The 144,179-nt window shown below is 37.1% G+C and overlaps 11 protein-coding genes, 1 non-coding gene and 1 pseudogene across 17 annotated transcripts in view; 7 read left to right on the forward strand and 6 right to left on the reverse strand.

Moving 5' to 3' along the window:
• The window catches only part of LOC143586750 (transcription factor MYB124-like), a 4,907-nt gene extending 3,222 nt beyond the window's left edge, over positions 1–1,685 (forward strand). Inside the window, exon 12 of the mRNA XM_077068224.1 lies at positions 981–1,685. Within this exon, the coding sequence (XP_076924339.1) occupies positions 981–1,088 (108 nt within the window). The 3' untranslated portion in view covers positions 1,089–1,685. The remainder of the gene's footprint in view (positions 1–980) is intronic.
• A 2,027-nt stretch (positions 1,686–3,712) lies between these two features.
• On the reverse strand, positions 3,713–5,776 carry LOC143586756 (UDP-galactose/UDP-glucose transporter 3-like). Its single transcript, XM_077068230.1, has 3 exons — positions 5,675–5,776; positions 5,410–5,531; positions 3,713–4,356 (listed from the first exon to the last, which is right to left on the reverse strand). The coding sequence occupies exons 1-3, from the start codon at positions 5,774–5,776 to the stop codon at positions 3,945–3,947; spliced, it is 636 nt and encodes a 211-aa protein (XP_076924345.1). The 3' UTR covers positions 3,713–3,944.
• Positions 5,777–10,606: 4,830 nt separating this feature from the next.
• On the forward strand, positions 10,607–12,719 carry LOC143586757 (pentatricopeptide repeat-containing protein At2g02750-like). 2 transcript variants are annotated; one of them, XM_077068232.1, is made up of 2 exons: positions 10,607–12,538; positions 12,614–12,719. In XM_077068232.1, the coding sequence occupies exons 1-2, from the start codon at positions 10,663–10,665 to the stop codon at positions 12,622–12,624; spliced, it is 1,887 nt and encodes a 628-aa protein (XP_076924347.1). In that variant the 5' UTR covers positions 10,607–10,662; the 3' UTR covers positions 12,625–12,719. The 2 variants fall into 2 exon arrangements, with proteins under 2 accessions (XP_076924347.1, XP_076924346.1); XM_077068231.1 differs by lacking the exon at positions 12,614–12,719 and having other exon boundaries at positions 10,607–12,563.
• A 1,810-nt stretch (positions 12,720–14,529) lies between these two features.
• On the forward strand, positions 14,530–19,002 carry LOC143586758 (uncharacterized). 3 transcript variants are annotated; one of them, XM_077068234.1, is made up of 6 exons: positions 14,530–14,604; positions 15,411–15,573; positions 16,517–16,605; positions 17,144–17,280; positions 17,364–17,470; positions 17,578–17,681. In XM_077068234.1, exons 1-5 carry the CDS (start codon positions 14,549–14,551, stop codon positions 17,369–17,371), a joined length of 453 nt encoding a protein of 150 aa, XP_076924349.1. In that variant the 5' UTR covers positions 14,530–14,548; the 3' UTR covers positions 17,372–17,470; positions 17,578–17,681. The 3 variants fall into 3 exon arrangements, with proteins under 3 accessions (XP_076924349.1, XP_076924348.1, XP_076924350.1); XM_077068233.1 differs by having other exon boundaries at positions 17,144–17,470; XM_077068235.1 differs by lacking the exons at positions 14,530–14,604; positions 15,411–15,573; positions 16,517–16,605; positions 17,144–17,280 and adding an exon at positions 18,688–19,002 and having other exon boundaries at positions 17,359–17,470; positions 17,578–17,680.
• A 202-nt stretch (positions 19,003–19,204) lies between these two features.
• Positions 19,205–22,082, reverse strand: LOC143586759 (putative B3 domain-containing protein At5g66980). Of its 2 annotated transcripts, XM_077068237.1 has the most exons (4): positions 21,969–22,082; positions 21,298–21,897; positions 19,511–19,768; positions 19,205–19,420 (listed from the first exon to the last, which is right to left on the reverse strand). In XM_077068237.1, the coding sequence occupies exons 1-4, from the start codon at positions 22,029–22,031 to the stop codon at positions 19,256–19,258; spliced, it is 1,086 nt and encodes a 361-aa protein (XP_076924352.1). In that variant the 5' UTR covers positions 22,032–22,082; the 3' UTR covers positions 19,205–19,255. The 2 variants fall into 2 exon arrangements, with proteins under 2 accessions (XP_076924352.1, XP_076924351.1); XM_077068236.1 differs by having other exon boundaries at positions 19,205–19,768.
• Positions 22,083–24,523: 2,441 nt separating this feature from the next.
• Positions 24,524–30,632, reverse strand: LOC143586751 (serine/threonine-protein kinase PBL34-like). The gene is made up of 6 exons (XM_077068225.1): positions 30,044–30,632; positions 27,851–28,167; positions 26,831–26,966; positions 26,053–26,189; positions 25,847–25,970; positions 24,524–25,163 (listed from the first exon to the last, which is right to left on the reverse strand). The coding sequence occupies exons 1-6, from the start codon at positions 30,243–30,245 to the stop codon at positions 24,658–24,660; spliced, it is 1,422 nt and encodes a 473-aa protein (XP_076924340.1). The 5' UTR covers positions 30,246–30,632; the 3' UTR covers positions 24,524–24,657.
• A 27,904-nt stretch (positions 30,633–58,536) lies between these two features.
• On the forward strand, positions 58,537–60,387 carry LOC143586755 (aldehyde oxidase GLOX pseudogene; annotated as a pseudogene).
• Positions 60,388–64,586: 4,199 nt separating this feature from the next.
• On the forward strand, positions 64,587–71,114 carry LOC143586753 (uncharacterized). Of its 2 annotated transcripts, none has more exons than XM_077068226.1 (5): positions 64,587–65,013; positions 65,056–65,442; positions 67,459–67,622; positions 68,543–68,617; positions 70,620–71,114. In XM_077068226.1, the coding sequence occupies exons 1-5, from the start codon at positions 64,740–64,742 to the stop codon at positions 70,998–71,000; spliced, it is 1,281 nt and encodes a 426-aa protein (XP_076924341.1). In that variant the 5' UTR covers positions 64,587–64,739; the 3' UTR covers positions 71,001–71,114. The 2 variants fall into 2 exon arrangements, with proteins under 2 accessions (XP_076924341.1, XP_076924342.1); XM_077068227.1 differs by having other exon boundaries at positions 70,623–71,111.
• A 1,730-nt stretch (positions 71,115–72,844) lies between these two features.
• LOC143586761 (uncharacterized) lies at positions 72,845–74,810 on the reverse strand. Its single transcript, XM_077068238.1, has 2 exons — positions 74,163–74,810; positions 72,845–73,444 (listed from the first exon to the last, which is right to left on the reverse strand). The coding sequence occupies exons 1-2, from the start codon at positions 74,636–74,638 to the stop codon at positions 72,991–72,993; spliced, it is 930 nt and encodes a 309-aa protein (XP_076924353.1). The 5' UTR covers positions 74,639–74,810; the 3' UTR covers positions 72,845–72,990.
• Positions 74,811–89,463: 14,653 nt separating this feature from the next.
• On the forward strand, positions 89,464–93,017 carry LOC143586762 (LEAF RUST 10 DISEASE-RESISTANCE LOCUS RECEPTOR-LIKE PROTEIN KINASE-like 1.5). The gene is made up of 2 exons (XM_077068239.1): positions 89,464–90,605; positions 92,254–93,017. The coding sequence occupies exons 1-2, from the start codon at positions 89,485–89,487 to the stop codon at positions 92,969–92,971; spliced, it is 1,839 nt and encodes a 612-aa protein (XP_076924354.1). The 5' UTR covers positions 89,464–89,484; the 3' UTR covers positions 92,972–93,017.
• A 1,088-nt stretch (positions 93,018–94,105) lies between these two features.
• On the reverse strand, positions 94,106–94,177 carry TRNAQ-UUG (transfer RNA glutamine (anticodon UUG)). Its single transcript has one exon. It is a non-coding gene; the product is annotated as a tRNA-Gln (tRNA).
• A 20,419-nt stretch (positions 94,178–114,596) lies between these two features.
• Positions 114,597–117,895, reverse strand: LOC143586764 (staphylococcal-like nuclease CAN1). Its single transcript, XM_077068242.1, has 8 exons — positions 117,815–117,895; positions 117,669–117,727; positions 116,917–117,040; positions 116,528–116,821; positions 115,476–115,657; positions 115,338–115,394; positions 114,686–114,846; positions 114,597–114,613 (listed from the first exon to the last, which is right to left on the reverse strand). Exons 1-8 carry the CDS (start codon positions 117,893–117,895, stop codon positions 114,597–114,599), a joined length of 975 nt encoding a protein of 324 aa, XP_076924357.1.
• A 26,249-nt stretch (positions 117,896–144,144) lies between these two features.
• The window catches only part of LOC143586754 (serine/threonine-protein phosphatase PP2A-2 catalytic subunit-like), a 5,565-nt gene continuing 5,530 nt past the window's right edge, over positions 144,145–144,179 (forward strand). The window contains exon 1 of the mRNA XM_077068228.1: positions 144,145–144,179. This exon is cut by the window's right edge and continues 622 nt beyond it. The gene's annotated coding sequence lies outside the window, so the exon portion shown is untranslated.

The raw sequence follows: 144,179 nt of genomic DNA on the forward strand, positions 1-144,179 counted from the left end.
CTAAATTCTAAATATCTCGTGTTATACGTGAATAATAATACATACCCAAATCAATACAGATATAAAACACAGACAAATCTGTGCATGATGGTTTCGCGGATCACATTCGTTTGTTTGTTTAGTAAACGTATAAAAATTTGATACATGAGAAAGTAGATCGACGACTCTTAGTTGTGTATCTCATGGCTAAATGAAGTTTTTTTCTGACACATTAAAGAAAATGATTATTTTTGTGATTTTCTTGTAAAAATTGTCTGTAAAATTCAAAACCATCAAAGAAAATGGTTTAGAATGGACCATTTGTTCATGTCAATGTGTTCTTAGAAAAACCTTAATAATTAAGTTAGGTTTTTGAATAGAAAGATTAAATGGGTCTGTTGTGTTCATACGGTTAAATCCATATTCTCATGCGCAAGCCCAAGCCCAAGCCCATATCCGTAAACCCAACATCAGTCTTTTATGTAATCATACCATTTCTTGTTTCACCACATTTTAAAAAAAAACAAATATCGATTCTCTTCTTGTAATTCATAATTTCATGTATGCTAGAGAGTGAGTTTATCACTAGACACGGACGTAACAAGAGATTTGCAGGTTTGGGTTCAGCTAAACTGGTTGGGTTCAGGTTGACCTGCCACAGTGCCATGTTCGTGGGTTGACCGTTGACCTGTTTAACAAGTTTATGTTTTATAAAATATATTTTTATGTCATAGTTTGAAATGGTTGGGCATCTTTATTCTTTGTTCTGACTTCGTAATTTTAGAGTATTATAATGCAAAAGATAAATTATAAAAAAAAATCAGGTTAAACGGGCCATGTTCGTGTCAACCAGCAAATATTATGCCATGATCTGATTCATGTGTCGCATGATTTTTGGTTCTTGTCGGGTTTGACCCGTTATCAATTGACAAAAACCATTTAGCACCCCTATAATTGTGACGGTTTTTGTATATTTATTTTTTGTTTATTTGTTTTTTCAGGAAAGGAGCTTTTTACTAAAAACACTTGGAATGGAATCAACACCACCAAAACAAGGCACCAAAACCTCACATCCACCTTGCAAAAGAGCTCTTCTCCATTGCCTTTAAAGCACAAAAATTCCCAAACTACCCCTATCCGGATTTTGAGAGCACATAGAGTTTTTCCTTCATATAACTGGATTTGCATTGCAGTCAACCTCAGCCTCTGACTTTTTACAAAAAAAGGTTTGATCAAGACCTGCATCGAAATCTACGCTCTAGAATGTTCCAGTACATTCTAGAAACCACAAGTAGATCTAATAACATAAATCTCCTATGTGTGCGTGCGTGTGTGTGTGTTTTGTTGACTCGCGTTGTCTTCGTTTGTTAATTTTTGGGAGGTTTCGAATAAAGGGTATATTCGTAACCTCCCACATAAAATATTTGGCCACAAAATATGCCAAATCCTGCACAGAACATAATTTTTTTACCTTTTTTTTACAGAGTGTAATTATACATCGGCAACTCGCCTATATTTACAATATTACCCCCAATGGTAAAGGGGAGTAGTAGAAAACATAGAATTGAGTGTGGAGGTTCAATTATTATAGTTGGACTCCAATTTGTTTGTTTTTTTTAGTGTGTGTAGCAAGGTGTTATGGTGTAAGGCTTTGTTATATTGCAATGTATGGTATACAATGGTTTGGTTTTAAAAGAGTGATTCTTGTGTGCACTTGTTTTCCTTTATCGGTTTTAGGTTATCTAAGTTTCAGTGTTCTTGAAAGTGAATTCGGATCCGAACAGAGCTTAAATTATAATTTGAAACAATTGATTAAAGTGGTTTTCGGATTATTTTAAAATTTGAATTTTCAAAAGTGAATTTAGAATTAAATCTCGAAAAATCAAGCCGAGTTTAAAAAATCCGAATTTGCTTTATATTTAAGTTAATTTGAATAATTCAAATTAGGAAGAAATAAGTGATATAAAAAAATTTGAATTTGATTCGAAAACCGAATTTGGAATTTGGTTTAGATGTTAACTCAAAGTTCAAAACATAATTCTGACATGAATTTGGTTTGAACTTTAACATTTTCGATCTAATACGAGTAGTATAACATTTGTAAAGTGAATAACCGTGACAGGAAATGTTTTAGTGAATAGAATTGACTCAAAGAAAGGAATCAAGAAACTTACTTGGAGATGAAAGATTGAAGCTTTTGTCTTGGTGTGTGTTTGTGTGTGTGAATTTTGGTTAAAAATGGTGAATTTGTGTTGTGGGGAAGGTGTGGGTATATAAGTTGGTCAGCTTTGATGATAGTAGAATGACCAAAAAGAAAGTTGGGTCTTTTCAAAGGGGTAAAATTGGAATTTGAAAAGATGTACAAGTCTTATTGCATGGGGTATAAGTTACTAAAGGGTTATTGGTTTGGAAAAAAACTGAATTTTAGAATAGAAGGGAGGGAAAATTGTACAAATGTTAAAAGCATGCTTCTATTGGGCATGCACTTTCTTTTTTTCTTTTACTTTTTTTTTATTATTAAAAGAATATATTAATGATTATTGGGTCCTTAAGATTATGGAATGCCAGTGATTTTGATTGTGGTTTAAGATTTTTTGGAAGATTTGACAAACAACATTATTTTTTATATCATTTTAAAGGAAAGTTAAACCAAGTGTTAAATATTTTGTCAAAAAGAGTATGTAAAAAAAAAGAAATTAATAATACCAATAAGAATGAGGTATTGAGACTTGTATAAACAACTCATATGTTATCGATTATCAGTTTGAGATTGAAGTGGTTCGGTTTGCCTGGTTAGATTGTATACCGGTTTGACTGATGGCTTGAAGTTTGAAAGTAGTTCGTAAAACCGTATATATTTATTTTTGGTTTGAGTGTATACAACTATCCATATGCATCGAACACGGTGTGTTTAGTTAACAGGTTAAACATTTTAGCCAAAACAAACATGAAAACCCGAACATTACCTATGAATTAGACATGGTAACCATAAACCTAATTATTTGCATATCATATCTTGGAAAATGAAAGGAATTGCCACCAATACTAGTTTCACATGAACTCTCTCTTAACTAAGATGCCGGTTAAGGTCTTGCCAAACTAAGACGAACTTAACCTTTGTTCACCTAATTGAGTTTTGGTGCCGCCTATGGGGTAAGGTAAAAAAAATAGTCTAAACATTATAAAAAAGCATGACATATGAGTAGGGGTGCATATGAGCCGAGCTGCTCGTGAGCTACTCAAGATCGGCTCGTTAAAAAACTCAATCGAGCCTGAGCTCGAGCCTAATAATAAGCTCGTTTAATAAAGGAGCCCAAGTCCGAGCTTCACTTGTCGAGCTCGAGCTGGCTCTCAAGCCTAAACGAGCTTGTTACTTATATAATTTTTAAAATATATATTTAATAATTATTAATATATATAATGTTATGAAAAAATAAATAAAAAATAACTAAATAATACTGTATATATTATTTTATACATAAAATTATAATAGGAACAAATATATAAAAATAATAATTATTTAGAAAATAATTAATAAATTGCAAACGAGCCAAGCTCGAGCTTGAAAATTTACTCGCAAGTCAAACTCGAGCTTTAAAAACAGAGCTCGAAATGAGCCGACTTTGGGCTCGGCTCGTTTGCACCCTTATGAGGTTTGATTATGCCTTATAGGTTAACTGCTAGAATTCTAACCTTGTGTGCGGACGTAGGGACCAAGGGATAGTCTCGACAGTTCAACAATAAGCATTAAGTAACAAAAAATCTCATTTTCACAATCACCAAAACCATTCATCATTGCAAACTAAAATAGTTTCCAAAGTATTTCTCTTACAATTGACTAATAAACAATTAAAAAAAAATAAGTAAATTACTCTAAAAAAATGTGTCAAATAACTAAAACTTTTTTCTCTATTAAACCTACAAAACTAAACCATCCCCCAAAACAAAGAATTAATAATTTCCCATTAAAAAAATTTCTTTTTCTTTTTCATCATTTTAGCCTTTTTCTTCCTTTTAAGATAAATTTGATAAGACAAGCCAGCAAAAACCATAGCAACACTCCCCCATTGCTTATTAGACAAAGGATTGCCACTAAGCAATGATGAAACCACAATGCTAACGAATTTACGGGTGGTTGTGATTGTCGTGTTGGTTAACGAACCGAATCGGCTAATTGTGAAAAAGATAAAGTTTTGACCGATGGCGCCACATAAGCAGTAGTATAAGATATCCCAAGCCGCTTCGGGGTTGTTCTTGCAGAATTGAACTGCTTGGTATCCACTTGCTTGTGGATAACCAAACATGAACATTAAATTGTAAATTGTACCCCATAAGTTCATTCCTAACATCATATTCCAGGCATTTGTTTTCGGGTACCTATAATATTAATATTGCGTAAATGTTGAATGTTTTGAACACGGTTTAGTTTTGATATTGAATGCTGTATAGGTGCCAATATTGACCCGTTTACTTATGAATGGGACAATTTGGGTTATATGTTATATTTAACGGGTCAAACTGGTAAAAAAAATGCAGTATAGAAAACGAGACAAATCATTCAAAAACTCTTAAATTGCTTTATATAATATAGGTTAAAAGATCTCCTAAATTGCTACATTAAGAAAATGTGATTATTATTGTAAAAAGTTTCGCGATATCAAAAATGGGTCACAGATCAACAAAAAAAATCAATTTAGTTACGGGTCAATCCGTTTTCAACTGATGTGTCAAAAATTGCTCAAAGTGTTTTTAATGCATGCAACCTCCAACGCTCATTCAAAATAAGTATTATTATATTAATATTAGGCTTGGTAAACTAGGCGGGTTCGGATCAAATATCAACACGGGTTTAGGTCAGAAGAGGTTCGGGTCAATTTGGATTCCAAGCAAAATGAGTTTTGGCTCAAAACAGGCCGTATTAAAAATCATCAATTTTATTTGAGTCAAAACGGGTTTTGGCAAAAATGGAGTTGGGTGGTAATGAATTGTTTCATAAAAAAGGTACCAAAATAGGTACACTCGTTATATTTTCTGCTGGCGGTAGTGGTAAGGATGACGACAAGGTGGTGTTGGAAGTGGAAGTGTGGTCCGCGGCGATGGCGTCGGCGACAACAAGTATTTGGTGGAAACAAACAATGGTCATGAGCGTTGCTAGCCCATTTAGACGGCTTTTAAGTTAACAACTTTATAAAAGTTAACCATTTTGACCATTTGGCTGAATTAAAATGACGCAAATGAACCCATATACAATTTATTGGTATTTTAGTCAAACTAAAAACAAAATGTTAATTATTAATTTTTTCTAAAACTTGGACAAAATGTGTTTCTGGTCAACCAATCCAGATTCTGACCATTTTGACCCATTACCCAATTCCCCATATATTTGGTCACCTCTACTAAATTGAAATGTTAAAGCTTGTTAATAAATACCTTGCAGATATTGAATCTTGTGTAGCAGTTGTGAAACCATCAAACACCAAGTTCAAGAAACAAAGCCCGTAACCAAATGGCACGTTCGGATTGGCCAGTTTGTTTATGGTCTTGGAGCTAGTCTGAGTAATATAAATGCACATGTTTACTCATTTGAATAATATAATAGTGCTTGCAGTTCTTAGAAGAAAACCAGGTAGAAAATAAATATTTATACCTTTTAAAATAATAATATTAATTGAAATATTTATTATTAGTTTATTACCTTTGCCAATGCAAAGAAGGAGACCCCACCAGCAACAAGGAGACTGCAAAGATACTCAGGAAAAGAGTATCTGATTCCATAAACAAATGTCCCCATTAACATCACTGTGTAAACAAAAAGTTTTGAAGTGGTCAATTCTTGTAATCATGATATTAGGACAAAGTTTTAGTGATATGTGTGCATGGAAGAAGATAGAGAAAGAAATGTTAAATTTAAAAAGGGATTTAAAAACTGTAATTGTGCATTTATATTTGGCTTTTAGCTTTCAAATATCCCAAAAAACAATAATACTTGCAAAACCTGAAACAAAATTCATACTTTTTGTTTCAATTTAGCAACCTAACTAATGTTATTACAAAATTTAATAATTAACATATACATTCTTGATGTGGTCCTTGTTAACAGAACTGTTTACAAGTTTGAAAAATGAACCTTTTTTTATAAACTTAATAGTTAAAAATAATTATCAAATGTCATATCATATGCCACATGGCATATATACAATTACACATATACACTAAAACAACAAACAAGATGTCACTTATAGAAAAGTTTTGAAAAAAATAGCCTGCTGTAATAATGTAAAATTATCTGGTAATAACTTCAGAGTTCAATTAATGGCAAAAGGAAGCAAAAAACAATAATTTAGAATACCATGGCTTACTTGGTTAGTTTTATATATTTTTTATTACTATAAATAGTTATTCCAAACAAAGCCAGAAATCACCTGTAATCATTTTTGAGGATTTTGCCAGGACCTGCAAGTAATAATGAACAGGTAAGTGCTGAAATTCTCAGTTTAGAAAATGATTACATATATAACGTTTTTGTATGATATAAGGATCATAATGTAATATGAGAATATCATGAAAGTGGCCAATTTTCTGACTGTGTTATACCTATATAGCCATGACAGAAATAAATCACTCATTTAGCCATGGGATGCGCGACTGAGAGTCCAATATCGCGTCTAGATTCACATGTATCGTCATAATAATGGCTTAAACTAATGTGACATGCAACACCATATCGCGTATAGATTCTCATATGCATTGTCATTCGCGTATCTCATGGTTTATGATTATATGCGCGTAAATTGTTCTGACATGACTATAGGGGTATAACACACCAAAAAAAATGGCTACTTTCGTGATTTTCTCATATTATATCCTACTAATTATCGTATAATATTATTTCCTGATAAAAATTTAACATACCTGAGCAGGATAACTGCTATATTTTAGGGCTTCAATTCCCATAGCTGGCCCGATTGTATTTGTAATTCCAGCACTCCAATAACTCCGCCAAGGAGCATGACCACCCTTACGATTGCCCCAAAGCCTTATCACTGTTTATTAACCACAAACTGTAAGTATATTCATCATCTAAGTTTCAGAGAGTGATCAATTGTTTGTAGTAAAATGGGAACTTATACAGGCTAGAGATAAGCATAATGGTTATAATTTCAATAAAACTTTTAATTCATGAGAGTGTAATTATATGAACGTAATGTATAATAAAAATACTCACTCATGAAAGACCATAGTAAACAAACAGCACTTTGTGCTAGATTTAAGAATGCCAAATGTTCAAATCTCTCCTTATTAGAGCCAAATCTTTTAGTAGACCTGAATATCAGTAATAAAGATTAATAAAAAGCAAAAGAGAATAATAATCTCACTAAGTTGTCAAAGAACTGTAAACAAGTTTAACTCCAAAAAACAAAATGAAGCAATTTATTGTTTGGACTTTGGATCAACAAGCACAATAACCGTGGTATCACACTATCGCACAATCAAGTGTGATCACTGATTTGCCTAAGGTATCATAGAACTTTGCACTCATCAATATGTTCTTTTAGATAGATCAATAACATGTTTAAGGTGTATGAATATTAATCTTAAAGTTTAAAGTGACAGAGGATGCATACAATACCTCCAAAAGATTCTATACAGACATAATCTGATGTAATGATCATTCTATACTTCTAGGACTGTAAATGAATCAAGCCGAACAAGGTCTTGTACTCCTGTTCATGTACGCTCATTAAGCTTTTATCAGACAAGCAAACGGTTCACGAACACCTAATCGGATGAAATATCTTGTTCATGTTAGTTCTTTTAAGGAAATGAAAATGTTTGTAAACGGTCCAAGAACACAAATGAACACAAACAATGTTTAATTTGATTTGGCTAACCGAGATTGGTCAGTGTCAACGGTTCGCTCCGGCTAGCAAATTTTTGTTGGTGTTTTTTCTAGTATTCATATTCATATGTTAGTTTTACATATAAAGTAACCACATAATAGTATATTACTCATATATATACATTTTTTGTTTTATGGTTAAAAAATTTCACTTAAACCTACATGATAAGATTAGAGAAGTCATTAAAATATATTAAAAACTTTTAATGAAAAAACATAAACAAACAAGCATTAATGAATATAAACGGACACAAACACATTATCAAACATTCACAAACACAATTGAATGAACATAGCCTCTGTTCGTGTTCATTCACTTAGGTAATAACTATTAATCAAACGTGCATAAAGAATTTCCCACCAAACTATTCACGGACATTAGGTTCGTTTACAGCCCTATATACTTCAATTGTAAGAGAGAAACAACCCTAACATAATTTATACCTTAATTTTAAAGTGACAGGATCCTAGTATACCTCCTATGGATTCTTTTACAGCCATAATCTGATATAATGATCATTCTATACTTCAATTGTATCATAAATCAGCCCTAACCTAATTTCATACTTTAATTTCACAATCAAGCTAAAGCTGAACATGTCAAAGAGGCTGTGTCCATGGGGGTTGCTAAGTTAGTGTTTGGGCTCCGGACCTGTCAACCTGAACATGTCAAAGAGGCTGTGTCCATCTTTGATGCGGGCCTGCGGGGGGCAATTGAAGATATTGTTGTGTGTGGAGGACCGCATTTTGGGGACCTCCAGTGGAGGTTGGCTTCCTTCCATATGCGTTGCGGAGGTTTAGGAATTTTCTCGGCTGAGGATGTCTCCGCATATGCATTTGTAGCTTCCAGGTCTCAGTCGTGGAAATTGCAAGACCACGTCCTGCGAAACGCTGGTGTTACGGGGGTAGATCCTGACTACTCTTTTGTACTTGGTAATATTGAAACAACTCTCCCGAACCTTGATATAGGCGGTTTTACTGATAAGGAGACCGCCCCCAAGAAACCTCAACAAACCTTGGCGAGTGCTCTTTGTACATGATTTGGAGGAGCGATTCGATATAACCCCGAGACAAAAGGCAGTTTTAGCTTGTCTCAAGGGGGCTCATGCCCAGGATTTTTTGACTGTTGTGCCCATTGAAGGTCTTGGGCAACGGATGTCGGGAGTTGAATACAGAGCCATCCTTAAATACCGGCTTATGATTCCCCTTTTCCCTCCAGATGAATTATGCCCCATTTGTAAAAAAGCTTGTTTGGATAGATTCGGTGAGCATGCCCTCCACTGTAAGGAATTGCCGGGATTCAAGTATCGTCATGACTGGGTTAGAGATGTGTTATGGGATGTGCTTAGACGTGCCGGGATCTCAGCCAAGAAAGAGGCACCTGTTAACATTTTGACTGATCCGCGTGAGGGAAGATCTACCCTGCGTCCTGCGGTTGTTTTTGTGTTTGGCTGGGCAGGGGGCAAGCATGTGTGTGTTGACCTCACTGGGGTGTCCTCGTTGGTGGGGCTGAGAGACAGTGGCTTCGTACCAGGATAGGCGGTTTTGAGAGCGGAGTCTAGGAAGGTTGCTAAGCATGAGACATTGTGTTTGGAGAATCAGCACATGTTCATTCCATTTGCCTTCGACACTTTTGGATCCCTAGCTCCCGAGGCGGTTCGCTTCTTGGAGCGGGTGCAGAAGGTGGTCCACAGTGACTCGCAAAGCCCGAGGAACCAAGGATTTATATTTAGTAGAGTAGGCTTTGCGATTCAAAAGGGGATAGCGGCGCAGCTTGTTGCTCGCTTACCCATTATCCAGATGTAGTTCGGTTTGTGTTATATATAAAATGATAAATATTTTCTCACTAATAAAAAAGAAGCTAAAGCTAACGTGAAACATAACGGAAAACACTCTCAAATCCTTCAACAACTTCATAAAATCAAACAACGATCATCACAACTATAGTCATCACAAGCTAGAAATCATAATCTTACGGTTAAACAGATCACATGTTATACGAACAATGCATAAGCAACCGGATGATGAGATGAATAGACAAAACTAGGCTTAATGGTGTAGTAGAGAAGCATCATCCCATCATTATCTCATTAGTATTATTTTTTTTACTTTTTTATTAAAAATAAAATAAATAAAGCCACCCATCAACCATATCCTATGCCCATTAGACGTTTAGTAGAAGGCGCCACACACCCAAATAAAACTCAAAGCGCCCGGGTTTGAGTTTCGGTATAGGTACACTATCGACATTTTCCGAATTTTATCTTAAATACCGGTACCGTCAGTAAAAAATATTACGATTTTCGAGATCGGGTTTTTCGGTACGGTAGACCATCCCTAATCTTAACATTAACACTGTGTTCCCGAGTTTCATTTAAGGAGAGAAAAGAAAATGAGGAGAATTAAAAGAGAAAAGAAAGAGAGGGAGAGGAAAATGTGTCACTTTATTTCGTGTTCCCGAGTTTAATGAAAATGGAAGGAAAGAGAAAGAAAATGTAGGAGTTAATAGGCAATTAATGATACAAACACATTTTCTCTCGTAATCTCTCCAATTTGAAAAGATGATTATACACTTAAATAAAATAGTATTTTCTCTCCCTTCCCCTCCTCTCTCACCCTTAAAAAATCTCTAAAACATGATTTCTACGCCTTTTCTTCTCCGTTCCTTTCCCTCCCCAATTTAAATGAGACTCTGGAACACAGCGCGTAACCAACTCAAGCACCAGTTCTTCAATATCTTATATACTCAAATTTCAGGCTAGGCTTTCCACAATTCCAACCAAATGAACACAAAATTATCAAAACTAGTTGCTTCAGGACTCTACACAGAAGCCCTCAATTCATTCACACATCTCCATTCTCACTCACACCCCATTACCAACTTCACATTCCCATTCATTCTCAAAGCTTGCACAAACCTGCAATTAACCTCCCATGGCCAAATTGTCCATGCCCACATAACGAAAACCGGATACAACTCACACACACACACCAACACATCGCTTATACACATGTACATGAAGTTTCACCTTCAGCAGACCCAAACCCAGTTCAAATTTCAGTTTTTAAATAGTGCACTTAAGGTGTTCGATGAAATGCCTCAACCAGATTCGACGTCGTTGAACGCTGTCGTTTCTGGGTTTGTACAGATTGGGGATGTTAAGAAATGTTTCGATGTTTTTAAGCGATTTAGCGAGTTTAAAATTAGGCCCGGTTCGGTAACTATAGCTAGCTTGTTGTCCGGTTGTGTAGCCACGGTTAAAGATGGTCAGCAGGTACACTGCTGGGCCGTTAAGATCGGTGTCGAAAATGATATTTATGTAGCGACTTCGCTTGTTACGATGTACTCTAGTAACAAACAACTTTCGACTGCGTCGAGTGTTTTCGAACGAGTTCGTCGTGATTGTAAAACCGTAGCTTGTTATAATGCGTATCTTACGGGCTTATTGCAGAATCGGGTTTATGAGCCCGTGTTGGAAATATTTAAGGAAATGTGTGACACGAGTACCACAAATACGGTTACGTTTGTTATTGTGTTTTCTGCGTGTTCCGGTACCAAGAATTTGAAATTCGGGCTGCAAGTTCACGGGTTGGTTCTGAAAGTCGGTTTAGTGCTCGATTGTTTACTCGGGACTGCGATTATAGACATGTATTCGAAATGTGGGTATTGGCACCGAGCGTATGATTTGTTTAAAGAAATGCGTGACGTAAGAAGTTTAGTCACGTGGAATTCGATGATTTCGGGGATGATGTTAAACGGCGAGAGTGAAAACGCGATCGGTTTGTTTATGATGTTGGAGTCGAACGGGCTTAAGCCCGATTCGGCAACGTGGAATATCATGATAAACGGGCTCTCGAATCTTGGAAAACCCGATGAAGCGTTTTTGTTGTTTAAAAGAATGCAATCGGTTGGAGAACCCGTGAGTGCGAAATGTTTAACGAGTTTGTTATCGACTTGTGCGTGTATATCATCGTTAACGAGTGGAAAAGAGATTCATGGTTATGTTATGAGAACGAATATGATTAACGATGAATTTGTTGCGAGTGCGGTTATTAATATGTACATGAAATGCGGTCGGTCTTCGAGGGCATTTTTGGTATTTGACATGTTTGAGATAAAACCAAGAGATCCGGTTATTTGGAACACGATGATATCCGGGTATGGGAGAAACGGGGAGAGTGAAGCAGCTTTCGATATGTTTGAACAAATGCAAAACGAGAACGTAAAACCGAACACTTCGACTTTTAAATGTGTTTTATCGGTTTGTAGTCACGCGGGAAAAGTTGAAAAAAGTTTGGAGTTTTTAAGGTTAATGAAACATTACAATGTGGTTCCAACTTCTGAGCATTATGCTTGTTTGGTAGATGTTTTGGGTAGATATGGTAATATAGATGAAGCTCGGGGGTTGTTATCGACAATTCCTGAGGTTTCGGGGTCGGTTCTTGATTCTTTGATCGGTGCGTGTAGTTTTCATTCGGATGTGAAAACGGGTGAGGAAATAGCTAGGTTACTTGTGGATTTGGATCCTGAAAACCCGATACCATTTGTGATTTTGTCGAATATTTATGCTCGAGAGGGTAGGTGGAAAGAGGTTGAAGATTTGAGAAATGAAATGGATCGAAAAGGGTTGAAAAAGATTAGCAGTTTTAGTTCGCTAGGTGTAAGATAAAACCCGAGTTTTGAAACGTGTTTATTGTTGTTTAACATAATCAAATCTTAGTTTAGTTCGCTAGGTGTAAGATAAAACCCGAGTTTTGAAACGTGTTTATTGTTGTTTAACATAATCAAATCTTAGTTTTAGGTTTTCATGTGTGAAATATTTATAGGTTATTATTCATTTGACAACAAGGTTATAGATGAAGTATTTTTTTCAAAACCAATTTTATATTGAGAACTGCTAAAAATGATAAATTTTTAAACCTCTAGTAAATGATAAATTTGTTATACGGGACATTTAATTAATTTTTTATATATATATTTTATGGCATTTATATACATTTTTTTAAACCTCACCGTCAGGTTTGCTATTAATGAAATTTTACTAAATACATTTTTCTAGTGTTTATAATAGCATATCACCATTCATGATTAAAATTGATTATAAGGCTACCGGGGCGCCCTTGGGTAGCTTGTTTAGTTTCATCGGATTCTTCGGCTATACCGTCGCCGTTTCAACTTTGGTGACTACTACCCGATTGTAGGGGGTGTGTAATAACTGAACCAAAATTAACCGATAACTTAATTAACCAAAAAAGTGGTCAACGGTTATTTTTTGTACCTTCGAATAACGGAAATTAACTGAACCGAACCGAATCATCCATATCTTCATATATTTTTAGCTTTTATATCTCCATTTTATGTTTTATACCACCATTTCGTATACTTATACCACAATTTCATGTATTATTATCTCATTTTTGTGTATTTATACATTCATTTCATGTATTTATGCATTTATTTCATGAATTTTTAAGTACAAATTTTAGCCTAAATTTAATTTTGGTTATTAACCGGAAAAACCGAACCGATTGGTTAATTTGGTTGAAGGTTATTAATCGAACCGAACCAAACCTTACACCTAGCTGTTGTCCATTTTACCCGAAACCCAACCCAGAAAAACTGTGCCCGTACTAACCCGACCCAAAAAACCCGAACCCAAACCGAAGTAATTCGGGGGTTGGTTCTTGGGTCTGGTTTATGTGTTTCGGGTCAACCCGAAAAACCCGATAAACTTTCAGTTTTAAAATTAAAATATTTTTATATATCGTGAACAAATAATCCATTTTTTAAATAGCCTTCATGGATCAACATGTATGGTTAATTTATGTTTTCTGTCTATAACTAAGAGTTACAGTAATCGAACAACCAAATCACGCTTGATTGAATACGATTACGGTTGGAGTTTGTTTTACTTTTATTTGAATTGTTTTATCAAGTTATGTTGGTTTATTATTTGATTATTTACGTTACGGGCGAATATACATTGTTTTAATTATAGCCTTGTATTTTTCTTTTCTAGGACACCCTAAATCCGATTAACCCAATTCGAAAAATCCCGAACCCAAAAAACTGTGAAAGATTTAGGTTTGGGTTTGTTCAGGTCAAGATTTTAAAACTTTGAAATCTAAAGAATTCGTTCAGAAAAACCATAAACCCGAAGAACACCCATTGTGATTGTCTAATATAATAATAATAAAAGTTGTAAACTTTTACGTCCACACAATCCTGTCAGCCAACTTCATCTTCTTCATTCATCTATGCACTTGATCTCCATATCTCCAATGGCTTCTTCATTTAGAATATTCAGTCATCAACTCAACCACCAGACCAACAAAAGCTTCAGAAACTGGTTACTCTCACACCATAAAAAGAAACATTCTTTTACTTTCACTTTTACTCCATTATTTATTATTCATTCATCTCTCAACAATGACTCACTTTCACCACCACATAATAACAATAATAATAATAATATTAATCACAAAAAATCGCTGGTAACTTAAATCAATCTCTCTTATTATTATTATTATTATTATTATTATTATTATTATTATTATTATCATTATCATAGCTTGATTAATTGATTGATTTTAGATGAGTTAATTATTATGATTATTATTATTATTATTATTATTATTATGATAGCTTGATTAATTGATTGATTTTAGATGAGTTATGATCGTACAGAAGATCTATTTGGAATTGCAGCAGATTTACAACCCAGGTATTGTTAGATTTATCCAAAAAAGCCCGGCTTATTCGATTTACAACTAGGCCTGAGCTCAGCTCGTTTTCACTTACCAGAGCTCGAGCTCAGCTCATTTATTATCAAATAAATAATTTATATCAGGCCGTCCCCTAGAATGTTAAAAAAAATTGAATACAAGAAAAAATTTGGGTCTTAACTAAAGGGTTTTTTTATATTTATTTAATTCAAACAATTAATTTTTTTAAATGAGCTTAAACGAGTTGAGTTTAAACGTTAAGATTACACTTTTTAAGTAAGTTTTTTAAAAATATAATCATCCCTTTCCATAAACTAAAACATGAACATTTAAATAGACACAATTTTATTAATAAATGTTGCGGTTATTTAGACTGTTCAGCTTAAGACGGGCTTATATCAAATACATAGCCCCCCCCCCCCCCCCCCCCGCGGCTCGTTTTGTGCAGGGTTCATTTCTAAGCATAAGCTTCAGAAACTGGCCAATCACATTTTTTTGCCTTTTAATTTATATTAAAAAAATTAAAAAAAAAATTGTGTAATAACTGAAAGGTGATTATAGGCCATTTTACCACTACGTCACTTTTTGCAAAACAGGTCACGTTGACTGGGATGCCACGTGTTAGAAAAAGCCTGGTTATGCTTAGTTACCACTACGCGTGGTCTTAGAGACATCATTTTCTCTTAATCTTTTGTAAATTTTGATTAATATTATACTTACCAAATACCATAATTACAATTGTTTTTCACTAAAAATTTTTGTTTTTGCACCAAAATATTTAATATTTTATATGTTACAATTTCAGGAAATCTATTTCAAGTGGTTTAACTCCAAGATCATGGTTTGGACCAAATGGTCAATACATTAAAGAGTTACCATGCCCAAGTTGTAGAGGTAGAGGTTACACTCCTTGCAAAATGTGTGGCATTGAAAGATCAAGATTAGATTGTTCACAATGTAATGGCAAGGTAAGTTATTAAATTTTATAAAAATTTTTATTTTTATATAACTGTTAAACTTTGATTTCCTTTATTTTGCTTCATACACATGTACTTAGAGCCGAGGGTCTCTCTGGAAGTCACCTCTTTATTCCTTTGGATAGAGGTACGGTGTGCCTACATCCCACCCTCCCCAGACCCTACTTATAGCTTTGCTGTCGGTGGGATTTCACTGGGCATGATTGATTGATTGATTGATAGTGTGGGTCCCGCGCGTCTCGATAAAGGCAGAGTGTTGATTAGGGCTGTTCACGAGCCGAGCCGAGCCGAACGAAGGCTTGCTCGTTGCTTGGCTCGTTTACAACCGAACCGAACAGCTGAAATTCGAACCGAGCGAAAACCGAAACGAGCCAAAATCGAATCGAGCATTTTTCGATCGAACATCGAGCGATTTCGAGCATTATTTATTTCTTTTTCACTTTAAAATTTTCAATAAGAAACAAGTTTGAAGGTTGTAAATTATATATTTTATAAATAAATAAATAAGTAGTTTTTAGACAAACGTGTAATAGATTGTAAGTTTTTATAAAAAATAAGTTTGATGTGAGATAAAATGACCATGCAAACAAACTTTTAGTATTCTAAAAATTTGAAGCGAACAAATAAAACTATAAAATTGATGGAATAGGAAAAATCTAAGGAGGTTAAAAAAATTGTAAGCTTATATTTATGTGTTTTGTCTATATATTTATATATTTGTTCATATATAATTATATATAATATAAAATAAAAATATTCGAGCCGAGTCGAACCAAGCAGACCTTTGCTCGTTGCTTGGCTCGTTTGCAAACCGAACCGAGCAGAGCGGCTAGTTTACAATCGAGTGAAAAAACGAGCGAGCATTTTCCGAGCGAGTTCGAGCAACGAGTAGTATGGACAGCCCTAGTGTTGATAGTGATAATGTTAACTGCAGGGTATGGTGACGTGTCATCAATGCAAGGGTGAATGTGTCATTTGGGAAGAGTCGATTGATGAACGACCGTGGGAGAAAGCTCGGTCAATGTATTGTCTTCTTTCTTGACTAGTAAGCTTGTAAATGAACCAAACGAACACGAACGAATCATGCCTGTATTCGTTCATTTGAATTTAACCGAACAAGCAAAGTTTTCTTGTTCGTGCTCGTTTGTTAATAGTATAAACGATGGTTCATGAACGTAAACGGACGGTTATTGAACATAGATGAATGAACAGGCGTAAAAAATTAATAGAATGTTACTAAGTTGTAATGGGTGATATATTAATTTCATAAACTATATAAGTTATAACAAGCTTAAAAAATTTAAGTGAATATATAAACGAACGTTCAGGAGCGTAAATGAAAGAACGAGGCATGTGTTCATATTCGTTTATTTAAAGAAAATGAGCAAGAAGATTGGTTCGTTTACCAGATTGTGTTGAGATGGCCAGATGGGTCACTTTTAATACGGGTCAAAACGGGTTGAATTGACCCGAGAACTATTTTCGTCTACTTTTAACATTTTATATAAACATATGAATGTTCATTTTTTAACATTTATATATGAACAAACTTTGCATTCAGTTCTCCATTGAAAGTAAAGGAAGATGATGATGTTGATAATCTCGAAATAAAATTATCGACAAGGAAAAAATCAAGGCGCGTATACGAGTCTCCATCGCCAGAAGTTCGCTTGAAGATCAGTAGATCTCTGAAAGCAAGTTTGTTTTTTCCCTTTATAAATTTATCTAAATTTTACACACATAAATATTGTTTAAAAATAAACTTAATCTTGTTCTTTTAGTTGAGTGATTGCAGAGCCTTGATGCCAAAACCGGATTATTTACAAACCGAATGAAGATCATCCATGCGGACCCTGAGCTACGTGCGCAAAGAGTGGCTGCGATAAAGGTTTTAACGACCGTGTTTATTATTATTATTATTATTATTATTATTATTGTTATTATTTTAACAAATGCAGTATTTTAACCATTTGTTTGCTATGTGGTCCACTGCAGAAATCTAAAGGGTCTGCTGATGCAAGAAAGCAAGCTTCCGAATCCATGAAAGCGTTTTTTAGTAATCCAGAAAACCGACACAGGAGAAGCATTTCCATGAAAGGTACCCGATTTGTTTTTAGAACAGATTGTGTTCGGGCTGACCTGTTTAACGGCCTGTTTGATTAAACAGGTCGACTCGATAACCTGTTTAACACATTTTTTATAACCCTCTAAACCGTGTTAACATGTTGGCCCGTTTGATTAAACTTGATTATGACCTGTTGGCCTGTTTAGAGTCGTTTACATAAATGTTTTAAACTGATCGTATTCGGGCTGAGCTGTTTAACTCGTTTGATTAAACAAGTTTTTGGTTTAAAATAATTAAAAGATAAATAAATAAATAAAATTAAACAAGTCGATCCAGCAACCTTTTTTAACGGTTTAACCCGTTTATTATAACCCTCCAACCCGTTAAACATGTTTATAACTTGATTATGACTTGTTAACCCGTTGAGTCGTTTAGATAAAAAAGTTAAAACACTTAAAACTTGCAAGTCAAATACGACCAGTTTAACTTTAATAAAGGAAAAAAGATAAAATGGTTAAACGGGTCGTACGGGCCGAGCTTAATCGAGCCCGAGCCTAAAAATAAGCTCGTTTAATAAATGAGCCCGAGCTTGAGCTTCACTTATCGAGCTTGAGCTGGCTCGCGAGCCTAAACGAGCCTGTCATTTACATAATTTTTAAAAAATATTTATTTAATAATTATTAATTAATATATATAATGTTATGAAAGAATAAGTAAAAATAACTAAATAATATATTACTTTATACATAAACTATGATAAAAAAATATATAAAAATAATTATAATTGTATAAAAATAATTGTTAAATAGTAAACAAGTTGAGCCCAAGCCGAGCTCGAGCTTTGAAAATAGAGCTCAAAACGAGCCGAGCTCGAGCTCTGTGTAAGTTAAACGAGCCGAGCTCAAGCCTAGTCGAGCTCGGCTCGGCTCGTTTGCACCCCTAATTATAACCCTCCAAGTTCCAACCCGTGTTAACACGGTTACTTGATCAGATTCAACTGGTCTAATATTAAGTAACATGATTATATATTTGAACTGCAGGGGTAAACTTTTTCTGCAAAAACTGCGGTCGCGAAGGACACCGAAAACATTACTGTCCGGAACTTGATCAAGGTTCAACAGATCGACGGTTCAGATGCAGCTTATGTGGCGAAAAGGGTCATAACAAAAGAAGCTGCAACAAAGATGATACATTTGAACCAAAACCGAAAGGTTCAAAACAGCCCCGTTGCAGTATATGTGGGAACCCCGGGCATAATCGCAGGACTTGCCTTCAGTGAAAGATCAGTTCGGTTCAAAGTTCGTTATCATTCACCGGCTTAGCATTTACTGATGTTAACATGTACATGAACATGTGGTCGGTTCGTTTTGACAACTTGGCTTTGCACATCGAAACGTAACGACGAAAAGTTAATGCAGTAATGTAATATTAATATTGATATTAATACAGTTATATAATTAGAAACAAATTCCCAAAATGCAATATTATTTAATATTAATATTAATATAGTTAATACATTATCTCATGCTAAACAAAAATAGATAATCACCTATAGTTAGTCTAATTAGACCATTTAATATAAACTTAAAATAAAAATTACATAACACCTTATTTTCGCCTAGCTGGCCTTCCACGTGGCCGCTTAAACGGCCTTCCAGGTGGCCTCTTCGCTTCCTTCACGCCACGCGACGCCCTCGTTTCAACTTTCTTGTCGGAATTTCTCTCCGTAGGCTTTCTCTTCCTCTTCACAACTTCACGCTCCGGGGTTTTTGCCTTCGCCGGAGTTTTCGCCTTCACCGGAGTGTTCGCCTTCGCCGGAGTTTTCGCTTTCACCGGAGTTTTCGCCTTCGCCGGAGTTTTCACCGGCCGTTTACTCTTTGAAACTCTTGCTAATAATAATTTATCTTCGTTTCTTATAAACTTAAAGACACACTCATCTCCTTCCGATACATCATTACTTCGCCGGAAGACTGGCCATCCGGAGGAAAGACAGAACTTTTCCACGTGGCGTAGTTTCTCAAACCGCACACCCAACTCCCACTCTTTGCCGTCAAGATTCGCCACCGTTAGAGTTCGTTCACAGTCTATTCCGGCCAACCTCGTAAATTCCGTCGGCATCCGCTAATAAATTAATAATCACAAGAAATGTAAGTTAAAAGTTGTTTAATAAATCTTTAAGCGATCTTAAAAAACCAAACCGACAAAAAAAACCGACGGTTTGATTTAATGTTTTTGTAAGAAAATAACTTACGGTTTGGTTTTAGTTTTGCATGTAATAAAAACCGAACCGACAAAAAAACAGACGGTTTGATTTAATGTTTTTGTAAGAACATAACTATCGGTTTGGTTTTAGTTTTGCATGTAATGAAAACCGAATACAAAACCGAACCGACAAAAAAACAGACGGTTTGATTTAATGTTTTAGTAAGAACATAACTTACGGTTCGGTCTTAGTTTTGCATGTAATGAAAACCGAATAAAAAACCGAACCGACAAAAAAAACCGACGGTTTGATTTAACGTTTTTGTAAGAACATAACTTTCGGTTCGGTTTTAGTTTTGCATGTAATGAAAACCGAAAAAACTGAACCGTATGTATAATAATTAATAATCAATTAGCTATTAATTAACAAAATGATTTAAGGGGCAAAATAATTATGTTAGGACAAATTTTTTCGGCCCAAAATTATTATGTTGGGGCCAAAATTTTCTTTCGGCCCAAAATTTTCAAGCTCAAATGGCCAAACCAAAAAGAACCCAACCCAAAACCGAAAAACAGTTTTCAAAAATTCAGGTTTTGGTTCTGTTTTAGCTCAAAACCGTCCCAAACCAAACCATGCACACCACACTACAAATTATGATAGATGAAAATCCTTATGATTTTAAAGATATCTTGTTTAATAAATAAATGAAGAATCTGATAACTTTAAATAAATCTTGTTGAATAGTAAATGAAAAAACTGATAACTTTAAATAAATTTTGTTGAATAATAAATGAAAAACCAAATGCTTTTAAAGAAATCTTGTTTATAATAAATGAAACACATGATAAATTTAAAAATATCTTGTTTATACTAATAAATATATAAATAAATAAATGATTAACCTGATAATCTAGTTTATAACAATTTACAAATAAAAAACCTGACAATATCAAACAAATCTTGTTTATACCAAATGAAAATTCTGATAACTGCAAATAAATAATAAATCTTGCCATCATAAACTTATGGCCTTTAAACAAATCTTGTTGAATAATAAATGAAAAACCAGATGCTTTTAAATGAAACACATGATAAATTTAAAAATATCTTGTTTATAATTTATAATAAAAAATAAATAAATAACCTGATAATCTTGTTTATAACAAATAAAAAACCTGACAATATCAAACAAAACTTGTTTATACCAAAAAGTAAAAATTTTTATAATTGTAAATTATAAATAAATAAAAAAAATTGCTTATAGTGAATGAAAAATTAATAATTTTAAATAAATCTTGTTTATAATATATGAAACACATTATAAATTTGAAAATATCTTGTTTATAATAAATAAATAAATAAGTGAAAAACCTGATAATCTTAATTATACCAAAAAAATGAAAAATTTTATAAATTGCAAAATGCAAAAAAATAATAGAAATCTTACCATCGTACACTTATGCCCTTTGGTGATAACCACCATAAAGAAAGGATCACCATCATGACCATCTATATATCCACCATCCTCCTCATCATCATCATCATCACCATCATCCTTCTCTTCATAACCTACCTCATCCTCCTCTTCCTCTTCATCATCATCATCATCCATCTCATCTTCATCATCATCATCATCATAAACATCTTCACTTACATCATCTTCAACATCATCATCCACTATCCCACTATCACTAATATTACTATTATCATTAACATCATTATTATTATTATTATTTAAATTATTATTATTAATATTAATATTATTATTTTCTAAAAGGGTATTTGGGGGGGAATCTTTTTCACAGCCATTAGGGCTAAAAACAACTAATTTAAAACTCCTTTTACAATCAAAACTAAAAACAAGAAAATCACCAAACCCTAAATTAATATCTTGAACCACAATATCCCATCCATCAGAAAGACACCAACTTTCACCAAATTGTTTAATCTTTAAATTCCAAGAATACCCTCCAGTGGCAGATCTAAGTATTGGGTCTTCTGGAATGTTGTTTTCCATATGGGTTTTCACAAAATCAGGTGGTAATGGCTGCACAAAAAAAAACACTTTTTAATAATAATAATAATAAGAATAAGATGAAGATGAAGATGTGTGAGTACCAGGTGAGGTGCAGATGGGTCTAACAAGATCTTGAAGAAACATGGAAACCTGCGATGAGCCATGGTTGCATAGATTCTTGAGAGAGAGAGAGAGAGATTTGGTAAAGTGCAAGAGTCTTGTGATTTATTTAATGATGTTGAAAGTTGAAAGAGTTAAGGTTAAAACCTGAAAAAACTAGAGTCTTCAGTTCATCATTAGTCACTTTTACCTATGTGAAAAGTATTGGGAAAAATAAAATAAAAATAAAAAAAATCTTTATTTTGATTATGGCAATCTCTAAAAAAAAGTTCATATATATATATAATAAATCAAGTATTGAGAAAAATAAAATAAAAATAAAAAAAATCTTTATTTTGATTATGGCAATCTCTAAAAAAAAGTTCATATATATATATAATAAGATTTATTATATATATATATGAACTTTTTTTTAGAGATTGCCATAATCAAAATAAAGATTTTTTTTATTTTTATTTTATTTTTCCCAATAAATATATATATATGTCAGCTCAAAACTAACTGGACCATCTTTATTTTCTAAGTCAATGATCAAGCGACACCTATCAAGAATGTTGTATGTAGGCGCCTCTAATTTTTGAACCCCACCCCCCCCCCTCCACGACAAAAATGTTTCAGACGACGGCTGGTTTTTTTCAAATCTAGGCTTAGGTGAATTTTTAAAACAAATCCAGACACATCGTAGATTTTAAAAAATTCACCCGGCGCCTAGAACAATCCACCCGACGTTTAGATTTAAAAAAGACAGGAGGCGCGGGAAACATTTTTTTTGGATAGGTCAGAAAAAAATGGATATAATGAAGGCGGTTGGAATTGTATGGACATTTTGGGGATTCATCATCATCATCATCATCGTACTCAGTATATCCCACCAATAGCAAAGCTATGGTAGGGTCTGAGGAGGGTAAGATGTAGACAGCCTTACCTCTACCCTATAAGGATAGAGAGGCTGCTTTCGGTGAGACCCCCGGCTCGATAGTAGTTTTGCATCGAGCCTTGGACATAAGGCACATAGCACTCAATCATCGGGACACCGGCTGATCGGTGCATGTACCCTTGTCTTTCGGCTATCAACGCCACTACATGATGCCTGACATTTTGGGGATTACCATGGTCAAAATGGACATTTTTGTCATTTTCCCGAAAGTATTTACTTGACTATGTATGAGTTCAGCTGGCTTCAAGCTCGTTTTCTAAAAAGTTGAGTTTTGTTTGTGAGTCGTATCTTTAAGGTCAAGTTTGTTTAAACCATGCGAATTGGTAACTAAGCATATAAATTGTGGTCTTAGTAATTATTGAAGAATTTTACAAAAACTATTTTTGAGGCGTTTTGCAACATGTGACATTCCAATCAGTAACGAAAAATTTTACAAAAAGTGGTGTAGTGGTAAAAAGCCCCCCCTCGCAATCACAACATTTTGTCTCCATTTTCTCACAACAAGCCATTGCAAAACTTGGCTCACAACTGGGGGAGAGGGTGAGCTTGTTTTGAAGTCCACAACAAGCCACTGGAACATAACTAGCCAAAGCTCGAGTGTGTGATGTGAAATTAATACATTGAAGTCCAAAAAAAGTTTGAACATAAAAATACATTGGGCTCGTCAAGGCTCGACGAGCCTAAACGATATAACTCAGGCTCGATAAGATTTGGCTTGTTTTGAATCTTGAGTAGCTTGTGAGCGGGTTAGCTCGTTTGCACCCTGATCCCCATCAAAACGAATACAAATGCATAACATCTTATTTTTGTATCTCCTTTTCAAAATATCAATTTGATATTTAATGCTACATCTATTTTTCAAACACATTTTTAAAAAATAGTAACACACCCACACACACTCATACACGGTAAGAAACATCATGTTGAAAATGGACGGCAAGTGGTAAAACACCATAATAAAAAAAAATTATAAAACGCTATGTTTTAACACCTGACATATAAAACACCATGTACAAAACCTAAAACATCATGTATATATTTAAAAACACCATGAACATAATATAAACACCATGTATAATCTCAAAAGGTGATTTGTGACATAAAGTTTTAACACTATGAGGAGGGGTAACGATTGTGTTAAATGAAAACAAACCGGACTGTAACACTGTATGGATCTGGAAATCCATTGTTGAGTCGGGTAAAGACCCAGGCGAAATAAGATAACTGAAACATATCTTGAAACGGGTCTAAAAAAGGCGAGGAGTGTTATGAGGTTGATTACTGACAAAAATATGTTTTAATTTATCGGAGTAGATAATTACTTTTGGGTTTAAGGTTTAGCGCTACGAGATTGACAAGTAACAAAAATATGATATTTATTTTCCATATGATTTGAGTTTTAAGTAAATGTTGTAGGTAACTCGGGCTCGGGTCCGTTTTTGAGTTACGGTTCGAGTTTAATTAAAACAGTTTAGATCAATTTTAAGTCTTAAGTCGAACTTTTAGTTAAACTAGCTGTGTTTGAACCGTTATGACGTTTGGGCACGAGCTGTTTGAACGGGCCATCGGGCCCGAAGCCCATTAAAGTGTTAAAATTATAGATAAAAAGACAAATACAACCAATTTAACATACTATATTAACATAACCTGTGTTCATAAAATATCACTCCCCATTGCCTATAATAAACATTTGGCAACACATAATCAGGGTCAAATGACCAAACTGCCCTTCGTTATTGCTTCCCTTTCGGTTTCGGTGAATTCTGCAGAAACTGATGATGACGTGGAGAAGCGTTAGGTATCGACAATGTTCGTGGATGTTGCGGCCCGTTTCTTGGAGATGGGCCTGCACCCGTTCGGTCCGGGTCCGTGCTGGGCCCGGCCCGTTCGTGTTGAACTGTTTGTAAATAATAAGACGAGCCTGCCATGTCTCTGAGAGCTGGCAACGGTTCTAGACATTCAACAACTTCACTCATTAAGGGCCGGGCTTTCGGGTCACGGCTAAGACAACGGGCCGCAAGTTGGGCCGCTTTTTGGGCCCCTTTTATTGAGAACTGGCCTTCTAATCGAGGGTCGATTAACCTGTAAAACCGTCTCTTTTCTCCTAATTGCGGGCGGGCCCACTCAACGAGGTTGTGTTCACCGTTTGGACGTTTTTTGTCCATTGATCTCCGCCCGGTCAACATTTCAAGTAGAACAACACCGAAGCTATAAACGTCACTTTTTGAACTCAGATGTCCTGAAAAGAAACACAAACTTTAAATTTGTATAGAACCATTTTTATAATTAAAAAAGTTAATGGCTTGAAAAGAAATAACCGACCCGTAACTGAAACAACTGACATAACCGAACTCAACCCAAAACCAACGGTTTCGTTTGATGTTTTTCATTTGAATCGGATTTCCGATCTGGTTCCGGTTATGCGTGTATGATAATACCGAACCAAAACACACACGTAAAAACCGGAAAAAAAAAAGCCAAAAACCCAATTTTTGTTATTAAAATTATGAATTAAAAACTTTATTTTATTAATGTTAAGTAAATTAATAAAAAATTTAATAAATTGTGTAATGAATTTTAGGCCAAAATAAGTAATAATCAATTAAATCATTAATTAACAAAAACATTTAGGCCGAAAACTTCATGACCAAAAAATTTAAACCGAAATGGCAAAACCAAAACCCAACAGTTTTCATAATCCGAAACCGAACGGTTTTCAAAAACCCGGTTTTTCGGTTTTTGGCTCGGTTTGAGTCAAACAGGTCAACCGAGTAAAATTATAAATAAATAAATAAATATTTTGTTCTAAAACTATGTTATTTTTGTAATAGTTTAACACAGTTATTATATATAAAGAAAACCTAAACTTTTAAACATTAAGTATTTCAGATCAACCCAACCCGACCCATACAAAAAGTTTACCTGTCATCACATATTCAGGAGCTGCATAACCATAAGTTCCCATGACCCGTGTAGATATGTGAGTTTTATCACCTTCCGGGCCGTCTATAGCAAGCCCAAAATCAGAAAGTTTGGCATTGTATTCCTGACAAAAACAAATTATCATAAATACAACAAAACACGAAACCAAAATTTGTTAAAATTATCGGGCAATACATTATACATACCGCGTCTAGCAAAATATTGGACGTTTTAAAATCCCGATAAATAACGGGCCGTTTTGCTTCTTCGTGAAGAAAAGCAAGACCTTTAGCAGCACCGAGTGCGATCTTCATTCGAATGGACCATGGAAGAGGCAATGATCCTACAAAAAAAATGTTTAAATAAAAAAAGTCAAGTAAACTGCGGTTTTCGTTGCTGTGGTTTGTCCAAATATGTGGTTTTAGTCCAATAGTTTCAAATTTGCGATTTTCGTCCTTGTGGTTTCATTTCACTTGCAATTAAACCCGAACACACTAACGTCGTTAAGTTTGATCGTTAAACTCATCAGTGTGCCACTCACGTGAGAGGGCAGTTTTGTCCTATATATTCCCGAGTACACCCCACCTCCTTTCGTGAGGTGGCTTGCGAATTAGGGTATGGGCACGTTGATTGATTTAAGGACCATGCTTAACGGGGTTAGTGGGGTCTGGTTAATTGCAAGGGAAATGAAACCACATGGATGAAAATCGCAAATTTGAAACTATTGGACAAAACCGCACATTTTGACAAACCACAGGGACGAAAACCATAGTTCATTAAAAAAATTCTTTTTTTTAAATAAACGATGAAATTGTATTTAAGAAAAAAATAATGTTTACATCAAAACAAAAGGCAAACGGGCAACAAGCTGCGCCACAAGCCCTTTTTGAATAGTATTTAAAAAAAAAGTCTAATTATTTGATTATGATTAATAAATATTTATAAGTAAAAACGAGTGATTAAAAGATAAGAAAAATAACATACTTCTGAATAAATGGTTTTCCAAGCTTCCTCTAGGCAAGAACTCGTACACTAGCAACCGTTGATCGTCTTCGATGCAATAACCGATCAGTTTGACAAGATTCGGGTTTACAAGATCACCTAAAAAGTTCACTTCTGCCTGCCATAATCAAGATTCTTTTTTAGAATTTAAAGCCTTAAAAGATTAAGGGTGTCAGTTGAGTCGAGTAGGGTTGACTGGTTTCAGGTTGGCGGGTTGAAATGACTTATCTTTTAATCATGTAAAAGATATTGACCCTAACTTGAACATGTTAAAATTGTGTAACTCGAACACGACCAGTTCAACTTTTTATCTAAACGTGTCAAATGGGTCAACAAGTTGGCAGGTAATAAGTAGGGGTGCAAACGAGCTCGGCTCGTCTCAAGCTCTATTTTCAAAGCTCGAGCTCGGCTCGTGAGTAGAAGTTCCAAGCTCGAGCTTGGCTTGTTTCGAGATCTATTTTTAAAGCTAGAGCTCGGCTCATTTACAATTTATTAATTATTTATATATATATATATATATATATAATTATTTTTATATATTTTATTCGATTATAACTTTATGTATAAAATAATATATGTTATTTAGTTATTTTTATTTATTTTTTCATAACATTATATATATATATATATATATATATATATATATATATATATATATATATATTTACTAATAATTATTAAATACATATTTTAAAAAATTATTTAAATGACAGACTCATATAGGCTCACGAGCCGGCTCGAGCTCGATAAGTGAAGCTCAGGCTCGGATCGCTTATTAAACGAGCTTACTTTTAGGCTCAAGTTCGGCCCTTACGTGTAAATTAGGTTGGCGGGTTGTAATAATCAAACGGGTTAAACAGGTCAATCCAAATGTGGCCCATTTATTAAACGGGTCATATATACCAACCCAAAACCTCATTATCTACATGTCGTGTTTCGGGCCACCCTAAAAAAAATTCACGAAACCAGACTTTCGGTCCAAAAGGCGAAAAATTTACGAACCAGCCACTCTTTATGGCCTTGAACACCATCATGATTCAATGTTTTGACAGCAACAGTAAGCCCAGTGCCCGGTTTCACCGGTGCAGTTCCATTCTCTTCAATCCATCCTTTAAAAACGCACCCAAACCCCCCTTCACCAAGAAGACTTTCGGGCCGAAAATTTCTCGTTGCCGATTTTAGATCATTAAATGCAAATTTCCTAAGACGCGACGCGACTTTAAGTTCTTCTGGTGGCATGTTGTTGTTTTGACAGTTGGTTGTGGTAGTTAGGATGTCTGGTTGTTGATCTTTGCTAGTATTAGTAGCTGATTTAGTTTCTGCAAACATATATAATAATAATTGTTACATTCAACATGTAATCTTTAAAATGGTAAAGTTGGTTCATGTCATAGGGGTCTGCACAAAACCAAAAAAAACAAACCGAAACCAGAAAAACCAAAAAAACCGAACCGAAAAAACCAAACCGAATTAGAAACCGGCGGTTCGGTTTTGAACTTTAGCAAAAACCGAATTATTGGTTTTGGTTCGGTTTTGTATTTTGTTAAGAACCTAAAAAACCGAACCGAACTAACCAAAAAATCGAAATAAGTATAACATCTTAACTTAAACCATTAAACCAAAATCTACCAATGACTATTTGTTTAGTTTTAGCATATTGTTAATAACACATATATTTGGTTTCTACATATGATTCATAACTAATAATATTGGTACTTTTAGTTTTGATTTTGAATTTTGATTTTAATATGTCTTTTATTTTCTTTTAATGTTTAAGTCCAAATATTCAATATTCTATTAATCATTAGTTTAACGAGAAAAAATATATCTAGCCCAATTTCAATATTCTGGGTCAATTTTTTTTTTTGTCTAAAAGGTTTTGGCTCGAATAGCAAAACCGAGAAAAACCGCATCCAAAACCGAACCGAACCCAAAAACCAGGAACCGAAAAAACCAAAACCGAACGGTTTTAAATATCATAAACCGAAAGTTTGGTATCGGTTCAGTTTTAGTCAAAAACCGAACCGCCCACGCAAACCCCTAGTTCATGAACATAATTGCATATTCTAAAATTTGGAAAAAGTAACTAAATAGAAAAAAGCTAAACAACCAGTTGGACCGAACCACATAAATCGTAAAGTAGTTGACCAGTCAACTTGCTTTGGTTTAGACAGTTTGGTCGGTTTCAACGGTTTATGAATGCTACTTGTCCTCATACATGAAAAGTGTTGTATGGTAAAGTTTGTTGATGTATAAAATGCATATATATATTACATAATTGTACATTCTAAAATTTGAAAATAAGTAATTAAAACCGGCTGCAAGTTGCAAAGCGTCGGCCAAACTGATAAACTGTCAAACAGCAAAAACAAACTGTGAAACGAACCGACTTGTTTCAGTTTAGACGATTTTGGTCGGTTACAACGGTTTATGAAAACTACTAGTCATCATAAATTATTACATTTTTTAATTAGTTTTGCAAAGAATCTCTTCTTTTTTTTCTTTTTAAGTCTTCAATTTTACCCTCTTGTTTGTACAAATCAATCCAAATTGTTTGTATATTTGTCAAAAGACAAAAGAGTACATGAATATTGGGGGTATATTTGTCAAATCCAAATTGTTTGTACAAATCAATCCCATCTCATAACATTCTAGGATTTTCCAATAAAATACACCATAAATTAGTTAGCAGGGAGAGGTACAAATCAATCACTCATTTATATCTCTAACTTAAAAATAATAAAATAAAAACAGAACATGTCATTAAATATTAAATAAGTTAAGGATGTTCACCGTCCGGTTGTTCGGTTTTGATAAATATACAAACCGATTTCATGGTTCAGTTTTGACAGTTTAACCCTTTTTTTCTATTTTATTTATAAATCATTAGCTTGCATTAAAAAAATTAACATGGTATTAATTATGATATATACCTATATTTAACCATATGTTTCAAAAATGAAATAAAAATATATACATAATAGAACCGGTTCGGATGTAAAACACCACCTATTCCAAGTTCCAAATCGGCCCGAACCATTAAACCACCAAAACCGAACCATAAAACCAAACTTTCTACTTTTGGTTTTAAAGGTTTATGAACACCACAAACAAGTTTATATAAAACAATTTATGAAAGAACAAACACGAACAAAATGATAAATATATGGCTAAAAAACAGATTCAAGATTTTACCAAATTCACTACTGATGCCACTAGTGGAGCTATCAACTTTGGATCTTGAAGAAATACAGCTGCCAATAACTCTCCATTTATTCCAACATCCAACAAAATTTTGACCACTTTTTTTCTTATTTTTGATCTTTGTGTTCTTGATCTTTGAGCTCATAACATGCAAAGATTCCACCTTTACACCTTCTTCATCACCAGATTTCATATTTCAAAACAAACCCTAATATCAAGACTGCTTAATATCATCAATCAACAATAAAGATCCAAACTTTTCCAACTTTTTAGTGATATTATTGATCAAGATTGATGAGTTGGATGCAAGAAACAAAACCCAGTTGGGATTTAAGAAATTTTCTGATACAAATTATGAAATCAAGACTTTTGGGTATGATCAATCAAAGCCCACCCACAAAAAAAGATTCAAAATTTTCCAACTTTTTAGTGATATTATTGATCAAGGATGAAAGAAACAAAACCCAGTTGGGATTTAAAATAATTTTGCTAAACATAAACCAACCCACCAAAAAAGATTCAAAATTTACAAACTTTTTAGTGATATTATTGTGCAAGATTGATGAATTAGATGCAAGAAACAAAACCCAGTTGAGGTTTAAAATATAATCTTTCAAAACAACCCCTGAATTCCTGAAATCAAGATTCTTGGAAAGACTCAAAATTTTCCAATTTTTGAGTGATTTTTTGGTTCAAGATGGAAGGTGGAAAATGATGGCACTAAAACAAGAATGAGTTTTTTTTTTTTATTTGGACTTGCACACACAATAAAATTCCCTCAAATTCCAAAAGAATTTGGATTTTAAATGATGGTTGAAAAGGCTTAATTTAGAGCTTTCAAAAACAAGATGACAACTTTTTTTTTTATAAAAATGATTTGTAGAAAAACAAAATGGAGATTGAGATCACATTTAAAATTTGGAGAGAGAAAGAGAGAAGGTGCAAGTTGCAAGCTGTATGAGATATACATAAGTACCCACCACCAGGCACCACCTTGTTATGTCTATTGTCTAGTACTCCAAAAAGATTTGAAATCACAAAAAAGGTATGACTTGTTCAAAGTCACAATGACAAATAAAAGGACAATTTTTATATCACAAGCAATGTTTTTTAAAAAGATTTTACAAAATTATAGTTTTAATGGTATAGAGTGGTAAGGGAGAGACTTTGTGTTTCATGTGACTCATGTTCGATTCTTGCCCTAGCATTTAGATTCAGCTGCGCCAGGATGATGATGATGGGAGACTAAGCGAGTAAGTTGCGTCTACAGCATAGCTTTAAAGGGGGCGGAGTGTCCCTGGGCACCGTCGTTTTTCAATTTTCACGATTATGTCTGAAATTTTTTTTAGGTATTGAGTTCGGTCACCCCTCAGTGGCTTTGGTTACCCCTATGACTTAGCCCAAGCTTCGTCACTGAATGACGTTCACTAGTTGGATCCTTGAATTGAACGAGTTTTCTCTCACCGCAAGGTCATGCCTTCGGCGAGTGTTCGCAAGTGTTGGCATCAGGTGAGAGTTTTCCCCGGATTGAAAGGTGAGTGTATCTCGATGTATTGAATTTAGCCAGTGGCTCATTTAGAGAATTTGTTGGTCATTCAAAATAAAAGTTTCTTATCTTAACCTTATGAAGACTGGTTATATTTTATTTGATTTTGTCGATTTTAGTTTCTTATCTTAGCCTTGTGAAGGTATGATATATTTTATCTGATTTCGTTAGTTAGCAGAATGTTTGTATGACTTCATGAGTTTTTCTATAAGGTTCTAAATTTCTAGTAAGTGTTCGATTCCTCTTTGTAGTAGACGCCTGATACTATAATGTAGTTTATATTGGTTTCTTGTCTTAACCATTTGTTAATAAGTTACATTTTACGTGGTTCTGGCGGGGTATTCATATAGTCCAATTAATTTTCCCGACGGATTATGAAATTCGTTTGAATCCTCTTTATAAAGTATAATCGATGTCTAGTATTCGAATTTAGTTTTGGTTAGCTTCCGGTCTAAACTCATTGAATGGAAAATAAGTTGCATTTTACACAGAGGCGGAGCCAATATATAAATAGGGGGAAAGGCCCCTGTATGCGGAGGCGGATCTATGACGGTGTAGGAGCTCTCGCCGGAAAATCAGTGGCGTCGGTTAGTGGTTCCGGGTTCGTGCGGTCCTTCGAGTGGTTGGCCGAGGTATCATGCGGCGGAGATGATGAATGACGGTGTCGGTTTTGATGAGTGACGGTGTTTTTGTACCGACCCAGTTTAGCGAATGGCTTCGAGTTATGGTTTTGAGTTATGTTTAGCGAATTAATGGCTTTGATGAGTGATAGTGTTTTTGTACCGACCCAGATAGGGAAATCAATGGTTTTTGATTGAACTATGGTTTTGAGTTATGTTTAGCGAATTAATGATTTGGTATTATATAACCACTATTTGTTTTTTACCAATCTAGTTTAGCCGACCCAAATTTTGCCCCCCGTACTTAAAATTTATATATTCGCCACTGATTTTACATGGTTTCCTAATTAGCATGGTATTTGTATGATCACATGAGTTGTAATCTTTTTTATTTAATTGGGATCTAAAAATATCAATGTTATGGGAAATATTAATTGTGATCTCTTATCTTGATTTGGTTGGATTACAAGAGAAAATAAAAAATATACAATGTGATGTTATTGTTTGATAACATTCCAAGTGATAGTTTGGGGACTTGAAATGTATAAATCATAGTTAGTGACCTATTTGAATACCAAACAATATCTTGGGGATTTTTATATTATGTGAAATAAAAGCCAGTGACCTAATAGTAGATCTTTGAAGTAAAGTTTAAAAAAAATCACAAATCTAATCTCCTTTTATATTAACAAGTTTTTAGTTAGAAGTGAGTGTGAGTTTAACACCTAAGGCTTATTATTTTATTGTAATTAGTTTATAAAATCTATAAAAAGATTATGTATTTTCTCTTCACATGCAAACCCAAACCCGACTGAACATGTAATCTGAACCTAAAATCCAAATATTTACATGTATTTTTGGAAAGAGAGAGTTTGTATGTTGCAAGTCGAGAAAATTAAAAAATTCACGTGAAGTCCAATGTATCAGTGAAGACAGTGAGCGATTATGCCATCGAAAAATAAGACGAGTGAAAATGAGTAGTAGGTGATAATAATAATAATAATAATAATAATAATAATAATAATAATAATAATAATTTAGATATGAGTTGTGATAAGTGAAAGATATTAAGAACCTATACCGACCATGTTTATAATAAATACTTTTAAACTTAATAAAAACTAATAATTTTATATGAACAAAACAATTATGTCTTCATGGTGTTAGTATTTTATTTTTCCAAATAATAAATAAACCATAGCTCATTAAGACTTTAAGAGCATGCATGCTACCGGTCTGGTCATGTTCATGCTCCATTTTTTATTATTTTGAGGATTGGATAAAAATGAAATAAATAAAAAATTCAAGAACCGAATATATTACAACCTACCTAAGCAAAACCAATATAATAATTAATGAATATTAAACAAGGAAGTATTATATAAATGATGACTCATACTTGATCATTGTTAGGATACAATATCTGGTTTAGAGTTGATACAATCACATAAAAAATCATATTTTTATATTAAACTTATAATTAAATAAAAAATACATTGTATTAATTTGATTTTCATTAACAAATATACTATGGGAGCTTTGTAATAATGTAATTAGTGTATCTTAGATGATATATGCATATTTTTACAAATATACTATTATTATTAATATTAAAGATGTAGTGTCTGTAAAACTAGGTGCAATATCAACTTGAAGGACCGAAATGGTTGATACGAAAAGTATAAGGGTGGTACGGAAGATTTCAAGAGGCGGTCTGGTGGAGATCTAAAGTTCATAGACCAAGTTGAATAACTTAGTGTCATAGTTATCTTTTATTTATTATTAAATAAAATAGAAGTTTAGTTTGATTGTGGGTGTTATATAACCTATAAAAAGTTGTGGGTGTTATATAAACCTATGAAAAGTTTTATTTTAGTTAGTAGTATGAATTCCGTTCCTGTTTCTCATTAATAAAAAGAGTCGTATAAACATTTTATGCAAAATCGTGTTTGGTGTTCTTGATTCACTTGCCTAAGGTTTAACAGTGTCCTATTGGTATTACATGATTATGTAATAGCTAATTTTGAGGATAAATATTATTGTTCGGGCTAAGAGAAATCATGTTATATAATTTCAAATTGAAGTACTTAAATGAACTAAGCAAATCTCGAGTTGTCTAAATTAACGAATGAACGTGAACAAAAATTAAGAAAAATTAAGGTTAAATGAAGGTTATGTGATAAACAAGTCCGATCTCAAACTCCATACATCAGAATGAGTAAAATGGTTTAGACTATAGGTTGAACATATTTATCATATAAATACAACGTGTGTATACACACACATACATGTAGGATTCTCCCTCACATCTATGTGTATGTATAGCTAGAACCATCTATTTATATTAAATAACTTTCTAAACATAATACGACTAAAACTCATAACATCTTGTACCTCAAACAACTGGAAAAACATACTAATACATTAACCCTATCTTTTGACTATTTTACGGTTACCCCTTTGACTTTCACATATTGACTAATTAGGATTAACTTTCAATAGAATTCGGATATAGACCATGAAGTATGAATGAATGTTGTATGATTAAAGTTATATTGTATATGGGTTATCTAACATTCTAACTCATCTTGTGTGCCTTGTAAAGTGGGGTGAAGTGAAATGGTTGGAAAGTTGACTGTTATATGATACAATAATGTGTTTATTTTGTTGGAAGTCCATTCAAACATTTTATTTTGTCTTTATTGCCTAATCATGCTAGTTTAAGGTAAAAATATGGGTTGGTTTATCAAACCTAATTGTCAACAAGTTGAATACATGAACTAACTAGTGCTATAATCATTAAACACGTATTAATATTGTCACATTGACGGATTGCGAGGGGTTCTTTGATCCTCTTACCTATAAATTGTTTTATTAGTAGCGCCTTTAATGTCGCCGTTATCTTAGAATTTAATCCCTCAATTGTCGTTGATAAAAGAGTTGAATAGAATGTAAACATAATTCTTTATGACCTCTTTGTTGAACAATTCTTGTTCCACAAAACTATAATGGGATGCCTATATATTCGTATGATATATATGTTGGTTTGTCATGTCATTTTTATGGATGCTAGAGTCTATGAGGGAGACGTTTACTACAGATCGTTGGTTGTATAACACTATAACCAAATAAGACGTAATTAGAGGATAATGCTTCGTAGTAACACCCTATTGCTACGAGACATCTATATTAGATGTTTTGCTTATCAATTACATTGTCTTATTAACTCGTTGATTACGTGTTATACACTTGTGACTAGCCAATTTCTACAAGCTAACAAGTTATTTGAATGAAGGTGAATACATATTAAAATGTATTACTTTTTTTGATTAGCATATTTATAGTGTATCTTATGTATGATAATTATTATACAACTCTTAATTTATCTAGCAATTCTAAGCTTTATAAATCACCAATTATTATAAGTTGTTATTACAAATCCATTACTTTCAATATGACTTGATTAAGGCATGATCCATCATGTATTTCAACATAATTGACAAATGACCTCCTTCCTCACACTAAAGTCAAACAATGTGTTGTACTATAAATATGATTTTTCATGTATAAAAAATCGAGACGTGAATTTTTTTATATGATTTGGAAACAAGAAAAAAAACTAATACAAACCTTAATGTTCAATATAAACTAGGTAATCACAAATGAAAGAGTAAGGTGACATTTTCGTACTTGTGGTTTGACAAATAATGCGAATTGAATCCGAAAAGTTTATTTTTTGCATATGAACCCTCCACGTTCCCAATTCTTGCCAATTAAATCAAAATCACTAACCCCATTAAATTTAATCGTTAAGTTAAGGGCAGACATGTCTTTTCACTCTTTCTTTATTATAATACTTATTTCAATTAATTGCGGTTTTCATCCCTGTGGTTTGTCCAAATATGCGGTTTTAGTCCAGTAGTTTCAAATTTGCATTTTTCGTCTCTATCAAATGTGTAATCACTTCCAAGCTCGACTAGATTCTCAGCTAGTTTGGCTTACAAGAGTTGAGCTCGAGATTGGCTTGTTTCGGTCTCGAGCCCAGCTAATTTAGTATATATTAACTAATTTTTATTTTTATATATTTTAAAAAGAATCTTTAACAAGCCTAAGCTCGGTTCGAGTACGTGTGGTACGTTAAACGAGCCAAAAATCGCCCCTCAAGACTTGCCATTGGTCCATTCAATAAAATAATAAGCTTACTACTCTCCACTTCAACAGTAGCAAAATAATTAGGGCTTCTGCAACTATACACGCATGGGAAACAAAATCTCTAAACCCTACCTGCAGTCAATCCCTCATGATACGATGGAATGCATATTTTCTTTGGTAGATTACCGTGATCTTCAGAATTTCAAAGCGGCCTTCAAAGAATTTAACTATGTAATTAGCCGACCCGGATTTAGTGTTTACGCAGCAACAAAATTGGTGTTTGTGTTACAGAGAGACACTCTTAATCCAATCGGATTGCTGAAGGGCTACAATGAGCATGGTAATCTTCAAACTACTTTTGATTTTGGCAGACTTATGTACCCTCGTCGCTTTATTCCTAATTTCCTGGCTGCTAGTGGAGGCATGTTTCTTATTTTTATGCGTCCATTGTACCAATTACTTTTGCTTAACCCCGTAAAGAATAGCCATCAAGTTTTAGATTGGCCCTATGACACCACTCCCTACACTTTTAGTAACCCAAATCATGTCAACTTTGTTGTTAAAGCAGATGATCAAACACTATAATTTACGATTGTGTACGTAGATTTTGTTGGTGGCCATCCATTGTACTTCGTGTATCGGTCAGTGTTGGGGCATTGGTCCTGCACTGAGGCGACCGAAGCACAACATCCCAACCTTGTTAATAGAACCGACGAGAGGTCGATGCTGCTCTTGCATAACGAACCTTACCTTCTCTCTTTCCCCCCACGCAAGATACAAGATCCTTCCAAGAACTTTCTTTCACACGTTGACAAATTATCGTGTGCTGAGTGTTAACAAACCAGACGCTGGATATACTAACATATGGGGTGAGCATTATAATCAAAACTGGCTCTTCCTTGTAAACACACCTAAAAACATCGCAAACCCTAGCGTACAAACCTTGAAATCTGCTAGCCTATTCAGGCTAAATTTTGAAAAGACGAGGTTCGAACTCATCTCGCGAATCCCAGACAACTTTATCAAACAGATTCAAGCTCATAACGTCCGCTTCATGGGGTTTACTTTTGACGTTGACGAAGCTAAATGGATAGTGCGTGTGTATAACCAAGCACCTCTCCAGTACCTCGTGTTGGTTGTACCGCTTCATCTTTGACATCACCTACAATAGTTGGCCATCACTCCCACCAGTCGTTTCGTCTGGTGTCAGGGGTGTGTTTTATGCGTCCACTCCTGTCTTTGCTTCACTAAACACAACACGGTTAGTATTCTGTATGTAAACAACTATTAATCTCTTAAATATGAGTCATTAACGCTTGTTGGCATTATTGCATTTTTTTCTTTGTTTGTAGTTTTTGGTTAATAATTTTGAAAACAATTTGTCATAGTTTTGTCTGTTAAGTATATATGAAACATGTTTGATCATATCTTGTGTTATGTGGCTTTTTATATAATATCCGCACAGCGTGTGATTCATAGGTGCATATTGAAATTTCATTTATACATGTTTGATGTTTGTATAAATATGCTTTTTGTTTCTTAAATAGGTTATTACATAAAACAATTTTAACAATTAGAAGACAAATAAATTGCATATGCCCTTTAACAGGATTTGTTTAGTGATTGCCTGATTGGTATTTCAATCTGAACTCGTTGGTCTTAGTTTGCTGTTTCGGCTCGTTAAAGCAGTTTATGAAGAAATTTTATTTATCACGTGAAACATTTTTAACAATTAGAAGAGCAATAAATTGCAGAATTCGTTTAACAAAAATTAACGCAGAGCCCGTTTGACAGCAGTTTAACAAAAATTAGGAGAGCACACGATCGCCTATAAGCCCCGTCCAGCAATAAAGGGACAAGTCTTGGCTGATTTCATTGCAGAAGTCCCCGAAGGAAAAATTGAAGAGGCTCAGCGCGAGGCAGACCCTCCGCGAGCCAATGATGAATAAAATGTTTGGAGATTGTTCACTCACGGAGCTTCAAACAACGAAGGGTCCGGCGCAGGCCTAAAACTGGTGGATCCAGAGAATCATGAATATACTTACGCCATCAGGTTGGACTTCAAAAGCACCAACAATGAGGCTGAGTATGAAGCCTTGCTGGCTGGCCTGCGCATCGCGCACAAATTCGGAGTTAAAAATCTAGAGGCCCATGTTGATTCATACTTGGTAGCAGCACAGGTCAATGGCCTTTATGATGTCAAGGAGAACACCATGCCTCTATATCTAGAGCAGGCGAAAAAGCTCATCGAGCAATTTGACTGCTTCAGAATCATTCATATTCCGCGCAGTGAAAACAAATCTGCCGACGCGCTGAGTAAGATGGCATCAACCAGTTTCGATCACTTTGGCAAAGATGTCAGGGTAGAAGTAATGAGCAACCCGTCGGTGGTAGCGAAGTCTGTCCTTGTAACTCATACAACCCCTTCATCATGGATAACTCCAATAATGGAATTCTTGAGGGAGGGAAAGGTACCGGACAATCGCGCACAGGCGAGGAAGATAAGACACAAGTCGCAGAACTATGAACTGCTTGATGGCACATTATATCGACGCTCTTATCTTGGGCCGCTCATGAAATGCCTAGATGCTGAGGAAGCAAGCTATGTGATCAGAGAGATACACGAAGGAATCTGTGGAATACATGCTGGCCCGCGCATGGTGGTTGCCAAGGCAATGAGCGCAGGTTACTATTGGCCTGGCATGTAGTTGGACGCTCTAAAAGAGATCCAAAAATGCAAAGCATGTCAGAGCTATGCGCCAAACACCATGCGGCCAAAGAACAACTTGATTCCGGTGACCTCCGCATGGCCTTTCCACAAATGGGCAATCGATATTGTGGGTCCCCTACCGCAAGCGCAAGGGCGAGTAAAATTTTTGGTAGTGGCAGTAGACTATTTTACAAAATGGGTTGAAGCCAAGCCACTAGCAAAAATCACAGCCGAAGCGATGAAGCAGTTTATCTGGAGCCACATCATATGCCGTTTTGGCTTGCCCATGGAAATTGTGAGCGATAATGGCAAACAATTCACTGACAGGAAGATATCCAACTGGCTCAAGGAGTTGCGCATCAACCAAATCTTCACTTCGGTATACCACCCTCAGGGGAATGGCCAAGTGGAGCACGCGAATCAAAGCTTGTTAAATGGGCTGAAGAAAAGGTTGGAGGGAGAATCCCATTCTTAGGTCGAAGAGCTACCTAATGTCCTGTGGGCACACAGGACATTAAGCAAAACCAGCAATGGCGAATTCCCGTTCAGCCTAACCTATGGAACGGAGGCTATGATTCCAGCAGAAATTGGATGCCCATCCCATAGAGTGCTCATGATGAACAAGATTGATAACGAGCGCGAAAGGAGGTTGGACCTCAACTTACTTGAAGGGCGCAGAGAGGCGGCTATCATCAATGAAGCAAAATACAAGAAAAAACTGGAAAAATATTACAACCAGCGCGTGAAAGAATGCCACTTCAAGAAAAATGATTTTGTCCTTCGAAACAATGAAGCTAGCCGCGCAATACCCCCGGGAAAAATGTCCCCCAATTGGGAGGGACCTTATCAAGTCTTGGAAGAATTGGGAAAAGGCGCATACGCCTTAAAAGATTTGAATGGAAAGAAGATCCCGCGCGCATGGAACGCGGCACAGCTTAGAAAATGTTTCATGTAAAAATTGTCAAGTTTGTAATCAAGGCTTTTTAAGCCATTATGAATAATGATACGCGCTATCTTCTCTTAATGTGGATTCTATTACCTTTTGCATACATGTTTCACACTTCCCTTTATTAATTTTGAGCAATATGACAACATTGTATTGACATCAAAACGAAATAAAACGAAGTAAAACATACATGCGCGAGCTTCAAGCTCAAACGCGTTAACGAGTCTTAACTCTAAAACGTCAGGGCCTTAGCCCAATAATATGAGCCTTAGCTCAGGGCCTTAGCCCAATAATGTGAGCCTTAGCTCAAATCACTCACAACATCCATCCTACATGCTGCGCAGCCTGACCATAAAAATACCTAAGCACAACTAAGGCAAAGCAAATGCCAAAACATAGTTGTTAAGGTCTCAGGTCGAGGTCGCGCATGAAATTGTAATGGATATCTGAGTAACACATACTGACACGTAAAGGCTAAAAAACTCATAATTCCATATAATAAATGCGCGATAACGTCGCGCAAAAGAGGAATAATGAAAACGCCAAGGCACGTGTCAACATAATCAAGATATGGCAAAATCACTTACAATATGACAAGGGTTAAGTATAATAATTTCCTTACAACCTTGTTCTTATTCTAACGTGCAAGCATATCTTATATTCAACAAGCAAACATGCAATATAAAGAGATGAATGGGGAATGCGCAAGATGAGAAGAAGGGAAAAACAAAATTTCATTCCAAAGCATTGAAATTTACAAGTTTACAAGATGATGAGACACAAAACTACAAATAAAAAATAAAAAACATGAAGGGCTTCTCAGGTCTCCACGTCGACTTCAGCCTCTTCATCATCCTCATCACCGCCCTCAGCATCTGGCGCAGCTCGCTCCTCGTCATCTCCAAACTGACCATAGTCAAGTTGTTCATCCTGAATGGAGTCTTCTATCACAATAGTGTCAGGAGCGGATCCTTTGGCCACGCCAGAGCCGCTAGCAGGGGCAGCATTCCCCGCGCCATCATCGCCGCCACCAGCCCCTTCGCACTCGTCAAGTAATTTCTTTAGCGCGCCGAGATCGGGCTGGTCAGCAAACGCGGATATCTGCAAATCATAAGGAAAAATATGAGTACAAAAAGACTTGGAAAATAAGTCAAGGTAATCTCATTAAGGTTAAAATACCTGCGCAAGGATGGGAATGGGAGTATTCAAATACTTCTCCCCCATCTGGGCCATGTCCGCGCAGGCAACGTCGCTCTGATAAGGGTAGTCGGATGGGTTCTTCTTCAGCATGCCATATTCATAGCCATCCTTAAACCCTTCAGCTCGACCCACCAAGCGCGCGGCAGCGTTGCAATCCATCACAAGGGCCTGAAACTCGTCTGAGTATTTCATCGCGTAAGCGCAACGAGACATACCCTGTGAGATTAGCCAGTGGCGATTCTGCGCGAGGGAAGCAACAGACGTCTCAAGAGCAGGAATCTGAGAGTTTAACAACTCAACAGTTTCCTTAGTCTGTTTCAGCTCCTCTTTGTCGGACGCTGTTGCCGCCAAGGCTTCTTCCTTTTCCGCTCGCGCAAGCTCGAGTGCTTCCTGGCTAGACGCTGCCGTCGCCAAGGCTTCATCTTTCTCGGCCTGCGCGGCCGCCAGCTCCTTCTTCAGGCGCGCAACCTCACTCTCCAGTGATGATTTGTCAGTTATAGACTGGACAAGAGCTTGGTCACGCGCCTCGGCGTCCAGCTCCAAGTCGCGCACTCTACGCGCGTACTTGGCCGCGTCCGCCTCGGCCGCCTATAGCTTCTCCCGCGCAGCCTGTAGCTCATGCCCGCGCTTCACGAAGGCGGTGTTGGCACTTGCTCTGTTCTCACTGAGCTCTGCTTGGAGCTTCTCAGCTCTCTCTCGAGCATCAGAAAGATGCCAAGCAGACACTTTAGCCTCTTGCTTGGCTTCCGCAAGAGCATCACGTACCTTTACGTAATCATAGCGAAGCTCTTGGGAGGCAGCAAAGAAAGCCGACCCAGCAAACAGATGATCGTTGAGCAAGTCATCGCGAGCGCGGCCCTCCTGAAACCTCCTTTCAGCTGGAGGCACAGAATGAGCCCAGAAGTCCTCACACACACCCATGGACTGAAATGAGCTGTCCTCAGTAATGTTCCATCTCGGGCGGTAAATGTGATCGGCTTCCTGCAAACACAAAGTAATGATCTAAGTCATCAAAACACTAATATGGAAGTCCGCGCAGCGGAGCAAAAACGAACCTATACCTGCGGGGATGAAGCAGAAAAGTCAGCGCCAGCCCCACGAGAAGGCTGCGCCGGAAAATCTCGTGGCGCTGCAGGGCTGGCGCGGCCGCCGTCGGAGTCTTCAACTTCAAACTCCTCATCCTCCGCTGAAACAGGCCTTTTCTCCTGCGACCTAGAACCAAAATCAGTCTCGCGAGGAGGGCTGTGCGCAGGAGGAGGTGAGGGAGGTCTAGACGCCGCCAGGTCGGCGCGTAAAACAGCCTCCTGCTCCTTAGTAATCCCGATGAGGGGAGATTCAGTGCTTGCAGGAGCAGGAGCAGAACCAACGGCGCTGGCACCGGCGCCAGGAGTGCCGCCAGCAGCTTGTACGCCAGCAATGACTCCTATGAAAAAATCAACAAAAAGAAATGGTTCATGACTTGATCTAAAAGAAAAAAGTCAGAAAATAAAAGCGCAATACATACCTTGGCGCAACTCCGTTCGCGAGGCAAACATCGCCATGAAGTCCATTCTCCCCTTTTTTGAGGGTAAAACAGGGGACTTCGAAGCGACCTCCGGCGCAGGCTCGGCACCTTGTTGCGCCTGAGGTTGGTCCACCAAGGTCGCCAGCTCTACAAACATTTAAGTGAGCAAGGATTCATTAGTAATTCTATCAGAATCGCGCTCATAGAACCATAAAAGATAAGCAAAGTATACCTGTCGAAGGCGCAACGCCGCTTCCCTTTTCCGCCGCGCGAAGGGAGGAGGTAGTGGCACCATACCTCGTGTGGACAGGAGGTCTGCCCACTTTTTGAGGCAGGGAAGACAAGGAAAACTTGGTGGTAAACACCTGGGTTTTCTCAAGTCCCTTCGCCTGAGTAGGAGGATCCTGAACAACAGGGGCATCATCCTTCTTCTGTTTCTTACTGGCCCCTGCGCCAGTTTTCCCTTTAGCCTTACGCTTTAGTTGGGGCGCCTCCTCCTCCTCCTCCTCTTCCGCGAGCTCCAGCTCGTAGTTTTCGAGCGCATCTACAATACACGCAACAGAAAGGTTAGCCAAATCTGGTATTATAAAGGCATAAGCATAAGTACAAAGGCTTACCAGGCGCATCGCTGTCAAAAAGAAATCCCAGATCAACAGGGATGAACATGTCATCGAAGCGATCCGGGAAGCCAACCTCCCCAGCACCCAGCGCGACGGAGCCACCCTCCATATGCTCATCATAGGCGGCGTGGATATACTTCTTGCTGACTGCACAAAACAAGTCAAAGGATATCAGCAAAACGAGTTATATTCGCGCAAAAGTAAGGCAATGAGATTAACTTACACAAGCCGTCAACTTGGATAACGGGCTCAGTCGCGCTGTCCGCCCATCTCCTGCTCATACCAACCCCCAGTAGCGCCTCCTCGCAAATGTTCTTGGCGGGGGATGGTTCGGAAGTCAACTTTTTAACCCAGGCGCCAGTTGGGTTCTTGAAGACACCCACATCCGCAGGCGCAGAAGAGATCGCGCGCATGGTCATGCGGATGGGGATCACACCAGCCCTGATATAGAAAAACCTCTCAGACCAGTCATGAAGGCTCTTGAATGAAACAGTGCAGCACTTGACCTTCGGACTGCGAGGAATAAATGAAAACCAAGAATCTTGGATCTTGGGCTTATAAAAAAACTGAAAGCGCCGAGGGGTGGGCTCCTCGCGCTGAGATTTGCACATGAACTCAAAATGAGTCATGCGCACGAGTCCAAACGGATGGACTTGGGATATATGAATCCCATAAAACCTAAGCACCGCACCCACAAACCTTGTCATCGGGAGACGAAGGTTGCAGTGGGTGAAAAAATGGCAGTAAAGGGATATATAGCCGGTAGGCGGGTCCGCCGCCGTTTGCCCGGCCGCCGGCAGCATGCAGCCATACTCAGGGAGAAAACCCTGAGAGGCGATAAGGCTGTCGAAATCGGCCTGCCTCAGTTTGCAGGGGATCTCATCCCACTTCTTCACTGCCTTAGTCCTCCCTACCTCCTCCGATGAGGCCTCAGCAGCCTTCTTCCCCTTGCCGGTCTTCTTCAAAGTTGACATTACTAGCGATTTAACACGGCGATTGTTGGGGGAGATTGTGTTGTCTGAACTATCAGACATACAACTGTAAAAACGAACGGAGGATGCTTCTAAAAGAACAGAGATCTGGAAGCAGAAGACAGGTAATCGGAATAGAATGAAAGAAAGAAAAGCTTTGAATAAACAACAAGGAAGATGAAGAATAAAAACTCTTAAGGGCTTGCTTTTATAGGCCCAGGAGAGAGAAATTTTGGTACTGATCGGACTTCACGCGCCCCCACTCGCAGGTGTAAGCCAACGCGAGCGCGACACGTGTCGCTGACACTGTGTGAGGGGACACGAAAAGAAAAGATACAGCTGCTGCCAGAGTTCACGCGCCACCACTCGCAGGTACGGACCAACGCGAGCGCGACACGTGTTCCTGACACTATATGAGGGGACATGAAAGGCAACTGTAGCACCTCGAGCACACGAAAGGTCTGACACGTCTCCATCACTGACGCATGTCAACAACAACCAACCACGTACAGGAACGATTCGTTTTCAACCAAAAGGATAGAATTTCGCGCACCGATGAGTAATAAGAAGAAAAAGACAAAACCCTACTAAAAGAGCAAACTATTAAGTCTAATATCTATCTTACCTCGCTCGCGCGAGACAAGACACACATTAGACTGGGGGGGCTTGAAGAGGTATGTACCCGCCTCAACACCGAGCGAGGCGGGTCAACCCACAAGATACAGACAAGAGACTTGAAGTCAAGATATTATGAAGGCACAAAGCCAAAACCTATGCGCATGGCGCATATCACATATGCTCACGCATATCACATATGCTCATGCATCACATGCTCAGGCATCACATATGCTCACGCATCACATATGCTCACGCATATCACATGCTCACGCATATCACATCTGCGCGTGGCGCATCCGTGCGTGGCGCATATCACATGCTTGTGCATATCACATCTGCGCATGAAACATCTGCGCGTGAGAATAAAGAGAAGACCTCGCGCATCCTCAGGATAGGCGCATATCACACATGCACATAATCAACCTCATCCTTATCCAAATCAGGATTAGGGCAACCTTGATTGTGCACGTCAGACAACCTTCCAGAAGGTATCTTTTTAAGGAATAAGAATATGCTGATGTTGACAGCTGCCAAATGAAAGGTGGACAACTCAGCATAACCCATGTGCTACCACGTGATTATAACCAATGAAAAAGCACCAGGTGTCCCTGAAGGACACGTGGCGCAAAGCAATTGGAGGAGGCCAACAAGGCCCTAACTGGGTCTAAGCCCAATCAGTGGAAACCCTAGCACTATAAATACCACATCAACTCCACAAGGAAGGACAGACAAACACACTCAATCACACAGTATTCAGCTATATCAAGCAATACACTTCAATTTCCTTACTCTCATATTATTATCTTCTCCTACAAATTCTTATTCTCACACCGGAGGGTTACCCCAAAGAGGACCCCTCTGTCCCTTTCTGAGGGGTAAGTTTACGGTGTTGTTCATTTTGTAGGTGGAAGAACCCAGATCCCAGAGAACCATCGGTGGAATAGCATAATCACACCCGAGGAAAGTAGATCGTCTACCAGTGAGTCGATCCACGTTTCTTCAGTTCAGTCAAGGTGACCTATGTTCACGATTGCCACCAGAGTATTCCTTTATAAGCTCAATCACCGTACAAAATTACAATTTTGATTACAATGGATATAAATAACCAATGATTAAGATTAAAGTTTCTAACTTGATGTCTAAGAAACTAAATATGAGCCTAGTTAAAAAACTTACTTAAACCAGTCACCCAAAAGGCTTCATTAATCCTAAGAAAAAAAGATCAGATGGTAAATATTGAAGGTTAAAATAATATTAAACATAGCAAAAGCACAATTTAGAGATAATTCTATCCAATATTGTAACTTTATACAATAATATAATTAGTGGTGTTTATTGGTTCGGTTTTTATAATTTATTTGGTTCGGTTTTAAACAGTTTCAGTTTAGTTCGATTTAATCGGTTTAAAACACCTTTGTTCTAAAACATGTGTATACACTGTGTTGGAGTCTATTCTACGTCATTTGCAAGACACGCCACATGTTTTTTTTTTTGAAAAGATGGTATTGGTGGCTTGTGGGGATTAGCAGCTCACTTTCCATCTAATAAGTAATTGTTTTTTTATATATACTTAACTAATATATTAAAATAAAAAATATATAAATAGTAAACTGGTTTAAGCTCATGAGATTAGTCAAATTCAATAAGTAAAGCTTGAGTTGATGCTCGTTTATTAAATGGGCTTTGACAAAGGGCTCATTTTCTATTCGAGCTTTTAACGAGCTAGTCTTGAGTAGAGGTGCACATCCTAACCGGTTAACCGGTTTGTAACCGAATCTCTAACCGATTAGTAACCGGTCCATCTCTAACCGGTTACTAACCGATCCTAACCGCCAGTTAGTAACCGGTTTATATATCTGATTTCAAAACCGGTTATAAACCAGTTAACCGAACCGGTTAACCGATTTTTTTAATTATTATTTTGTAAAAAACCGGTTATTAACCGGTCCGGCCTAACCGGTCAAAACCGCTTCTCCAGCCGGAAAAAACCGGTTACTAACCTAACCGAAAAACCGGTATAACCGGTTAATGCCCTAAAAAAACCGGTTGGTAAAAAAACCGGTTACCGGTTAACCGGTTTGTGCACCTCTAGTCTTGAGTAGCCCAAAAATAAATGGGATTAGACATAGGCACGGTCATGATCATAATTTAGTCATCATCATTCATCAATGATGATTATATTTGTAAAGTGTTCAAAAACAATTGAAACTGATAAAGTAAGTTGTTTAATACACAAACGGTTTGGTATTCATTAAATTCTTGCCAACATAAAATACTTTGTGTCTGTTAATGTTATTCACTGTATTGCTTTTAAAACATTTTTAGGTAATCATTAGTAAGTGATAATGACAATAGAGTAACATGGAGATAGTTCATTGGAGATATAGAAGAATATGCAAGCTCATATTGTTAAACTCCTTATAAAACAAGATTATGTAAAACAAATGTTTTGTACTATCAAGAGTATTGAATCCATATTTATATAAAGAAATATTTTGTCAAAAAAATTAGCGCTATAACAAAATAAATTCTAATATAATTACAAAAGTGACACCAACTATTGGCCATACGCCTATGCCACCATGGCCGAGCGTGACAACTGACAACAACTAGAGTGTAGAATAGAGCGTAGAAAAGCCTAGCCAGCTTATGGAGCTCGACCTTGATCCTACTTCGTTTTGAGCTCTATATGAAATAATAGAACATACTCATATATACATCTTGGTATAGTTTACTGAACACACTCTCAACTGTTAAAATATATGTTTATTTTCAATTTCATGTCAAACATATGGTTGTATAAATATTCTCTAATTAAATTTTGGTATTGTTTTTAGTGTGCTGGGCTTAGAGGTATACAAATTGTGTTTTTCAAATATCCAGTTCCGAGTATTAAACCGTATTCAGGTATAAAAGGAGGATAAGTGTTTTTACTTAGCATACATTCAAATAAACCATTTGTTATATATATATATATATTTATATTGTTTAATAAATTATACTGAAAAGGATAAAAAGAAAATTCCAAGGTCATGTTGATTAGCTCAAAAAGCATAAGGCTGAGGGTAGTGGAGGGTGAGCGGGGGGCACGACCGTCTACGTGGCTCGCGAACACCGCTACACCCCTCAGGTGGTTGGGGGCGCGGTGGTCAGCCGTGGCTGGGACTGTGGGGCGCAAAAGAGAAAGAGATAGGAGTGTGTGTATGTTTTGAGAGAGAGAGAGAGAGGAGTGTGTATATGTTGTGTTTTTGAGAGAGAGAGAGAGAGAGAGAGGAGTGTGTGCATGTTTTGGGAGGAAGAAGCCCCAGATCGTGGTGGTCCGGTGATCGGTGGTGGTGGTCCGGTGAAGAAGAAGCCATGTGTGATATGTGAAGAAGAATATTAATATTAATATTAATATTAATATTTAAAATAAATAAATAAATAACCGGATCAAGCTAGCCCCGGATCACCTGGACCACTACACCCTCTGGGGCTTGGTTGAGGGGCTTGATCCAGTGCTATGTCATCGCCTACATGTCGTGTTTTGATTGGATCACTTGGGGCTCAACCAAGCCCCATTACCCTTAGCCTTAAGAAGATGGACTCAAGAGTAGGGATAGATTTTTTTTCTTGAATACCCGTATCCATACACGTTCAGTACACATATATGACTATCTGTACTCGTACGTGTCTATTGGGTACGGGTATGAGTATCCAGATTTACGGATTATATGTACGAGTACAAGTACGTGTATTACGGGTACTGATAACAACATTACCATATTTTTTTTAAGTAAAAAAAAATCAAGGTGATCCAGGTAACACGTGGCTAAAAGATAGTGTGTATATATAACAAACCCTAGGCTTAACCTAATCGGACTGCATGGAAACAATAGACGAAGACGAAGCAATACTAACTGTAACTGATGCTGCTTATTTCCAGAATGAGAAAGAGAATGAAGTACCAGAAGAAGAAGAAGACCTGGCGTATAGAGATTTAGGATTTGACGGTGTCTGGAAAGAGATTCGCCCTGACGGTGAAGTCATCTACACGCCTATGTCTATGTACGATGCCCACAATTTAATGATGATGAATGAGGGAATTTCTTATCCACCTTTCATCGATATGACTACAGGTAATAGTAATAATAATAATAATAATAATAATAATAATAATAATTATTATTATTATTATTATTATTATTATTATAATTTAGGCGTTCCTGGACTCAGACTACGTGCAAGCTCTGGAACGCCTAAATGGCGCTCTCCTAGACTTTGACATTGGCGGTTTCTCTATAAGGACACCGTCCCACCAAAGCCTCAAAAAACTTTGGCGAATGCCCTTTTTGGCAAAATCGCTCAGAGTCTGGGAGAAGTTTTTGAATTGTCCCCCCGACAAAAGGCGGTTATTGAATGCTTACAAGGTCCTCATGCCCAAGATTTTCTGACCGTTATCCCGATTGATGGCTTGGGCCAAAGCATGTCTGCGGTCGAGTATAGGGCCATTCTTAAGTACCGTTTGATGGTCCCAATGTACCCGGAAGACGAAACATGTCTGATCTGCCGTAAGGCTTGCCTGGATAAATTCGGAGAGCATGCGGTTCATTGCAAGGAGATGCCTGGGTTCAAATACCGACATGATTGGGTGCGGGACGTTCTTTGGGACATCTTAAGGCGAGCTGGGATATCAGCTAAAAAGGAAGCCCCCCGTAAACTTCCTTACAGTCCCCACGGAAGGGAGATCCACTCTACAACCGACATATTTGCTCGTCTTTGGTTGGGCCGGGGGAAAACACGCTTGTGTTGACCTCACAGGGGTATCTCCTTTAGTTGGTTTGAGGGATAATGAGTTTGTAGCTGGGCAAACAATGAAAAGGGCTGAAACGAAGAAGGTGGAGAAACATGCTAAAGCCTGCGAAGAGAACCAACTTGTTTTTGTCCCTCTAGCTTTTAATACCTTTGGCTCCTTGGCACCGGAAGCTATCCGTTTCCTAACCAGGGTCCAACGGGTTGTGCATAGCAATGTGTCGACTCCAAAGGGGCAGGGATATGTCTTTAGCAGGTTAGGGTTTGCAATTTAGAAAGGGGTGGCGGCGCAGATTGTTGCCCGCCTACCTGCTATGTTGATGTAATATCTATGCTTATTTTTAATGCAATGGAAACGAAGTTATTAAATACTAATTATTATTATTATTATTATTATTATTATTATTATTATTATTATTGTTATGATTATGAATATTATTATTATGGTGGTGGTATTCATCCAATATTGATTTGATTAATAGCCACCCCTGAGGAGGCTGAAGGCGAACGTGCTGCTATCAAGCGTTTCGGCGTACAATTAGCAGTTGCTATTTCCCTCTTAGCCTTTGGAGCATTCTTCGTCAAGGGCCTGGCTACAGCAACCTCCGGTAAACCGTCTTTTATTTGGTTTGACAGTCTAAGTACACCCATTTTTTAACTGTTTTGACAATCTATTTAGAACTTGTACTCTAGTTATATATGAATTATGAAGCACTTGGAAAGTTACTTGACTTGTACTCTAGTTGGTTTGACAATCTAATTACACCCTCTTGACCAAACACCAACATAACTTCTTTTGATATCTCCATTGACCGTCACTTTTGTTTCACCTTAGCCCATCGGTTGCTTCTCATATATCCGCCTACAAAAGGCAATTCTAACCGAAAGTAAAGTTTGGCCTAAAAGTCAATTCATCAACAAAATAACTTCTTTAGTTTGTATTAACAGGTCATCAATTTGTATGCTATACAACTATCATCTTTTCATTAGCAACTTCAAATAATGTGTGAAGTTGTTTGTTTGGAGCTAAAGGCTACAAAACATAGATACTAATGTCATCTAATTATCATATAAATACAGTAGGAGCTTTAAAGATTTTCTTCTTCCTAAGTGCATTAACTTTTTTCAAGATCGAACATAAATACTTGAGTAATTTTTTTATGATAAGGTTTTTTAAACTATCTTTATCAATAGTAAGATACTTACGAAAATGCATAATTTGGAAGTATAAAAGATTATGCATGACGCGTAATCGTAATCAAATCTTTAGTAACAGTTCGGTTTGGTTTGGTTCGATTTCAACTGTCAATAATTTCGTTTTGGTATATAGTGATTACAACTTTACTAGGGATGAGATCGGTTCCGGTACCACCCAATCTGAAAGTTACTTGACTTGTGTATTTGTCACAGGTACCACCCAATCTGAAAGCTGAACCAAAGCTGAACCTTTCATCATCATCATCATCATCATCGTCGTCGTCGTCGTCCGCTGCTGCTGTTTTTAACAATTAAATCCTCCTATCTTAGCTTGCTACCAGTACATTTATCTTTTATTTTTAACAATTTTCTGTTTTTATTATGTACATTTTATTATATACATTTTAGTGTTAATTCAAGGCTGGTGTTAATTCAAAACATGTTTATAAAATCTTGTGTCAATCTTCTTTTTAGTTTTAAGATTTGGCACAAGATAGTTAACAATTTAAATTTAAGTTGTTAAAAAAACATTTTTAAAAATTAAATTAGAAAAACAAATGGGTCAAACGGACCAGCCTGTGAAGCGATCAAGTTGACCTGAACACGACCTAGTTAACTAAATGGGGTCGCGAGTTTGACCCAAAAGTAACCCGAAAGATCCATATTTAGACTAATGGAAGTCGGGAAAAAAAGGCTCATATGAAGTTACGAGATGAGACCGTCTGTGATCGTTCCCTTTTACGAATTCTCCTACACGGGCCACCAACAGTCCCGACACCAATTTGACAAATTTGCCCCGTAAACAAAATCTGCAATCTTTAATCAACTTCGACACCAATTTGGCCCGTAAACAAAATGTGACCCATAAGGAAACTTTTGAATAACCACGGACGCTAGTTTAAGCTTCACAATAAGACCCTAATTGACAGCTTTCGATACACCTTGTCAACTTTGTACGCTTTTACTCACAATATCACATAACAAGTATCGAATCTACCACTTAGTATATTTATGATCTGTAATGCATACAACTTTGTTACGTTTCCACATTAAGCAGTTTCGAAAATGCTCGTTCCGACCCATTTATAGTGCCAGTAAGCACTTATATATATAACATTTAAATGCACGTAAAACCTTTTATAATATTTTCTCATCAAATTATTTTAATTTTTAACATAAAAACAATATGTGAAAACTGTTCAGGCCCGTTTAGGTATCATAAACCCATTTTTGCGCTTTTAAACGTGTTAATCGTGTAGTTAAATGTAAGATTATGCAAATATTAAGTACACCACATTATTTGACCAAATAAACTGATTTAGACTCATTTTTATGTGCTTGAACTTTCTGTAATGTTTGGGTTTGGTGGTTAGGTTGTTTGGTTGATGTAATAATTAGAATTTTAACGCTTTCAGTTCCGTTATTAATTAACCTAGGTTACACATAAACATACTTTTTATACACATTTCATATTAATAAATTTAAGTAGATGTAAAAAAATATTTTTATGGTTCAACTGTCCAGACCCGTTTGGTTATCAGAAACCTGCTTTTATGCTTTTAAACACGCTAAACGTGTAGTTAACTGGGTTGTCATAACATGTCGGACACAACACGATAAGACACAACACGTTAAGACACCATGACATGTTGAGCTAAGCACGAACACGACACGATAACTAATCGTGTCATTTTTTCCAAACACGAACACGGCACGATAACTAATCATGTCTTTTTTTTTCCAAACACGAACGTGTTTAGTAACATGTTAACCTGTTAAGAGACCTGTTTAAAGACACAGTTAAATACATGTGTAATGAAACCATAATTTTCAAAACGAGCATAAAAGTATTAAATAATAGATAATCCATAACATATTTGAAACAAAAAACCACAAATTCATAACATGCTAAAAACGAAAGACGGCAAATATATATAACATACTTGAAACAAAAAACCATGGAAGCAAATTATAACATCCATAAAAAATATAATATTGGGTTATGACATGCATTGGTGAAATTTCGTATGTAAGTATGACTTTAAGTGTAACATCCCTAAAGTTTTCATACCAATTTTGTCAATTTAGTAAGTTGAGGGACCAATTAGTCATTTAGTTAAAATATTTTTATGGTTCAACTGTCCAGACCCGTTTGGTTATCAGAAACCTGCTTTTATGCTTTTAAACACGCTAAACGTGTAGTTAACTGGGTTGTCATAACATGTCGGACACAACACGTTAAGACACCATGACATGTTGAGCTAAGCACGAACACGACACGATAACTAATCGTGTCATTTTTTCCAAACACGAACACGGCACGATAACTAATCATGTCATTTTTTTCCAAACACGAACGTGTTTAGTAACATATTAACCTGTTAAGAGACCTGTTTAAAGACACAGTTAATAATACATGTGTAATGAAACCATAATTTTCAAAACGAGCATAAAAGTATTAAATAATAGATAATCCATAACATATTTAAAACAAAAAACCACAAATTCATAACATGCTAAAAACGAAAGACGGCAAATATATATAACATACTTGAAACAAAAAACCATGGAAGCAAATTATAACATCCATAAAAAATATAATATTGGGTTATGACATGCATTAGTGAAATTTCGTATGTAAGTATGACTTTAAGTGTAACATCCCTAAAGTTTTCATACCAATTTTGTCAATTTAGTAAGTTGAGGGACCAATTAGTCATTTAGTTAAAATAAAAATATAAAACTCTCTTGAAGCGACACATGTCCGATGACTAATAAGATAAAATCGACATGTGTCTGATGACTAGTCTAGTGAAATCGACATGTGTCCAATGACTAATCATATGGAATGACAGCGACACATGTCAACATGAAATGACACGTTTCATCACAAGAATGAATGGTGACAAGAGACGGTCCGATCGAGGGTGTGAGTTTCAACTATAAATAGTGGTCGTATGTTGCTCATTTGTGACATCCCGAACACTAAACCACTCTCACTTTTTCGAAGTTTGTGCCACTGATTTGGAGTCTTGTCGCCACTATATAGTTTCGACGTCTCATACCCCCGACACGCTACGTATAGTCGAAGTAGTCCTCGTTCGTCCTTAAGCTTAGAAAGTTTATAGATATATTCTCACTTTTTGTATATATAAAGGCTTACAAAAATAAACGTTTCTTTATTATTAAGAAATATAAAGTTTTACATGCAAATGAACATAACCCAACATAAATTAATCAAAATGGGTTCAAGTATATTATTAACTTCTTATAATAAATAAACTAAAATCCAAAAAAATACATTCACAATATTATTAACAAAAATATTAAAATATAATTTTAAACAACCCCCGTAATACGGGGGATAAAACTAGTGTGTGTGTGTGTGTATATATATGGGAAAGTTAACGTACAAATGAAATTAAACGTGCTAAACATGATAATCAAATAGAGTAATTTAATATTCAAGTAGAATAACTAATTACCTCTATGATAATTACTCTACTTATATATAAAATTACTCTACTTGATTTTCATGTTTAGCACAATAATTTCATTTATATTTGATATAAACCTTATATATACATATAAGTAAAATCTATTTCAAATGAGAATGAGCCATACTTGTACACAATGACACAATGTTACCACATTCCAAGCCCCACACAATCACACATCCCCAAAAGTCCTATACCTTGAAACATTATAAAACCCCATTAAACTGTCACAAAATTAATAAATCAAGAATCAAAAATATTATACATGTTATGGCGCCAAAACTCAACAACCTAACATTCTTCACACTCCTCACTAGAGGTGGTCAAAAAAACCGGTCCTCGAACCGGTTTTGCCGGTTTAAACGGAAACCGGTTTTTTGTAAACCGGTTTGACCGGTTTACAAACCGGCGGTTTGTATATCGGTTACACAATTTGAGCCTAAACCGGTTTTATAACCGGTTTTAAAAAAAAACCGGTTTTTTTTAATAACCGGTTTTTTAAAAAACCGGTTTTTTTAATAACCGGTTATTAGAAAAAACCGGTTAAAACCGGTTTTTTTTATAAACCGGTTTTTGACCGTTATAAAAAAAACCGGGTTAACCGGTTAAAAACCGGTTTTCTTTCCCGTTGAGTAACGGCCATATAGCCGTTTTTTCTTATTTTTGACCGTTTTTTTTTTCCCATTTTACCCCCACAAACATCTATATATAGCTTAGGTTGGGTATTGGTTAGATCACACTCGATTATACAACTCCAAACGCTCTAAACGTTTATTACATACGCGATTATTTTGTTATCTCACGCTCAATTATACACATTACCCCTCCATACGCTCTTATTTCGTAGTCGATTATCATGGCCTCCCAAAGTGCTGCTTCATTCCGTCAACATGGGTGCCTCGAACACGGGAGAAACGGTCGTTCGGGTCATCCCCACGAAACGAAACCAAGATGTTTGGCAACATTTCGACCTATGCGAAATGTCTAACGGTACCCAAAAAGCTCGATGCAAACATTGTTTGAAGTTTTATGGCAAATATGCAAACTCCACTTTAAGAGCGCATGTACAAAGGCCCTTTTGCAAGGCCTTGAAGGACGAATCGGGAAGTAGTTCGCAGCCGGAGATGACGAATCAAGGAACGGTGTTTACGTACGACCTTGAAGAGGTACGCACCAGTTTTCAAACTTTGTGATTCAAAATACACTTCCTTTCAACCACTTCGACAACCCTCAATTCACGTCGATGATGCAAAAGTATGTTCAACCACGCTACCAACACGTAAGTCGTTCGACCCTTATAAGAGATTGTCTTAAAGCTTGGAAAAACGCTAAATCCGAACTAATTTCATACTTTTCAAACTTACAAACTGGTGTAAAACTTAACAACGGATGTGTGGTCGGTACCTAATGGTTCGCCCGACTCATACATTTGTGTGACGGCTCATTGGGTTGACCCCGGGTCGTGGCAAATGATGAAACGAACCGTTGCGTTTCAATTGTTTGATTACCCGCACACGGGCAGAAATATTTTTAAACTCTTGGATAAAGTCATTCGACAATACAAGATTGAAGATAAAATCTTTTCAATTTCGTTTGATAACGCGTCCAACAATACGGCCGCGGTTGGCCATTTAAAATTAAAGTATAAAACCTATTTGTGATGGAGCGTTTTTTCATAGCCGATGCATTGCACATATTATCAACTTGGCCGTGCAAGATGGGTTAAACGTGATCGAAACGCAAAGAAACAATTTTAAAAGAATGTTACGAGATGTTTTTAGCAACAATAAAACATTTTCAAGATACAAAAAATTTTGTGATGAAGCTAATTGTCAATGGTTGGGGCCCAATTGGGATTGTCCAACAAGATGGAACTCGACTTGTGATATGTTTGAGAAAGCCATCCAACAAAAGAATCACTAGTTGCGTTTCATCAAATAATGTCAAGTAGGGGTAAATGTGCACCGTACGATCCTAGAAACTGGTTATTGATTGAGATCGTTACGGAGGTACTTCAAATTTTTAAATCTTGCACAACAAGTTTATCCGGGGTTTACTATCCAACAAGCCCCATTGCTTTACCAAAAATTGCTGTCATGTGCACAAAGTTGAGTGAACTTCATTGTAGGGGTGCACCTTATTTTGATATGGGTGTAAAAATGAAAGAAAAATTTAGAAAATATTTTCAACAACTACCCGCTGTTTTGACATGTGCTGCTGCGTTAAACCCTTGCATAAATGTTGGTGGTGTTGAAGCTTTAATAGAAAAAATTTGTGATGAGCTAGAGTTAAACGACGATCAAAACCCCTATTATAACCAAACTTTAAAGAATGCTTTCAACACCACCTTGTCTAACATGTATGATGTTTACCTTACAAAATACGGGTCGTCTTCCCAAATTCATGACTCGTTAAGAGCTGTTGCCCAATCCCAATCCCAAACCGACCTTGAAATGGGGATGTACTACATGATTTGGGAAGACGCCGGTAAACGTCAAAAGGTAAACACCCCAAGCAGTGAACTTGGAAGGTATGGTGGTACCAACTTTGTGAAACACATGACTCCAGATGAATTTAGAAGTCTTGATTTGCTGGCTTGGTGGAGAGGTAAGGAGGATGAGTTTCCGATCCTCGCCGCCATGGCCAAAGATTTACTAACGGTCCAAGCTTCCACGGTAGCTTCGGAGTCTGCTTTTTCTGTTTCTGGCAGGGTTATATCGATTAGGAGGACTCGACTCACTCCACCAGCTGTAGAGATGTCTATTTGCAACAAGGATTACTTGGACGCTTTAGATAGGGCACAACATCAACGCTCACTCGAGGGGGAAATGGACTATGAGGCGGGCTTGTATGAAGACGAGGTCAATCAAGGACACACTCAACCAATGACCGATGAAGAAGCCGCGTACGACGATTACCTAAGGAATAGCTCGGGATCGGGTAGCGATGAAAATAATGAGTAAGAAACAGCAAGTTGTTAATGTAATCGTGTCTAAGCATTCTTTAATGTTTGTATTTTTGAGTTACGAATATGCGATAACGATTTAATGTTTGTATTTTTAATGTAAAAGCTATAAATGAAAGTTATGTATTTTTGAGTTACGAATATGCGATAACGATTTAATGCTTGTAGTTACCGGTTTGCCTTGTAGTTACCGGTTTGTTTATACTGTGAAAAAATAATGGTTATTTAAAAAAAAAAAAAAAAAAACCGGTTAACCGGTTAGACCGGTTATTAAAAAACCGGTTAATAAAAAAACCGGTTTATTAACCGGTTCTAACCGGTTCCCAAACCGGTCGTAACCGGTTTGACCGGTTATGGTTTTCATGCACAAAAACCGGTTATTAACCGGTCCGGTTATTAACCGAACCGGTTTTTTTCCAGGACGAAAAAAACCGGTCCGGTTAATAACCGAACCGGTTTTTTTAAAAAAACCGATTTGTGCACCTCTACTCCTCACCACCTTTTCTCTCCTCCCACTAACCACCTCCAACAACCCTTCACCAACACCATCGCCGCCCCCACCGACACGTCAAATTCACCCCAAAACACCTAAATAATTGGTACTTTTACCATAAATAAGTTGCTACATGTTCGACATTACTAAAATATTTGGGACGAAAATGTTAAGTTTTCGAGGAAAAAAATGTGAGTTTTCCAACCAAAAACGTTTTTCCGGCAACCTGCAACCAATGTCGTTAGGATTCTGTTGGTCGCAGACCGCTAGAAACAAATACATTAGAAGTTGAGACCGTCAACAACCAATTCATTAGTTGAGACCGACAAGTTACAAAGAAGACAATAGTCGAAATTAAAAAAAACAATATTCCTTGACAATGGTCTCACAAAAACCCGGATAATTTTTAAACCATGTTATAACATCTTATTTATTTACGAAACCCTTTAATCATCAAACTTTAACTATATTATTAACTTCATTACGATAACCAAAATTAAAATCCAGAAAATATATAAATATTATAAACAAATAACGTAAAACAACCGACTATATATATATATATAAATATGTAAATATAGGTATTGGATCATTTCAGAAGTTATACTTATATATACTTAAATCAAGATTCATTATATTTCAATTTCACATATTATGGCGCCAAAACTCAACAACCTAACATTCTTCATACTTCTCACCACCTTTCCTCTCCTCCCTCTAACCACCTGCAACCACCCAACACCACCACCCTCACCGCCGCCACCGCCACCACCGACACGTCAAATCCACCGATTCGACACCCGAAAACCCTTGGGAACATGGGCTCTCCTCCACCTCAGCATCGGCATATCCGCCATGCACATGCAACTCCTCCACAACAACAAACTTGTCATCTTCGACCGGACCGATTTCGGCCCGTTGAATCTCACCCTTCCGTTCGGAGAATTCTGAGACGAGTTCCTCCGAACGGACTGCACCGCCCACTCGATATTATACGACGTCCCATCCAACACCTTCCGCCCACTTTACGTCCAAACCAACGTCTGGTGCTCCTCCGGAACCGTCAATCCCGCCGGAACCCTAGTCCAGACCGGCGGCTACTTTTCCGGCGACCGGAAAATCAGATTATTCACACCGTGCAATGATGAGAATTGTGATTGGATTGAGTTAACTAGAAACTTAAGCGTACAAAGATGGTATGCTTCTAATCATATTTTACCGGATGGTAATATTATTATTGTTGGTGGCCGGAGAGCTTACAGTTATGAGTTCTTTCCCAGAAACCCTGCCGGAAGTTCGCCGGAAAAGTTTTTTAATCTTACTTTTTTACTCGAAACCACGGATTATTTGGAGGAAAATAATCTTTACCCATTTTTGCATATTTTACCGGACGGAACCTTGTTCGTGTTCGCGAACCAACGCTCGATTTCGCTCGATTATGTCAATAATCGAGTCGTCCGGGAGTACCCGATCCTCCCCGGCGAAAAACGCTCGTACCCGTCTACCGGTTCGTCCGTTTTGCTTCCGATAAGGGAAAATTTTCATTTTCCGGCGACCGGTTCCGCCACGGTCACGGCGGCGGAAACGGCGGCGACGGCGGTTCCGGTTGCCAGAGCTGCGGCGGTGACGGCGGCAACGGTGGTCGGAGCGGCGGCTGGGACGGCGGCTCCGGTGGCGGTGGTAGAGGAGGTGGAGGTGATGATATGTGGGGGGGGGGGGGGGCGAGGGGGAGGGGCGTTTCAGATGGCGGAGCGTGGGGTGTACATGGCGGCGGCGAGAACGTGTGGGCGGATGAATTTAATGGGGCGGGACCCGTATTGGGTGATAGAGAAGATGCCGTTGAGGCGGGTGATGTCGGATATGATATTATTACCGAATGGGGATGTGTTGATAATAAATGGGGCGGGGCGTGGGACCGCAGGTTGGGAGAACGCGATGGAGCCCGCGTTACACCCGGTTCTGTATGAACCGGGCAAGAGGTTGTTTACTGTTTTGAACCCCACAAGAAGAGCTAGGATGTACCATTCATCAGCTAGTTTACTGCGAGATGGCAGGATATTAGTGGGTGGGAGTAACCCACACGTGGCGTACGAGTTTAGCGGCGTCAGTTACCCGACTGATTTAAGCCTGGAGTCGTTTTCGCCTCCGTATATGGACGAGCGGTTCGCTTATTACCGACCGTCAATCTCATCGGTCGAGTATGAGTCCGACGAGAGCGTGCCGTACAGGCAGTATTTTACGGTCACGGTTAGAATGACTCTGAGTGGTTTGGATAGACGGGTTATGGTAACGCTTGTTGCACCGTCGTTTACTACTCACTCGTTTGCGATGAACCAACGGGTGTTGGTTTTGCTAGTTGAGTTTGTGGAGCAGGTTTCGTTGTTTGGGTATAGGGTTACGGTTCGTGCACCCTCATCGCCTAATGTGGCTCCGCCGGGGTATTATATGATGTTTGTGGTTCACGACGAGGTGCCCGGGCACGCGGTTTGGATTCGGTTGCATTGATGTTTTTTGTTTAGTTGAATTCTTTGTTGAAATTTGATTTTGCTTTATAGTGTCAATATATATAGCCCTGCTTGCGGTGCGCACATATGATGTATATGTGTGAACCCTCGGGTGGGCAAAAGTGAAATTGCACTAATTTTGACGTTATTTTACTAATCTCGTGAAAATAACGTTGAAAGTGACGGACGGTTAATCAGGCATCATGTAGTGGCGTTGATAGCCGAAAGACAAGGGTACATGCACCGATCAGCCGGTGTCCCGATGATTGAGTGCTATGTGCCTTATGTCCAAGGCTTGATGCAAAACTACTATCGAGCCGGGGGTCTCACCGGAAGCAGCCTCTCTATCCTTATGGGGTAGAGGTAAGGCTGTCTACATCTTACCCTCCTCAGACCCTACTATAGCTTTGCTATTGGTGGGATATACTGAGTACGATGATGATGATGATGATGATGATGATGATGATGATAGTGTCAATATACAGATTTTATGAAGCTACTGAGATAATAAATATACAAAAGTTGAAGTAGCTATTACTGTTATATATCAGTTACATAAAGAGAGGAAGTTAAACATCTAGATTAGGACTCGCAAACGGGTCGGTCGGGTGGATTTGGGTCAAAATGAGTTCGGGTCGGGTCGGTGGATTCGGGTCAAAATGGGTTCGGGTCGGTAGATTCGGGTCGGAAAGGGTTAGGTTTGGAACGGGTCGACTTAAAAGGGTTATTTTTGTTCAAGTTGGGATGAGTTTAGTGAAAATGGGTCGGTCAGGATGGGTTTCGGGTCAAAACAGGTTGGTTTAAAAAAATGGTTTTTTAAAGCGCAAACCGAGAAAGCTTAGGGTCATATCTGCTTCTAAGGTACTAACGGTCAAATGGGTGTACCGCGTAAGTTGTTAAAGCTGTCTAAATGGGTTCGGGTTAGGGGTGTAAATGAGCCGAGCTACCCAACTGACTAGTCACCGAGTAGTTCACACGAAACTGTATAAACCAGTTAGGTCCGCGTTTAAACCGTACAAAACTTATATTTGCAGCAACAAATTTTTCCATTTCTTGAGAATACCGAAAATACCCTTCTGATCCAAAATTAACCCGCAACAACACTGATCTGCACTGAAATGACTCGATGTATATCTTTTCGAATTCTGAGCTCGGCTCATTTGCACCCTTAACATGAACCCGTTTTGACATGATAAACAACCCGCTCGGTATAGCCATTTGACCAGTAGTACCTTAGAAACAGATATGAGTATATGACCCTAACCTTAACTTTTTATTATTTATAAGTGTGCAGAATTTTTTATATCTAGGATTGTTTTTTATACTCCTTTGATATACTAAGCTTTACAAAGTTTCTTAAAAATCTGCTTAAAAGCAATTTATTTATCTAGATTCTACTACTGATATTTGGTTTCTTGAATTGTTCGTATTTTAATTGGTGTAAATAATTCTGATTAAATTTGACGGACAGTGTATTTTTTTCTTTAGTTTTTCCGGTTTCTTCTCATATCCCCCCATTTATTCTCAAAGGGGTCCACCTCACACAAAATTCATAAGTCATCCGGGAATGCTGTTCCCACCTGGTGTCGGCCGGTGCTATATTTTCCCCACGGCTCCCACTCCGTCCCCTCTTATGACGTGTTTTGTTTCACAATGCATCCTGTTGTTTGTTTTATGCCGTTTGAGGTTATGTCATTGTATCCACACAGATGTCCTTATGAGTTAATGTAAGATATATTTTATTAAAAAGTAGTGTTTATATCGATAAAAAAAAAACAAACGTGGGATTAATTATAAGTTTTGTTGAATCATATAGAGTTACTTGTGAGCTTAATTTTCAGTTGGATTTATAAAAGTAGGTTTTATTTGTAAAAGTTTGAACATTATTACAAGTCTAAAAGATTAAAAACAATAAATCTTCTTATAGATAAATTCTTTTGCAAGTAAATAAATGCCTTCATGATAACTTTTACTTTATAATTACAGTTTCTAAACGCTAACATAAAATGTAATAGCTGACTGAGTGCGGTTATAAATATTAGCATTGTAGATGCTTTTAACTGTGTTATTGTGCCATTTCGTATGGGAACTACTTTTTTGAATTGATGTTTTCTAGCCATGCGAGAAAAGTACGAGACATCATATTGATTCTACGAAACACATCAACATGTTCAATGACGTAGCGGCTAGTATGACTCGGATTGGTTTACTATGGATTAGAACTGAACCTATAGCCGATGCATTTGTTTTTATATACTCGTACCCGTTTGGTTTTGATTATAGATGTTTGGTTATTTCAATTAGTAGAAAAAAGTGGTTTAGTTAACTCGGTTAGCATGCCGGATTTGGTCTTGGAAAATTCACGCTAGTTTAACTAATAGTTTCAATTAGGTTTTGGGTCGAATACAAATTAAGCAGTTATTTGATTTCATAAAAGAGAATAAACGGTCCAAATTTCCGATATATAACATATTATTTATAAAAAAAGATTAAAAATAAATAAAGGTTGATTTAATTGTCGGTTTGAATATACATGTAACCATAAAAACGAGTTATCAAAAATCATAACCAAAGTATCGTTTTTTCAGTTTGTTTAATTAGTTGTGTTCGACCCAATCCTTTCTTTTAATGTTATTTCGATTATGGTTCGATCGTTCGATAGTTCGGTCACAATCAAAACACACTTCTTTGATGATTGAATAGGAGATGTGAATGAGACTTAACTGTTTTCAAAATTAATCTATGATGTTCACTAGCATAAAGAGGCATATATACACTCTTCTTTAGCTTCTTATAATTTTGTCTTCAGTTATTTAGGCTTGGGTTGGCCCATGATTTTAAATGGGTAAAGAAACATGTACTATTGTACTTTACATTTGTGGCCCAAAGAAGATGGTGTATATGATTGCTTCTATTATTTTGTGTTACTTAATGATTGGTAATTTATTAAAAAGAATTTCATCACCCAAATACAAATTTATACTAATGACAAGCTCGTTTAGGCATATGAGCCGGCTCAAGCTCTTTTAGGCTCAAAAACATATATCGAGTAGATCAATACGTTTTCACCCATAGGCCTATACGTTATCAGACCCGTAAGACTATGTGTAGTAGAAGGGCTACAAAATGGACGTTTTGCGCCATGTGGCGCTCAGTCAGCAAATGATGAGTTTTTGTTTTTTAGGTGTAATGGTGTTGTAGCTCAATATACACACACATATACCACACACAATCCATTATAATAATAAAATTAATATGGAAGCAAGCGATAAATACCTTCCCCCTATTGCCCCACAATTCGGCCGGGGGGGGGGGGTGTTCTCACCCAACGCCGCCGGATTTCGCCCAAAGACCACGCCCACTACGGGTGGCCTAACAAATAGAGGTGCAAACTAGCCAAGCTGAGCTTGACTAGGCTCGAACTCGACTCGTTTAACTTACAGAGAGCTCGAGCTCGGTTCAATTCGATCTTTATTTTCTAAGCCCGGACTCGGCTCGAGAGTAATTTTAAAGCTCGGGCTCGGTTTGAGATCAACTCGTTTATTATTTATTACTTAATTGTTATATATTTATAATTACTTTTTTTATATTTTTTTAATTATAATTTTATATGTAACATTATATATATATATATATATATATATATATATATATATATATATAATTATAATTAAAAAATAAGAATAAGAAAAGAGTTAAAATAAGAATAAGAAGTTTCCTAGTAATTGCAAGAACCAACAAATTTTTGACATTTGGCATTACAAATTATGGTGAAAGAATAATTACAGGAAACTATGTCGGTTATAGTGATAAAAGAATAATTCTATGAAACTATATCGGTTATTGGTAGTTTTAAATATTAACCATTGATTAATATAATCTAATATCTATGATTTATTCATAGTTTTTCTAGGAAACTACTTATTTTTATGATAACCTCCCCCCCCACACATATATATATTAATTATAAAATCCTATAAATGGCAGGATCATTTAGATTCACGAGCAAGTCGAGCCCGATAAGTCGTGCTCGTGCTCGTGCTCGTGCTCATGCTTGTTTACTTAACGAACTCTCTAAAGGCTCAGACTCGTTTAAGCTTGACTCGATCGAATTTTTTCATAGGCCAAACTCGAGTACCGGATAACAATAAATAACTATTTTAAAAAAATATACGTACATATCCTGAATAACCCACTATCCATCTATCCGCAAAGCTTTTAAACCCCCACCCACCAATCTCCACATCTTTCTATTCTATTCACTCGCTCTCCAAACCCTAATCAAAACCCTAACACACCACACCACCACCACTGTCTTCCGCTGACGTCCACGGCGGAGCAAACCCTAACTCAATGGCTACCACCACCACTCCCGCCGAATCCACTGACGGCCCAGTCCTCACTCTCATCAACAAACGCATCCGTAACCTTAAGAAAAAACTCAACCGCATCTCTCAGATCGAACAATCCACCGTCAAAAACAAAGAACAAGAAGATCTACTCAAATCCAAACCGTCAATCGTCGCCGCCGTTGATGAACTCGAAAAACTCCGGCCGCCGTTGTCCGCCGCCGTCGATGAAGAAATCGCCATCGCCGTTAAACATATTCAGTCATCCGAAACCCTAGGTAACGTTAACGCCGTAACGGAAACTGAAAATGAAACCCTAGGTAATAATAATATTAATAATAATAATAATAATAGTAATGATGTGAATGAGAATGAAAGTGATCGAGTGGTTGAGGATTTATTGAAGTTGATTTACATCGGGAATATGTTTGATGTGAAAACTCGGAGCGAATACGATTCTGTTATGTTGACGAGGACTCACGAGAGGAATTGTTGCTTGACTTACGATTACGTGACGGATGACGATGCGGCGGTGGTGTTAGGAGAGAGTGATTTGGATTTGTTGGCGAAGATGAGTTCGCTTTTGATATCGAGGCCGGTGGACTTGAGTGCGTCGCATCAGGACGCGTTGAGGAGGTGCGTGGAGCATGCGAAGCGGTGGTTGGGGAAGTCGGAGGAGTGCGTTGAGGCGGTTTCGGATGTTACTTGTAAGATTAGATATTGTTTAAACTTTAAATTACTGTTATTGTTATGGTTAATTGGCTATTTAGTTGTGTAAGGGTGTAGACGAGCCGAGTTTGAGGTTGGGTTGGCTTGGCGTGGGCGTTTTAAGCTCGGGCTTGGCTTGTTTATAATTATTTAAATAATTTTTCTTTATGTATAATAATGATAACTGATAACGAGCCAAGCTTGAGCTTGAATGACTGACTATTCATATGTTTAGCCCGGGTTTTATAAATAGAACTTAAAAAGAGTCAAGCTTGGGTGTTGGTAAGTAAAATGACCTGAGCTTGGGCGTGTGGTTGGGTTGGGTTTTAAGCTTGGGCTTGGTTTGTTTATTATTTATTAAATAATTGATCTTGTAAATTTTTTATGAAAAATCTTGCCTAAACCGTGGTTGAGCTCATGGGGTACTTTAAGCGAGTTAAAGCTTGAGCTTGTTGTTTTGGCGCACAAGTAGGGACATAAAGGTCCCTAGCCACTCGTGATCGGCTTGGTAAAAGCTCGAATGTTCGAGCTTAAACGAGATTAAGCCTGAAACAAGCTTGTTTACCAAACGAGCTCGAGCATTAATTGGACATTTTGTTTTTATAATTTTTATATATCTTGTTTAATATGTGTTTATGTAATTATATAATATGTTTCTACATACAATATGATAAAATATAATTAAATAGCACATATATTGTTTTATATAAAATTTTTATTTAAATATAGTATATAATATTAATAACTGATAACGAGCCAAGCTTGAGCTTGAATGACTATGCACATGTTGAGCCCGAGTTTTATAAAATTGAGCTTGAAAGAAGCCAAGCTCGAGCTGCCGGTAAGTAAAACGAGCCAAGCTTTGGCCTAGTCTAGCTTGGGCTCGCGTTTGGCTTGGCTCGTGAGTTTGGGCTTGAGTCGAGCTTGGCTTGTTTTGACTTACGAGAGCTTGAGCATGGATCGGTTTGGGCGTTTCAAGTTTGGCTCGTTTATTATTTATTAAATAATTATTCTTAAATATTTTATGAAAAACCTTAAATGAGCTCGGTTTGTTAGTTGTTTTTTACGAGAGCTCGTTTTGTTTTACTAGAGCTCAAGCTCAAGCTGAGCTTGTTTGCTATATATTAATAAAGATTAAATAAGCTACATATTCTACTTGCTATTTTTTTTTATGTTTTGTGAAAGAAGCCAAGCTCGAGCTGCTGGTAAGTAAAACGAGCCAAGCTTTGGCCTAGTCTAGCTTGGGCTCGAGTTTGGCTTGGCTCGTGAGTTTGGGCTTGAGTCGAGCTTGGCTTGTTTTGACTTACGAGGGCTTGAGCATGGATCGGTTTGGGCGTTTCAAGTTTGGCTCGTTTATTATTTATTAAATAATCGTTCTTAAATATTTTATGAAAAACCTTAAATGAGCTCGGTTTGTTAGTTGTTTTTTACGAGAGCTCATTTTGTTTTACTAGAGCTCGTTTTGTTTTACTAGAGCTCAGGCTCAAGCTGAGCTTGTTTGCTATATATTAATAAAGATTAAATAAGCTACATATTCTACTTGCTATTTTTTTTTATATTTTGTAAAAAACCTTAAACACGATTAAGCTTGGCTCGAGCTCGTGTCGTACTTTAAATGAGCTAAAGTTTGTTTTCTCAGTTGTTTTTTCAAGCTCTGGCTCGGCTTGTTTGTTATGTTCCAATAAGTTTATATGCGCTTTTTTGTTATTATATTTTGACAATAACTTTAAAAAGCACTTTTAAAGCTCAGCTCTAGGTTGACTGTGCAGCGTAAAGTTAACACACAGTAGTTCAAAAGAGTGAAAACCTAATACACAAGTCTCATTAAGGGTCGACAAGTTTAAACGAGTTTTATTTGAGGCTTGGCTCGAGCTAAAAAAAACTTGGCTTGTTTCTACTTTTGAGCTGTTTATCAATCCGAGTAGTTCGTGAGCGGCTCGGCTCGTTTACACCCTTATTTATTTATTTATTTATTTGTAAATGATGTGATACTTACTGGTTCTTGAACTTTACAGATGCTGCACTGAGGGAGAAGTTAACAAAGATTATTGGATCAGATTACCTTAAAATAACACCTGAGATGAAAGCACCTGCTGTTGCTGCTGCTGAAGTGGCTGGAAATTATGTTTTCCAGGTTCCTGTGCAGGTGGAGAACACAGTTGCTCCACATGAACAAACGGTAAAATCTTTTGCTTTTCTTTGTTAATTTGATTTACTTGCAGAGTTGTGGTTTTTTTGTGTATCATGTTTATCAGTTTGTTTAATGATACACATTTGAAACGGGTTGGTAGGTATCATATAGTTTGTGTTATGTTAGTTCAATTGGTGACCCTGCGCGTTCAACGTCACTTTATTCTATAATCAAAATTCAAAAGTAAATTTATCATGTATGTCTGCATGAGTTTTTGCTGTGTTATCCTTTTGTTATTGCAAATGTGTGCTTGAGTTCTATTTTTTATTTAGTTGTGCTTGGGGTTGCTTTTTTTTTTTGCTAAATAGTTGGCTTATTTGGATTTTGGTATTGAAACTGAAATTAGCAAACAGTTTGTGCTTGTTAACTAATTTTGGATGATTTTTCAACTTTTTTTTTGTAGACATTTTGAATTGAAACTGCATTTTTCAAGTAGATTAAACTTAAGCATAGGCTGAAAAATAAGTTAATTCTTAAAAGTTTTATATTTCTGTGAGTTGTTGATCCAAAAGACCATGGCTTTGTTTATGATCTTTTATGCGTCTGCGCATTTTGCTGTTTCATAACACGATTCGTGTTTTTTATATTTTTAAATTGTGCACTAAGGTAGTAGTGATTTCTAGAAGTATAATGGACTTTAAGGTTTCTTAGTTACTAAGTTACTGATGTGCACTAATGTTTAGCCGGCTTCATATTAATTTAATCTACAATGCTTTAGTAGCTATGATTACGCTAAAGCTATTATTTTAGTACTTTTTTTTGTATTGAATTAACGGATGATATAACATAAAAGATGCACATCTGACACGCGCGCACACACACACACACATATATATATTCATTTATGACACATGATATATATACATATACACTTGAATGTTACATTCTAATCCCTGGTTCTTTTGCAGGAAGATAACTCCACTGATTTTCAGAGAAACGAGACTCACGAAGACCAGTCTGGTCCAGTTGAACATTCTCCTGAGGTGCTCTTCTTTCTTCATAACAATGTGTGCTTACACTTTAATTTAACCAATATTATCAACTACTAACCATTCTGTATATACATGACATGGGAGTAAGAGTATTTTTTACTTATCATAGCAGCATACATTTTTAATGCCAAAATAGAAACCTAAATTTCTGTATTGTTACTGATTTTTATCACACCGGAGCTACAGTTTACTATCAATTGTAGCAACAAATGATCATGTTTTTTTCTCTGATTTTTTGCAAGCTGTTGAATTGTTATCCTATTTAGTGTGTGTGTTTATGTATGCATGCATATATATACATGAGAGAGAGAGAGAGAGAGAGAGTGTATTCACACACACATATGTATGTATGTTTGTTAACTGGAGGACACATATATTATGTCAAGTTCTGCACATATTTCCTTTAAAGCTTGACAGAATTACAAATTTTGTCCTTTAAAATAAGACGAATTACGGTTCGTGTCCTTTTCTAAGTTTCCTTGCAGGCGGTGTACTTTAAACATTTTTTTCCTGCACGTTATGTCCTTTACGCTAACTGGGTTAGAAAAACTCAGTTAAATACCCTCACGTGAGGCGCATGTGAGGGTATTTTTGTCTTTTCGTCTTTCTGACTCCATACTCTTTCCACTGTTCCTCTTTCTCTCTCTAATCTAAACCACCGGAAAGCTGCTCTGCTTTCTCCGGTGATAACTAACTCCGGTAATCCTTTCCGGATATTAATTCGTGACGTCAGCAATCATTATTCTTCATACTCACGGACTTAATCCTCGATACGGTGTTATCACCTGCCCCCATCCAACCTCCGGCAACCACTGCCTTTTTGGCAACCAGCCACCACCACCGTTCACCGCCATATCCACCTCCCCTTTCACCAAATCCGCTACCACCACCGTTCACCGCTAAATCGAACACAAGTCAGATGTTAATTTCATGATTTTCGCCATATCCACCTCCCCTTTAACCCAGATCCAGTTTACCCATCCAATAACAATAAATTCTTTCTTTTTCAACTTTTACCCTTAAAAATCTCAAACCCATATCCACAAACCCAGATCCAGTTAACCCCGCTGCCGCCACCCGATGACCCGAACCCGACCCATCCAGATGTAGCGAGATGTAGCGAACAAGAAGGATAGTTGCAGTTAATTAGGGTTTCGTCTTCCTCGCCGGAGAAGGTGACCGGAGGTGGTGCCAGATTTAAGAAGAAAGGGAGTTGATGAATTACAAATCCGGTCAAAATCCAAACTTCCGGTACTGTCTTCGGTCATCAAAACAGCTCTCAAGAAATCGATGAAGTTGGGAGGTACAAATAAGATGAACAGGGGCAACAGTTTTAAGTGTTTGATGGTGCCGGTGGCGAAGCTATGGTGGCGGTGGTGATGGTGTTTGAGGAGTGGTTGTGATATGGTGATGGTGTGGTAGAACATAGAGAGAGAAGGATGAGAGAAGGAAGTGGTTGTGGTATGTGGTATGATGATGGTGTGGTGATGGTGGTGGCTTAGAGAGAGAAAGAAGAGAGAAAGGAGGAGAAGGTGTTATCAATTTGCAGGTACAGCCGAAAAGACAAAAATACCCTCACATGCGCCTCACGTGAGGGTATTTAACTGAGTTTTTCTAACCCAGTTAGCGTAAAGGACATAACGTGCAGGAAAAAAATGTTTAAAGTACACCGCCTGCAAGGAAACTTAGAAAAGGACACGAACCGTAATTCGTCTTATTTTAAAGGACAAAATTTGTAATTCTGTCTTAAAGCTTTAAAAAATAGTAAATTGATAATTTTTTTTTGTATATTTTTGTTTTTTTTTAAATGTTTACGATAAACATGTATAGTATCTGCACTTTGAGAAAATGCTATTAATACCTTCTTTTTAAAAAAATTATGCATTCTATCAACTTTATGTAATAAACAGTACAAGCGTTAAAAGTAATCACAGTTATATTTTAATAACTGTTTTGCTGTTTTTTTAATTAATGTTATAATAATGTATTTTAGCAGCAAGAACTAGAAGCTGAAAACACCATAGAGACTCAAGTTCAAGTGGAACAAGGCGAAACAAATGCAGTTAACACCGAGAACAAGGAACAATACGCACCTCGTAGATACAACCAAAGAGGAGGTGGCAGAAGCAACGGCGGCGGGCGCGGAAGAAGAGGGTATGGAGGCGGACGCGGCGGTAGGAGTGGCGGCAGAGGTGGACCGTACCAGAACGGGCGTAATCAGTATTATGAGCAACAAGGAAACTACTACCAAAGCAACCAAAGGAACTATTATGGCGGTAGGGGAAGAGGCGGAAGAGGTGGTGGCGGCGGCAATGGGAACGGGAATGGGTACAACCACTACCATGGGGCTGGGGTTGAAGTTGCGGAGTCTTGACCGTCGGTGATTGGTTAGGTTTCGTTATATGCTTTTTTTTGGTTACTATATCTTGTTCGGTATTTGGTGGTAGTTTTATCCGTCGGTTGGTTTACATGAAAACATGGAATGAATGCAGAACTTTTTTTTTTTCGGAGTAATTTGTCTTGGATTTTAATATGATGGTGATGAGACTGTTATTCGTTTTTTATTACTCGTTCAGGAGTCAAAACTTGATCAGAAAACGGGTGAAATTTTTATTAACTATAGCGTGACTCGTTTTTAGTCGATAAGAAAACCGGTAGAAGTTTTTTAAACTTTTATAAACTATGAACTTAGTATTTGTGACTGACGAGTTCTATTGAGCACTCACGGATGTGTTTGCATAGCATCGTTTGAATTTCCAAACCTTTTTCGTTGTGACTTTTGTTCGCTGCCTAGCATCGTTTTAAATTTGTTTCGATTTGTAGCGCTCATAAGTAAAGAGTACGTTTTCTTAGATATTTCATAAATTCTTACATGGTTGTCTCGTGTAAAGTTTTTGGGTGTCGAGAGGTTTCTTATGTAAATAAGATTTGACGATACGAAGAGTAACTTTTGAGTAGTTTTAAACAAGCTGTGATCGATACATCAACTACCACAAAAGAATGGTCGTCGAAGCGTGTGTTGTATACTTGAATGTGTGTATAGGAACTTCACGTGAAAGGCTCAATACTTTTGCGAATGCTTAATTTAAACAATAAAAAACTTTTTGTTATTTAGAAAAAAAATGTTTTATAATATGCAAAAAAAAAATATTTAAACAATAAAAAACTTTTTAATTATTAATGATAATAAAAGATGACAAAATGACAAAAAATAAACATATAGATTAAAAATGTATTAATGTAAAACTTGAGGGATGAGGTGCGTTTAGTAAAAATGAAGGGAAGGAGGTACCTTTGGCAACACCCTTAAACAAAGTTTAACATGAAAGAATGTTTAGGATCAAAATAAAACATTTTAGAACTTTAAAGGGGCTAATTTAATATAAATTAAAAGTTGAAAGACTAAAAGTGCAATGTTTTGAAAAATATTGTAGCAGCGAGGTCGGACCGGCACGGGATGATGGACCAATGTTTGACCCGGATGTCGTCATAAATAATTTAAATATAAATATATATAGACATAAAAAAATTATAAATAAAAAATAATAATATAATAACCAACTTCGATGTGCATTTACAAAGATTTTTTAAATATATAGAACTGATATTTCTTCCATGCTAACGTAAATATAGTTTGGTTGGTTGATTGGTTATTGAAGTATTCAACATTACCTAATCTCGGTCATGCATCCGGGATCGATTCCTGACGTCCGCAGCCATTTTTATTTAATTTAAAAACCCATTATTTCATTAAAAACCCATTTTTTCCGCCATTCAATACACTATACTAGTATATTTTAGTAGAAACTAGAATTTGAACCCCCTAGGTTATTATGCAGATAAAAAACTTGTGTTTATGTATAAAAACCTTGTCAGAAACAAACAAAACCCAAAACTTAATAATAATAATAATAATAATAATAATAATAATAATAACATGTACAACACGAAAACAGTTTTGAGTAGAGAACCACAAAAACGCGCAAATACTTCACGGGTAAAAAAATAATAGAAGAAACTCAAAGCGCAAGCTAGAGTAAATTATACAATTACATAACCACCTTATATGCCACAGTTTAAACGATACACAAACGTTTAAAAAATAATAGAAGGAGCAAGCAAGAGTAAATTATACAGTTACATAACCACCTTATATACCACAGTTTAAACGATACACAAACATTTACACAACCCCTTACGATTCTCTATTTAAAATTAGTTCCATATTTAACTCATATACTTATTTCCACTTATTTAAAAAGTGTTTTCTACTACTATCCACAATTCGATTTCTCATAATTAATAACATATGTACACACTTCCACAGTCAATAATTAGAAGTTTATAACACCCAAATCACCAAACTAGTCATCACCTCTATTACCTCCCAAAACCCGTTTAAGATCCGATTTTTGTTCGCTAGATAATCTCGACGGGAACTTAATATCAATCTTAATCCGTAAGTTACCTTTCTTCCCGGGCTCTTTAGAAATCGGCATCCCTTCGTTTTGAATCACCTCTTCATGCCCCGGTTTGATAATGTCAGTGATTGGGACCACAAGGTTTCTACCGTCTAACGTTGTCACCTTGATTGTTTTCCCGGTCAGAGCTTCTAAGAGTGAGATTCGTTTGGTGAAGACTAGATCGTTCCCGTCTCGTTTGAACGTGTCGTGTGGCTTTTCGTCGATTACGAAGATTAAGTCGCCTGGGGCGGCTCCGGCTTCCTGGTTTCCTTTCTCTGGGAAGGTGATCTTCGTCCCTTTTTTCCAACCGGGTTTGATGTGTATTGTTAGGATTTCTTCCAGAGTCCCGGGTTTTCTGCATATGCGATTATTATATTCAATGATGAAACAACTTGTTTTATATGATCAAACCGAATTTTGAACCATAACTTGTTAATTTTCAGCTCAGGTTCTGATTTCACGTTACGATCCAAACAGAAAATCAATTCAACTAGTGAATTAATGCAATTAAGGTTTGAACAGTTTTCTTCAAAATTAGATCCAAACAGAAAATCAATTCAACTTGTTTTATATTTCCGATTTTTGCTCTAATTTTGAAGAAAACTGAAAGTAATTGAACAAACATCAACGAAACTCTAATTTCACATTTAGTGCAAATTTGAAGGTATTTGATCATCAAAATTAGAGCAACAATTGGAGGCAACTGATCAACAAATGAACCCTAACTTCAAAATCAGAGGCAATTGTTCGTCGATGAACTCAAATTTCAAACTTAACACCAAATTTAATCCCAATTGTTCTTCAATCAACCTTAATTTCAATAACGGAGCAAAATCAGAGGCAATTGTTCATCAATGAACTCTAATTTCAAATTATTGCAAAATTGGAGGCAATTGTTTATCAATGAACCCTAATCTCAAAATTAAGGTTTCGAAATCCGGTTACACCGAATTCCTTAATTTTGCCCCAATTTGATAATTAGGGTTCATTGGTGAACAATTGCTTCCAATGAATGTACCCAATTTCAACAACATAGCATTTTAATTTAAAACCAACAATACAACAACACATACCCATTATCATCCAGCACAATCCTGGATATCTGCATCTTCCTCTTAGACCCTTTATACAGCTCCTCCAACCCACAACTCAACTTATTCTCCACCGTCTCCGCCTTCTTCGTCATGTCCAAACCTTTCACACCGCGGTGGAGATCCGCCCCATAAAAAAACTCTTCAAATATCTGATCCGCATCACGCGGATCAAACCGAAACCTCGACCCGGGTTTCGAAACTCCCATTTCATCATAAATACCTGATTTCAAACCATCCTCTCCGTACAGATCATAGATCTGACGCTTCTTGGGATCACTCAAGACGTAATAAGCCTCGGAGATCTGTTTAAATTTAGTTTCAGCAACTTTGTCATTCACTGAAAAGATGTTCTTGTCTGGGTGCCATTTCATGGCGAGTTTCTTATATGATTTCTTGATATCTGACTCGGTTGCTGTGCGGGTGACCTTCAGAATGTTGTAGTAATCAACACCCATTGTGAATAATAATAATAATAATGTGGTAATAAGAGTGAAGATATATATGTGGATTGAATGTGAATGAATGCATGTGGGTGTGTGTATGTATAGGTGGCAACGATTTGACGGATATTTCACGGCGTGTCGGCCGGTCGTTAAATAATTAACGGTTTTTTTTTTTGGTGGGATGGTGATGGGGTTACGTTAGAGTTACGTGAACGGACGGACCCAGCATTTATGATATTTTTTAATTCAAGTCATTATTATTATTATTACTAGAAAGATTTCTTATGTCAATGAGCCGATAATGGTGTACCGGTAAGAGAGAGACATGGTGTTTTATGTGACACGAATTTGATTCTTGGTATTATTATATAGTTTTAATGGTATCGTGTGATGATGGGAGACTAGGCAAGTATGTGACGTTTACTAGTTGGATCATAAGACGAACACGTGTGAATATTTGCTCGAATGCATGATAGTGAGGTGAACTAAAATTCGCTCTGTTCAATGATCCAAATAGTGAACGCTTGTGCCTCCGAAAGTAAATGATGGGAGCATGAATCGAACCTGGGTTACATGAAACACTAAATTTCTTTCTTACCACTTCAACATCAGCTCATTAGCGTTACTAAAAGGATGGATGAAATTGAGTTTTTTAATAATTAATAATATAAGCATATTAATCATTGGTTTTACGAGTCACGTGACTAGTGTCGGTCTCAACTTTTAATTTTGTGGTCAGTAACAATTTTGGTTTAACGGATTGTTAACTTTGTTTATTTTTGGGAATGTTGCGTGTATCGTGTGATTTTTGTGACTAGTAACAATTTTTATTTAACGGATTATTAACTTTGTTTAATTCTTTTAATGTTGCGTGTGTGTGATGTGTAATTACTTAGACTTTTTTAATTTGTAATATTCTTTTGTTGTGATCATGGTTTTATTATATTGTAAGTTTATTTTAGAATTATTATTGTATATTCTTTTTATAAAGAAAATCGGGTTTTAACAAACAAAATTGTTAATCGTTAGTTAATATTGGTTTTTGCTAGCGATCTGACTAGTGTTAAGTTTAATTTTTGATTTAGCTGTTAACAATAAACTTAGTTTAATAGATCGTTAACTTCGTTTATTTCTCATGATGTTTCATATCAATATGATAGTTACTTTGACTTTTAAGTAATTTAATTTGATATGATTTTTTAATTTGTTTCAACCAAACCTTGCATCTTCATAATAAAAATTAGATCCAATAAATTAAAAAAAGTTGGGGTTATGTAAACGGGCCCAACATTTCATGATATTTTTTATTGCAATCATGATTTCATTCACAAAATTGTTATAATTATTATTGGTAAGAGAGATATTTTTTTATGTAGTAATAATTCATTTGGTAAAGCAGGTGACCAAAAATCCACGTGACATTGGTTTTATTTTAAGAGATGATAAGTTTGTATGAAATACTTTATTAATAAAGATATAAAGTAATATTGAACAAAAGTTTTAAAATAGATCTTTTCAAAAAAAAGATCATGCAGGTTAAACTTGTTAAACATAATTGATGTATCGGTTACTTTTTGCTCTTATTTAATATTTTATTGAAACTAATTATGATGGTTATATTATATTGACAGAATTACAAATTTTATCCTTTAAAAAAAAATAATTTACGGTTCGTGACTATTTTTTAGTTTCTTTGCAGGCGGGATACTTTAAACATTTTTTCCTACACTTTATACCCTTTACGCTAACTGGGTTAGAAAAACTCAGTTAAATGCCCTCGAGACATTTTTGTCTTTTCGTCTAAACCTGCAAAAAGTTTATCATTCCCTCCCACCACTTGTAAAACCCTAAAATCCACCACCTAATCATCTTCTTCTTCTCTCTCTAAAAGCTTCCTCTTCAATTATTGGTACTGTTTATTATTATTATTATTATTATTATTATTATTATTATTATTATCATCCACCACTTTCAATTCTCACTATCAATTCAAGACCCAGATGATTTCCTAGCACTACAAACCATTCGTAAAACACTAGACGGCATACCCGGTTCTAATTACTTCTCATCATGGGACTTCACGCGCCGCCGCCGCACCGGCCACATTCACCCCGCGCCGCCGCACTTGGCCTCTCTCAGAGACACATGCGCCGCCGCCGCCACTCCGGCCACCTTCACCCGCCATCGGAAAGTTAACAGGCCTCGTGGAAGTCACAATCGTTCCCGGAAGAATCACCGGAACAATCGACCAGGTTAAAGCCTCAATTGAAGATCTGTTAATTCTGGGTTTTGGACGGTGGGTTTACGGCGGCGGCGGAGGTGGTGGTGGTGGTGGTGGTGGGAATTGGGGGTGTGGGTTTCGTGGGTCAGTGTTGGATTGTCTCCGGGGTTTGCGTTTGTTGTTGACCATTGTGTTGGTGGGTTTGTGGGTGGATTGAGTTATTATTATGCTCTGATTGTGAGAAAATGGAAGCTCCGGCGAGTTGTGATGGAAGCTCCGGCGAGTTGACGGAATTGGAAGCTCCGGATTGAGTTATTATTATGATCCGGTGATGGAATTGGGGTTTTTGGTTTGGTCTGGAAGATGTAATTGGGTTTGGGAGGGGAGGTTGGTGGGTTTGGTGGTGGTTGCTGGATGTTGAATGGTGGGGTGAAGGTGGGTGTTGGTGGTGGTGGATGAGTTATGGAAGAAAGAGATAGTGTTATAAAACTTTTTGCAGGTGTAGCCTAAAAGACCAATATGCCCTCACATGCACCTCACGTGAGGGTATTTAACTGAGTTTTTCTAACCCAGTTAGCGTAAAGGACATAACGTGTAGGAAAAAAATGTTTAAAATACACCGCCTGCAAAGAAACTAATAAAAGGATACGAACCGTAAATTGATTTTTTTTAAAGAACAAAATTTGTAATTCTGTCATTAATATTTAGAAACATAATTAAATTGGTTAATGTATAGCTTATTGATTATTGATTTTGAGTGGAAAGGCATGGGTTATAACTTAAACAAAGAGTTTCTTTATATAAAAGTTTTACGAGTATTGTAATTTACCGTTTGAAAAAAAAAGAAGAAGAAGAAAACAACGTGACTAAAATAAAACAATAATAACTTAACACAATAATTGTAGATTGTCTTTGTTCGACTGGCTTTTCCGGTTATCACGTCTATGAAATTTCAAAACTCTCGTTTACCGATTCAAAGTAAAATTGAACCCCATATTCAATATATGATATTTACTAAACGCTTCATATTTTGTTAACACTTCAACCCCCATCGAAAAATAAAGTACTTACTTCGTATTTTAATTTTAAATTTGTTATAATCCTGAACTATGTAAGTAGATATAATACCATTGTGTGACTCTTAAACTAATTTGTTATTGTTAGTCAATTAGACGACTAGTCCTGACTATAAAAACAAACGTAGTTATAAAATCAAACACTTACCAATAAAACAAGCTAAAAAGTAGGGCTGTCATAACATATCAGGTATGACACGATAAGATGCGATGATCTGTTGTATTAAATACGAACACGAAACAATAATTAATCTTGTCATTTTTTCGAAACACGAACCTGTTTAGTTACAAGTTAATCTGTTAAAACCTTTTAAGGGATGTTTAAACATACAATGAATAATACATTTGTAATGAAACAAGAATTTTCAAAACAAACATAAAAGTCTTAATTAATACATAACCCATAACATATTGAAACAAAAAACCACATTTCTTAACATATACAAAACAAAAAAACACAAATCCATAGCATACTTGATACAAAAAAACCATAGAAACAAATCATAACATCCATTAAAAATATAATAGCAGGTTCTAACAGACATAAATGAGATGTCGTATATAAATATGTCTTTAGGTTTAGAACTTTAGAATAATATATTTATTTATTTTTTTTAAATTAAAAATTCACATGTTACTAACAGGTCTTTAACATGTTAGGACACGAATTTTAACATGTCTTAAACAGGTCAGCCTGTTTAAAACACGAAGCATGTTAAGCTCAAACTCCAACCTATTAAAACCCGTATTATGTCGTGTTAACAGCTCAGTGTCATAAAATGGCAGCCCTACTAAAAAGTGAAATTAACAAAATGATAACCTTAATCACATGAATTCATCCTTCAAAATACATTATTATTGAATAGAAAGTAAGAAAATAAGTTACAATAGTTATGTGTAGAAAAAGAAATGTGAAGGTTAAGATTTTGATAGGTGTGGGTGAGGGAAGAATAAGGTGACAGTTATGTTAGGTTAGAAAATGGTGGGTGAGAGAACGTGCAAAGGAGTAATCAGTGGACCTTTTGTTTTCTAAGCCGATACAGAATCTCATTTTGGCGTCGCTGGCGTCTGGTCGGCCATAAACACTTATACTAGATGGAATGCGTAAACAAGTCGAGCAACTAGTAAGCTACTCGAAATGAATAAAAAGTTTGAGACAAGTTGAGTTTTATCGAGTCAAGGCCTCAAATAAAGGTCACTTAGTTAGTTAGTTAACGAGCTTAGCTCGAACCTTGTATGGGAAGACTGTGTAACCTCGCTACTGTATTTTTAAGGTTTAACTCTTTAAAGAGCTCGAGTGTAGTTTAGGTTCGTTAAGGTATTAAAAGCGTCGTCTAGCTTTTGAGTAATTCTATATTTTCTTTATATTAGTTTTACATGTAAAACTTGAAAGTTAAATTACTTATGGCGTCATCTAGTTTTTGAAAACCGGCCAGACTAATCCACCAATAAAACAATCGGCTCAATGACCAATCCGGTAATGTAAACTTTGTAAGATGTGATTCAAATCATTTTAAGTTATTAATATAGGTCATATAATTACATTATTATAGAGGTAGGGTACCAAAAAGACCTAAATACCCTTAAATAAGGCCCGCGGGTCAATCAGAAGTCCCTCATAAGGCACCTACGGGACATTTAAACTATCCGTATAATCAATTGAGGAAGAAACACCCTCATAGCACATGCGGAAGCATCATAGCACCCTCAGAAGTCATCCGCAAGAAGGAATAACCTTCCGCGTAAATGGCCACGAGGTAATGCTCCGGGACAGCTGTCACCTTCTAGAAGATTTACCAAGATTGCTTTCTTGGGTAATACGTGATCTTTAGGCCAAATAGCCATTGACATCTGGCAAGGTCGTTATAACTATGCACATGGCCAATATTCCCCTGATAACCAAATATAAAGAGACACGTGTCCAGGTTGTTATACATGAACATGCAACGTATAGGTTGAACCTATCACATAGGGACACGCGTCCAGACGGTTATGCAGGCTTATTCTTAAGGGACATCTGGCCCAATCACCTTCCTACATCTTTCGGCTATAAATACCCTCTCGATCATCATAAGGTATTCATTCACAATCATTGTACTCTCCCAATTTACTTAAGTACTTTATCTTCTCATCAGGACTGTACTTATTCTCACGCCGGAGGGTGGTTACGGGAAGTCCCCCCACCTCATCCTTCCCGTAACGAGCTCACGGTGTTCTGTTTTGCAGGATTCATGTCATTGGACTTTGGAAATTATGTTCATATCGTATTGAAAGTTAACCGTATACTACTCTGTGGATTCATCGGATCTAGGACCCATCAGTGGGGAGTAGATCCCTGTTTCTTCATTGGCGCCATCCGTGCTTGTGTTAGAACAACAGAAATTTTTTCCGTTCTTTTTGCGATATGGCTCAGTTACCTAAAGGGCCGAGGGAGAATCAAACACAACCTTCGCGTGATCTGAACCTTGAAACACGTGAAGGAGCAACATCTGTGTTTAATCGAATTACACCTCCTGCTACACGAACTGATGCCATGAACCCTGGAGGTTTTACCTTGGGTGGTTCAACGGCTCGAGGGTTGTTTGCTCAACAGGAAGACATCACTCCGGTGGACACCGGAAACGTTGTTACACCGACTACTGACTTGGGGTATATCACAGCCCCAGGAGGTTCTAATATATAGAACCTAGAACGTATTCCAAGAGAAGTCCATCGAACTCAGTCAGAGTTAGGTTTAGAAGAAGACTCCGGTGACTCTAATCTAAGAAGAGCTCACCGTCATAATCTCATAACCGAAGAAACTTTGTCTCCGGACGAGTGGCTTCGTGTTTAGCAAGAAAGTTTAAAAGCAGAGTATGAACGTCGAGTCCGGAATGAGCATTTCCATGGCCGTACCTTGACATACGATGAGCCTCCCAGGAGATCAATTTCTCCTCCCATAAGGGGAAACCACATCCAATACAGTTTGCCACCAGAGCGAAACATGAGCGAAACCCGAAGGTTGCGTCCTCGTCCCCGCATAGATATGCGGGTGCCATCATATGAGGACGAACTGGATGGGTACGACTCATCTTTTTGGCCGGATGGTAGTTTTTATAGCGGGGATAGTCGTCTTCCTTCTTACGGAGGAACTAGCTACCCACGACGAGTTGTCCGTCAAGCGGAATATCACAGCGATGCTGAACATGATTTTTCGAAACCATACCGTCCGGAATCTTTTGCAGAGAAGTCGAAATTTATTCTAAGTATCGCACAGGCTTCATTTCCAGTAAACGAGAAGTCGAAAAAATACCTTCGCATTTTTTGACAAATTCCTCACCTTGGGCGTACATAGCCTCAGAGACAATAGGCTCCGGCGTAAGGCTTGTGGAGAAAACAAAATTACTTTGTGTACGCTCCAGAAAGGGTACGTCACGCTGAGTGATAGGACGGCGAACCATCATGCCTCTTCTCGTGTCCACAAGCGTAGAGAAAATCGTACCTTCAACTACAAAAGAAAAACGTCAAAGAAAGAATACTAGGAACCAGGAGTATGACAAGTAAACACTTACTCCCATCGGAATTCTCGTAATATGGTTCCAAGGTAGGAAACGACCACAATCGACTCATCCGGGCATGAACCATCGCCCCTTCGTGAATAGGACGCATGGGCGTTGGCGTGCTGGTCAATGTGTCAAACCACTTGTGTCCCTCATATTCAATAACGGAAATTTTGGGCGATGCATCTTCCGGTTTCCGTTTCGTCATGGCAAAAGGAATAGCATCTTCCCGAATCCAAAAGAACTTGGATTTCCATCCATGAATACTACGGATCCATTCGAAACCAATCGGACCCTTTCCGGTGGTAGCAAAACCGTACCACCCATCACGATATGTCATTTTGTAGAAAATGGCAAACATGTTAACGGACGGTTCGTAATTGTGGGATTGGCAACAGAATTCGAAGTGATGAATCCTCAGCATCCCGAACGGGTGGATTTGAGATAAATGGAACCCATACTTTCTTAATATGGAACGAACAAACTTCGTCACGGGCAACCGGAAATTACCCGTAGTGAAGTGGTCTAGGTATACAGCCATCTTCTTCGGTGGCGATGCCGTTGCAATGGCCACAGGGGCAGGGCGTTCAGCCTCCCACTCCGGGGGGAAACCGTATACATTTTTAACATCCTCGAAGTCTTTTTCTTTAATATCACATCCAACTTCACTAATGGTGGGAGAATTCCTTTTCTGAGCAGCCATGGGAATCAAGTATTGAAGACAGGTGTATGAGAGCAGAATTCTCTGATTAAAGGGAAAAATTTGTAAGTAATAAGAATGGTTGAAGACATCAAGGCCTATTTATACTTATCGCAATTAATGCGACCGTCTGACTAACAGAGGAGAGAGAAAATAAGGACCATGGGATGATGGACACGTCAGGCGGGAGAATCGACAAAGTGGTTACAGGCTGTCAAACAAACGTCCTGTCAGCCCCCGCCCAAAATTTTCTCTCTGCCAAGTCACCAGTATTATCCATTCAACTTGCACAAATCTAAAATCTGAAGAAAGATATTTTGCAAAGATTCCTTTCATTAATATCCAAAATGGTGATTACAAAAGCACGAAAAGAAAATCACAAGTGTGAGTTTTGACACATACATCTACCCTATGGATCTTAAGGCGTCGTGCCTTCCGGAGAATTCTAGTCCGCATCATCAGCCTTGTCATCACTCGATTGGTCATCATCAGACTCGTCATCAATGTATATCCGCAACTGCTTCACTCCATTTTCAGACAAGGCAAATCCCGGAAGCATATGTTGCAGCGGAAAGACCAAATTATCATATTCTTGAACCCGCATGTCAAGTTCTTGCTCCGCGTCAAGTCCGTAAAGAGGATGGCTCTCGACATGTAGTCTGGATTGGGCAAAGGTCAACCCTTCGTTAAAACCTTTCACCCGGCCAACCTCTTCAGAAGCAGTCGTCAAGTACCAAAAAGACCTAAATACCCTTAAATAAGGCCCGCGGGTCAATCAGAAGTCCCTCATAAGGCACCCACGGGACATATAAACTATCCGCATAATCAATTGAGGAAGAAACACTCTCATAGCACATGCGGAAGCATCATAGCACCCTCAGAAGTCATCCGCAAGAAGGAATAACCTTCCGCGTAAATGGCCACGAGGTAATGCTCCGGGACAGCTGTCACCTTCTAGAAGATTTAGTAAGATGCTTTCTTGGGTAATACGTGATCTTTAGGCCAAATAGCCAATGACATCTGGCAAGGTCGTTATAACTGTGCACATGGCCAATATTCCCCCGATAACCAAATATAAAGAGACACGTGTCCAGGTTTTTATACAAGCACATGCAACGTATAGGTTGAACCTATCACATAGGGACACGTGTCCAGACGGTTATGCAGGCATATTTTTAAGGGACAGCTGGCCCAATCACCTTCCCACATCATTCGGCTATAAATACCCTCTCGATCATCATAAGGTATTCATTCACAATCACTGTACTCTCCCAATTTACTTAAGTACTTTATCTTCTCATCAGCACTGTACTTATTCTCACGCCGGAGGGTGGTTACGGGAAGACCCCCCACCTCATCCTTCCCGTAACGAGCTCACGGTGTTCTGTTTTGCAGGATTCACGTCATTGGACTTTGGCAATTGTATCCATATCGTATTGAAAGTTAACCGTATACTACTCTGTGGATTCATCGGATCTAGGACCCATCAGTGAAGAGTAGATCCCTGTTTCTTCAATTATTTTTACAACATTTTTGCAACCATGGAGGTTTATAATTATATGAAAACTCCTATGCATATGTTCATCATCAATACAATGATTTGTCATACATAAGGATAAATGGATAATATTGTTACTATTTAATGGGTGGTGCTTTGGTAAACAATTGAGTCTAGCAAATATATCAACGTCAAATTCATTTTTTCACATTTTTTTTATAAACTTACTAAAAGGCATATGTTTTTAACTAAGTTACGGGGTGAGATATGATATTGACGACATTCCAAATAATTATGGTAATGTAGAGCATTATTACAACGTTATAGTTTTGACTAGAATAGTAATAGTTACTTTAATGTTTCTTACACTTTTTATATAAAATTTGTTTGTATTTAATTCTGACACTTAAAGTTTTAGACACTTAACTAGGGTTGTCACTTTTACCTGAAAACCAACTCGAGAAAACTCGTACCGGAACTAACCCGACCCGAAAAATCTGAACCCGAGAAAGGACTAACACGAACCTGAACAGAAGTAATTTTGGTTAGTTCTCGGGTCTAATTTATGGGTTTTGGGTCAACTTGAAAAACCTGAACAAACATTTAGTTTAAAACCAAATATATTTTTAGGTATATATGCTAAACCTATCCGCTAAGGTTATCGGAATCCGTCCCATATCGACTATCCGGCCCAGATTGAGTGCTCTCATTCCACCTATTATGGATTGACTTTATATTTTATGTATATGTTCTATATATCGCTAATTGCAACCGTAATCGAGCACACATGTCATGCCATATTGAAGACGTGCTTAAGTTGTTTTTTTATTATGGTTGGACTTTGTTAAATTCTACTCTTTTTCTGAGTTGTTTTATCGGTTTATGTCGGTTTATTTTGGTTATATATGTTATGAAGAAGAACATGTAACTTTAAATTTTAGCATTATAGTTTTTATTTATTTTTTTAGTTTTTAAGAATACTTGAAACCCGATTAACCCAACCCAAGAAAACACAAACCCGAAAAACCCGTGAGAGATTTAGATTGAGTTTCGAGTAAAGATTAAAAGCTTTGAAACTCGAATAACCCGACCCGGGAAACCCGAAACCAAAAAAACAAACCCAAAGAATACCCCTACATAGCTACACTTAACCCAATATTCACGAAGTAGGAATGATAATGTAAAAGCAAAAATAATAATGTAGTATAATGAGATTAATATCAACTTTAATATTTTTTAATAATGTTATTTAACCATCTAGTATCAAATAATGAGATGCAAAAGGCTTTTTTACTTTTACCTCGTGATCCAAGTTTTATCATTTTTTTTAAGTTTTGAATGTCAGCTTTCATTTGGGCCCACATGGTTCAATTGATTTTGGCGGGCCTTTTCTAGTGTGGGCCTAGTGCATACTGCACAAATATCAATTACATTGTAACCTTTTTAACTTATATTAATTAAAAAAATATATACAAAATAAATCAGTGTCAACAATCAACATCTTATAATAAAAACTAAATATCAAAGTTCTTATCATAGATCCTAATTTGTCAATTGATCACATAAGTCTTCAAGTTGGTTTTGAGGATCAATTTTTTTAAAGCTTATTCTTAAGATATGACATAAAATGATATAAAGTTAATAGTCAGGGATCATGTTATCTGATTTATAAAACCGTTATTACAATGGATATCTAGTTGGCTGGAGAAAAAGAAGAGATAACCCATTTAATGAGATTTTTAGTATATAATTATGAAATCAGGCTATTTTCTCTTTGTGGGCCCCCGATTTTAAAGATGATTTTAAAGCTAATGTCTTTGGTACTGGATTAGCTAGCGTGTGTTATGGAACTTCATCACTCGATATGCATATAATAGCTTAGTACTTTTAGGGCCTCAATAATAAAATACGTAGCGATAACACATAATAACTAGACAACGAACATCATGTATCTGGACACTCTCCAAGTCTGTATCATGTACGAGACACCATGTGATATGCACATTAGCACATATAGTCACAATCCAAGATTTGTTGTACACCTAATTTAACGAACGATACTCGTGAGAGTGTTTGAAGTGTCACTCTTGATGATCACACATGTATAAACATTATACTTTATATTTTGATAGAACACATAAGCTTTCCAATAATATAATCTCAAGGTTGCCCTTGTTCCTGTGAGAAATAAGTAAATATGAAACACCCAAAAGTCCGAGTGCATTACTTTCAGTGGACTTACATATCGCTATACAGCTAAACACCTTTGAAATCATTTCATAACTCGTTAAATCGTTACAAATGGCTCCATAGATGATTTTCACACCAAAAAGTCTTAACCCAAACCCATATATATTTATAAATATCTTTATAATAAAAATGTTTATACTGTTTGAAGGCTTAAAAATATTAGTTAAGTTTTTTTTTAAAAAAATACTTATTTTGTAGTTCAATAATCAGTATAAACGGGCCACTCATTTCAAGCAATAATGCATCAATCTATATAAAAACAAAGTAATTAATTATCAATGTGAAATGGACCACTTATTTTCTCATTATAAATAATACTTCAATATGCATTAAAAAAAGGATAAAATTAAATTTATATTTGTTTTAATATAGGATAAAATATTAAATTAAATTGGTCCCTTTTTGGAAACAGGGCAAGTAGAGTTGAATTGACTTCTTTTTAGTTTTTACTATGTATTTATAAATTCTTCTTACCTTAATGAAATTACATGAATAAACTTGTTGCCTTTATATTTTGCCTATAATCACTTTCTTATAAAAATAAAGTGGCTAGATGTTGTCACACCTCACTTTAGGGTCTAGGCGTGTAACCACAAGTTGGTACCTGTTTTGTAAATAAATCAGAGTTGCGGGTTTTATTTCAGCGGAAGTCTTTAATAAAATATTATTACTTTGAAAACTTATTAAAAAGTCGGGTTTAAATACCCGTCCATCGTTTACAATACATTTCTTTAGAAAACATAACTCTTTGTAATATTTTGAAATAAAATATCTGAGCCATCAGATAGCATCTAATGACTATAACTCCAATCTTCTATTCCTTCTTGCTTGTATGTTCTAACATTTCTTGTTTCCCTGTAACATAGGGGAAAAATACGTCAGCACAAAGCTGGTGAATAACGCTGACTCTAAAATCTCTTTTCAATATCTTTGTGAAACCAACAATAATACCTTTGTGACTACTCATTAGGCACCAAACTAAATTGGGATCAAATTACCCTAAGTACCATGTACAATTAATTATATACACAATATCATTTCTCTGAACAGTCCCGTAGACCTTCAGAGGCATGTTGATGATATGCATGGCCTCGGGGAACTCCGAGTCACCATGTATGTTTGGATCCAGACACATGTATACTCTTAATTAGAGTGTCCGTTTCTTATTATTGTAACACAAAGTTTTTAAGAATTCGTAAATCCTATGCAAACATTCAGACTCATTATAAAAGGTTTGGGGCGTATTCACCTTTCAGTTTTAATCAGTTTCTGATACTGATTCCTGTTTTCTTCTTCTTGTTTTGTTACCTCGGACCTATAGTACGAGAATAACATTTGTATAAATAACTAGATCAGCGATCTAGCTTTAGACCTTTATCTATTTTGGTATAACTTCAACCTTGATAAAATCATTTGTTTATAAAATATTTGGACCTTTAGTCCTTTTCTTTATTTACCAATTATATGTTACGTTTCTTCTTCAGAAAGAAACGTCTATACTAAGTTTCTTCTTCAAGAAGAAATATTATTCAACTATACTATTTGAATATTATATTTCTTAATATTAAAGAAATATTATTTTAACTATAACCTTTGCTTCAGAAAAGTTATATTATTCTTAATCGTAACCAAGGTTCGGTTATAACTTCGACTATGGTCTAAGCCATTTATAAAAATATAATAATAATTTAGGCAGAACCCCTTACCTTGCACAGGTATTTGGAGTTAGATTTCCTAAGTTTATACGGGCAGCACTTCTACTCTATCTGCACGTTTCTCGAGGCATTCTTGATCCACCTTCCTTGGCACGCAAATCGAGGCAATGTTCGGTCGTCGGGTCATGCACGTACTTCGATACAGAATGTCGGGTTTCTTGAGTGGCACGCACTTCGAGGAAACACCGAGTATTTGGTACGGATTATGAGGTTATGATTGTCGGGTCGGTGGCACGCAAAACGATGTTCGGCACGCAAACCGAGGTAGAGAGTAAAAATCTAGAGAGAGAGAGAGTGGAGAGGTGTGTTGCAAATGAGCCGGTCCCCTCCCTATTTATAGCAATATTTGGATCCCATCGCGATACGCGATGGGTTCCATTTTCAACACCGTCGCGTATCGCGACGGGTACCTTTTTGCATGCCCGCCACGTGTTGACACGTGGCCTGACACGTCTGCCACGTGTCGTGGTGTGTTGCCACGTGTCGTCGGAGTGCGACACGTGTTGATGACTCATCACGGCCCATCGCGTATCGCGATGGCCGTCTCCTTGGACTCATCGCGTAGCGCGATGGGTCCCTGAATAATATTTTTCATTTTCAGCCCCTCGTCTTTGATAGCTTGTCATTTCTAGGCTAGTTCTCGTTGTCCAAAAATACTAAGGCGGCTCTTAAGCGGCGATGCGAGCGTGCAAAGTGCGCCATCAAAGTGCCACATTGCGCCCAACGCCCTTCGCCGAGCCCGTGCGCGTCGGGTGCTACGCACCCTCCGCTAGAACCACTTGGTGCATGATATTCATAAAAGAATATAACTATGGAAATTCTATCTCTTATAAAGAGCTTCCATTTCTTTACCACTTCCAATGTGGGATGGATTCCATTTCCCTTATTTATACCTTGGTGGAATGTTTCTACTTTCTTGCATCTTCCAATGTGGGATGAAATTTCTTTCATGTAAGAATACTTAACTTTAGGCAATATTTTTATTTCCTTATTTTTCTTATATTTCCTTTATTAAATACCTTCTCATATCTTGTCTTGATATTATTTTTGATCCCTCAACTTTCCTAAGTTGTCAAATTTGGATCGAAATTTTGGGGATGTTACAGATGTTATTACTAACTAAACGCCACATGTCACTTACCCTATATATATATGTGTGTGTGTGTGCGTGCGTGCGTGCGTGCGTGTGCGTGTGCGTGTGTGTGTTTATATTGGGCTACAAAACCACTAAATCCATAAAAGTAAAAATCGTTCATTCACTGACTAAACGCCACATGTCACTTACCCCGCCCCCCAATTTGTAGCTCCCCATTATACATAGTCTCATCATTGTAAACACCAGACCAAAAACCATTTGGTATAATTTAATACTATATATAGATAAAGTAGCCAATTTATTATTATTTTATCGTGTGAATTTAGTCTACTGGTTTGTTGGTTTGTATTCTCCAGTGAAGATGTATTTTTATTCTCACGTAGGCAATCTTTATAAATATCTAGGTGAAGGACGAATTAGTTGGATTCGAAGCCGACATGGGCGAGGGTTTACAGATACCGTCCGGTTCCCACGCATCAAAAGATACATCCTCACGACGGTAAATAAATCGATCTTGAATATAGCCCGAAATTGATATATTTACACGTCAATTTTCACTCTCATATTATCAAGTAAGATCATGTCCGAACAAAAAAGATTGGTCAATATTTTGGATCACTATATGAATACTCTCACTGTTTCACTTTTTTCCTGTTCTACACACTCCGCACTAAACCGCTTTTTCTGGCTTCTTGTCCTCATTCCTTTCATCTTATTCACGTGAACAACCCCCCCCCCCCCCCCCCCCCCCCCCCACTAACACATGAACTCAAGATTCAAACTCAAAAGATTCTTCAGATCTTCACAAGATCACCAACCAATGTCACCACCACCATCACTCCTCCATCTAATATTATTATTACTATTATTATTGTTATTATTATTATCCACCGCCACCACATCCCACCCATGCCCACCATTCACCACCACCCCACCACCCTACCCATTCTCCACCACCCCCAACTCCGGCCACCCATCTTTCCAAATCAAATGCCACCCACCACCACTCCATGCCACCATCTCCATCAACAACCTCACCTTCACCATCCTCAAACATGACCCCCCCACCACCACCACACTCACACCAAATTACCAAACTACCCTCCCAACCCAACCCATCAACTTCTCAAACTCACCTTTCAAACCCACTGACTCCACCTGCTCTAGACTCACCTACCTCCACCCTTGCAACCCAAATAACTGCACACACAACCACCACTTCACATGTGAGATTACCAAAAACCCCTTGACTCTAATCCAACCTTGCCAACCCACCCACCCCCCACAACTCACCCAACAAGACTATTGCCAACCAGACATCCTAGGATTCTTACAAACATTCTTAAAACTAGGAATCGAAACCGAATTCGAACAACAAGATTCATATTTCAATAAATGTAAATCTTGTAAAGGGGTTTGTGGGTTCAACTCAACTGACCCCACAAACCCATTTTTATGCATCAACCCACAAAAACCCACTTCCAAAACACATAATTTAAACATACCCATAATTTCTTTAATACTAGTTCTTTGTATATTATTAACAATACTAGTAACTACATACATTACTAAAAGAAGAAATAACAATAACTCTTCTATAAAACAATACCCAATGGTGGCTAATTACCTCAACCGGCATCGGTCCGGCACACTGCTTCCTCCTGTGTTTGCATTTGATGAGCTTAAGTTGGCAACCAATAACTTTGACCCGGATAATAAAATCGGGTCGGGTGGGTTCGGGTCGGTGTACAAGGGTTGTTTTCAAGAGAATAGAGTTTATGCTATTAAGTTTTTGCATAAACATAACCCCTCAACTAAGAGTTTTTGCAATGAGATCTTGATATTGTCGTCGCTAAATCATCCGAATTTGGTCAAGCTTCATGGGTATGTTTTGTTATTAGTAGGAGTACTTGAGATCGGATTGATAAAAAAATTTGTTTAGTTATCGAGCCTGAGCCTTAATAACCCTTGTGTTTATTTAAGTTGTAGTACTTTTGGATTTATACGTATTGATTTCACTTTGCACATTCGAGTTTTGGCTTTGGCTTGTTTAAGGCACTATACAAGCTAGGGCTGAGTTTAGGCTCGTTTATGGTTTTTCTCAAAAATATTTAGAAGCATACAAAACTTTATTAACAAATAATAAACGTGCCGAGCCCGAGCCTCAAATAAAGCTCGTTTAGTTATCGTGCTTGAGCTTAGTAGGGGTTTGAGATCGGATCGATAAAAGTTTGAAACGAGCCGAGCACGAGCCTCAAATAAAGCTCGTTTAGTTATCGAGCCTGAGCTCGGGCCTTGTATGGGAAGCTCATTAATGCTCATCCAACCCATAACGAGCCTTGTGTATATAAGAGTTTTACCCCTTTCGAGCTTGAGCCGAGCTTACTCGTTTCAGGTTTTTCTCAAAGTACTTAAAAAAATTAAAAACATACATTAACTAACTAATAAATAATTAACGAGCTGAGCCCGAATTCGTTTAGGCTCGTCGAGTCTTCACGAACCTTGTGTAGTTGTGTATTTTTAAGTTTTACCCCTTTCGAGCTTGAGTCGTGCTATGGCTCGTTTAAGGTATTTGCACGGGCTTGACCCGAGCTTAGGCCTGTTTAACGTTTTTCTAAAAAAATTATATAAATAATTAAACATACATAAGTTAATTTAAATTAATGAGCCTAGCCTTAAAAAACAACTCAGTAGTTGAGCTTTAGAAAAAGAGCTCAAAGCGAGCCGGGCTTGGCTTGTTTACACCCCTCATTATCAAACATAATAAATTAAGTGTTTATTATAATCTTTGGTGTTATGTTAAATCATCCGAATTTGGTCAAGCTTCATGGGTATGTTTTGTTATTAATTGGGGTTTGAGATCGGATCGATAAAAGTTTGAAACGAGCCAAGCTTTTTCGAGCTCGAACCTCAAATGAAGCTTGTTTAGTTATTGAGACCCGAGCCTTAGTAATCCTTGTGTTTCTTTAAGTATTAGTCCTTTTGGATTTATACGTATCAATTTCACGTTGTACATTCGAGCTTTGGCTTGTTTATGCTTTTTCTAAAAAATATTTAGAAACATACATAAATTAATTACAAATGATAAACGAGCCGAGCCCGAGCCTCAAATAAAGCTCGTTTACTTATCGAGTGAGCCTTGTATGGGAAGCTCGTTTAGGCTTGCCGAGTCTTAACGAATCTTGTGTAATTTTAAATTTTTCCCCTTTTGAACTTACATGTATCAATTTCATGCTCCACAACCGAGCTTGAGACTAGATTTGGATCGTTTAAAGTACCACGCGAGCTCGAGTCGAGCTTAGGCTCGTTTAAGGGGTTTTTTTTTCAAAATACATAGATATAATAATAAATGTACATACATTTGAAGAAAACAACTGATGAGCCAAGCTCGAGCTTTAGAAAAATAACTCGTAACGAGTTCAGCTCGGGCTCGGCTCGACTCGTTTACACCCCATTTATTTAACATAATAAATAAACTTTATTATAATATTTGGTATTCTTTAATTATTGTAGCCTTTGGTATTTTTTACAGGTACTGCAGTGACCCTAGAGGGTTACTATTGGTTTATGAGTATGTGTCAAATGGTACATTATCAGAACATTTACATGTGTACAGAAATAAGTGTTTGACGTGGCAAACGCGGCTTGATATCGCGTTACAGATCGCGACAGCGATCGAGTATCTGCATTTTACGGTAGTTCCACCGATTGTACATAGAGACATTACGTCGAACAACATGTTCGTGGACAAGGATATGCGTGTTCGAGTTGGGGATTTCGGGTTGTCACGGTTGTTGGATTTGGATCGTGTGTGTACGGGTCCTCAGGGGACTCCTGGGTACTTGGATCCGGATTATTACCGGTCGTTCCAGTTGACTGAAAAGAGTGATATATATAGCTTTGGAGTTGTATTGTTGGAACTGGTTACAGGAATGAGAGCGGTGGATGTGAAAAGAGATAAGAGGGAGATGACATTGGCTGACATGGCGGTGGCGAAGATTCAAATGGGGCTGTTGGCGGAGGTGATTGATCCTAGGTTAGCGACGGTGGATGGTGGTGCTGTGTCGGCGGTGGCAGAGCTTTCGTTCCGGTGTGTGGCGGCGGATAGGGATGATAGGCCGGATGCTAAGGAAGTGGTGGCGGAGTTGCGGAGGATTAAGGGGCGAACGAGCCGTGGTGGGGCCGCGGTGAGGGCCGGGAATTCGAGTAATGTTGTTGTTCCGGATGGTGGGCCGGGTATGATGGACTGAGTTGTTCATGTAAACATAAAGGATGTTTTCTGCAATTTTGTCAATTCGATTTTTACTATTTTAATTATTCAGTCCTTTTTATGTTATGATGTAATACAGATTAATATAGTACAAGTTTTGAGGAATGATGTACAAATTATGATGCACACCTTTTTTTTTGTTTACACACGGTAGATTATCACCGGAAGCAGCCTCTCTATCCCTACATCTTACCCTCCTCAGACCCTACCATAGCATTGCTATTGGTGGGATATACTGAGTACGATGAGTATCATTGCACTAGATTACCACCATTGGCGGACCTACAAAGGTGTAGGTGTCGGCCGACCTATGTGAAAATTTTCTCTTAAAGGTATATGTTAAAATCCTGGTGTACCTGTATAAATTTTGACATCGACCCTCTTTCAACCCCTGTGAAATTTTTTCTTAGGTCCGCCATTGATTACCACCATCACCACCGTCAAGGCGTCGAGACCAGAACCACCGCGAAGCTGAACCGCTGAACCATTTGTCAACGTTGCTCCAAAGCCCAACCGCCACCTCTTGCATCTAACAAATCCGAACCAGTTATTGTGGTGCGACGGTGCAACGATTTTAGATGCCATCGACACTACACAACCAAATCAGCACCGCTCACACAATTTAGTGATCTTTTTGGGTTCCCACGCCCTCACACGCGCTCATCCCGCTTTCATGTTTGCAATCGGTTTTAAGAGTTTGTGATGGTGGTTTGGAGGCAGCGAACACTGCAATCAGTGCAACGAAGGTGGACAGCCGATGGTGATGGATATGCAGTGGTTGGTGGAGGCAGTGACGAACCCAGGAAATTTATTTTCACAGGGGTTGAAAAAGGGTCGATGTCAAAATTTTATATGGCTTGATCGGGATTTCTACACACACACATACACACACACACACACCCCTTTAAAAAGTATTTCTCTGCGCAACTCGTATAGAGAATAATTCACGGTTAAATGATTCATTGTAAAATAGTTTGAAATGAGACGGTTGTAACTTTTGTTAAACAGTTTTTATTACTTAGTCTGGTGATTTAACTTGTAATCTTTAGTCTTTACATCATGTCAACTTGGTAATTTAGAAGTAAAAAAGGACAAATAAAAGAAAAAAATATCAAGGTCCTACCGGGAGTCGAACCCAGGTCGCTGGATTCAAAGTCCAGAGTGCTAACCACTACACCATAGAACCACTTGTTTTTTTAAATTATATTTATATATCGAAAAGGAACTAATAGCAGTACTGTTTTTTATTTACCATTTATAGCTTAAAAGGTTTTGATGTTTTGTTAATTTATTTTTACCATATCTTATTCAATCTATGATAATATGATATTGATATCTTACTTAGCTTGTAGTAGTGTGGGAAAATAAATAGGATATATTAACATTTACAACATTAAACCATGTTTATTTAAAATATTTACAGGAATACGACCCAAATTAAACACATTAACTCGGCTATAAAATGGTGTTAAAAGGAACATATATGTCCAAATCTTTTTTTTTTTTTTTGCAAAAGTCATTCTTGACTATGCCGACTATGCAACCGGCCCATGAGGCCGGGCTTCACGTAGAAATAAGTTCAATAACCCAAAGAAATTCAAGATTAGGTAAAACATAGACCTTAACTATGTAGATTCAAATTTAATCATGAATAATAAGTTAGACATTAAGATAGAGAACTTACTTGATGAAATAAGACTTTGAAGCCATTGATTAATCTTCTATTAGGATGTCACAGATTGATGGATAGCTTAGAAAGTAATTGGTGTTTAATTTTGATTCTCTCTAATTGTTATGTGACATATGAAGTAAAACCTAATTATACATATATATAAAAGATCTAATACAATAATCCCTAATCGTACATTACGTACGTGAGTTCCTACACTGTTGATTTCAAAATCACACGATGACAATATTGTAAATTTCATCAACTATATCCACTGCTCCCATTGATTTCGTCCGCCTTTACTATCACCGTTCATCAATTCGTCACCGTCCAACGATTGCATTCACCGTAGCGACCATCGATGTTACCGTCTCGAACACCATTTTCCTCCGTCACGAGTTGTTCACAGGTTAGTTGATCAAATTGACCGATTGAAATTGAAATTGCTAAACTAATTGATCAATTAAACTTTAAAATTGATCAAATTAATCATCAATTGATCAATTTTGAGTTTTGAGTGATGTGTTTTAACTGAACGTTTAAAGGTTTAAGTCTGAACGTTTAAGAATGAGAATTTGGCTTGAATGTTTAAAGTTTTTTTCCTTAACGTTTAAAGGCTTAACCATAGAACGTTTTAACGGTGGAATTTAGATTGAACTTCTAAACCTTTTGTTAGAACTTTAAAGTTTTGGTACATAACTTCTAAAGTTTTGTGTATAGAACTTCTAAAGTTTTGGTATAGAACTTCTAAACCTTTTGTTAGAACTTCTAAAGTTTTGGTACAGAACATCTAAACTTGAACGTTTAAAGGTGTTTGTTTTGATCAGAACGTTTAAATTTGTAGTTTTGATCAGAACGTATTAGTTGAACGTGTAAACTTTTTCTTCATTTTGGTCTAAACTTTTTACTTTAGAAGTTCTAGACAAAAAATTTAGAAGTTATGTACAAAACAAAAAGTTTAGAAGCTCTGTACAAAAAGTCCAGAACGTTTAAAGTTTTTGTGCAGAACGTTTAAACATAAACCCTAATCATAGCTCAATTAAGTGTATTATTATGCAATTTCATAATCGATTGATGATTCTAAAGCCTCCTACACATCAATTCTATTGATTAAATCAACAATTTTTGATCAATTTGAAGATTATTAAACTATAGCGATAATCGATTTTGATTATGCTTTAGTTTTGTGGATGATTTGATTATGGTTGAAGGCTTGCAGCAAATGACGATCTGTTGTGCGAGAAGTATTTTTTTGATTTAATTACAATTATGCCACCGCGTAGTTTTAATTGCAATTAGGATATGGTGCAGGGTCTCGCGTACCTAATGTACGATAACCTATTATTGTACGTTAACCCTCCTCTCTCTCTCTCTCTCTCTCTATATATATATATATATATATATATATATATATATGGGCATGTTTATTAACATGCGCCAGTTAGATTATTTAACTAATTATAATTATTTTAAATGGTAACGAAACCACATTTTTGGGATTTGTTTAACATTCTTCCACTTGCGGAATAACCATTTATGATCTTGGTTTTAAAACGCTAGAGGCCAAGAAAAGCGACGAGATTTAAAACAAAAGCGTGAAGCACCGGGCGTAAAAGCGATAGCCTTTTGTACTCGAGGCGAACATATTTAAATAATTTTTAAATATGTATATATCACGGGTTTTTAGCATCTCGGCCCATAATGTAGCTATATTTAAGCATAATATATTATTTAATATATAAACTACATACACATCTTTGCTCCTATTTAATTTTCAATATTTGTTGAATTGGTTGTGCGTAGAGGAAGGAGAAAAATGTAATGATAAAAGTATAAAAAGTATTATTTAATTAAATAAGAAATAGAAATGTAGTGTTTTGTAATGTAATTATAGAGATAAGGATGAGAGACGGATTGTGAATGCTCTAAAAGAGAAAAGAGGATAACGGGTAAAACAGGAAAAAAAAACTTATGTTTTTACAATAACATGAAACCAATGAAAAGTACATTCTCGAGCGTCGGTTCATGGGCTTGTCGTTGCACAGCCGTACATACCATTTCCTTAACAATGATGCTTGGACATGAGAGCCAGTGCAAAAGGCGTCGCTAACACAACATAAAGAAGCGTCCACATTGAACACATGAATTAATAACTTCTTGTCGTGGATGGTCTCTACAAGCTGAGTCTTGGCCCAATCGCCAAGACGTTCCTGCATATGGGGTGCATTTACTTCCCAGTAATTGGGACGAATGGGTTTTAACCATAACAATGATGCTTGGACATGAGCGCCATTGCAAAAGACGTCACTAACACAACATAAAGAAGCGTCCACATTGAACACATGAATTAATAACTTCTTGTCGTGGATGGTCTCTACAAGCTGAGCCTTGGCCCAATCGCCAAGACGCTCCTGCATATGGGTTGCATTTACTTCCCTGTAATTGAAACGAATGTGTTATGTTTAAGTTTTAACCTTTTTTTGTTTTAGCTCATCCCAAAAGCCCGCAACATACATCTTTTTTTAAAGCAGACACATACAGATACTTAAATTACCTCAGCTTGATCTTGTATTTGCGCAGTAGGTAAAACGGCCAACAATTTGTGACACTGTGTCAGTATATAACTATAATATAAATTAAAAAACGATTTATTACGAATTTTAAAACTAAAATAGACATGAGCATAGCATATACCTGTAAGTTTCCCCCTCCACAATTGCAGCAAACGTTTTTTTAGTCTTTTGAACCGATTCGGGATCTGCTTTGCCAGAAAGTCAGACTGTATTTTTCAAAGGCATTCAATTTCTTTTCAGGAACCATTGCCTTTTTCACCACAACTTCGATGCCAAAGGTATTGCCGTCTTGTACAACACACTGAATAATTTTCATATTTGCATAACAAATAATAAGAAATATGGTTTAAGAAAACTTGAGTGTTGCAAAACATTATACTTACCGAATCTGCAGACAACTCAGAGATCGGAGCATTTTGACCCTCGAATGTAATTGAAAATGTGTATAGCGACTGAGGCTCCGGAAGATGGTAATACTTCAAGAAGGCCTTCAAAAAAAAGTTGCATTATTAATCCGAATGAGGATTTTTAAAATTTCTCACATACAATTTATTTGATAGTTTGATGCAGGGGTACTGCGCAAGACTCAGTTTTGGGTTAAACGTTTTAAAAACCATTCGGTTTTAGGTGTGGGTTTCGGCTCATTTTTTTACATTTTTGTCATTCGAGCTTAAAAACTTTGGGCCGGAAAAAAAGTTAGCCCAAAATAATGAACTTGGGCCTAAATCATTTTGTTAATTAATAACAAACTGAATATTGTACAATGTACATATATATTCATTAAAGCAAAAAATTGTACAAACTAAATATTGTACAATTTTTTACATTTCCGATTTCATGTACACACCTATTTTAATGCAAAAAATTAAATTTATTACAATACTCAAGAAACCTATCCTAACCAAACCGAACTGAACCGAAAGGCATTGGTTGTTGGACCGCTTTTGAGTTTACAGTTTTGCAAACATATAACATATATAATTATTTTAGATTAATAGCTTCAGCAAGAAACACAGTTAAAAATAAATCTGGATCAGATAAGAAACCTGAATAGTTTTTCTCGACGAGCCATACAGTTGAAAAGAAAAGAAAGAGAACGAAAAGAAAAGTTGAGCCTTTTTCCTCCAAAACTTTCCAGGCAAATATGACAAGATCGTGAAGGAAAAGTTTATAGCCAATCACAATATTACTAATTTACCATATCTCAATTCTCTTTTCCATGTTGTTATGTATGGGAATTTGATTCGAATTCGAAATATTCGAAATTCGCTTCAATTCGAATAAATAGAACTTTACCTTTATTATATAATTCCGAGATTCCCTATTCCAGCTGTATATGCTATATTATTGTAGTTATGGGTTTGTAGACTGAAATAAATCAATACAAACAGATAGAGCTCTTCCACCTTTCACGTCCAACATTCATACGTTGAAATGTCGATCCAACTCAGAAAAGGAACCTGCAAATCACAAGTAAAATTAAAAATTTAGTGAAAATGAATTAGTGGAGATCTAAGTGATTGTTAAAAAGGGCTATTTTTTTAGTATTTCATATAGGATTGATATCGGTACCGTATCCATACTAAAAATCAATAAAAATGATTACGGAGTATCGAATCGAATTTATTGGTACGATACCGGTAATTTCGGTACATTACCCGCTTTTGTACCGTTTTTTTTTTTAAAAAAAAAAAACTTTAATGACCATGTTACCGGTAGGGGTTCCGAAGTTCGGATAGTGAATCAGATATCCGAAATTGGAAAAAACAAACAAACAGATTGTTTCAAAATAAAAGATACAACATATCAAGATTCAAGTTTCAATTTCAAAAAAGGAATACACAGGTTCTTCATCTATATGTAAAAATGAACATTGAAAATCTCTATAATGTTGCAAACCAACAAACCTATAACTCACAAATGAACAAATATTATAACAAATCTATAGACTGGAATTGGTTTGAAGACAACCAATCTAAAGTTGGCCACCGAATTCACTACCTGTAGTTGTCCACCGGAGAGCTTGGGAGGCGGTCGGAAGACCGGCAACGGCGGCTGAAGACGGGTAGGTTTTGAAGAGGCGTGGGTGTGTGAGTTTGTGTTTGTTTGAAGTTTGCATAATGGTATGTAGGGTTTTTTATAAGATTATATATAATAAATTAATTAAAAGAAAACTAAATTTAATATTTCGAATATCTGAACTATCCGAAAAATCCTAATATTACTATCTGAATTCGAATTTTCGGATAGTTCGGATTCGGATTTCCGGATAATTCGGATACGGATACGGATTTTTTTGAACACCCCTTGTTACTGGTACAAGTTACAAATTAGTTGAATCGTCCCAAATACCGGTTCGCGTGCTGGTACCAAATTGGTTAAATTGATACGCGTACCGGTACAGTACCGACATAAATAATATCACAACCAAAACACAATACAAAAAAACAAATAAACCTCTACATATTCTCGATGGGTACAAAATACCGAAATACCCGCATCTGTATACTATTGTACCGAATACCGAATCCCAAAAATCTTGGTAATGACGCCGTTACCGAATAGGCTTAATCGGTACAGGTAGGGGAATTCAAAGTCGGATATCCTAAATTTTGGATTGTAACTTTTACTACCCGAATCCATATCCGAAATTTATGATATCCGAATTCGAATGTTTGGATCGTAAAACTGATATCCGAAATTCTTATAACAAATATGTAAATAACAAACAAATCTATAATGTGTATGACAAGTTATCAAATGTGAGTACAAAGCATTATAACTAACCTTTAATAAGAAACAAGTCTCCAACAAAAAAGTTGAAATTAAAAATAATTAAATTTAATGTTTTGAATATCTTAAATATCCGAAAATTTTCAGAATTTCTTTCCGAATCCTAAAATTATAGTTTCAAAAATAATTTGGATTCAGATATTTTGGGCTCGGATTTTTTTGAACACCCATAAATCCAGTTACGGTACGCGTCTTGGGAAAAAAAATCTCATCCCTAGTTCCATACATGATTATTAAACTTGTATGCAACTTTCTTATCAAAGCCTCCTCCTCAATTACTAATTATTTTTTTAAGGATACAAACAAAGATTTGTATTCTAATCGTGATTTTGAGTTTAATCCCAAAGTAATAAAGTTTAAACACTAGCTAAAGAGATGGTAACTTTCAACCTCAAAATTGATTCATAAAAATATGAAAAGTAACAACAAATATTAAGAATCTTCATGGATTTTTACATAAAATTTAAAATTAATTAGGTTTACTCAAATTTAAGAAACACCATCCAACTTCAAGAAACTGGTTTAGTAACTTTCAACTAGGGGTCAAACGAGTTGAGCCGGTTGAGGGTACTCGAGATCGGCTCATGAAAAAACTCGCGAGCAGCTCGGCTTGTTTGCACCCCTACCGAGCTGAGCCTATAAGTAAACTTGTTTAATAAACGAGACCAAAACCAAGCTTCACTTATATCTAGCTCGAGCCGGATTGTAAGCCTAAACGAGCATATCATTTATAGAACTTTTGTCATTTATAAATATATAATGTTATGAAATAATTACTAAATAATATATATTATGTTTTATATAAATTTATAAATGAAAAAAAAAACATAAGAATAATTATAAATTTAAAAAAAAATTTATTAATAAATGGTAAACAAGTTGAGATCGAGTCGAGCTTTAAAAACAGAGATCAAAACAAGTCGAACTCAAGCTGTGTAAGATAAACGAGCCGAACTCGAGCCTACACTAGCTACTTTCGTCTTTCAACCTCAAAACTGATTGACAAAAGTATGGTAGATAACAAGATACACTAAGAAACTTCATGGATTTTAACAGTAATGAGAATATAATTCAAACTAATAGATTAACATTGTTAAAATACCTTCTCAGTTCTCACACACCGCAAATGCACTTGTATCTACCCATAATTCCTTGGTCTGAAAGAAGATGAATAGGGTTTGTTTGGGACTTTGTTATATAAATGTGAAAGAGGGTTGGTTGTTCTTTTATAATTAATACAATAAAGAAGGGGTGGTTGGGTACTATGTATGCAGTGAAAAATGGAGACTAAAGAGGGTTGTACATCAGTACATGTCATTTTATATTTAATTAGTTTTTTTTATGTTTATTTGGTTTATAAATTTCAAACTTGCAAAGTTTTAATAGTTGATTTATTTACTTATAAGAGCATTCTCATCGAACCTAATATTTTTATGTGAGTGGTGTTTTTATAATTTAAAAAGTGATTTAATTTATTGTGAGTTAAGAATTTTTTTATCTTAGAAAACACAATAATTTTTTCTGTATTTTTTAAAAGCTATTGTTCATCGCTGATAATTTTTTAATATTTTTTTAAAGTGGTTGTGAGTGAGGGAAAGAGAAAAAATAATGATAAATGTATAAAAAAAATATTATTTAATTGAAATAAAGAGATAAAATGTAGTGAGTTTTAATGTAATTTTTAGTTTAGCGATAGGGGTTGAATGAGAATGCTCTAATGAACTAGGTTTATGACTCGTGTATCACATGAACGGAAATTATAAAAAAACGTCAATTATAAAAAAACATAAATTATAAATATATGTTTTTATATTTGAACAAATTGTAATACAATTGTATGAGTTTAGTGATAAGTGTAAGTATTATGCTTTTAGGGATAGATGATGAACAAAGCGGCGGTGGTAGTTCTAGTTACAGCGACAACGTTTACTCGAGGTGGGTGGCCAGAAACACCGCGGCATCGTCACCGTAGGGACACTGGTGGCGGTCCAAATTCAACTTATTCAATTTGCAAATGCTTGGTTTCACTTCGAATCAACCTATGGAGTGTTTCCAGAGTTTGATTGTTGATATTAGAGTTTGTTTCTTGGTTAATTTCATCTTTTTGGACTCGATTCGATGGTGTCGAAGGGTAGAGGTTAATGCTGGATGGATTATCGAGGCACGGTTCGTTGTATAACCTAACGTTTGTTGAAGTTCAACAACAATTAAGGGATTTAGGGCGGTGTTGGGTGTTGGTAGATGGCGGTACGGTGGTGTTCTTGGCGGCGGCAGGTGGTGGTAAGTGGGTGATAGAGGGGGAAGAGAGATGCAAACATGAAGTTATATAATTTGTTTTTTTTTTAATATTAAATTATTTTAACTAAATACATAAATTGACTAATTTGCCCTCATATGCATTGCACATGATCTGAGTTAACGAGAAAAACTAACTGGGTAGGGCTAAAGGACAAATAGTGTAGCATTTTGCAACGTAAAGTACAAAACATGTTACTTTTAAAGATAAAGGACAACGACTGAAATTTGATACAAACATAAAGAACAATTTCTGTAATTCTGTCTATGAAATAAACATAAACAAACACCATATAATTAAATATCAAACCACTCAAAATAACAAAAAAATTGCAATGTATGAAAATCACTAAAGTAAAAACCAATGAAAATTAGTTGTTAAAAATCAAACACTAAAGAGGGTTGGTTTTTTTTCTTTAATTAATACAATAAAGAACGGTACTGTGTATGCAGTGAAAGAAAGAGATTAAGGTTGTGAGTAGTGGGGCACGGACGACGTTGCTGCCGCGCACACCACTACCCCTAACAGTGGATGGGGATGCGGACGATCATAGTGGACCGGTCCACGGGGCTTGAACGAGTCTTTGGGCATGGGGTGGATCAAAAACTTGGAGTGGATCAATCAAGCCCTACTGCATCCTATGTGGCTTCGTCAGCGCCTACGTGGCGTAATAATATTTGATCACTTGGGTTGGAATGTTGGATCAAGCCTCACTACCCTTAGCAGAGGACATTAAACTGTTTGAAAATAGACTACTCAATGAGGATGATATGTACATGATATGTACATGTGTACATGTTATTTTGTATATTTTTTTTATGTTTCATTTGGTTTATAAATTTCAAACTTGCAATGTTTTAAACTTTTAATAGTTGATTTCTTTATATAAAGAACTAGGTTATTGATCTGTGTATCATACGAACGTAAATTATAATTATAAATATATATATATCTATATATTTGAACAAATTGTAATACAAATGTATGAGTTTTACAATTGTATGAGTTTATTGATAAGTATTATTAATAGTGACATTAAAACGCAAACCATAAGTATAACTATGCTTGAAACATTGTATGAAATAAACATAAGAGTTAAGTGCCACTTTAGTACCTGTGGTTTGGTCAACTTCGCAACTTTAGTACCTAAACTTTATTTTGTGCAACTAGCTACCCCAGCTTCAAGAAACTTGTCATTTTAGTACTTTTTGCTAACCTCGTTAATTTTTTCTCATTAAGTCAGAGGTAAACTTGTAATTTCAATTATTTTATCATAAACTCAAAAAAATATGTGGTGACAGGGACTCGAACTCGCGCCTATGGTTTTACAAAGTTTTAACGAGGGATGCAATAGCCAGTAGGACAAGTGACTGGCTTGTTCATAAGCTGGTTCTGAATACTTTTATAGTCAAGTTTGAAAGACCCCCAAATCCTCATAAACCATAGAAATGTCAAAATTTGTCATAACGGATCATGCAACTAGTTACACCACCACAATTGGGCCCAATTCCGCCCTCCGATTTCGTCAATCAGAACTGTTAATCCCCTGCTTAATCAGGTCAATGCACTGCACATATTGTATAGCAGATTTTGGGTTGGAATTCAAAATGAAAATTAACCAGTTGGCCAGAGCTGAGATGGCCGGAATCCCGCCGGTATTGAGATCAGGACAGAAGCCGGAAAACGAAAGAGAAAGGGGGTGGGGGCTGTTTAGTTTAAGATTTGACACCATCGGTCTCTAGGGTTTTCAAATGTTTAAAAACTAAACAAAACCTTTACAAAAGGGGGAATTTGATTAAATGAAGAGTTAAGTGCCATTTTAGTACATGTGGTTTGGCCAACAACGCAACTTTAGTACCTAAAGTTTAGGTACTAAAGTTGCGTAGTTGGCCAAACTACATGTACTATAATGGCACTTAACTCTTAAATGAATTAATAAAATAACTGAAATTACAAGTTCACCCTTGACTTAACGAGAAAAAATTAACGGGGTTAGCCAAAAATACTAAAATGGCAAGTTTTTTGAAACTGAGGTAGCCAGTTGCACAAAATAAAATTTAGGTACTAAAGTTACGTAGTTAGCTAAACCACATGTACTAAAATGGCACTTAACTCTAAACATAAACAAACACCATATGATTAAATATCAAACCACTTAGAATAACAAAAGAAATCCAATGTATGAGAATCACTAAAGTAAAAAACCAGTGGGAATTAATTGTCAAAAATCGCACACACATGGATAACAAACATAAAACGATAAGATAAAAGACATATTGTTATTCTTGTTGATCGATAGTTGATGCATGGACTTCACATACACTCTAGCTTTACCTCAACCAAGGGTAATCCCGGACTCCAAATGCATCTTCTCTTTACCATTCCCGAATTTAGTTTTACTTGTGGACATGCTTGTGGTATCATCGACATCAAAAACATCAACCAACTTACATTTTAGTGTCTCGTCTTTAGACGAAAATGGGTTTTTGTCAACATTTGCGTTGACATGTTGAATCATGTTTAGAACATTAGAACATGTTTTGCATTATCATCCATATTGGTAATCTAAGATTTAAAAAACAAATAAACATAAGTATTGAATGATAATTGATTGATTTTGTGTTTAAAATTGGAAAAATGTAAAAGTATTCAAAAGCTTTCGAATAACATAATTATTTGACTCGAATTCAGACATTGATAATTTGTGAAAGACTCGGTTTCAATAGGTTGCATGATGAAAAATAAACAGAATTTAAAATTGTTATTTAAGTAAAAAAGTTTAAACACATAATTAAATGTATATAACTTAATACCCTACCATCGACCAATATTGATCTTTTTATCAAGTTCTGAAAGGATCGATTCATCATCGATAGCTTAGACAGTCCATAGACATCGATCACTCCCATGTTTGAGGTTATAGTCATTGATTTCAACTTTAAAGCAAACTTTTTATCTAACAAACAATTCAACTCTGTATATATAAAGATTTTTTTTAATAACAATAATAACGATCTTTCATTATATAGAAACATAGATATTACATCAACATAGCAGGTAGGCGGGCAACAAACTGCGACGCCACCCCTTTCTGAATTGCAAACCCTAACCTGCTAAAGACATACCCCTGCCCCTTTGGAGTCGACACATTGCTATGCACAACCCGTTGGACCCTGGTTAGGAAACGGATAGCTTCCGGTGCCAAGGAGCCAAAGGTATCAAAAGCCCGAGGGACAAAAACATGTTGGTTCTCTTCGCAGGCTTTAAAATGTTTCTCCACCTTCTTCGTTTCAGCCCTTTTCATTGCTTGCCCAGCTACAAACCCATTATCCCTCAAACCAGCTAAGGGAGATACCCATGTGAGGTCAACACAAGCTTGTTTTCCCCCGGCCCAACCAAAGACGAGCAAATCTGTCGATCGTAGAGTGGATCTCCTTTATGTGGGGTCTGTAAGGAAGTTTACGGGGGCTTCCTTTTTAGCTGATATCCCAGCTCGCCTTAAGATGTCCCAAAGAACGTCCCGCACCCAATCATGTCGGTATTTGAACCCAGGCATCTCCTTGCAATGAACCGCATGCTCTCCGAATTTATTCAGGGAAGCCTTACGGCAGATCGGACATGTTTCGTCTTCTGGGTACATTGGGACCATTAAACGGTACTTAAGAATGGCCCTATACTCGACCGCAGACATGCTTTGGCCCAAGCCATCAATCGGGATATCGGTCAAAAAATCTTGGGCATGAGGACCTTGTAAGCATTCAATAACCGCCTTCTGTCGGGGGGACAATCCAAAAACTTCTCCCAGGCTCTGAGCGATTTTGCCAAAAAGGGCATTCGCCAAAGTTTTTTGAGGCTTTGGTGGGACGGTGTCCTTATTAGAGAAACCGCCAATGTCAAAGTCTGGGAGAGCGCCATTTAGGCGTTCCAGGGCCTGCACGTAGTCTGAGTCCAGGTCGACAACTCCGCTATTCCTTAAGATGTGATTCTGTAGCTTCCAAGACTGAGCCCTCGACGCTACAAAAGCGTAAACCCCAACATCATGAGCCGAAAGAAGGCCTAAACCCCCTAAGCGCATCGGTAAAGATGCAAGTCGCCACTGAAGATCACCAAAGAACGGGCCTCCACATATAACTATGTCTTCGATGGCTTCTCGAAGCCTCTTATCAAAACAGGATACCGCATCATCCATCATATGGGGGTGGCATGTTCGTAACCCAAAAAGCAACTTAGCAACCCCCATGAAAGACCTAAGCATGAGGAGTTCGCTATGGGGATCCCTAAGGCAAGGTAAGAGTTTCATAAGATCAACCGCACGAGATGCTCTCCGCCTCGCCAACTCCTTAATAAAGTAGGGATCTCGACTAACAGCCCCTCCAAAGAGCTTTACCCCTCTCTCTGGTCTACCAATCCCACTAGGGAAGAGCCCATCTTTGACTTTCACCCCATTACACGATGGCCAAAAAACCTCGGTTTTCTTAATATTAAGTTGCAGCCCCAATGATGGCCCTTCCGAGCTGATAATGTCTAGGGCTTTAGCGACTTCGTTGGCACCACCAATAATAGTCCCATCATCCAAGTACCAAGCATGAAATGGGAGGTTACAGTCATTTTGACCCGGAGAACAAGAGGGTGTAATGCTAAGGCAAAGAGGAGAGGCCCAAGAGGGTCTCCCTGCTGAACCCCAGTAGTAGCCCCTATACAGTCATCACCAACGTACAACCTAGCCGGCTGGGCATAAAGGAACTAGACCCACAGATAGATAGACGGGCAATGATGATGAACCTCCCGTAGAAGGGCTGTGCGGTCGACCATATTGAAGGCTTTGGAGAAGTCCACGGTAAGCATAGCTAAAGAACCGTCCGCGTGAAAGGAGTTAAGAAACCGATTAGCGCTGTGAAGCACCGCTTCTGCCCCATTAGGGGTTCCTACCCCAAACTGAAAGTCCTCTAAATACTGAGTCATTTCCTTCCCAACCATCTTCATAGCCACTTTAGAAACCAACCTACGCCGGATAGCCCCCACAGCAATGGGCCGAATTCCATTATCCGGCTTTAATAAAGGGGTAAGGGGGCCGAAGCAATAAACTCAGCAAGCACCTTGGGGCACAGACCCGCTAGCCATAAGTTGAAGACTTTAGTGATGGCTGAGAGCAGACCCATGGAAGTCACTGATCCCTCACCACTAAGAGCATCCAACAAGTGTTGCGCCTGCATCCCGTCTCTCCCGCATGAGGTCCCTTTAGGAAATGATCGGATACATCTAAGCACACAGTCCCCATCCACAGAGAGAGTAGGCAGGGCGACAGATCTAGAAGACAAGGACGGAGGCGGCACCACTGGGTGTTTATTAATGAGGGCTTTCATGGTTGAATCTCTGAGAGGGGCAACCCCACTTGAGCATAATACCTTGACTGCAGCTGTGAAATGACCATCCCTGACTTTCCTGAGACATTGTTTAATATTGAGGCTGTTTTCAGAACCCTCCTCCCCTCCCACCTCTCTTTTAGAAAAAGTGCTTCCCCTCACGTTATCAAAGAGAGAAAGAACCAAGTCAGCAAAACCAGATCCATCTTTCCACACCGCAAGTGCTTGCTGAATGCTACTACATTGCAAAGACTTTCGATTCCCTGACCTGCGTTCCTGCCTAGTGGAAGGTTTCACCACCCTTAAAGTACAACGCAGCAACAATAGTAATTTGACCCAATTCTCAATCGAGCCTGGTGAATCCACTACCTTGAGTAAAGCGCATGCCAAAGTCTGAGCAAACGCCAAACGAAAACTTGGGGGATGCTCTTAACCGTTTGAATGGGAAGGGAGAAAACCTGTTCCAAAAGGGATACATCCCCAACCACTCCAACAGATGGACCTGGTTCCCTATCCACATACACACGATTAGGTTTCTGGATCCCAACGATGAATTCTCCAGCATCTCCAGAATCCACAGAAAAAGAATAGACACCATCAGCATGCTTGCACCCCCTGCTAAGGGCATGCAACGTCATGCACCTCCCACATAGCCATTTATCCCCCGCCCGAAGGGCTTCCCCAACATCTATAAAAAGGTCCAAATCCTTGGAGATAGCATCTTTTAAAAGGTTCTTCCGAGTATCCGTTTTGAAATGGGTACTTTGCATGTGCTCAAGTAGGCGGAAAAACCCCGATGACCCAGGTCTACCATCCTTACACTCGTGGAAATGCTTAAAGGGGCATGGCCTTAAACCGTAAGTGGAGCTAGGACCAAGCCCTCCTGTATTTACGTTTCGAATTCTTTTTATGGTAGCCATGTACACACGAGAACAGAAAACAAACAAATCACAAAATACACAGGACCCCTAAAGACCCCGACTCGAGATGAGTTAGAGCAAGAATCAAAGACCAAACTCCTCACACTCGAAGGAGGGGAGCAACTACGGGTTGCTCACCCCCCATCTAGCACCCCACAACAACCGCTAAGGCATAAGAGAAGGAAGGTATAACTCCAAAATAAAGCAAAATGGGTAGAACTCTAACTCAAAATACCCCCTTAAGCACCCAAATGCAAGTAAACAACCTTTAACTTATCCGAACGTAAGTCGTAATTTCGTCGAACACCTGGCGTGCAACAAGTATTAACCACCAATTAATTGGAATAAAAAGGGATTTTTTTTGTGAAGTTTCACTGAGGCATTTAGTCGAACAGTTGGTGGGTGTGATGAAAAAATCCAGATACAGAGTAATATGTATGAGGGTGTTAAATAGTTTGGTTTGGTTCACGAGAAGCTTTGTGGAAAGAAGCCACAGAGACGAGAGTACAAGTTCATAAATATAAAGATGATAATATAATAATATGATTAAAAATAAGTTACAATCTATTAAATTCGGGTTCGGGTTTCATGAGCACGACTACTTTCAGGTTCGGTTTAACAGTTTTTTGTATCGGGTTTTGAGTTGCGGTTAAAAATTTAAATGACAGGCCTACAATGTTAGATACATGAGCTCCAAAGTGTATTATGAAAATCATTGTCTTATGTTGGTAAGACGGCCATTTTCACTCTATAGAGCAAGGCGTACGTACATCAACTTTGAAATTTCGAGTAAACTTTACAAAAAAAAATTAATTTGTTTAAGAAATTGAGTCTCAAAATCGAAGCTGATTATACTTTTGGACACCTATAATAATACTATGGGTTATTCCATATTTACAGGGCTATCTCTGAGAATTTATATGTCTCGTCCAAGCCGAAATAAAAAGGCTCGTATACTCTAACGAGTCATGAAATAATATAAGAAAAAAAAATAGGCCTTATGTAAATGTTTTTTGTTTGGTTTTAACAATAAAATATTTAAATGAGCTTACTTATGATTTAGGTTGTGTAAAAGACTTTTTGTATAAAAATAAGTTTAAAAATATCTCAAGTGAGATTAGAAGATACAACCTTTTGGTTGGAAGTCAAACCATTTGCCACTAGACTGAGGTAATTAACTAGTTATTGTATAATTAGAGTAAAACATTAAATATACATATTTCATTTCATTTTCATATATATATATATATATATGAAATTTGTGCCCCCGCCGATCGCCCACATCGCCCTATTCACGGGTCGCCCATGCATATTTATTTACTAGGATATAGGTAATACACGGGTGGTTAAAAACATACAACAAATAATTTAAATTTAATAATATACGTAATAACATATCTTATAAATTCATAAGATGTAAATAGTGATAAATAAAATGTTATAATTCATAAATATTTAAAAATCTCATTTAATACGACATATAAAGTTACATTTGTAACTTTAGTAATTCTATAAATGATAATAATATAAGTTGACATTCTAGTTGAATGACACGTGAAAAAAATAATCTTTATTTAATAGATAGGTAGATGACTTGTTACAAATACTTAAACTCCACTCTAATTTGCCTAGTTTTTTGTATGTAACTTTACTTTAACATATTATAATTTTTGTATTAAACAACATGCAAAAGTTACAATTGCTAGTTTGGTCTAGTGTTAAAGATGTGTGACCCTCAATCAAAAAGTTGTGAGTTCTACTCTCACTTAAGACACGATAAAAACATGCAAAAACTAAGAAATATTTTCAATTTAAATAAGTCAATCCCGAATTTTAAGGCTCCATCTTAGCATTAGTTCAAGAAGTTGGTGATTTTCGCTAATTGTATTTTACTTTTTGATAGTTTTTCATTATGTTGATGAACAAAAACACTATAATACCGTAAATACACAATTATAATATGTTGAAGTAAAATATTATAACATAATAATTACAAAGAACAAAAAAACACTATAATCCGTTAACCATAATTACAAAGTACAAGAAACTATGAATAACATAATTATTGAACGAAAACACTGTGAATAACATAATTACAATGAACGGAAATATTGTGGATAACATATAATTACAATGAATAAAAACACAACATACTTACAATGAACAAAAACACAATATGTGAAACCAATCAATATTATAGTGTTTCGATTAAAAGTACTCTAATTAAACAGAAAACCTTAAACTCAAAATCTCAGCTTATTCTCTACCAAAAATCTCTAAATAGGTATTCACGAATGTCGAGTGTGCAATGCTTGAATTTCATTGAAATGCTATGTACGGCAAATATAATTTAAAACTTTAGTTTTATATAATTTGGTAAGTTTAATTTCCGTTTTCTTGTTGAAATAAGAAGCTTTTGATATAAGGGGGTGTTTGGTACAGAGAATGGAAATGGAGAGAAAATAGAAATGGAAATGGAATTGTAGAGAAAGAGAATTGGTATGGAGAATGAGAATCATTTCTCTTGTTTGGTACACGAGAAAATAAACAGAGAACTCTACCATACCCAACCCCACCTCCACCCAACCTGACACCACTCACCACCGCAGCCCCACCACCACAGCTAGGGGTGCACAAATCGGTTTTTTTAAAAACACCGGTTCGGTTATTAACCGGACCGGTTTTTTTTGGCCCGGAAAAAAACCGGTTCGGTTAATAACCGGACCGGTTAATAACCGGTTTTTGTATGTCAAAACCCTAACCGGTCTAACCGGTTAGAACCGGTTTAGAAACCGGTTAGAACCGGTTAATAACCGGTTAACCGGTTTTTTTTTTTAAATAACCGGTTAATAACCGGTTTTTTTCATAATAACCGGTTTTAAAAAAAACCGGTTTTTACATTAACCGGTTCGTTAACCGGTTTTGGATCTAAAACTTGTAACCGAAATACGAACCGGCGGTTTGTAAACCGGTCAAACCGGTTTTTAAAAAACCGGTTTTCGTAAAAACCGGTTTCCAGTTTAAACCGGCAAACCGGTTCCCCAACCGGTTTTTTTGACCATCTCTAACCACAGCCCCACCACCACCACCACAGCACCACCACAACAGCCCCACCACCACCACCCCACCACCACAGCCCCACACCACCAGCACCACCACCACAGCCCTTTCTTCAACCACAGCCCACCACCACTGGCTGCCGCCACCAAATCCCCTTCTTCAACCACAGTACACAAGAAATTAAAAAGATTCAAATTTTGGAACATAAGATATAGAAAAAGGAGGCTCAGATCTGTCATCACTGCCTCTTTGGAGATTTTGTGGTAGTGGTTGTGGTGGCGATGATGATGATGATAATCAGAAGCCACCTGCAACCACCGCCGATTTCCACCACCACTGTCACCCATCTGCGACCACAATCACCTGACCATCTGAAAACCCTAACCTACCACGAACCACCACTTGAAACCCTAATCTTCGTTCACCCGTACCACCTGCAACCTACAACCGGTTACCATCTCTGTGTTCACCACTGCGAACGACGGAGACGGGGTGGTGGTTGCATACTTGGAGACGAGGTGGCGGCCGGAGACGAGGTGGTGGCCGGAGACGAGGTGGTGACATGCTATGAGGAGGCTGCTGAGAAATGGATTTCTCTTTGTTTTAAAGATAAATGGAATTATCTAGTTTTAGAGAAATAGAAAGAGAAATAGAAATGAAAAGTGGAAAATAAACAAAAGAAATATTTCTAATTCCATTTCTCCCCAATCAAATCCCTCTACCAAACACCCCCTAAATAGGTAATGGAAAATTGTAGGTCAATGTTAAGGAGTTAAGTGTCATTTTAGTATCCGTGGTTTGTTCAACTATGCAATTTTAGTACCGTTTTTAATTTTTTTGCAAATGGCTACTTTACGTTTCTAAAACTTGCCATTTTAGTACTTTTTTCTAACTCCGTCAATTTTTTCTCGTTAAGTCATGGGTAAACTCGTAATTTCAGTTATTTAACTTAAACTCAAAAAATAATGTTATGTCAGAGACTAGAACCCACGCTTATGGCCAATATAAAACCTTTACGAGGGATGTACTGGCCACTTGGGCTAGTGACTGACATGTTCATAGGTTGGTTCAGAATTATTTTATAATCAAGTTTGATAGAGCCCCAAATCCTAGAAATGTCAAAATTGGTCATAAGGAATCATGTGGCAAGTTATAGCACATCCGGGCACAATTTCGTCTTCCGATTTCGTCAATTAGAGCTTTTAATTCGATGTATAATCAGTCAATGCACTACACAAATTGTATTGCAGATTATGGCTGATTTGATGGATGGGATTAGGAAATTTTGCGCAATTGAGAAGGAAATGAGGTTAATCGATATGGCGGATGTTGGTACGTGATTCTGAATTACGTGAATTCTTAAGATTGTTGTTGTTGAAGACGGACAATGAGTTAAGATGGGAGTAGAACCAACATACAAGTGAATCGGTTGTTGTTTATTGAATTATTGTATTTTTGGTTGGGATTTTAAAGAAGAATAAGCGGTTAGCTTGAGTTGATATGGTCGGAGCCTCGCCGGCGGTGAGTGGGGGTGGGAGCCGGAAAAACGAAAGGGAAAGGAGGTGGGAGTGGGGGCTGTTTGGTTTAGGAAATTTACACGATCAGTCCCTAGGGTTTTGACATGTTTAAAAACTAAACCAAATTTTAACAAAAGGGGGGGGGGGGGATTTGATTAATGAATTGATGAAATAAATAAAATAGATGAATTTACTAGTTTACCCTTGATTTAACATGGAAATTGACGGGCTTAGAAAAAAGTACTAAAATGGCAGGTTTTAGAAACGTGAAGTAGCCATTTGCAAAAAATTCAAAAACGGTACTAAAATTACGTATTTAAACAGACCACATGTACTAAAATGACACTTAACTCTGTGTTAAATGAAATGATGATTAAAGGCCAGGGCTTGAAAAAAGTTGGAATCAAAACGAGCCGGCTCGGCTCGTTGGCTCGTTATATTAAACCTTAGATTTTAATATATTATAAATACAATAGCATAACAAAATAAGAAAAAATAAATAATACATATATATTAGCCCACTTGAGCTTTAAACATTATTGAAAAAGTAAAATTAAAATATATAATGTTATAAATTCTCTAGTTTATAAATTGATATTAAAAAATATATATCTTTGTTTACATATCAATATATGTAAAATAAATGCAAAAACAAAAATTAACAATTAAAAAAAATTAACAAGCTTAGCTCAATGAGCTTGATAAAGTTAACGAGTGGAGCTCGAACCAACTCTTTTAAGTTTGAGTTCAAGCCTGAGCTCGGCTCGATTACAGCCCTATAGGAGCATTTATCCATTACAAATATCTTTTTAAATGAAAAGAGTGATGCTAATGTGGCGCAAAACGCCCCTGGCATTAACAAGTAACGGCCTAATTATATTTTGATTATAAGGCAAAATCATTTAAGCATTCTTAAACTGATCATTCTACTAGACCAACACCATCTTTTTATTTATTTGTTAATAGACAAATAGCATAGAAAGTTAGAAACAAACGAACACCTTGAGAATTCACCAATTCTCAACCTTAGCATGGATACAACTTTAAAACAAACCATCACCCCATTCCCATTCATCGCTCGAGACTTTCCGCCCCATAGCCGAGATCTCTTCTTTAAACTTCTCAGCGTGTTCCAACAACTTGGCTTTATCTATCTATCATCATCATCATCATCATCATCATCATCGTAATCAGTATATCCCACCAATAGCAATGCTATGGTAGGGTCTGAGGAGGGTAAGATGTAGACAGCCTTACCTCTATCCCATAGGGATAGAGAGGATGCTTCCGGCTGATATCAAAGCAATAAAGTGTTTTCAGTAAAAAAAAATAATAATAAATTGTTAGCACAATCTCACACACAACTTAAAATAGGTAATTATGAATCACCTTCACTTTCTGCCATGCAGATTCTTTAGCCAACAATGAACCCTGCGTGATCAAGTTTACAAATTAGTCGTGTTACATTTTATTTGTTAGTGCACAACCAACGGACAAGATTACCTGTAGAAAAACTGCCTTCACAGAAAACGTCTCCAACGCAACGCTTTTTGTCATCTAGATAGTAGACATAAATGCTCAAACACTTGCCATCGACCATCCTTGCGAGCTCATCCCTAGCCTCAATTCCATCAGACGTTTCAATTCCAGGCACGGATATTTCCCTGTTTCCATTTAAACATATATATTTCCGGTTAATATTTTTAACATCAAAACAGTTTTGTCACGCGAGACAAAAAAAAAAAAACAAATACAAAGGATGGTTTTGGCAATTTTATAACAGAAAACAAAGATTGTCAGATAAATCAAGGATGTCAAATAAGCATTGTAACGGGTCGGTTTTGATTAAGCATATTTCCATCCCTGACAAAACCGAACCGATTTTGGTGCAAGTTCATAGATCACAAAACAAAACCGAACCAAGTAGATACAAGAGGTCCGGAGGATTACCAAAAATTCTTTAGTAATTTAAATGCACATGAACAACATAAATTATTAACATGGGCCAACATAAAGTTCATCGCTTAATATTGTTCAATTAAACCAACGCTCAGAAAAAGGCAAGAAGGTAAACATTGTTCATGTTTTCTTCTTCTGTTCTACGTTCATCGTTGATGACTTGATGTTAATCAATACCAATAATTATTTGACATACCTTAACCTGATCTCATACTTTCTGGTCAGAATATCCACATCATGGATACGCTGCATCCTGTGAAAACAAATAAAAGTACGATCTGAGAACAATTTCACGAATTTAAAAACTAAAATATGACATAGACAGTGTCAATACTTATAGTCTTCCGTAGCATTAATTTCATTCAGCAGTTCACGTGCCCGGTTGTCGTCCTTCCTGGCCAGGGCTTTGCGACGCTCATCTATCAAGAGCAGCATTGCTGAGGATAAAACATATGAACTCTCAACCTCAACAAAGACAGTCAAACCGGCCCCATCAGTCACTTGATCCGCCTTCACCTGATTTGCAGAATTAATAAGAAATCGAGTTTGAAAAAAGGTGCGAGTAGGCCTGTAAATAAACCGAACGTTCGGTGAACGTTCGTGAACCGTTTAGCGGGAAGTTCATTTATGTTCGTATATTTAATAAACGAACGAATATGAACAATAAAATTGTGTTCGTTTAATTAAATGAACGAACATGAACACATGTTCCGTTCGTTCATTTATGTTCATGAACATTTTATTTGTGTTCGTTTATGTCTGTTTATTTATGTCCGTTTATGTATTAATAGAAATTAATTAAATATTATACGGATATGTCGTGTTCAATTAAATGTTTTCATTTAAGTTCGTTTATGTTTGTATGTGTTCATTTACATTTGTTCACACATGTTAGTCTATCTTTGTTCAGTTATATTCGTTTAGATTTTAAACAAACGATCATTAACGAACACAAATGTCCATTTTTAAATAAACGAACATGAACATAAATATTTGTTCGATTAAGTGTCTGTGTTATTTTAAAGTTAAATATACGAACACGAATTACATGCCCTTGTTCGGGTTCATTTGACTCGTTTACAGGCTTTCATTATTCATAATGATGAATACATCGGTCTCAATCTCTAGGCTCTACCGATTTTATTTGTGTTTGTTTGTGTTCGTGAACATGTTAATTTCCTTAATAAACGAACACGAACATAAAATCTCGTTCGGTAAGTGTTTGTGAACATATTATTTTCTTAACGAACGAACATGAACAAGGCCATGTTCGTGTTTGTTCGGTTCGTTTACAGCCCTAGGTGCGAGTAATGCATGAAGGAATTTGTTTCTTCTTACAGGAAGTGTTGTGAACGCAAACTATATACAATCCTCAGCCAGCTTAACTGCATAAAGCCTCATGTTCAACGAATCTTCATCTTCATCATGCGTGTTCCACGTAGCATCCTCATCTTCATCTTGCGTGTTCAACGAAGCATCCTCATCTTCATCTTGCGTGTTCCACGTAGCATCCTCATTTTCATCTTGCGTGTTCCACGTAGCATCCTCATTTTCATCTTGCGTGTTCAACGTAGCATCCTCATCATGCGTGTTCCGTAGTGGTAGACCATCCTCCTCCTCATGTGTATCAAGTTTTGGTGGTGGTTTATAACAAGGAAGGTTATAAAAACCCCAGATGAGCTTTAAACAAATTAAGAAAATGATTTAGTTATTAGATGAGATATAGTGTATTGTATATGAAATAATAATAATAATGTTTGAATTAGAGAAGATACAAGAAGATCGGACGCGTAGAAATAATGTGGGTAGATTTTGCACATCATATCAAATACAAGCTTGGAAGCATCTTCAGGAGTCTGTGGCTTTGATGCCTTCCATGCCAATAACAGTTCCGTGTACCTTCAATTTGGTGTTATTAAGAATTTAAACACAGATAAACAGTTCACGAACATAAAATGAACATAACTGAACACAGATAAACATACGTAAATGAACGAATGTAAATGAACATAAACGAACACACTTAAATGAACAAATATAAAACTTTTAAGTAGATGATTATTCAATATGATATTTAATTATTTTTATTAGTATGCGAACATAAATGAACGAACGAAACATGTGTTCATGTTCGTTCGTTTAATTAAACCAACGGAACATGAACACATTTTTTGTTCGTTCATTTATGTTCGTGAACATTCGTTTATTTAAGAACAATTTTTTGTGTTCGTTTAATTAAACAAACGAACATAAACACATGTTTTGTTTGTTCATTTATGTTCGTGAACGTTCGTTTATTTACGAACATTTTTTTAATAGAAAATAATTAAATATTATTTTGAAGAGTTTTTATATTTGTTCATTTATGTTCACGAACACGAACATGAACATGTTCATTATTTAATGAACGAACACGTTCGTTTAAGTTAAATGAACATGCGTGTCTTTGTTTGTCTACGTTCGGTTCATTTACAAGCAAAAAAGAAAAGTGTATGGATGAAATAAATCGACTAGTGAATTTAGTTACCAAGTGACTTTAGTTGTTTCTTGTAAAGTTTCATCATCGTCACCAAAGCCATCAGGAATCTGTACGTAAATCAACTCATTAGGGTTTTGGTTAATATCAAATAGCATGGAAATTAGAGGCCTACGTGTGTGTATATATATATATACCTGGGAGGTGAGCTCAAAATTGAGTAGGTCCCGTTCAAAACCGCCCAAACCACCTGGCTCCGTACAACGTCGCTTAATCATTATTATTATTATTATTATTATTATTATTATTATGATGATGATGATGATGATGATTTAGAGTTAGGATTTTGGCTTCTTTTTGTTATGATATCAGAAGTAAGCACTTATATAATTCATTAACCATCGATCAATAAATAAATACTAATTCTTTTTCGACTTTTTTATTTTTATTTTCTATTTTATTGTTAAAAAAGTAAAATAAAATAAAACCAAACAGCCCCATGTAGGGTTTACGGGTTGTATAAAGTTACATGTGACTGACAAGCGTACGAAGAAGAAAAAAATAGTTTCTCATCCTATACGACCCATATAGTTTATAGGTCTTTAACTACTCATATAGAACCTGATACAAACTAACACAACTCGGGTCTAATATGACACGTATAGGAGAAAAATGGCGTGTGAAGGATCCATGATGGTGTATGAAGATCCTATGCTTTTTTTTAGAATCGCGACTTATCTTTTTGTGTTTATGTCACCACACTCCTCAAATTAGAGAGTTCCATTGCTCCACTCTGTCGAGACTATGTTGTTTTAACGCGGCTCTTGTTAAGTTTGGCTTGGGCGTTTCCCATAAAAACCAAATCGCCAGCAGACTCCTCAAATTAGAGAGTTCCATTGCTCCACTCTGTCGAGACTATGTTGTTTTAACGCGGCTCTTGTTAAGTTTGGCTTGGGCGTTTCCCATAAAAACCAAATCGCCAGCAGCCACTTGACAGTCATTATGTCATCACAAGAGCAGTCATTATGGCGAGACTAAAACCTTGGTTGGCTCGGGATTCAAACTAACAACCTTATACAAAGCATAGCTCAAATTATTCATTGTTATAATCCACCAAAAATGACATAAATAAGAATCGAACTTGACTATCCACTAAAAGAACCCAAGCCCAATCTTCCTACCATTTGGCCAAGTTACAGATCCCTGTGTACATAAATACATAAAGCACTTTATATGCATTTATAGCATTAAGGAAATAATCAAGCCGCTTGATATTATTATTTAAAACATCAAAAGGGCAAACAATGTAACTAGATAAGAACGTTTCAATCAACTTCAACTTCAAATAAAGTTCATTAGCATTAACATCCGATTCTTCTTTACATTTCAATGCATCTTGTTTAAGATCTTTTTCATCAAATGTTTTCAACTTTTAAGGAAACAAAAATCTAAATATCTTTTAAAAAAAACCGCTCATGAGAAGACTATATATATATATATATATTATATATATGTGAAAAGATACAATACGTCAATCTTTAACGTGCATTAACGTATGCGAATCCCGTTTTTCACGAATCAATCCATGAAATCACATCACAACATCTCGGAATCGTCAATACATATCCAATTAATCATTGGTTAACCGAAAAAACAGTTTTGGATCGTTAATCGATCAACTTTTTACTTTTTTACGAAGAGCGTTTTAGGTTTTTGGCTGAGCGTTTAAGGTTTTTGCCTTTGAGCGTCTCGTGTACCTCTCTTACGTTAAAATGTATCTCTACCCTATTATATATATACGACCACTGAACCCTAATACCAGAGTAGTAATGTTAAACGTGGGAAAGCGACCTCATGCAGACTCACCCATCGCTGAACACCACGACGATGGTGTCGAGAAGCTTCTTCGGGACCTCCGTGCGTTTTCAGAAACCTCCGAGGTATATATATATATCATATATATTCATTCGCAACCTCAATTTCCATTCTATTCTATTCGATCTTATAAACCCTAATTTGACAGATTCCTAGAGAAGTGGCCGTGTATGTACCTCGATTGACAGATGATGATATACTCTTCTGGTAACTTTGTTTGCAATCAGTGTTTTAAGTCTTAATTATCAATTTTTTACTAAATAAAACAACAACAATAATAATAATAATTAATTTGTACTTGCTACGATTGTTAGTGTTTTTTGCAAGTTGCAAAAGGTTAATCGATTAAGTGTTAATGATAGGAGGAAAATATACTGAATTATTATTATTAGTTTACGTTCTTTGGGACTTTTAAAATTATTATGCTAGTACTAGTACTAGTCTATCAATTTCTTAAATTATATCTGCGAGCAATGGTGAAGGTTGCTTAGGGCCAAGGTGGCTCCGACCCCTATTTTTTTACTCAGTGGTGTAAATTTACCGGTTTTCGTCCGAAATTTTTTATATGTAGTGTAAAATTTAGCCGTTTCCGGCCGGAATTTTTTATATACAGTGTAAAATTTAGCCGTTTCCGGCCGGAATTTTTTATACACAGTGTAAAATTTAGCTGTTTTCGGCCGAAATTTTTTATATTCAGTGTAAAATTTAGCCGTTTTCGGCCGAAAGTTTTTATACTTATTGTAAGTTTAGCCGTTTTCGGCCGAAAATTTGAGCCTGGTCTCCTTTGTTTATGAAATTTTGTATACATTTTGAGTCCGCCCCCGGTGTCGTAGTCCAAGCTTCGCCATTGTCTGCGAGAGTTATTTTATCCATAAACTTACCTTGTTTGCTTAATTAATAATAAATAACAACTACCTTAATTTAAACCGAATTGAAGGTACAAGAAACTGTCAAAGGCATGGAAAGAATCAAAAACTCCGCCGCAGACTCCTGTAGATGCTACTATGTTTGTATTGGAGACTGAAGAGGTAGGTCCCAGCAGAGCCCAGTTGGACCCGCAAGACTCACCTTAAACAGGGACGTCTGCGCAGAGACCAACTGGATCCGCAGGACCAACCATGCTCAGAGACGTGACGTCCTTACGCGCAGTACGCAAGCTGTTCCCGCAGGAAATGCCTCCCATGGTGAAGGACTCCGCCTGTTCCCGCAGCCTCGGATACAAGCCATGAGGGAAGGCCACCCGCGCAGCATGGCTACACGCACAAGGTACTTAGCTCTCGATCATTCAGTGTCACCTGAAGGAATGAGCAAAGCCGGGAGCAATCCCGCACAGAGGCGGGAGGGGGAATACTCCCGCCCAAATAAGCCAGTCTGTATACTGAAGGATCTTTTACTGTACCTGACGAGGTATGGGTGAAAGATCTGATCAGAGATACGACAGCTCACTGATACAGTATGGCGAGCAGCATGCTCCTGTACTGTATCACTATTAGCCGCTGCCTACTCACCAACTACTGTCATACCGCGTGCGTAGCCGGCAGTTGGTGGAAAGGGAATAGTATACAGCAGGCCTGGTCACTATCAGCCGCTGCCTACCCACCAACTACCAGCAGGGCACGTGCGTAGGCTACTGTTGATGAACAGGAACACTGTTGCAGCCGGCCATACCTCCTTGGAAACCTACCTTCGGCTATAAATACCCCAAATGGTATGATCATCTCAACATTACATTATCACATTATCATCATAATATACCTGATATCTGCTCTAGCAATCTCTTAATATACTTTTATATTTAAAGAGCAATCTAGTCTGATTCTCACGCCGGAGGGTGGTCACAAGGAGGAACCCCCCCCCTTCTCAGTGACGAGCTCACGGTGTCTGTTTTGCAGGTTATCAGAAGAACCATCTTCCAAGGGTCTAACCCCTCGTGGGAAACATCTCTCCAACCCCCAGGTTACCAGTAATCTGTCTGGGGTCCGGTTAGTGTTTCTTCATTGGCGCCATCCGTGCATAAAGCTAGAACTACAATTTTCTCCAGTTTTTTCAAACTTTTACAAAGATGGTTAGAGAAATTCCGGTAACCACAACCCCAGCTACTGGGGGGAATACCGGCAACACATTTTGTACGAACACTACCCCGGCTACCGAAGCCGGGGCAAGTGAAGTAAATTTTACGAACACTACCCCACTTACCAAAGCTGGGGCAAGTGCAGTAAATGATCGCCTACTGGGATCCACCGATACCCAGTTTGAGAAACGAAGACTCCCCCGCCAGACTCTCGATGAAGTTAAGGCATGGGCGGAGGCACGACAAAAGGAATTCCAGGCTGAGTTGGACGAACGCTTGCGTTCCGTGCAACAGGCCGACGAATTCGAATACTGGGAGGATGACTCGGAGGAATCCGACTCCGACGCGAACCCTCGCCATAGGGCAAAAGGGAAGCGTAAGGAAACGGAATCCCAACCGAAAAGGCATTTTGGACAAGCCTTCAAACCAAAAAGCACAGGTGGAAGTCCACGAGACTTCTCTAAAACGTTCAGACCAAACGTTGCAAATGCAGGAACGTCCAAATTTGCAAGGGACATTGCTGAAGCAATCGCCCCAAAGAGTGCCAAACAAATGCCCAACATAGGCACATATGACGGTATATCTGATCCAGACGATCATTTGAACAGGTTCATAGCAGGGGCAACCGTCAGCAATTGGACGGAACCCACGTGGTGTTACATGTTCCAAATGACGCTGGTGGGGGCTGCTAGAGCTTGGTTTGATCGCCTACCGGTCAACCACATCTACGACTGGGCAGACTTCCAGCAGAAGTTTAGCCAACACTTCAGCCAGCAACGGAAGTATACCGAGGAGCAATGGACAATCCTCAAATGCATACGAGAGGAAGATGAATCTCTGCCAAACTTCATCACTCGCTTCAACTCAAAGAAGCTAAGTTTGGGCAATATCAGCGAAGATCTTGTTCGCGCTGCCTTCATCCAGGGCGCACATGACCCAGAGCTCATCCGCACCCTAACGGGAAAAGATGGCATGCCATCCACATGGGATGGCATCATGACAGCAGCAAAACGCTATGCGGAAACAGAGAAGCAACTGGGTAGAGATCTCCCACAGAGCACAAACCTCTACACTCAGAAGACGAGAGAATACAACGTCCTCACCGCCAGACTAAATAAAAAGCGAAAGCTAGGCATTTGGCAGTCAAGGGTAAACTTTGACACCTCATCCGGCTTGCAACATCGAGTGGGCGGAAGGGATAATGTACAGTCGCACCGGAACTCCAGATGGACGCCACTCACCAAAAGCGTCACTGAGATATTCGCCACTGAAGAGCTCCCATGGCCAAAGCCTCCAATAATCCGACATCGTCACGATGCTGATCGGAGCAAATACTGTGACTTCCACAAGACAAAAGGCCACAACACTGAAGAATGCATAGACGTAAAGGACATGGTCGAAGCATTTGTCAGAGATGGGACGCTCGCGCACCTCGTGGCACAATAAAGGCTGAGCAGGCGGGTGCGTATAGAACCTCAGCTGGGAAGACGAATCAATTCCAGCTTCAAAATCGAGACTACATGCTGCGTAAAGAACGAGATCCCGAACCAGGTGCGTATCGGCTCGATGGCACTCCCATCCCAACATGGAAGGGAGCTCATTTACACAGTCTGCATGTAAATCAATTCCAATTTGTAAAGAAAAGGCCAAGAGCCACTTCTAATGGAAATGATTCTCTTTAAGAACATCGAAGCTGATGATTTTACATTCATACTTTTCTGAACACTAATATGCCGGTTTTCACCGCATAATTACGTGAAGTCATTGCATGGGAAGGCGGTCCTACCCGCACGAACCCAATAACGTGACAAACCTTCACGCAGGTCAGTTTGGGAAAAAGTTCAGCACCCAAAAATGAAAGTGCCGGTCTATCCGCATGAATCATTAAAGGAAACTGAATAATAACCTATCAACAACCGCGCGTCGAACGGTTAAACTATACAACACTGGTGACGGCGTTCACATTACGTGAAGTCGTTGCGTGGGAAGGCGGTCCTACCCGCACGAACCCAATAACTTGACAAACCTTCACGCAGGTCAGTTGAAGGGGAAGAGTTCAATTATCCCATTAAATGAAAGTGCCAGTCTATCCGCATGAATCATGAAAGGAAACCGAACACTAACCTATCGACAACCGCGCGTCGAACGGTTCAAAACAAAATTCTTAAAAAGGATAAGGAAAACCTACACGCAGGTCAGATAAGGGTAAAGTTTTGCCATCCTACTAAGTGCAAGTGACGGTTCTACCCGCACAATCACGAAAGAGGAAGCAAGACTTCCTGTTATCAACCACGTTCAAAGGTTAACTTATCCTCAAAAGGTGAGGAAAACCTACACGCAGGTCAGATAAGGGTAAAGTTTTGCCATCCTACTAAGTGCAAGTGACGGTTCTACCCGCACAATCACGAAAGAGGAAGCAAGACTTCCTGTTATCAACCACGTTCAAAGGTTAACTTATCCTCAAAAGGTGAGAAAAACCTACACGCAGGTCAGATATGGGTAAAGTTTTGCCATCCTGCTAAGTGCAAGTGACGGTTCTACCCGCACAATCACGAAAGAGGAAGCAAGACTTCCTGTTATCAACCACGTTCAAAGGTTAACTTATCTTAATGCCTTAGAAATTTCGAAAAGGAAAACCTACACGCAGGTCAGATAAAAGTTAAAGTTTAGCCATCCTACCAAGTGCAAGTGACGGTTCTACCCGCACAATCACGAAGGAGGAAGCGAAACTTTAACCCATTATCAACCACGTTCAAAGGTTCTTATTCTAAACACTTGGAAAATTGCTAATTTAAACTAAGTATGCAAGTCATAAGTTTATAAAGCAAGGAACCCAAAGAAGGAAATAACAATCTTATACGCAAAAAGATTAATATTTCAAGAATATATTACAAGAATGGCCGGGTAACTACCCGCCTAAAAGAAAAAAAAAAAAACTATACAAGTCTATCTTAGCAATGGGAAGGGATCTTCAGGATCAAGCTTCAGGGCCGCTTCCACTTGGACCCGCTCCGTCAGAAGAACGGGGTGGTTCGAGGAACGCTTTGAGGACAGCTAACCCATCATCAGCAGCAGCTACTTCGTCCACCTTTTCCACCACTGGATGCGGGAAGGCGGCGTATTGGTTCAATGCTTGGTCATAAATGGCTTCGGTATCCACATCGAACAAAGGGAAGTTGGAAGGCGGGACGCCTTTCTCAACAAACCCTAGACCAAGCAGGAAGCCGGCCTTTTCCCCATCCTCATGAGAAGCGTTGAGGGCTGCGGTCATAGCATCATCGTAAGAGGTCTCTGAAAAGACCCGACGCACAACCTACAAAGAAAACACAAGTATTAGAACCTTTTCTTATAAAAGAAAAGCGTGAAGATAAAACTAAACATACCTGAGGCAACGCTTCTCGAAGAAGCCATTGGAGGGCAGCTTGAGCTTCGTTATGGGCGCGTTCGGCTTCGCTCTTGTTAAGGTTGGCAAGTAAAACTTCCTTTGCGGCAGCCTCTTCGACGCCCTTAAGTTTCCGCTCGGTGTGGTCAAGCACCCCCCTCTGGTCCAGGATTTCCTGGAGTTTCTTGGCATCTTCCATTGCCAAGGCATCATGAGCGCGTTGGAGAGCCTCTAATTTGGCCTTGAGCTCCTCATTCTCCACACGCAAAGGCTCAGCAACGGCTTCAGCCTTGGCAGCCCTCTCGGTTGCGTTTCGCGCAGTCTCCCTGGCCAGCCGAAGCTGTTCATTCACAGCTTGGGCAGCCTTGGAGCGGGCCTCGAGTCGCGCCTGAACTTCAACCTCGAGGGCCTTGAAGGCCTTCTCCTTGTCGGCGGCAGCTGCCGCCAGCTGTTGGTTCTCCTCCCGAAGAGCACGCGCCTCAGATACGTCCCTGGCGTGAGCTGCTTTCAACTTGTCGTTTTCACGACAAAGCAGCTCGACGCGCGGCTGCATCCGGGCTTGGAGAACCCGAAGCTCATTGGTTAGCCTACACTCCTGGTAGCTAGCCATGGCTTCCCCCAACGCACCATGAGGAGCAGCGTGGCGAGCCCAGTCCACGCACTCCACAGGGGTACGAAGGGTTGTTCCTCGGCGTATGTTCCATCGCGGAACATACACTTCATTGGAATCCGACACTGCAAAAGAAACAAAGGCAGTAAGGAAAAGATGATAAAAAACATAAGGGAAAAAGAAAGGAACCCTACGCACCTGTAGGGTCAATGACAGGCCGATAGCCGCCAAACCCATCACCTGAACCTAAAGGAAATCCATCCAATAGGTCAGGCAGACGGGAAGGGGGCAAAGATCGGCGGGAAGCCCTGCGCGTACCTGATGGTCCGGCCGTAGGTGCCGGTGGCGCGGGCATGGTGGCAGCCGCCGTGGTCGCCGTTGTGGTCGCCGCCGCGGTCGCCGCCTCCTCAGCAGCAGCAGTAACCGCAGGCTCCGTGAAGGATGCGGTAAAAATCGCTCTCACGGTCGGCGGTGACGTCATCTCGGCCGGAACAGTTGGCTCAAAGGAACGAGCAACTGGACCAGCGGATGCAGGCGCAGGCGCCTGGGTCGACGCCTCAGGAAGGCTGACCGAGCCTACCGTCATTGGCGGGGAGGTACTCCCCTGCGCTTCACCCCGGAATGCGTCAACATCCACGCCTGCACAAAGAAGAAAGTGTTAGATAAATTTATGAAGTAATAAATCTGCAAAGACATTATGATTGTACTTACGGGTTTTCTTGACCCTGAACGTACGGACGGGCGGGGAGGAACCCGATGGAGCCGGCCTCTTGGTACCGGTCACCGTCGTCTTCGTTGGTTCTCCGGAGGTAACGGTCGTAGCCTCCGGAACAGTGGTCTTCTCACCACCGGGCTTCCCCGCCACCTCTTCACTATCTGACTCCGAGTCAGATAGAACCACTGGATCAGCTGTGGAGGCCTTCTCCTTCCCCTTCACGCCGGCAGCAGCCTTCTTCTTCCGCACCAACGGAGGAGCATCTGAGGATTCCTCAGAAGAAGACGGGTCAGGAATTCCAGCAGCGGGTACAGCATTGAGGGATTGAGGAAAGAATATCGCCTTACCTGGCCGCCGGTGGCTCAGGATCTCGTGTCCCGGCGGATAGACCTCCACAAACCGATCCGCCGTTTGCTCCAGGATGGGCAACTCGCCCTCGTCCAGAGCACGAGTACCCATCCGCGCAGGACCGTCGGTTTCCCGCGGGTACAGAAGCGACTCCAAATCATTTCCCTCTGAAAGAATAAACAGTTAGAAGACAAACTCGTATCAAAAAGAAAGACAAGACATACCATAGGGAATAGAGTTCAAACCGTATTCGAGAAGGATGGGAACCTGAGACGCATCCTTCCACACCCGGCTCATCCCTAACATGACCATCCCGGACTCCGCAAACCGGTAAACCGGAGATTGGATCCGGGATATCTTCGAAAACCATTCCGCCTCCTGGTAGTTGGGGGCGTGAAGGCTCGGTATCGCTTGGCCATTTTTAAACTTCATGGCAAGGGGGATGGCGCGGGCAGAAATGTAGAAGAATTCCTGCTTCCACGCGCGAAGACTGCGCTCGGTGTCGCAAATCTTCAGACCCTTAATACGGGTCGTCAAGGTGTACCACCCCTGGATGCACCTCCAGGTATAGAAGGTCATCAGGCGGTCCACATGGGGCTCGATGCCCAAAATCCGGCACACCCACTCAAAATGGCGAATCTTGGCGATCGCCATGGGGTGCAGCTCGGTCAAATGAACACCGTGCCTCTCAAGGACACGGTAAACAAATTTTGTCAACGGGAATCTAAGATTCCCATAGACAAAAAATGCAGCATAAACCCCGATCTTGCCTCTGGGGGCATCATACACGGTCTGGTGGGATTCAGGAAACTCAGGCTCGAGATGATCGAGCATGAACTTCCTGACAACATACCGGTACTGATCGCCGGGCAGAGCACACTGGCACTCGCCAGCAGTACCCCTGTCGTCAGCTATAGCTTCAGCATCACGAGAAGACATCTTGCAGAGAAAGAAGAGAACGATTTCGAGAGAATGCTCGATTGAATAAAGGAGTATTCGCCGGAAATCGCCTTAAAGATGAAGAGAAGAGTGAAAAGTATGGATTACAAATAACCCTCTCCCCCTTTATATAGTAATCGCAATTAATGCGGTGAATTTAATGCGGAGGAGAGAGAAATCGAAGGTGCAATGAAACTATGACACGTGGCAAAAAGCAAGCTGGCAACAGCTGTTGAAAGGACGTGTGCCAGTAATTTCGCGGCCACGCGCCCAAAAAATCACGCCCACGCGCCTGAAAAAGCGTCTGGAATGACCATGTTCTGTCACGTCACCATAACTTCCTGCACGTCCTGACACAGTCAGAAGAAACCGTCGCACGACGTTTCAGAGGTTTGGACTGTTCTTATCTTTTCACCAACTCTTCGAATTTCAAAATTCAAAATTCGAAAATATTAAAAAGTAAGCGGGAAAATCCCCCCTTACCTTGGCAAACAAGTAACCGTAAGACGGATGCGGGTACAGTGTTAAGGCGAAACCCTTCACATACCTAGCACCCGCAGGGAATTGAAGCCAAGAAAACCTTGGCAAACAAGTAACCGTAAGACGGATGCGGGTACAGTGTTAAGGCGAAACCCTTCACATACCTAGCACCCGCAGGGAATTGAAGCCAAGAACCTTGGCAAACAAGTAACCGTAAGACGGATGCGGGTACAGTGTTAAGGCGAAACCCTTCACATACCTAGCACCCGCAGGGAATTGAAGCCAAGAACCTTGGCAAACAAGTAACCGTAAGACGGATGCGGGTACAGTGTTAAGGCAAAACACTTCACATACCTAGCACCCGCAGGGAATTGAAGCCAAGAAAATCTTGGCGAACAAGTAACCGTAAGACGGCCGCGGGTACAGTGTTAAGGGAAAACCCTTCACATACCTAAGCACCCGCAGGGAATTGAAGCCAAGTATTCCTCGGCAACCAAGTAACTATAAGACGGGTGCGGGTACAGTGTAAAGGCAAAACCCTTCACATACCTAGCACCCGCAGGGAATTGACGCCAGGAATACCTTGGGAGTAAAGTAACCGTAAGACGAGCGCAGGTACAGTGTCAAGGCAAAACCCTTCACATACCTAGCGCTCCGCTGGGAATTGAAACCAAGAAGGATCTTCTGGGCAATGCTTGCGGAAACGGAAATAACATCCCCGCATAGCGGGAACGTCGAGAACTACGTTGTTTGAAGCTCCAGGATGGAATTGGTGGTCTTAACATAATTGATCACTATGTTCAAAACTACCAAAACCTCATGGAAAATCCATACAACTGGGACTCAATGCTCCTGACTTGCGAGGAGGTTACAGACCTACCCGCATCATACCCAAAGACCAAGCAGGAAACTCGGGCATTTCTGCAAGTGACAAGGACTTCCGTGGAAAGAATCCCCATGGAAAACCTTACAAAACCCTTTTCAAAACCCTTTGCTTAAGTCCAAAAGTTCACCTCACTTTATTAAACACGCATGAGAAGAACATTGGACTGGGGGGACTTGAAGAGGTAGGTCCCAGCAAAGCCCAGTTGGACCCGCAAGACTCACCTTAAACAGGGACGTCTGCGCAGAGACCAACTGGATCCGCAGGACCAACCATGCTCAGAGACGTGACGTCCTTACGCGCAGTACGCAAGCTGTTCCCGCAGGAAATGCCTCCCATGGTGAAGGACTCCGCCTGTTCCCGCAGCCTCGGATACAAGCCATGAGGGAAGGCCACCCGCGCAGCATGGCTACACGCACAAGGTACTTAGCTCTCGATCATTCAGTGTCACCTGAAGGAATGAGCAAAGCCGGGAGCAATCCCGCACAGAGGCGGGAGGGGGAATACTCCCGCCCAAATAAGCCAGTCTGTATACTGAAGGATCTTTTACTGTACCTGACGAGGTATGGGCGAAAGATCTGATCAGAGATACGACAGCTCACTGATACAGTATGGCGAGCAGCATGCTCCTGTACTGTATCACTATTAGCCGCTGCCTACTCACCAACTACTGTCATACCGCGTGCGTAGCCGGCAGTTGGTGGAAAGGGAATAGTATACAGCAGGCCTGGTCACTATCAGCCGCTGCCTACCCACCAACTACCAGCAGGGCACGTGCGTAGGCTACTGTTGATGAACAGGAACACTGTTGCAGCCGGCCATACCTCCTTGGAAACCTACATTCGGCTATAAATACCCCAAATGGTATGATCATCTCAACATTACATTATCACATTATCATCATAATATACCTGATATCTGCTCTAGCAATCTCTTAATATACTTTTATATTTAAAGAGCAATCTAGTCTGATTCTCACGCCGGAGGGTGGTCACAAGGAGGAACCCCCCCTTCTCAGTGACGAGCTCACGGTGTCTGTTTTGCAGGTTATCAGAAGAACCATCTTCCAAGGGTCTAACCCCTCGTGGGAAACATCTCTCCAACCCCCAGGTTACCAGTAATCTGTCTGGGGTCCGGTTAGTGTTTCTTCAGAGACCTTACGCAAATCCTACAAATATGGTGTTGAGATATCTGAACTTGAGGTTTCTTCTCTAATCCAAACATTTCATATACATTATTCCTTGTATAAATCAATTTCTTTGTTTAAAGGGCTTTTTGGAGTATTACGGGCTTCCTCCATTTTGCACGATGCAATTAGATCCGCTTGATGAGGCTCTGATTCTCAAAGAAGAACTCGAGGAGCGTCATAAGTTTTTACTGGTTTTGCAAACACGTCCTGTAAGAAGAATATTCTGCAACGCTTACAGTTTTTTTAAACTCGGTTTCTTATTAGTTTTGCAAATCAGGTGACTAGGGACCAAGTAACAGATGGGGGTGGTTTAACTGTCTATGTTGAGGTTCAGGAATACTATTATTTTCCCTCGGATTTATTGTTCTTGATGATTGCCTATAGAAAAGCATGGGCCAAATGGGGACGATAGTCGGGCATGTGAACTGCTGGATGAAATTAATGCTACGGAAGACTATAAGTATTTACTCCGTCTATGTCATATTTTAGTTTTTAACTTGGTGAAAACTGTTCTCAGTCATACTTCTCTACTTGTTTTCACAGGTTTATGCGTATCGATGGTTTGGATATTCTGACCAAAAAGTACGAGATCAGGTTAAGGTATGTCAAATATAATTTGTTTCTCGTATTTGTGTGGTCTTGATAATAGATATCATTACACAAATTAGGGGTGTGCAAGAAACCGGAAAAACCGATTCGAAGCAAAAAAAAAAACTGAAAAAACCGAACTGTAACAAAAACGACGGTTTGGTTGTATGTTTTTGTAAAAATCAAACTTACGGTTCGGTTTTGATTTTTCATGAAAGAAAAACCGAAAAACCGAATTTTAAATTTTATAAATTCATTTTAATTAATTAAGAAGAATTTAATAAGTATGTAACTTGAATATTTTTTTATCAAATCTATAATTATCAACTAGTTAACAATTAACAAAGTTATTTATACTTATATTCATTATTTTTCTTCAATTTTTTTTTCCGACCTAAATTTTTCAAGCTCGAATGAAAAAAAAAACTGAAAAAAACCGAAACGAAAACCAGAAAACCAAAACCGAAAAAAATCCAAAAAACGAAGTTTTGGTTTTTGGTTTGGTTTTAGCCTAAAACGCACTGAACAACACCACACACACGTCTAACACAAATCCAAATAACCATCCTCTGAATTAACAAACTCTTCACTATCAACCAAGCCAGAGATCAAATAATTTAATTAAACATTGATAGAAAAAAAATATAACTAAACATGAAAGTTTACGGAGTCCGTTCTCAAAGATTAAAGCTTCAGGTTCAAGTGAAGATGAGACCCTATGTTAAAATGTAAACAAATATTTTAAACGAAACAGTTTAATACTGTAAACAATTTGATTAACATACTGTAAACAAAACAAGTGTTTTAAGATTTTTCAAAAAAAGCAGTATCAGTCTATGAGATGTTCTATATGAGATTACAGATGTTCTATCTTTGAGATGTATATGTTAATAATTTATGTGGTTCATGCACAGTTCAATGTGTAAAAAGAATTAAAGTTCCATTAGCTAAATTAAGATATGGTCTGTTGGTATTCCTCCAGACCTCTTGTATCTACTTGGTTCGGTTTTGTTCTGTTTTATTATCTATGAACTTACACCAAAGTCGGTTTGGTTTCGTTGACGATGGAAATATGCTTAACTGAAACTGACCCGTGAACTTTGGTTTTTCATAAAAACACTTCACCAAACCACCGTTAGGGCTGAGCAAGTCAGAGATCCGTCATTTGAAACTCGCAGAACCAGGGGCAAAGTATAGTTAGGGCCCGGGGTGGCCCCGCCCCCCTTTTTTTTTGCAGTAGTGTAAATTTACCCGTTTTTGTCCTAATTTTTTTATACGTAGTTTAAATTTAGCCGTTTTCGACCCGAAAATTTGAGCCCGGCCCCCTCGTTTGTAAATTTTTAATACATTTTGCCCCCCCCCCCCGCGCGGTTATCTTTGTCCAAGCTTCGCCACTACGCAGAATCCTTGAATTTGGAGTTTATTAAAACAAGAGTAACTTTTTAAATGTTTTGTTTGTCACTTAAGCAGTTTGCATATGATTTGTTTGATCCACTTAATAACTTAAACAGCAAATTTTGCTGTTATAAAATTACCAAATACATCTTTTATAACAATATCTATTTGACATCCTTGATACATCTTTTACCAAAAAAATCCTTTGTATTTGATTTATTTTACTCAACATAAATAAAACTATTTTGGCATTAAAAAACTAACTGGAAATATCTATGTTTAAATGGAAACAGGGGAATAATCGTGCCCGGAATTGAAACCTCGGATGGGATTGAAGCTAGGGATGAGCTGGTAAAGATGGTCGATGGCAAGTGTTTGAAGATTGAAGTCTCCCATTTAGATGACAACAAGCGTTGCGTTGGAGACGTTTACTGCAATGACATCTGTCTACAGGTAATTCTGTTCATTGGTTGTGTACTAATGTAACATGACTAATTTGTAAAACTTGATCATGTAGGATAAATTGTTGGAGAAAGGACTTGCATGGCATGACCAGGATTTAGCGGAGGTGATTCATTACCGCTTTTAAGCAATGTGTAGGATTTGCTAGCAAAAGTATATAAATTTTATTTGTTCTAAAAACACGTTATTACTTTGATATCAGGGCGAGAAAGATGCCCCGTGCATGGAGTCGAAGGAAGATGTTGCGGGCATGGAGTTGGAGCTAGATGTCTCGGGTTTGGAGTTGTAGTTGGAGTTGGTTTAAAGTTGTATCCGTGCAGGCAAATGGAGAGAGGGTAGAGAATTGGTGAACCAAGGAATCATACAATTTAACCCAAAACATCAGGTACTTAAACTGTATCCGTGTATGATTTGACACATTTAACCCAAAACATAAAATTTATCTTCCTTTGTGTCCATTTTTAAACATCAGGGACTTAAACTGTAAATCATGTTATAACCCATATGATACATCCGGATATCCATTACCCAAACCCTTGAATCCGACCCGTTTCACCCATTTCGCAACCCTAGACCCTAATATGTTAATTTGAACTTTGAAATTTTGTTATTTTGATCTCGCAATTATCCTAATTATCTAATTTACGGCTTAATAAACAATATAAAAGTGTTTAATAAGCTCAAATCGTTCATCAATATCTGAATTATAATTCAAACTAAAACCTAAAATCAGAAGAACTCAATTAAAAGCACACAAAGAATCCTCTCACCATCGCCAACTATAACCCTATCAATAATTATATTAGTTTGTTATTTATAAGCTCGTTCGTAAACGTTATTTGGCCGGCAACAATTGGGTCTCGCTCATCATCAAACAAATCGAGTTAAGGTAATTGTTATACATGGTTATGATCGGTTTTTAAGGGGATTAAAAGCCCCAAACTTAATCAGTCACACATGGACCCGATTTCCCAATTTCAAAATTAGGGTTCATGATCAAACTTTGTTCATTTTGTTTCTGTTTATAATGGTTTGGTTCTGAGTTATATCGCACGTCATTAGTTAGCCAAATAGATGAGTCACGGGGGGCACGTCGCAGGTTCGACCCCATGCCACCCCAGAATTTTAGTTTTTTTCTATTATTTTTTAAATCAATTAATAAATATATTATTAATGATAATAATTAATTAAAATTATTTTATTGAAAACCGACTTTATAATGCTTGTTTTCTTGCGTTAAATAATTCGTATGTAAACATATATATATGTATGTATGTATGTATATATAATAACCCGAAAACTAATGAATTAATCTATAATATATATAAACGAAAACCCAAAAATCCTAGGTGTCGCGATGTGGTCGCTCCCCCTTTTTTTGAAGTCACCAGATTTGCTTGATTTTTAAATGGAGGCTTTTCATGCATTTGACCCGAATTCATGGGTATGGATCTTACCAAACCCAGATAACCCTTAAACTTGTTATAACATCTCATTAAAAAAAATTATTCTCACCAAATTATTGATGTAAAAATCCTATAAAATAGGATATACTAAAAATTAATATCTTAATTATTTTAAAAAAAAGAGATATATATATATATTATTTAAATTAAAAACCAATTTTATTGGTAAAAAAATAAACGGGTCTTGGGTCTCATCAAACCATAAGTATATTATTAACTTTCATAAATATTATTTATAATTAAAAAACTAATTTTATAGTAAAAAATAAACGGGTCTTGGGTCTCATCAAAAACATATAACTTTTAAACCGGGTTATTAACATCTCATTTATTTGTGAAACAATTTATCACTAAACCATAAGTATATTATTAAGTTTGATAAAATAAGAAAAATATAAATTCAAAAAATAAATAAATTAATAATTTAATTTAACAAACCAATAATATTTTAAAAGATGTATTTACTTTTATAGGTGATAAAATATTATAATATACTTTATATATAATTTAATAAACTAATAATTTTACATATAATATCTTTATATATAATTATATTAATTATGATTAAAAAGGGTATAATATTAACTTAATAATAATTATATTTTTAGCTTTCATAATTGATCTAGTTCATTAACTTAAACGTATTCGTATTCTCTTTGTTCCTTTTGGGCTTTATCGTCAACGCGTATTCGTATTCTTAATATTTTATTTCACATTTGTTCGTCTATTTAGGTGAGTTCTACATTCCTTTATTTTGGCCGTTTTTTGCTCAATTTTGGTCGGTTTCGGTTCGTTTAATCGGTTTGGAACCGGTTTTGGTGGAAAAAGTTACAAACCTGTTCAGAACCTACGGTTTCAAACCGGTTCGGTTTAGTCCGGGTCATTTTGGTTAACCGGTTTATTTACCCAACACTAAAGTAAACCTTAATACCCTTTGGTGGAGTCAACATCATAAAAGGCAGAATATAAAGAAATATGAGGAAATTAAACACACAAGATACATGACCTCTATTTTATTAATTCAAATATATTTTAAGTTAATTCTATCTAGATTCTATGCCTTAATACATGTATCTATTATAAGTAGTTCATATTTATTGTATAATGTATATTGTATTATTATCAATAAAACATCATTCATTAATTTCAATTGCTATTGCAAAATAACCGCCCTTCACAAGTGGACAACTACTATATCAATTTATCAACCTCACATTATGCCAACTAATATCTCCAGTTGTTGATATGGTAAAACAAAATACGCCAAAGTCAAACATCAGTTCACTCATCAAATGTTGACCTGCCACCATCAAATTCCAATTTAAAAAATTTATACCATAATATTAAGAAAAAGTTAAATGCAACTACATAATAATATCCATATTTTAAAACAGTACTTACATCATCTTCCAAGTCATTGTTCTTTCCATACCCCTAATTCTTCTTTCTGAGCAGCTTTTTGCATCTAGTATAAAACAGAAAAGAAGATAACAGGTAAAACAGGAAAAAAAAACTTATGTTTTTACAATAACATGAAACCAATGAAAAGTTTATTCTCGAGCGTCGGTTCATGGGGGTAATCGTTGCATAACACCCTTTCCTTAACAATGATGCTTGGACATGATCGTCATTGCAAAAAGACGTAGCTAACACAACATAAAGAAGCGTCCACATTGAACACATGAATTAATAACTTCTTGTCGTGGATGGTCTCTACAAGCTAAGTCTTGGCCCAACCGCCAAGACACTCCTGCATATGGGGTGCATTTACTTCCCTGTAATTGAGACGAATGTGTTATGTTTAAGTTTTAACCTTTTTTTGTTTTAGCTCATCCCGACCACCCGCAACATACTTTTTTTTATTAAAGCCGACACATACGGATACTTAAATTACCTCAGCTTGATCTTGTATTTGCGCAGCAGGTAAAACGGCCGACAATTTGTACATTCTAGCTTAAATTTAAGAGATATATATATATATATATATATATTTGTACATTCTAGCTTAAATTTAATATATATATATATATATATATATATATATATATGACAACTTTAAGCTTTCAAGTGGTCTAGTTTAGATTTGAAGTCCTCTATGAACGACTTCATAGACTCCTGGCGTGAAGCGAAGGCAACACTGATGTTTTTAACTATTTCTTCTAGATCCTGTCTCCTCTCCTTTTCACAGGCCTGCAAAAGTTGCACAATTAAGGAAACCATTTTGTTGAAGACAACTGCGCAAATATATTTTGAATCTAAATGATGCTATCCAAAGTGAGTAAGCATCAGTTATATGATTACTGTTTAGGGAGCATAAGCGTGTTGGCATAGTGGTTGGATATGAAATCCGTCAATTAAGAATCTAGTTTTGTTAGTAAACATTTACTCTACATTGTATATGTTTTTGTGTCATTGTTTATTTGTTTCTTTTCAAGTCGATATTATATTTTACTAATATCATAACTGACACCACTTTTTATGGGTTAAATTCCAATGATTATATGTCTACTATTCATTTTGAAGATTTGATAACGTCGCCTACATCGATAAGAGGGTTCTGGATTTGAATCTTACGCCTTTCTACCTTCTTATCTATGTTGGCGGCATTATCAAATCTTCAAAAAGAATAGTAGACATATAATCATTGGAATTTAACCTATAAAGAGCGCTGTCAGTTATGTTATTGTAAAATATAATACCGAATATATATATATATATATATATATATATATATATATATATATTTATTAAAGAAGCATTTACATATTTCCCAGTAAGTTAATTAATTACCTATTTACCCAAACAAAAAGTTCAATTAAACATTTACTTTTTCTAAGTTCATTAACTAATATATTACACATTTATGCACTTCGTTAAAGCTAAATTATTATATAGCTATATTACACATTTTTACATTGATAACGCATCCAACGCCAGTTCATGTTTAGTGTTGGTTACACGTCCGCACCGGTTTTGTGTTTGGAGCCAGTTTCAATTGAGATGACGTTTTCGAGTTGTCGTTGGTTACGTCGCTAACGCGGCCGACATCGTATAAGCGTTTGAGGCGTTCGATTCCAGCACAATTCGCATCAATAGCTTATACAACGTCGAACATGTTACCAGCGTAACCGATGTCGAACTCGAAACCGTAATCTAAATCGAAACCAACACCTGACATGAAATCCAAGTTAGGCATGTAACACACACCTAACACAAAATCAACGTAGGGCGCGTCATCAGCGTATCTGTCGCCGAACATGAAATACATATAAGAAATTCCTTAGTAAAACAAAATAACCAAGTCAAGCTCTATGAATATAATCAAACCAAAAAATTTAACAGAATAAACGGAACTTTACCTTCTTATACAATTCCGAGACCGCCTATTCCAACATTGTATGCTAGGTTGTTGTAGTTATGGGTTTGTGGACCGAAACAAATCTGTGTAAACAGATAGAGCTCTTCCATCTTCGACTCGAACGTTGGAGTGCTGATTCGAACATTTCAACTCGGGTTAAATAAAAACCTCCAATGGCAATGTGTGTGGTGCTGCTTGTAGATATTGTGGAAAAATGAGAAAACAAGGGTTAAATGAAGAAGATGATGGGTTTTTATAATATTAATTTGTCATTTGCTTAGGTAACTTAGTTAATGCTTTTAGGAAGTTGGTATACCATACATCAACCAACAAGCCAACAATTAAATTTTACTGAATGTATTAAAGATGTTAGGTTACTTAAACTTTTTCACTTGGGTTATTATTCTTGTACATGGTAAACTAGTAAAAACAAATACAGTGTTTTTTTAAAACTTTACTTACAAAAAGAAAGCAACGAGAAAGAAAGCTTGAACTGAACTTGAAACTCCAAATCAAATACAACACTTGAGGTTATAAGACTTGTGTGTGAGTTGGAGAGGTTAGAGGTTTGAGCTTGTAAAAGGGTAAGGTATTTATAGGAAAGGCATTGTGAAATATTTGCAAATAAATAATTCAAGCTATGTACAAAGGAAAATAATAAAATAGATAAGAAAATTGGTTTTAAATAATCCCAACTATGACCTATTGGTAAATATCCATCTCAACTTTACACTTGCCTACTGGCAGTACCAACTACTTGTGCATTTTTTTTAACGGGCCGCGACTAACGGATGTTAACTCCGTTAGTTTTTGTGTACCAATATATAGGGGTGTGTACTGTGTAGTGGTCCTGCAAATAAATAATAATAATAATAATAATAATAATAATAATAATAATAATAATAAGCATTCGAAACTGTTTCGTATTTAATGTCCATATTTAATAAAAAAAATTATAATTTTAAAATATATTTCGTATAGCATGGAATTCAAATCTTATATGTTCGTTTAAAATATATGAATCGTTTATATAGTTTATCACCAACATTCGTATTCGTTGAATAAATTCAAAAGTTCGAGTAATGTCACTAAATATAACTTACTTAAATGCATGTATTGTTCATGTGTGGCCTTATGCTAGACTTGTTGGGATTAACCTTAACGACTTTCAATTATGTGAGGATTAGCTAGCGTTAGGGTATTGGGTTTAATATTTCTACGGTAGATGAGCATTTTAGGGAAGTGTCACGGAGTAGGCTTAAATATAGTATAAAGAATATACTTTATGTAAGACATAAATATACCTTTTTTGAGATTAAAGTTTAATATGCAAGCGAAACCACATACTAATAAAATAAGATTTTAGACTAAAAACTCTATAAAATAAGTTTATTGCATGTTGGTGTATTTGGAAAGAGAGAAACGGAGCTATCTCTGAAGATAATGTGGCGAGGGTATCTAAAGTGATGGAAGACATTAAAACTTTTGGATTTTTTTATGGGTTAAAAATAGGCCCTTGTTTAAAGCTTTAAATTGGAAATGCCGGTATAATTTTTCTTTGTAGCTCAGTTGTACGTTTGTTTTGGCTCTAGTGTCTTCATCAAGCCATTATTTTATCTTTTATGTTGATGACAACTTGTGCTGATAGCGACGTTGGCATCTTCTGCTGGAGGCGTGCGTACCGCAATCCTTTTTTGCAGATTTTGTAAGCTTTAGGCGGTTGGGTTTCTTTTTTTGGCAGTTTGTTTCAAATTTTTACCTTAGCATTTAATATATTTTCTTTTTTATTTAACACTTTTAGAACAGTACCGTAAAAATAAAAAGCCATCACAAAATAACTTTGAGTAACTTTTATACGTTAAAAAACCTATAAAAAAGACATTCCGCTAATCAAAAGAGTTACAAAACTGAATAAATAACTTTAAAGAAAACTAATCATCTAAATCGGTTAAGTGTCTTTGCATTCAGTTACAAAACTGAATAAACAAGAAGTCATTTTTCATTTAAATAAGGAATCCCAAATACACCCTAAATTGTGTTGTAAATGTGAATGGTCTAATTGATGTTATTGAACAATTAAAATTTTATTTAGTATCCATAATTTTTTTGCTTTATATAATTTTGTAAAACAAATACAAGTTTTTATATAAAATAAAAATTGGTTAATACAATGTTTGTACTTGTTTTAGCCATCATTCGTAACCATCTGACATTTTCTCTTGTGTCATTATCAATAAAAGTTGATGTTAATGTATTTCAAAGCTCTTGGTGATAGAGACAAGTCACCAAGGTTTGTGTTTTATTTTTTTAAAAATTAAAACCGACAAAAGAGAAATAAAAAGGTAATTATTGGTTCTATCTTACTTTGATTCATAAAGTGGTTATGGTTGTAGAGACCAGCACCTTTTGGTTATGTTTGAATTACCTTGGTAGCCGATCTTTATTGATTAATTGTTTTTATTCTAAGTTGTTTTGGGAGAAAATGATTTTCATTTAGACATGTCTAAAAATCAACACACATGACACTGAGTATAATTCTTGTAAATTTAAACTTTAAACACATGCAAGTTGTACCCGATTATAACGTAGTAACATGATTTACAAAACTTTTTCAGGCTACCGAGTATCTTTGGTACCGGTACTTATTTATATCACAAAGTCCCAAACAAACCTTAATCACAGCTTCCTGCAAAGATCATACTTCTTATTATAACTTGCATGTGGGGAGAGAAAGTCTAGATTTATCTTGTATTTCACAACAGAAATTTATTTAAGTAGATCAACTTGTTCTATTCAAACAATAAGTTTATGAAGAATATATTTCGTAGGAACAAAAAGGTTATACATCAAAAGACTTCAATACAATATAAAGAATATAGTTCATATGATATAAATATACATTACATGAGATTAAAGTTTAATATACAATGTAAATAGATTCTTTTTCTTTTATCGACGATGGCAATTCAGGCTTAATGGCATGCTTCTTCATAACCCAGGTGTGTCCATACCTCATACGGGATTTCAACAGTCCATTGCTAGTTTTACACTTGAGAATGGCACCAACCTGTTCCGAAAGGAAACCGACCACCCGTAAAATCCACTGGTTTGCATATGTCTGAGAGCTTAATGGTATCTTGTTAATGGCAACAAAATTTTTGTGGTGAAAGTGGACTTCAAACTTGTAACTGTAGAGCCACAAAGTCTTATCTACCCTGGATGGTGCCCATAGACAAAATGGCTACCGACACAAGTAAAGTGGATACTTAGATGTTTATAAAAGAATATTTTTAGGCTAAAAACTCACAATGCGATGAAAAAAGGAAACTTATAATGTACAAACAAGTTATTGAATTTCTCAATCTATCTTTTTAACCCTATTCCTTCCCAAACGTAAATTAAAAAGAAGTGGGCCAACATTATTAGATATACATACACCGGTGTTCAAATATTAGATATACATACATGTCGCCACATATCCAAATATGAGCGGACCCGCTTATGCATTTACAACCGACAATATTACAATTTACATCTTCTTCCTACAGTGTTATTAAAAAAATAACATGTGACGAGTTGGAATCGTATTTGAGTATACACTTATGTCAAACAAGTAAAAAAATCAACATTGCTAGCTATCCTACGCTACTGGCGCACGCTAGCATTCATTTCATCGAAATTACCGACACATGGAGACAAGACAACCATCAGCATCGTTAAGATCAGTTTGATTTAAATTCATTCATCGGTGACTTATGATTCAAAATTTGTTCAATTTCAATTTGTTTTGTAATCGTCTTGCTTGCATATACATACACACATACATCTATAAGTATGCTTAAATATAGTATAAAGGATAAATAGACATTTCGTGAGATTAAAGGGGTGTTTGGGATTCCTTAGGCGGGTTCTTACCTTCTTATAACTTGTGATAAGTTAAAAAAAAATGTTTGGGTTTCCTTATTATGTGATAAAAAATGTTGGTAAGTTATAAATTTGTAACTTATGATATAAGGAGGTAAAAATAAGAAATCCCAAACAACCCCTAGAGTTTTATACAAGTGAAAACTTTATAAAAGAAAAGAAAATCGTGAGATTAAAGTTTAACATACACACATACATATATAAGTAGGCAAGTAGCCTTTAATCATTGTTACAAATAGAAAGGAAAAACAAAGGAAAACTCTCCACAATATCCATACTAGTTCTTGAATTCCTCAATCTGGCTTCATTCTTCTCAAAACATCCACTTAAACACGAACGCAACCGACATTATTAAATAAGTGGACACGTTGTTCATGACAAATCATATGCCACCACGTCTCCATGCACAAATGGACCTGCCAATGCATTTACAATGCACTCATGTTTGTGCTGCTCAAAACAATTATCAGATTCTTAAACATGTCAATATGACTCTATCCTTCTCAAAACATCCACTTAAACACAAACACAATCGACAATCAACAATATTAAATAAGTGAACATAGTGTTCAGAGCTAATCACACGCCATCAAGTCTCCAAATACGACCAAACATGTCAGTGTATTTACAACACACTCATGTTTATGTCATTCCCACCTTACAATAGACTTATAGTTACATCGTTTTTCAACAATGTTAGTAAAACATGGACACATGACGTGTTTTAATCGGACTTTACCACTGTCCTTCCACTTGTCCGCCATCTCCTCCACACATACAAGTTCTCAGATTTATCAGTCTATCTGTTTAACTCTTTACTTCCCAAAACATCCACTAAAACAAGAGCAAGTCAACAATACATTAATTATACACAAACACCAGTGTTCAGAGCTAACCATGTGTCGCGCATTTACAACCGACGACATTACACTCTACACCATCTCCCAACAACGTTAGTAAAAAATAAACACGTGACGAGTTTTAACTACAGTCTCCCCCTGTATCCGACATTTTCGTAAAAAAAATAATAATAATATAAATCAACATTGCTATCCTAAGCCGGCAGGCGCACGTTAGCATCAACATATCATTTCAGAGTTTTTTACCAAAATGGGGGAGGAGGAAAAATTATTTACCAAAATGAGTGATTTGAAAAATATTTACCAAAATAGGTTTTTCTTTATTAACTTATTTTTTCTTACTCTAATCTTTCTACTAATAAAATAATTTTCGTTTAAACTTCTATGTGAAATGCATAGATAATGAAAAATAATAAAACTTTTACTTTTATTTAATAATTTTGTTTAAAACAAATATATTAAAAATAAAATAAGTTTTGCAAACCGTTTCTAATACTCATATTTATTAAAAACTATTAAAATAAAACTCTTATGTTTGTAATTTTTTTCCTTTTCATTGTATTTTTCTTTTATTTTTTTTCTTCTAGATTTTTTTTCATATATACCACAGGTATAACTTGTTATATGCAACTGCTTTTATGCTAAAAAAATTATAAAATATTTAGAGTTGTTTTATGATCAAAATGTATGTTTTAAAATAAAAATTTTATATTATTAGTCTTTTTTCTTTTAAAATTTCATTTTAATATTTATGCAATAAGTAATATGCGCAAAAAATTAATTTACATTCGCTAACGTAAAAAAAAAAAGAATACATAGTTGTGTTTCATTTTTATTCTTCGCGTTTAGGTTTAAACTTTGTTGAATTCAAAATTGTATTCAAATTAAAGTATTTTTTTATATCATAAGTTATACGAGTGCTAGTATTTTATTACTTTATTGGTACTATAACGAACCGAACCAATTTTGACTGAACTTCGATAATAATATTGATATTACTGGAACAACTATCGGCATTTGTTTTTTGATTTTTTATATCTTAAGCTTTACGGGTGCAAGTTTACTGTACGAATATCGATAGCAAACCGAACCAGTTCCGACAAAACAATATAGACACCAATGTTAATATTTTAGTCAAACTAAACTTTAAACACTTATGTATGAGAAAATATATTGAAAAGATAGCAATAATAAAGCAATTATAAACAAAATAAAAAAAACATAGTTTTTATTTATATCGGTTCAAATAAAAAAAACATATGAATATAAGATACAGTTTCCAAAAGCATTCCAGGAAAATTTTTGTTTTAAACGAAAGAAATAAAAGTTTTATTATTTTTAATTCATTTTCTTTATCTATGTTTTTTTTACATAGAATTCTTAATAGAAATTATATTATTAAATAAAAATAAGAGTAAGAAAAAATAAGTTAGTAAGAAAAACTATTTTGGTAAATACTTTTTAAATAAAACTCTATCATTCATCGAAAATATCGACACGTGGATACCATCATCATCATCAAGATCAAAATATTGACTCAAATTCAGCGGTGACTTGTGATTCAAACTTTCAGTTTCATCATATACATATACATACACCAAAGCTAATTATTATTATTATTATTATTATTATTATTATTATTATCTGCAAATTCGGCCAGTTATTATGTCAAACGGCTGATTGATTCGCATCAGGTTTTCGATTCGTACGGCTTGAATTCGTTGCTCGCTATATTATTATTATTATTATTATTATTATATGCAAATCGGCGTTTAGTTGAGACGAATTTGTTATCATCAAAGCCTAGGTAATCACGTCTCTCGATTTGTACGGATTCAATTCGTTAATAATAATAATAAGAAGAAGAAGCTCGTATTTCAAATGTTTATTATCGGTTAGAATTTAATAATATTTTGAAATCCGATCTTCAATCTGCTGTAGGTGTAGGTAGCAGGTTTCGATTCGTTCGTTCAGCTTGAATTCGATAATAATAATCAGAATTTTATGAAATTTTGAA

The sequence above is a fragment of the Bidens hawaiensis genome, unplaced genomic scaffold (genome assembly GCF_021521415.1).
Source record: "Bidens hawaiensis isolate Kalapana, Puna unplaced genomic scaffold, B.hawaiensis_p1.1 tig00034864_1, whole genome shotgun sequence".
Lineage (NCBI taxonomy): Eukaryota > Viridiplantae > Streptophyta > Magnoliopsida > Asterales > Asteraceae > Bidens > Bidens hawaiensis.

Excerpts from the sequence above, each read along its gene's own strand:
- LOC143586756 (XM_077068230.1), bottom strand. The coding sequence starts at position 5,776 with ATGTTAATGGGGACATTTGTTTATGGAATCAGATACTCTTTTCCTGAG. Across the intron at positions 5,532-5,674 it reads CCTTCTTTGCATTGGCAAAG|ACTAGCTCCAAGACCATAAA; the intron begins GTAATAAACTAA and ends TATATTACTCAG. Across the intron at positions 4,357-5,409 it reads CAAGATTCAATATCTGCAAG|GTACCCGAAAACAAATGCCT; the intron begins GTATTTATTAAC and ends TTAATATTATAG.
- LOC143586757 (XM_077068232.1), top strand. The coding sequence starts at position 10,663 with ATGAACACAAAATTATCAAAACTAGTTGCTTCAGGACTCTACACAGAA.
- LOC143586758 (XM_077068233.1), top strand. The coding sequence starts at position 14,549 with ATGAGTTATGATCGTACAGAAGATCTATTTGGAATTGCAGCAGATTTA. Across the intron at positions 15,574-16,516 it reads GTTCACAATGTAATGGCAAG|GGTATGGTGACGTGTCATCA; the intron begins GTAAGTTATTAA and ends TGTTAACTGCAG. Across the intron at positions 16,606-17,143 it reads TGGGAGAAAGCTCGGTCAAT|TTCTCCATTGAAAGTAAAGG; the intron begins GTATTGTCTTCT and ends CTTTGCATTCAG.
- LOC143586759 (XM_077068236.1), bottom strand. The coding sequence starts at position 22,031 with ATGGCTCATCGCAGGTTTCCATGTTTCTTCAAGATCTTGTTAGACCCA. Across the intron at positions 21,898-21,968 it reads ACCCATCTGCACCTCACCTG|CCATTACCACCTGATTTTGT; the intron begins GTACTCACACAT and ends TTTTTTGTGCAG. Across the intron at positions 19,769-21,297 it reads AAGGGCATAAGTGTACGATG|CGGATGCCGACGGAATTTAC; the intron begins GTAAGATTTCTA and ends TTAATTTATTAG.
- LOC143586751 (XM_077068225.1), bottom strand. The coding sequence starts at position 30,245 with ATGAAATCTGGTGATGAAGAAGGTGTAAAGGTGGAATCTTTGCATGTT. Across the intron at positions 26,967-27,850 it reads AAGGCCATAAAGAGTGGCTG|GCAGAAGTGAACTTTTTAGG; the intron begins GTTCGTAAATTT and ends TGATTATGGCAG. Across the intron at positions 25,164-25,846 it reads TCCTGAATATGTGATGACAG|GACATCTGAGTTCAAAAAGT; the intron begins GTAAACTTTTTG and ends GTTTCTTTTCAG.
- LOC143586753 (XM_077068226.1), top strand. The coding sequence starts at position 64,740 with ATGGCTACCACCACCACTCCCGCCGAATCCACTGACGGCCCAGTCCTC. Across the intron at positions 65,443-67,458 it reads GGCGGTTTCGGATGTTACTT|ATGCTGCACTGAGGGAGAAG; the intron begins GTAAGATTAGAT and ends TGAACTTTACAG. Across the intron at positions 68,618-70,619 it reads CAGTTGAACATTCTCCTGAG|CAGCAAGAACTAGAAGCTGA; the intron begins GTGCTCTTCTTT and ends AATGTATTTTAG.
- LOC143586761 (XM_077068238.1), bottom strand. The coding sequence starts at position 74,638 with ATGGGTGTTGATTACTACAACATTCTGAAGGTCACCCGCACAGCAACC. Across the intron at positions 73,445-74,162 it reads ATTGTGCTGGATGATAATGG|AAAACCCGGGACTCTGGAAG; the intron begins GTATGTGTTGTT and ends TCGCATATGCAG.
- LOC143586762 (XM_077068239.1), top strand. The coding sequence starts at position 89,485 with ATGAACTCAAGATTCAAACTCAAAAGATTCTTCAGATCTTCACAAGAT. Across the intron at positions 90,606-92,253 it reads AATTTGGTCAAGCTTCATGG|GTACTGCAGTGACCCTAGAG; the intron begins GTATGTTTTGTT and ends TATTTTTTACAG.
- LOC143586764 (XM_077068242.1), bottom strand. The coding sequence starts at position 117,895 with ATGATTAAGCGACGTTGTACGGAGCCAGGTGGTTTGGGCGGTTTTGAA. Across the intron at positions 117,041-117,668 it reads GAAACAACTAAAGTCACTTG|GTACACGGAACTGTTATTGG; the intron begins GTAACTAAATTC and ends ACCAAATTGAAG. Across the intron at positions 115,395-115,475 it reads AATGCTACGGAAGACTATAA|GATGCAGCGTATCCATGATG; the intron begins GTATTGACACTG and ends TTGTTTTCACAG.